Raw genomic sequence first — 144,179 nt, 5'->3', positions numbered from 1 at the left:
CTCAACAGTTCTTACTGATAGATTTTGTTGATAGCTTTGGTCAGAAGGCAAAACTAGCATTCATTTTATTTCCCCTCTCTGCTCGTCCACTTGCTGAGAGGCAGAGGAGAAACAGCACTCCAGGCAGCAGAAACAGCACGGGCTGAGAAAGTTGGGGTTGTTCAGCCTGGAGAAGAAAAGGCTTCGGGGAGACCTTATAGCCCCTTCCAGTACCTGAAGGGGGCCTGTAAGAAAGCTGGGGAGGGGCTGTTCACAAGGGCATGTAGCGACAGGACGAGGGGCAATGGTTTTAAACTAGAGCAGGGTAGGTTTAGATCAGACATTAGGAAGAAGTTCTTTACAATGAGGGTGGTGAGACACTGGAACAGGTTGCCCAGAGAGGTGGTGGAGGCCCCATCCCTGGAGACATTCAAGGCCAGGCGTGATGAGGCTCTGAGCAACCTGATCTAGTTGAAGATGTTACCCTGCTTACTGCAGGGGGGTTGGACTAGATGACCTTTAAAGGTCCCTTCCAACCCAATACATTCTATGATTCTATGATTCTATGATTTTCATAGCTTTAATTCAGGCCCAAGTTAAAGGCTTAGGTAGCCTAACCAAAACACTGTGCAAGCAATTTCTGCACCAGCTCTTCATTGCTGTGTTGATATACGGAATAAGGCCCTATATTGTATATTCCAATAATCTATCCATGAGTAGATAATGTTAAAGATATACAGGCCCACACTGATTCCTATTTTCTGACTAGATACTGACAGAACATAAGTCTTTTTGGAAATGAGTGCCATTGCTTTACTGCCATGGAGGACCTCAAATTATTTAGATGGAGAAGACAAGTGGCAGCTGTATGCCATCCAGAAAAGAAACGGATACAGTTCTCACCTTACCTTGGTCTGCTTGCAGTGGACCAGCATTACCTCAGACTTATATCTAGCCAGCTTTCACCTGTACTCACCTCAACCAGACAAACCTTTCAATGGTGTGAGATGGAGAGGGATAAGCGTTGTTTTCACTGGCATATCAAAGCAGTCCCACGACCCACCTTTTTGCTGCAACCCTTTCAACAAATCCCAGTTTATACAGTTAATGGATGGACAGAACTAGCTCTGAGAGTGTCATTATTGTGGCGGAGCTGTGTTAAGTGCGCATTTACAAATTCAGTTCTTTAGGACTTTTTAATTCACTGTGAGTTTGTCTTTTTTTAAACAGTATGTAAAAAAATTTATACTTGGAATATAAACCACTTTATGGGATCATAATTTCAACAGACCTCCAAAAAAAAAGTTTTGCTGATAGACAAGAGCAAATCTATCAGGGAGAAATAAACATATTCTCAAGCTCAGTGCTACCACTTGTATTGCCAGGGAGCTCCCTGTCTCCCTAGATCATAAGGACTTAGAACAATGTAGCCTAGGAGTTAGACAGTGGTAAAAAGATTTATTAGGTCATCCTGCTTACTACAGCAGTGTACTTTGTTCAGTCTAGAGGCTTCTTCCATTTCCCTTAGAAGATCATTGGAATTAAAATAACTCAGAGTCAAAAAAATTACTAGCCTGCATGCTGAAGTTTATCCCATCTGTCTCTAATTTAATCACACTAATTAGCTGAACTATCATAAATATCATATTCTCCTCCTGTCATCACTGTTCACATTCTCTATATTTATCTGCAGATGCCATGAGCACTTATTTGTTCTTGCTACACGGTAAACATTGTTATGTCAGGAACCCTACTGCGATAAAGCTTCTCTTTAACAGTCACCCTCCCTAAGGGAAAAAAACAGTGTCCGCAGCTCGGTAACAAGTGGTAACAGGCTATGAGGTGGTAACAAACACTCAAAGATTTTACATCTAACAGTTTGTCATATGTTATCAGTTCAAAGTAAAGATTTTCAGGAGCCTAGGACTAATCTTAACTATTTTTTTTAATCTGTATTAGCATTCTTCATTAAACTGCATTAACCATGCAGTTTAACTCTACGTTATCTATTATGCGTAGAGAAATAGTATACCATTTTTTTTCAAGTGAATACAAGAGCTAATGCGATTACATACAACACCCTTTTGCAACCAGGTAGAAATGAACAGTGCCCTTAACCTCTTGGCAGCGCAGACAGGAGTTGCAGCTGATCAAAGAGAAGGAAGAGCAAGAGGACTCTTAAAATTTTGCCAGTTTTTGAAATATTTGGGAGTATGTTTAAAACCACAATTCAGTGCCATTGCTTCTACACAACTGTATCATATAGGTATGATTTGTTTGGTTGCAGCAGTCACAAAATTCAGCTTGAGAAATTTTGCAAGAAAACATTTAACTTCTATTTTTTGTTTCTCTATTGATATTCCATAAACTATAATCAGGTTGCACTTTTTAAGGATGGCCTTTATTATAAACAGATAAATAAATAATTGAAATCAAATGTTCAATGTCATATTTTAAGATTTTATGCAATCCAACTGTAATCCAGGTCATGGATTTAGACGATACATTTTTCTTATAAAGAAATACATTTTACATTCTACTTCACACAGAACTGTATTCTCAGATGGATAAAGATGTGTAAATTCCTCAAAATCAAAGGGAACTGATACCCAGGAGGGCAAAGCAGACAAAACAGCCCATCAGCAACTCAACCACATGAAAGACCACAAAGAAACTCCAAAGCCACCCACGCAGCTGCCTGAGGATTCTGTCAAGGAATGAGAGGCTCTTGCTCAGCTCATGTTGCTGCTGGAAACGTGTTTGAAGAGCTTGGCAATACATCTGGGTTTTACGAGTGTCACACAAAGATGAGAAAAATGAAATCGGATTGAATTATGTGCTGCAGTACACTGGCAGTGTCACATCTCAGCTAACTACTATGTAATTTCATTTACAAGATAATGGAACAATCCCCTGCATTTGTTTATTCCAGAGGGGCAGCTGACAAACATATCCACCGTGTTAAGTACAAACCTAACTAGATAGTCACCTAAAAGGCAAAAAAGATAGGATCCTTTTCATAGTATCTTAAACTATGTTTAATTTTTAAAGACATCTAGAAAGCTTCTGTTTCTGAAAAATGAATATTCAGGCCTTGAACATCAGAGATCTATTAAACCAGAACAGGTATGGTGAGGAATCAATCCCTTTGTTTCTCCACCCTTAGGAAACTACCAGTACTCACTGGTAGACTAACAGAATAACACAGCTATTGTATCACTTGTTATTGCTTTCTACCTGCTTGTTTTATATAAAGCTGACAGAATGCCCCATTTTACTTTGTCTTTCCACCTACAAATGCAAAGACATCCCTTCTAAAAATTCTTTGCTTTCTTCGGTCAGAAAGAAACATGACGAGAGACTTAAATTTTCAAAATATTTGCCAATAAGCATTCAAAACAACTCATCTTAAATTTTGATCTCCACTACACCAACATAGTTGAGCTAGCTGCACTGAAATGCGGAGAGTTTTTGATGAGAAAACACTTACTTAAAGTACATTTTAAACAAATGATTTTAGATGCCTTCAAATTGCTGCAGGGAGTAGAAGGGAGAATGAGGAAAAACCTGGAACACTGAAGACACTTGTCTTCAACGCTTGTTAAATGTTCCTTTGTTTTGTTCACTTTGTGAATCTGTAGTAAAATGAACAGGAACTTAAATACACACGGTGAAGGCTGCAAACTCCTTATTCAGTCTCTGTTTAATCTTCCACAACGCTTTTTGTTTAAATTTGTGAGTGACTCATAGCAGTGGCTTCAGCCAAGCTTAGCACAGACAGACTCTGTGCGTGCCCACACAAATACTGATGAGTCTGTTCCCACTGTTGGCTTGCAGGATTCCCACTATCGCTATCCTGAGCTTTTTTGAGGAAAGGTTATTCTTTGCATAGGCCTCTGCCAAAGTATCTCATATTCTGGTGATGGGAATAGTCGGAGACAAGAGACTCTATATATTCATTTTCATTTATGACCTAATATAGCAGATTATTTTTTGCATTAGTTCAAATGAAATATTTGTCATGTGAATTACGCTTTTATAGGCCCCTGAATAATGCTCTTTCATTTACAGTTAAAAAGCTCTCTAGGCAGTACCTTTTATATAAAACAAATTTATGTTGCAACAACATTCTCAAAATAAGAATCTACTCACACATGATTACTCATTGTTCCACACAGTTAGGAGACTTCAGTGGCCAGAGCAAAAAGTTCATTAGCTTTGACCATATGAATTAAAATCTTAAATCCTCTTTCACATGAGAATCCTCTTCCTCATGCAAATTTCTGGCACATGACTAGCTTAAAAATAGTTATTGTATAGTATGTTCTGCAGTGTCGTTGTCCTTCCATTCCTGCAATAATTAGGCAGCACACTTGTTCAATATGTAGATCTTCTGCTTAAAAAGCAGGAAGGATGTGATTATCCATTAAGTATAGAAGGTCCAGCCTAGGGGATCATTACTGTGCCAAAATGATTTAAATTTTTAAAGAAAGGGTTCTACCCCACACCACTTTTCTGAGATGGATTATTTTCTTCTAGTGACATAGTTTTTAGACAGATCATTTTTGCCATCTGGCATATTTCCTGGCTGCTCAAATGCCAGTGTCAAGCCTGAGGGAGACTGTGGAAATGCACACCTTGAGGCACAGTGGGATCTCCCCTTTTGGCACTGCCCCTGAGCTTAGGTTAGTGTAGATGATCCTGGCACCGCACTTGAAGATTCTGGTGGCCTGTTATTAAGTGCACCAGCAGTGGTGAAGTGAAACAGGGTTTAGATGTACTCGAAGTTTTACAGCAATTAAGCAGAGTGCTCTGAAACACTCCTGCATATTTAAAGGCATAAGAGCAAACCAGTTCTAATCCCTGGCTCTTTAAATATGCAAGAGTGTTTCATATATGACATATACTCTACTGAGGCACCATGGGAACGTGTATACAGTTTAGGATTAAGATAGGGTTGAATTAATGAAATATGACATCAAAATTGAGGTAGGAGTTGGCTATATTGGAATATCATCCTAAGAGCTTTTACATTAGTTTTGATGTAAACCCTGTACATCCTTTAGTGGATTTCTACTGCATTGACATATACCTGAACTGTATCTGATCACAGGCTATTTCGAGCTCAAGATCTGCCACATGGTGAAAAGCACACTTGTGAAGCTTGTATTCAGGGAATGAATTGAAGTCACGTGTTTTCCTGAAGAAACTTGGTGGCGACAGCTCTGATTTCAAGTTACACATTTCAGGACTTTTTCCTGGCATTTATGCAGGTACACTAAGGCTTTCTTTGTCTTGTAGGAGGACTACTATTACCTATGGGTCCTATAATGGACCTATAGCTCTGAAGATTTTCCTGGTTTTAGGTGCAAGATCTCAAGTAGATACATTCTGAATTGGTAAACCCTAATTTCTAGTCCTCACTTCAGCTTTTTAAAGGAGGCATTTGTTTCTCAAGTGTCACCCAGGATGACTGCAATTTTCTCTATATTTACAAAGCCTCATTTTTTATCCAAGTCACCCTAGTTAACCTTTAGTTAAAATTTCTGGTTAAAAATCTTACCCTTTGGTTTCATAAGGCTGATCTAATACTTTTGTGCACGCAGTTGGAAGACTCCAGATGTATCAAGAGCTGCATTTTACAACTGATCAGCAAACTAAGATCCTTGAGTGTACAATGGCATGCATTAGATCAGTCTAGACCTTAGGGCAGCAAATATGACGCATTTCTCTTCTGATTATATCACACATTTTCCTGTTTTTAGACCTATTTCTGCAGCTAACTGATTGATAAATTGATTAAAATTTGTGGGAACTTGGCATTACATGAGTAAGCTTAAATACTACATAAGGTAAGATACCTTACAGGAAGTGACAGTAAAACAAGTATCTAGAAAACCTTCTGAGTTCCCCCCATTTATTGTATTCCATAATACAGTATTGACTTGTGAAATGAAAGCTGAAAGATACTACTGCCCAGTGACAGAAATATTTCTTCTGTTCACATTCTGGTATAATCCATCAAACACCAGGACAGAACTATAATTTAGATGCCTTTCACTGCCAGCTGCATTCAGTGATAGTAACCAAAGTGATAAATAATTAGCCAGATGCTTTCCTAGATGTTTTTGAAATAAATTATCTTACAGATGCTTAAACCTATCCACCTATGCATTTATTTAAATTTTGATGACAACTGACAGCTTCCACATTCAAGGATCCTTCAAGCTTTTGAGAAGCCTGGAAGAAGTTAATAAAACTGTTTGCTGCTAACGCTATAATATGAAATAAGCTTTGGGCTTCACATCTGTCATGATGTCTCATCACAACAATGGAGCATAGTGAAAGAAGAAGGAAGTAGTTTCAAATAGTGGTTGGGTTCACATCATCCAAATGGCTACCAGATGGGGCTCTGAGCTGCCTGGAGATTCCACCTGGGAGGCTAGAGTTGCCCATGCTCTCTGCAGTGGGATGAATGGGCTCTCTGTGTCACCACCACCCTGAGTGTGAAACCCAGCTGATCACATCTGGTGAGAGTCCTGAGGTAGGCTGCTGAAGTAGACATCAGTAGGGAACCCATGGACAGAGGTAAAGGCTGACAGTGCTTCCTAAATTGTCCAGGAGTTCCTTAACTGTCTGCTTTACATGATTTATTAATTCTCTGGGATTAGGCAGTAACCTTCTGCAGCTAGAGAGAGAACGTCTTCAGTAGCTGCATGGATTTTAGTGCTGTCCTATCAGGCAAGGCTGGGGAAGGCTTCACAAATCCTTTTTCAGTCAGAGGTCAGGAGTTACAACAAAGGGAACATGAAATGAAAAAGATGACTGAAATACAAATATTTAATTTTGATTAATCAGAATATATAATGTAAATACAAAAGCACACCAGATTATGTATCTGTAATACAGGGAATTTTAACAGTAGTTATAATATTTTTATTTTTGGAATAGCAGGTTTAGCTGTGTATCATACAGCTAAAATTATGGCTAATTTTCTGATACTTGAAAAATTTGAGCTCAGAGTTGGCAAATGGATGTTTACCTGTAGTGAACCTAAAAATCATACATAAATGTATACATTAGGCTAAGTAAAATCTATAAAGCTTACTCTCTGCGATTCCTGTATTGGTCATCTATGAAAGACAATGTCTCAAAACACTTGAAAAAAGTAGAATTTAAAGATAATATTCACTCAGGTTTTGTGTGTGAAACCAGCTGTTCTAATAAGCTATTTTGTTTAGAAATTAAATCTACTTGTGCATTATTGCACAATTCACTTCTTATTTGGACTGTCCTTTATGCCATAAGAGGAATACTTGACAGTAAGAAATGTTCTAAACAGACAAATTATTCCAAGTTGTATCTCAGATACTTTGATGTCAGATACTCCTATCAGGGAGGCACGTTCTCATCACATGGTTCTTGTGAGGTATTCACCACTTTACGAAACATTGACTCAAAAATGTTCAAATCAAGGAGGAAAAAAAAATCCTTTCAAGTATTGCTGTAGACTACAATTCAGCTTTGAGATATGAAATGAAGTATGGTAGTAAATGCTGAAGCAGGAGTGAAGAGTAAAAAGGCATCTTGATCAGTGTCTTTGAAAGGCTTCTACTCCTTCACTGTTTTCTTCACAGAAAACAGTTTTATTTCTATTTTCCATTCAATTCACTCTTCTTGTGCCTGATTTTTTTAAGTGAAGCTAAATAAGAAAATTGACAAAACAAGTGCCTTTTGTAAAAGTGAAAGGTGTGCATTTATGCGGAAACATCGTATCTTTTTCACAAAGGTTTTATGTGGTTTCCCTACCTGCTGCACTATGGGGAAACAAGCTTCCATTCACTTTGGGCAAACTGTAATCATCTGTACTCTTGTTTTACTGTACTCTGTGCCCATTGCTGTGATTATAGAAATTTCACATTCCCTGAAGAAATATTTTGTAGTTAAAAAATACACATATATACTTATGAATATTTTGCAGTCCAAGAGAGAGGACAAGTCACTGGCTTGTCAGTTTAGGGCCTGATGCTTTCACTTGGTGTTGCACTGCGCAAAACAAAACTGATCTGTTCTAGGATTTACAGAAATACGTCTATACAAGAAAAGACTAGACACAAACTCTGAGAAAAAATACTTTGACAGCTGAAATTAATTTGAGGAATCAGATGTATTTTCCTACTTTCTATCTCATAGTATGGAATGGAAATGTTTGTTTTGCTGGCTGATGTTTATCCACTAAAAATATCAACTGACAGAAATTTTATAAAATGTGACTTATTTGTTTGAAGGTTGAGAGTGAGCTGAATAACTCAATGATTAATATCAGGGACATAATGGCTTATTTCTACCTGTAGGTGACATCATGCATTAATTTTGTAGAATTATTCATGTCTTGAAATGGGGCAGGGGAACAATCTTAAAGTTTCTCGAAGGAAAGGGTGTGGTACACAGCTAGGAGAAAGAGAGATGATAGAAACAGAACATAAAAAATGTTCATGAAATGTGTCAAGTCAAGCACTGTAGGCCCCATTTAGTAAATCTAGAAGAAACATCCATATCCCAAAACCTAAAGTTTAAAATGTTTTCACACAATGATGGAAGAAAGATGTGCAGTTAAACAAGAGAGGAAAACAAAATGTCACTGCACTGCAATGAGTCCAGTTCAAATTTTAATAAGCAAGTGAAAATCTCTACACATGAGGATCTTCCACTAATGCCAGTTGTTGGTGATACTACTTTCTACAGAAAACCATAGGGATAGATGACATACAGTCTTCAAGAAGGGATCTATCTTAGGCTCTTAGGCTCTATCTAAACTGGGGACTTTTCTGTTAGTACAGCCCAGTTGGGCAAGTCCTGAGGCTGGTGCAGACCTCAGCACAAATTTGACAAGCTTCTCCAGCTTACAACTAGAGTGACCTGAAAAGAACTTTCCACAGAGTAGCATATCTGGACCACAGATCACCTCAGCAACTCACCCACTTCATCTTCATACATACAGACAGCATTGACCCAAATTCTGCTATGGGACACTGAGAGCCAGAATGCTATGAGGTAGCCAAAGGAGGATGGGAGCTAGCTCAATTATTGTAAGAATGGGGACATCAGGGTACCAATGTGGAGGAGTGAGCGGGTTAATACTACCCAGGGAGTAAACTTATCAATTATCCCACATGTACAGATGAGCGTTCTTACTCTGGTAGGCAAGATATATGGAGATGAATTCAAAAGTTTAATCTGCACCATTCACATGCTAACCTGTTTGCTTTTGCTTGTTTTTATTAATTAATTTCTTCTAAAAATCACAGTATTCTGAACAAGTTAAAAACGCAGCTTCACAGGAGAAAGCGACAATGAACTGGCTACTAATCAGAAAAAAACTAAATTCAAGGGAAAGAACTCTGCAGGAATCCAGGAAATGCCTGCAGGTTAACTTACTGGCTAGCTAAAGAAATGTAAAGCACAGCTGAGATGAAGCAGAGATGGAGTAGGTGGCTGACGTGTATAAGGCCTGGGCAGCACAGCTCCCAACTTCTCAGCCTGTCCCACACGAATTTAACATAAGCAGTGATCACAAGAAGCAGAAACAGACAGGAAAAAAGGTGGGCAAAGCGTAAGAGAACAGAAATCACGAGGTTTCCCTTAACATGCATGAAGACTGATGAATGAGAGGGACATAATTTTCTTCCTAATGATCTGTGAAATATGAAAAGTTCTTGAATCTGAAACTGTATAACTATTGCTTATATAAGGGTACAGCTGTGTACACGGGGGTATATATACACATCTAGTTTTGGATTTGTGATGACAGGTTGTTTAGCTGAGGGGGAAGATTACAGTTTTAGGACCATATTTGGAAGAGGAATGATTTTTAAGTTTCCTTTGCAATCTTTGATATCTTTTTAGCTCAGAAATTTTTAAGAAAATTGATTTCTCAAAGCAGTTTTATAAATGCGGAGACAAAACACTGAAGTAAGAAAACTTTGTTCCTACTTAAATGAGATGCTTACAGTTAGCCATAGAATTGCTGCTGCCACAAATACACACTACCACCACAAACAGAGAATCTGGTTGGCTATGTTAAGCTCCTAGTATTGCACTCAGCAAAACACAAAGAAACACATATAATTTTAACCACATGCTTAACCCTTTCCTGAATCAGAGCCTAAAATGTTCCTAGTATTCTTTCCAGCCCAGTACAATTATTGGATTAGATGCAATAGAAAGTGAACGGCACAAGGGAATGTGCCTATTTGAAGGGAGAAACTCTTTATTTTGGACTTTCTACACATACTAGATTCTTCTCTGTCCATTCCTGCTTCATTAATATTAATAAAAGCTTGTGTATTCAAGACATTTATAATACTGAATTACATTACTCAGTGGCTCTAATTATGTTATTTCTTGAATTCCAAATTGACTCCCAGCCTCACTCATTTTACCAGGTTTAAATAAGAATATGATTCATCATTTACAGAAAGCACATTACATTAAGTTACACAGTTTCACAATTGAGCACACTGAGTGTCTGCATCGAAGCTACAAATAGGAATAGAAATAGAGAGGATTTTCTATACTTAGTTTGAAATTAAACTTAGACTAATGTATCAATCATGTGAACTCTGTCTGAAATGAGAACAGAAAACATTCATCACATGTTTTAGATGTTCTAAACTAATAATAGTGTGGGACTGCTTTTCAAGGAAAGATATAGCGGTGCTTAGGAAGGGTGTGAATCCCAAGTACAACTGCTGCAAATAAAGCTTTGTTTCTTTTTTTCTGTTGGATTCCTCATGAGGAAAATTTACTCCATATGTAGTACATATAATGGTTTTGCAATTCTAATGAAAAGTGTTAGCTACAGGCAGATTATACAGCATCAAAACTCTAGTACATTCAGCAATGTACTGTGGCCTACAGATGTGACTCCAATAATAGTAAGTGAGCTCATCCTTAGTGTGGAAGATTATTCATTAGGGAGAGAATAATGTAAGTGATATGATCATTACATCACCTTTTCCTGTACATTATTCTCACTACAGCTGACAGGGAAAACATTTCTCAGTTTTAAGTTACATTATTTTCAAATTTTGCAGAGCCTAGATAAAAGTGGTATTTCAAAGTATATGTACTTTTAAAGTTTCATTTGATAACAAAGAAGGGCTAATGCTGCAGGGTTGAATTAGTCGTTCAGTATCTCTATCTGTTTTCTTCGTATAAAATAGTTATTCCATAGTATCACATCCCACATCTATTAACACTAGCTATTTTAACTTTTAGGTAAATGTTTTGAAGATATTTTGAATCCATATAATCACAGAATCACAGAATGAAGGCTTTTGATTGAAAGACAGGATCAATCTGATTAATGTAAAAGAGGTCTTAATATTAAACTCAAAAGAAAATTGCCAGAAGTTAAAAACTCAGGGAAATTTATGTTCAGATTACAGTAATAACATGCTTCGATGAGGATGGAATCCATAAAGAAATATGAAAATATTTCTTGGCTTTTTCTGTGCTTTTGGTAATAATGGTTTACATCTCTATACTCAAGGATGAGGAGAAAGCCACATTCATTATGATTAGGATGGAATCTATCATGATAAACAGTGTGTTCACTGATACTAATGGATAAAGGAGTAGATAATTTAAACCAACAGCAGAAGCCTAATTTTGAGACTATGCATTCATAATTTTGAAATTACGCATATTTTGGTCTTATTTTTCCAAATCAGATGGCTGTTCAACAACGTTCTCAGCACCTGCCATCAGAATGAGAATTATTATAAACAGTTTGTAAAAGCCTTAGCCTAGACTACATTAGTACAGACACATGCATTTGTATACCATGGCCTAGTTTTTCCAGTTTCCACTAAATAAGGATGTTATGAGGATTTGGAACGTTTATGTGCAAATCTCACATAGCATTTTTAGAACCAAATTAATTTAGCAAAAAAAATACTAGTTTCAAAATTTAAACAGTAGTCCTATTTGTGTTGCAGACATCCTTCAGACAATTAATACAATAAAGTTTTTAAAATAAACCCATTCGCTCCATTTAGTGTACTTGATTGAATATCAAGGTGGGGAACAGGAACAGACTTTTCGTTCAGTTCTGCTTCTTTCACTAGCATACACCTCTTTCCATAACCACTTGCCACTGTCAGTATTAATAGAAAAGAAACATGTGGTTGGCTTAATCATAGGAGAGTGCAACTGGTCCAAGTGTTTTGTGTAAGGAAATCATCACAAAATATTTATCCTGTTTTGGCTTCTTTGCTATGGTATCTACCTCATGCACTTGTTGCATTCACAAGGATTTCCTGCTGTTGTGTGCATGAAGCTGGTTTACTATATGTGTTTCTACTTTTGTAATATATTGTTTTTCCTGCCTGAACAGTTACCAAGCAGTGCAGTATCAGTCACCATGCAGTGTAAATGCTACAATATCAATACACAAAGTCTCCCAAATACAATTAAAGGAATTCTAGAAACCTGCTCATAGATATAAAATTCCATTTTCCTCTCATTCTTATCTTTCCCAGATGTGAATGGAATAGAAAATGTTTTATCCTTTTTAAATTGAGTATTTTTGCAGAATCATGTGTGAGAACTATGATTGATTAATAAGTTGTCTTCAAATGTAAGCTTTTCCTGATCTAAAGCATGGTGATGCTCTGAGAGTCTACATTTCACGTATGTAGATGTACTTGCAGACTGGTGGTCTCAGAAAATGGTTTGCAGGGACCAAGCCAATGTCGTAAGCAGTGCAATAAAGACAGTCCGGTTTACTACAGACTGACGTACTACTTTAACTAACATTACTTGTCTCTTCCTGTGCTCCCCCCACCCCCCCCGGTGCTCCTTTCTTCCCCTCTCCCTAATTCCGAGTCTTCTTCTAGGTGTTCTATCTATTTGGGATTAGCAAGTGGTAGTATGTGCTATGGCTGGTGTGGAGTTATTGCGAGCAGTTTGCCTCACTGGTACCCATACTGATAGGCAACTGCCTACAGCTTCTTGTAGGCAAAAGATGATGGGTTGGAACAGCCTTCTCCCACCATGGAGGCAGTGTATTTGGGTCTCCTAATGCCTTTGACACCCCTACTTCTCTGTTAAGTTTGGCTGACAAATAGGTTTAAAGATTATTACAGTGGACTGGCAGTAACTCTCTGAACGCAAAGGGCTCACTTCCATAGAAACAGCACAAAAATATAGTGGAGAAGTTGAAGGTCTGGAAATACCAAAATCCTCATTTCCTTACAACAGGGAGTAGGAAATGATGTTACTATTACTGAGACTGATAAAATTATTTTTCCCTTTTTTCCTCCTGCTCTAATTAAACAACTGACATCCATTTTACTAAAACATTATTGCTCTCCCCCTTTAATCAGTGTTTCCATGATTTTTTTTTGTTAACTTTCAGGTTTCTTGTCTGTTGTTGTTCAAAGTTTTGGGGGTTCACACCTGCAAAATTTTCTCACTCCCCGCCCCCCCCCCCCCCCCAAAGACTAAACAGACATTTTTTCTTTGGAGTAGTGGCATTTTGAAATAATCTCCTGATTACAGGTGGGCCTGTAAGGAAAATATGAAGCATTTCAAGATCTTACAACTGTAAAACTAACCCTGACAATTTCAAACCAAAACAATACTTTGTGTGACATAGAAAAAACCACATAGTTTATAAATGTTGAATTCAGTCTTCCTTCATAGCAATACTTCTACTTTAATCAACAGATTTCAAGATGAAACCTGTAACTTAGCAGTCTTCAATGAACCAGGTAAGGGTTGTTTTCATAGTAGGTATTATCCATATAACCAAAATGCTCATACAGAGCCCAGAATGCTTTACTATCACCTCTCAAAAGACCTCCATGAGATATGCAAGTACCAGTCCCATCACTTCGCAGGTGCGGGAAGCAAAGACGTTGTTCTTCCACAGCAGAAGACCTTGTTGCTAGCACTTGTACTGGCTCACATCTGCCAACCTTGCTGCGTCACCAGAGCACATGCCCACCTGGGTGCTTTTGCCAGGGCAGCATGTCTATCCCTATATGAAATTTTACTCATTAAAAAGAGTTTGTTATGAGTGGGGGCAGAAGCTTCTCGGTGACAGTGCTGTTATGTCATTAGCAGTGTGGTTGGTGGCTGAGGGCTGGTGTGGTATGGGAAGACAGTTTATTTCAAAGGAAGGGTTATGTTTTGCCAGCTTACAAGCTTGTGTGGGAACACAAGACAACTTTTCTTAGAAAACTTTGTAGTGTAGATGAGGCCTGAGGAAATGAGGCGCTCTGGTTCCAAGGACACTTCTCACACTGACAAAGCTAGCTAAGTGCTTCCAGCCCTTTCCTCATCACTGATCATTTCCACGCCTGTGCTGATGCCCTGCTTGTTCTAACGTGATTGTCTGTGGAGCTGAATAATAAACCAGATCAGAGAGCTGATCCAGCTTTAATACTCCTCATCCCCTCCCCTCTTTTTCTATTTTTGAGGACATGCCATTGAAAGAAACATCCACAGAACTAAGACTTGCAAAACTAGGAACCAGATCCTTAATAACATTACAGCCAAAAAGAAATTAGATACCTAATAAAATATGTGAATCTCATCTTATATGACCTGTTTAGAATTGTGAGAATCCAGATCTTCAGATTCTGGCAGATTCCGACAGATTCTTCAGATTCTGCCAGCTTCTCCTCTGGCACCCTAAAACTCAGTTAATCTTGTTCATTTAGTAAATGAACGGTACTTTAATCTGTTGTCTTCTAGATGCTGAAGTTATATAAATTTTACAAATTTAATTTCAATAGAGGTACTAAAAATGTTGACTTAAGCCCTAGCTGAGGGATATGCAGATGCAACAGTATACCAAATATATTTGCATTAAAGATCTAATTGAATTAACTGTTCACACAGCTTCTACACAACTCAGCTTGCTATGGGTTCCTTTGCAGCTTGACTACCTCCATTTTTCATAGAGAGATTTAAAAGGTTTTCTCCCTTCCCCTGGGATTAAAGATAGTGATGAGCACTAATTAGCCACCTGCACCCATAGCACAGTGCTACAGCTTGTTTACCTTACAAAGGCTGCTGCACCCCTGGGGAAAAGTCATAGTGTGGTGATTTTGTTCTTGTAAACATTTCAAGTTCAGTTTCTTCAAGAGAAGTTTAACAGTTTACACAATTGTTAGCATTACTAGGATGAGAAAGAGTCTCCTTTTCTCACAGTGCTACCTGGGTTCTGTAGAAAAGAAAATAAACACTGTTTATTTTTCTTTTTAATTTATCTTCTTCATCAAGCAATTCACATGTTTGATGTTAGCTGCAGCACTTTGCTCCCTGTAACATGTAAAAATGAGAATTTGAAAATAAAAGTAACATTTAGCAATCACAAGAGCTTTACTCATGTTAGCACGATGTAGAATCCACTAAATAGCCAATTAAAATATAAGGAAAAAATCAGAAATAAATAGCAGAAGACTCTTCTCAAATCCTTTAATGCAGTGATGCTTCAGTAGGTTTTTTAGTGTCAAACTGTGTCTTTGAATGAAGCACTATTCAGGGCTAGAAGCTGATCTACTTATAATTTAAACTGTATTCTGATTCCTGTTTGCTATTTTTCCTTACCATGACTGGCTAAGAATGGTAAAAAATGTTCTGCTTTGTTTGTCTTTTGTAAGTTCTGACTCAGTGGCAGGCAAGTACTACTTATGGGCCTGATGTAAAGCCTAGTGAAGTCAACTGGAATGTTTCCAATGACTTCATTAGACTTTGGATTGGGTCTGAAGTGCAGCAATTTACTCAACTCTGGAGCATAAATTACAGACATAAAAAACAAATTATTTGTGTGTTGCTGGATTACTGACAGCAAAACGTATGATGTCAGAAAAATAATAGGCAGAGATAGCCTGCACAAGTTGGAAAAGCTTAAAATACAGCCAAAGATAGGAGAATACTCTTTGGCAAGAATAGAGACAGTCTCAGTTCCAGTGCTGATGGAGGAAAGTTGAGTAATTCGACAGACAATTATGTGATTAATCTAGCAGGAGAAGATGCTATCTGTCTCACTCAGTCACCACTCCAATGCCTGATCATTGGACTAATATCTGGATAAGACCATGGTTTGCTATCACAGCAGGAAGAGCTCTGAATCCCTTAACAACAGATGGAAACCCCCTTGGAAATGTTAAGAATTCCAGTGGCCTAAACTCAGAGCAGAGGCAAATAAGGTCAGCCAAACACATCAGCTGAGTTTGTTGCCAGAGCGAGTATGACAATGTTGAAGAGAACTGAATGTTACTTAAACAACAAGAAATCAAGCAATCTCCACCTGAAAAATAACATTTTGTTTTAGAGAAAGATCTCCCAAATTTTGTTCTTCTGAAATTTCATAGTATATGTCTTGAGGAATTAGGAGTGATACAGTGAGCTAGGTACTTGTTTCAATCGAAACTCATTTAATTTCCCCTTGTTTGAAAAGCTCAGGATGCCTAACATCTTACACTAGCTACTCCAGAGAAACTAACTGAAATATTTGTTACAAAGTGGTTATTTGGTTGAACCAACTCTTTTCAGGTGAGTATTTATATCAGCATGCAATAATCTGATCATTGAAGACTAATTCTACTTTAAAAAAAGATTTATTATTTTGGAATAAATTCGTTTTTTGTTCCGGAAGAGCCTATCCAAGCAAGAGCTGTTGTCCTGGAATAGCTGATTATGCAACAGCTGTGTCAATCCACTTCTGAAGATGTGTAAAACCTTAGTATTCAAACATTGATTTCTCCCAGATCGGAAGTATTTTAAACTTTTATAATTTGGTTCAGGTTATTCTTCACCTAGGTGAATATATCTTTAGGTTCACCTTATTAGCAAATCAGGAAAGATTTTTATTTAGAGAGGTATCTACATAAAATAGTTTGTATTAAGAATGTTAAAAGAAATATGAAATTGGTATTTAATGTGTGTAAAATACCTTTACATCAGTCAGTAATATTACGTTGTAAGCCACAGAACTGAGACGCAAATATTTTGTTTATAAAGTCGATACGCAAAATAAAATTGTATTTTTAAAAAGATACAAAGATGTAAATTAAACTTTAAAATAATAAGGTGTGTATCAGTTAACAATTTTTGTCTTACATTAATTTATATGCAAAATTTATTTATACAGTAGCATTTACTGATTTGTTTTTAAGTAATGTTTTGCTATTAGAAGCCATCTTCCTCTCCCAAAAGCAAACAAACCTGCTGTGATTAAGTAAAAAAAAAACCTTTTAGAATTCCTTTTCTATTCAACTTTCTCCATATTTTGACTCATTTTGTTTTCACAAATTGTTCTCAAAATTGAAACACGGAAGGACAGGGAAATTGGACAGGTAAATGGAAAATAGAAGCCAAGTGGATTTTTTTATTAAACCAGATGACAGAGTAGCAAACACAGACAAGGTACTGGACAAATAAAGCTCTCCACAGAACACACCTGTGCCTTAAAGTATGGTCATTTTCTACCTCTCTACCTCACTCTAATTAAACAGATTGTCCTCACAAACCTTTCCTCGCTAGCTGCCTCAAATTGTCATGGTCATCATAACACTATCCAGGCTGGAACAAAAAGAATGGGAAAGGGAAAAGGGTACAGAGAAAACCCCTTGGAATACTTGGAAAGAAAAATTTTGAGTAACCAGAAATGCTTGTCTTTTAAAAATCACTATACGAGAAAAGATGCTTTTCTGAGATATTATTTTCTCTTTCTTTTTATACTGGCTATAGCAGAAACTGCTGTCTTTTCTTACACAGCATCTATTTTCTGCTGGGCAGATCACATGCAACCTCACCTCACTCTTGCTTTGTTCCAGTAAAACATGTGCTCAGCTTTACGTATGTATACTCCCTGTGAATTAACATCAACAGATAATAAACTATTTGATGCAAAAAGCTTTGTTTAACATTATTTAAAAATAATTTGGTAGGATTCCCAGGCAGGATTTTTACAGACATTTTCCCACATAAGATGGGCAATTAGACAGTATGAAAAGTGACTTCCAGTTCTCAAAGTTTCATTTCATTTGGGAGCCAATATGATTTTGCGGCTAGACTAGTTTAAAAGACAAGAAGCCAGAAGAGTTTAACATTTTCAGGAAGGCTGAGCCATTCACTGAATTACCTTGGGCTAATCTCTTAACTGTTATGTTCTTTAGTGAAACCATCTGTCAACCCCCCCTCCGCCCCCAAAAAAACCCAACCCCCCCACCTCATTGAGAAACACATGCTTAAGTCTTGTTCAGTTCTCCAAAGTAAATAAATTACAAAAAAGAGCAAGCCAAATATGGCATGAGAACAAGACATTCCTTTAGCAACCTTACTAAGTCAAACTGAGGTGCAGCTTCAATGAAAGCGTACTCAACTGCAACGTTGTCTATCATTGAACTCAAAGCCAGCACGAAATACATGCTGTCTACTTGATTATTAAATGCTCACTTTGAAACTGGAAAGCAAAATTCAAACTTCACTTATATAGCTACAACCTCACTGACTTTAGAAAAAACAGTGGAAATCCATGGAGCAGCATCCTGTGAAGTCTGAACTTCACGCGCACAAAAGAAGACACTAAATCGAGGAAACAGGCATTGGCAGCATTCAGTACTCTGTGTTCTTTGTTGACACATATGCTTACTTTAAAGCACTGTGCATTTTTATGGTACTCTATCAGAGAGAAAACAGTTGTCATAGCCATTGTTCTAATCTGGACACTAGTTCAGACCATCTCGTGGAAAACAGCAACACTATTACCATATAAAGATGTACAGCAAATGGAAAATTAATCTGGCAGTTAAGGCACAAGAATAGAGATCAGGAACCCACCCAGGTTCCATTTCCAGATATGTCAGACGCTTCCTGGATGATCATGTGCATATCATCAAATTTTGATATTCCGGTTTCCTCATCTACAAAATGGATCTGGCAGTACTTGTTAAAGAAGTTCTGTGCTTTGAGACAGACAAGAAAAAAGGCTGAAAAGGTCTGCAGTTAAGAAGGAACTGCACATTGCTAACTATGGCAGCCTTACTCAATTCTTTTCAGTTAATGCATCATTCAGTTAATTTGGCATATCACTGAAAACATTCTGCAGTACAGGCATACACAGTTTAAATGCCTCTATGTGTCACCATCATCTGAATTAATACTCTTACACAGAACACACGTGAATTTTGTACTTAAATCATGCAGAAGCCCTGTTTCCTACTGAAATGCAATACGGTATGTGGAAAATTTATAGTTTCAAATGAAGTTACTTGCAGTGGGTTCACCAAACCTAGGAACACAACGGTATTTTCGCAAAGCTGTGTCCTGTCGGTTATACTTCTTTTCACAATCTTAATCACAACTACATAATGCAGTACTGTCACTTCACGCATCAACAACAGAACTAGAGCTAGCCACAGCACGGGCAGCCACTGATCTATCACTTCAGCGTACAAAGAGCCTCTCATGGCACCAAGCCAACAAACAGTGTATTTCTGTGCCTGTATACAGCTGGCAGAGGCAGAATAGATGGGAGAACAACCTGACAATGCCCTGCTGCTTTACTGACACCTCAGAGCTGTTTGTATGACAATGCCTGGGAATAGACTGAGCTCAGAATTGTACATTTCTGAGCCCTGTACTCTGGAGTTGGGCGATATCCTTCATGTTTTCCGTCAAAAATCTCTTTTTATTGTTTTCTTATTTCTTTTTTTTTTTTTTTGGGGGGGGGAGGGAGAGGAGCACGAATTGAGTATACTGACTGTGTTCCCCTAAAAAAATATCAATTCAGAAGTTATTGCTGTGTTCCCTCATCTCACACTTGAACATGTTAGAAAAATTAAAACCTAAAATGTTCAAGGAGCTAATGCCATCTAAAGGCTAATAAGCCGAACTACAATGTATGACCACTAGCCTTATAACCATAAGGAAAACCACTGCAGCTAACTGCTACAGATTTTCACTTATTCTATTGCTGAGAACAGATTAGGCACCAGAAGGCTTTAGCTGAAACGGTAAAAAAAAATTATTACTGAGCAAGATTGTCTGATACAAAGTCCATCTCTTTGTATACGATTTTTTTTATTTATCACTAGAACTTTATTAGTAACATGATTTACCCTGGTTTTATTTATGAATATTATTTCATTGCACTTACTTTAAGCAAATGCGACAGTAGTATGAACTGATGCTTAATTCAAAACACATCAAAAGTCAAAGAATTAATATTCTGCAGTAATATTAGAGATTTATATATATGAGAATGATTTTTTTCTAACTTTTCTAAAAGACGGGCTCCTCCAATCATGTACAGCCTTCTTAAACATGAAGAAAAGTACCTGATTTCTAGAAGATCCTGACTTTGTGCTTGATTTACATGAAAGGCTAAAAAATTATTCTTCCCTGGTAACTTCTCCGGGTCTCTAAAATAAAATAAAAATAAAATAAACAAGGTTGGTTGATTTAAAACTTGGTTTTAAATATGCTTGCTTTAAAAAACGAATACTACAAACATAGTATTATTAAGCAGTATGGACTTTCTGTTCAAGCTATAAGGAAACTCAAGCTGATGAACGATTAATCTTGGTTTGCTGAAGTGTTAAACCAGTTTTTGACAAGCAATTTTTTCTGCAAGCAAGCGGCAGTATTTTCTCCATTTCTGTTTACTCAACTAGCTCACTTAAATGAATTATCCCAGCTGAGTTTTTTTTCCATTATTTCCATCCATAAATAAAATACAGATGGAAAGGACAGGATGATCTCTACTAGTTCTACATACTTGAAAGAATGAGTGATCAAACCAATTAAAATCTCCTCCTACAAGTATACTTCCACTTTTTTAATAAAACCTTCTTCAGTGCAAAAGATACTTAGATAATCTTCTTAAAAAGAACGTCCAAATACGTGATAATAATCTTATTTAACTAAAAGCAACTCTAAGGAGTTTTTTTCTCATGTTTTTCTTTCAATTCCTGTATTTATCCTCTAGGAGTTTGATATGAATCACAAGTAAAGGCATAATAATTATTGAGTAAAAAAGAAATAAAACAGTCCTCATCTTCTAAAACAGTAAAATGTATGTAAAATAAGAATCTGTATAAACATTAAATGTCTGAAATGTCTCAGATGTATGTAGATGTAGCATGCCCTCTTTGTTAGCAAAAAGAAATGCTACATTATGTATAAAGACTATAATCAGCACATTTTAATGGTTACCGATCAGTGAAAATCAGTCTTTAAGAAAAAAATACAGCTGTAATTTAAGATTAAAAGCAACCATTTAAATCAAAGTTTCCTGTTCACTGATTTGATTCATTTTCATGGTGGCTGATTTAAACCACTCCTCTAATATATGCTACTGTTCACTCATTCTGAATTACAGAAAATAATTTTTTCTGCTTTTGAAACAAAATACTGCTGTCAGACTCCTCACTTTTTCTAGCTGCAGTCACACATTTACTTCTGTAAACAGTTATGTCCCTTTACTTCCTAACCCATACCATGGACTCCCCCCTGTCCACTTTTTTTTTTCACTGACATCAATGTTACTTGCAGCCAAGCAGCCAGACGCATCAGTTCCCTGATCCAGATGAAACAAATCTGTTGAAAACAACAGCAAATTACTTTTCATGAAGGTCAGTCTAGGCACAAGAGGAGGGAGCTGGAACAAGCCTGGGGAAAAGGTGGGACTCTGTAACCATCTTGTGGTGGGTTGACCCTAGCTGGACGCCAGATGCCCACCAAAGCTGCTCCATGACTCCCCCTCCTCAGCTGGACAGGGGGAGAGAGAATATAACGAAAGGTTTGTGGGTCAAGATAAGGACGTAATCCTTATCCTCTGAGTGAGGGAGATCACTCAGCAACTACCATCATGGGCAAAAACACAACTCAGAGAAATCGTCTGAATTTATTACCAATCAATCAAAATCAGAGTAGGACAATAAGAAAATAAAACCTAAATCTTAAAACACCATCCCCCCACCCCTCCATTCTTCCCAGGCTTAACTCTACTCCCTATTTTCTCTACCTCCTCCCCCAGTGGTGCAGGGGGACCGGGAATGGGGGTTGTGGTCTGTTCCTCAAATGTTGCCTCCGCTGCTCCTTCCTCCTCATGTTCTTACCCTGCTCCAGCGTGGGGTCCCTCCCATGGGAGACAGTCCTTCCTGAACTGCTCCAATGCAAGTCCTTCCCACTGGCTGCAGTTCTTCATGAACTGTTCCAGAGTGGGTCCTTTCTATGGGGTGCAGTCCTTCAGGAACAGACCGCTCCAGCATGGGTCCCACACAGGGTCACAAGTCCTGCCAGCAAACCTGCTCCTGTGTGGGCTCCTCTCTTTCCACAGGTCCTGTCAGGAGCCTGCTCCAGCGTGAGCTTCCCATGGGGTCACAGCCTCCTTTAGGCATCCACCTGCTCCAGCGTGGGGTCTTCCATGGGCTGCAGGGGAGTCTCTGCTCCAGCGCCTGGAGGACCTCCCCCCCCTTCTTCACTGACCTTGGTGTCTGCAGAGCTGTTTCTCTCACATATACTCACTCCTCTCTCCTGGCTGCTGTTGCGCAGCAAGTTCTCCCCCTTTTTAATATGTTATCACAGAGGCACTACTACTGTCATTGATGGGCTTGGCCTTGGCCAGTGGCGGGTCCATCTTGGAGCCAGCTGGCATTGGCTTCTAGCAACTTCTCACAGAAGCCACCCCTGCAGCCCCCCTGCTACCAAAACCTTGCCACACAAACCCAATACAAGTCTATGTTAGTACAAAGAAACTGGGGAAAGAGTACACTTTTGGGGTACAATATAACTGTTCACATTATCTACAGTAATATCCTACACCAATTTGAGCCCAATTACTCATATTTTATCTTTATACAACTAAAGACATTCTTTTAAATCTGCCATCTTCCTTCATATGAGTTGTCTTGGCCTCAGAGCATGCTTCCATATCACAGAGCACTCTAACTCCATAGCTATAGTAGAATCCTATACTAATGCACATAAGGTTTCTCTACATATGTACCAACTACCTCACAAACTTCTCCCTGTGGTCTTCTGTTCTCTTCTGATCCCCTAATACCTCAGGTAACAAATTTGGCTTTAAATTCACTGAAGGTTTACAGATAAGACTTACATCTTCCCACTTTGGAGTCAAAACCTGACTGTGAAAGGCATTATAGAATCATAGAATCGCCTGGGTTGGAAGGGACCTTTTAACCTAGTTTGCACAAAAAAAAAAAAAAAAAAAGGATCGTTTATACTGTGGGCTTGGTTATCTATTGGTTTCTTCTCTCTCATATATGTTTGGAATAAATCTCCAAATTGTGAACAAGTATGACAGAGGAACAGAAGTCTCTGCAATGATAAGATCCTGTAAGTATCACGGCAACCAATATCCTAATCAAGGAGAAAGACCCAAATTACTGTCACTGTTGAACACTGATGTTACCTGACCCCTTTGGTCTCATGGCTGGATAATGAGCACATGCCAAGCCCCACAGCACAAAACCACAGAATCAGGCATGACACCTGCTACCTCTTGTTCAGCTAGCACTGTTGTTGAAAACAACAGCAAATTGGGAACACAGAGGGAAGATGAATCTATTACAGGGCATGCTAATGGGGTGCCAGAGCAATGTGCATGGCATCTAGAAATAAAGGAACATGGCAGGAAGCTCGTTCTATTGTTGTGGCAGGATGGGGGTACAGGTGATGTAAAGATAGAAGCCATAAAACTCTGGGAAACCAGGATTCAGTATTTCTGCTGCTCCGAGATGAGCTATGCTTAGAATGCAACCATTCATGACTTCCAAAACCTTTTAAATTACTTTTCTTGCCTCACCACTCAATATTTCTTGACTACACAAACCTATGACTTCAGACCAACATCTTCAAGACATTTTATGAAGAACTGTTCCTCAGGGGTAGAAGGAACAGCTTTTACCACAATGTGGTTTTTATCATTTCTATTGTACTGAATGGTAACCATTTGTCTAAAAAAATTCAACCAAGGAAAATTTTCTTCCTCAAACTAGAGCCTGCAATGGGATATTCTGGCCAGAATCTCAGAATACACCTCCTACAGCAGCATGAAAAATACTTCTGGTAGAGAATTAAGAAATGTGACCATCATGCCACATGCAGCTCTTTTATCCTGTCTTTTTCATTCTATGTGGGACAGAGTTAAATAGTTGCTCTCACAGGAATTCATTCCACAAACTCAAACCAACTTGCTTGCTCTATTGTGCTGAGATATTAAGCTGCTAACTGTGCCAGCAGCCCATCATTTTTTAGGTACTGCCCACCTGAATGTTAAGCACCTCGAATCTGATGTGGTATTAAATCTGCTTGGAAGAAAAGCAGTTGAAATATCAGGCTGGCTTTATAGCTTTGACCAAAACTCTCCAGAAGGCAAAATGTTACATGATTACTACATTTTTGAAGAATAATAATCTCAAACTAAAGTAGAGTGCATTTCTGTAGTTCTCTGAGATGTAATGAAGGTACACAATACAGGGAGTTTATGATCTTTGACTTGCGCATAGAGCACAAAGATGCAGTTAGCTATAAACAGTCTGCAGGAGTTATGCAACCATTACTACATTCTGCTCTGATTGCACTGCTGTTCTGCCGACGGACATGAAATCTAGGCCTATTCTTTGTCAGTAGAATTAAAAACAAGTTTGTCTACACACAGAGATCCATAAATAAAATGGTTTATGTTGAAGATACTCTTTCCCTTCTATATTTAAGCCTGATCCATCACCTACTAATGGCAATAAAAATCTTCCTACTGACTCAATTAAATGTTGGACTGAACATGCTACCTCTGACGTCAGGAAAAGTGTATTTTTTCCTTTCAACAGGTAACAGAATTTCTTACTTACTGTTTAATTATTTTGTATATATACTTTTAAAGCTCCAGCATGAGGGGCATAACTGTTTTGTAGATGTCATTATGAATACAACCTAGATAAGAAATTGTAAACATTCACAAAAGACTCAAAAACCAAGTAATCATGACTTGTCAGAATGCACGTGTCTGATGGGGAACTAATTTTACCATGGAAGAATTAAACTAAAACTGGGAACAGGCTGTTCAGATTTGGTACAAGGGGTTTGGGACAACTCTAACATCCTTGGTCTCTCAGGTTGAAGTTTGACAAGGATCTGGCCTAGCACTACACTGGAATAAAAACCTTTCATCTCTTCTTCATCTATTTTCTCTTTCCCACCTTCTCCCTCTCCTGTGCTGGTCTTTGTGCAGCAAGGGCACAACAAAATGGTCTGAAGACCTGATCTCACTGAAAAATATTGCAGGGGAACGCTTGGCTGTCAGCTTAGTCAGTTTTCTCAGTGTGCTTCACTGTCCGGCACAACAGCAGGCACATGGAGGCACTATCAGCTCAAACATGTACTGTACTGTAACTTTGGAAAAATCTAAGACCAGCTAGGGATAAATGACTTACGCTAGATTGGTTCTTTAGCCTACTGTCTTCAACAGTACTGTTCACGTGCTACCTTCTATTTAACACGCATGGCAAAGGCTGACTGAATTGCACCTTACCAGATAAGTCTAATGGTTTATATAACCTCATATTCTATTTCAACCAAAAAATGGTCATTTCAGACAAAGATAAAAATCTACAATGGGTACTGAGCAAACAGGCAACCTAAAAATACTTTTTTCTAACCAGACCACACTTTTATTGTTTTTAACTGTGTCGCTTCAAGCATCAGGCTTTATCATCACTATTAATATGTATGCTAGATAGCTTGAAGTATTGCCCCAAAACACTTTGGCTGGATCACACATATGAGTGATGAGTTCCTGACATCAATAAACATTTGGAAAAAAAATTAAAGATCAAGTTTCATTTTGCTACACACTTGCTTAAAGCGCCTTCTCACAACCTTCCCACTACTGATTTACAGACATTTTATGCACTTCTTCATGCTTGTTATAGTATCTCTATATGCCAGCTACTACCGTAGGTGCACACGCATTCCGAGGGCACAGTTTAACATTTTTTCCTTCTGGCAGCGAGGCCCCTCTCCTGTCCCACACCTGTTCTTCCGGGCTGTTAACTCATTAAAAAAAAATTACCTGTCAGAAAAAGTCTTAAAAACGTTTCCTGTTGCTTCCCTACAGTCGGGAAGCGGTTACAACTAGGCTAAGCTGCTGGAGGAAGGGGCGGCCTCAGCCGGGCTCTGTGAGGCGGCCCGCCATTCCCGCCCTTCAGCGGCGCTGGACGCGAGCACTGCGACCTGCTGGGAGGGGGGGAGACGTTTCCCGGGTTGTACCACTGCGTGCAGGCTGCGGCTAGGGACATGAGGCGATTGCTGCTCGCCTCAGCGTCATCCAGCTCCTCAAAGCCGCCCGGCGGCGGAGCCCAAGAGGGACAGCCCCGCGCGAAACGTCGCTCCTTCCTCCGGCACCTGGGCGTTCTCCCCGGCCGCCTCTTGTCCTCCCCTCTGCGGCAAATGGTACGGGCCGCAGCAGCCGGCACAGGTGCCGTCGGTGGGACAAACCAACAGCGGGCGGAGGGGGAGCGGTGCGGGCGGGCGCTCCCTCCCTCGCGCGTGCGGCCAAGAGTGATGAGAAGGCGGCGAGGCGGGAGGGCGAGACCGGGACGGGGCCGGCAGCGGCCGCATCATCGGGGAGCGACGCCAGCGGGGCGGCTGCCGCGGGAGATTGAAGTGCCTGCGCCGGCGAGGCGAGGCGAGGGTGGTGCCGCCGTCGCGGCCGTTTCCCGGGGGGAGGAGAGGAAGAGGGGGCTGCCCGCCCCTCCGTCGGTAAGTGCCCGTCAGCGGGTGAGGGAAGAGTGCGGGCCCCGCCGGGTGGTGAGCCCCGGCCTCATAGCCCCTGCCGCGCAGGGAAGGCCGCCGAGCCGGTTGGGCCCCGGTGGGTCCGGGCTGCAGGCCGAGGGGCCGCCCCCGCCCCCTGGGGTCGCCCAGGCCCAGGCTTGCGGACTTGATGGCGGGGGGGGGGGGGAGGCGGTGGCGGCTTCTGGTGAACCGGAGCTGTGTGAAGCGGGGAAAGAGCGGGCGGGAAAGCTGGGGAAAACCAGTCTCCTCTCTCCAAGGTTGCAGTTGGATGAGTAAAGGCTGCTCCTAACACTCCCTCCCACCTCGCCCCTACTTTTGCTGGCCCAGGCAGGCCCTGAACTGAATCACAAAACTAATCTTTGTTGAAAAATAAAAGTTGTAGGGTGTTTTTTTGATTTTTTTTTTTTTTTTTTTTTTTTTTTTTTTATCTTGAGTCAGCTTCCTGAGCTGATTCAGTGCACGGGCAGCAGAAGTGCTTGTGTGGGCCATAGAGGTTGGTGCAGAGGAAGAAGGAGCGGCTGGAGCTGCTGCCAGTGGCAGGAGTGCTGGCTGGAAGTGCTAATGAAGCCGCTTGCTAGTGACAGCATCTGTAATAGCTCATGAGTTATAATTTGGCCATTGTTACCTTGATGGAGCATTTATTTTAACGTTGAGGTATTTCAGATGTCTTTCAGTGGATGCGTTTCCCCATATGCCATAAAAACTGTGCATGTACAGGCTAGATTTCTTCAGCATGAACTTCAGCTTTTTAGAAATGGATTGCCTCTTGTATAGCGCTACTTGGAAAAAAAATATCTGTAGGTCACTGTTGCCTGATTGACTTCAGCATTCGATTGCAAAAAGAGGAGGCTTTTAGGAAAGTGACAGCTATATGGCTCTAACTGTTTAATTTTCTCAGTGTATTCACTTACCAGAACTACATTTACATTCTGTTACATACTGGATGACCTCGTGTGTAGAGGCATTCCTGAGTCTAACAGATGTGACAAAAGGCGTTTGCCCCTCCCCTAACCAGCCTTTAGAATCGCGGTGACAAAAGGCTCAAATATGAGGGAAGATAAATTTGTGAATGTGTTAGAGGATAGTTCTGTCTCTAACCGTGACAAATAGAGTGAGGATAGAATGGGAATATTCTGAAGAAACTCTGTAACTGGATGCTAGTTTGATAGGTCTCAAAAGCATCTTGACAAATCACTTTTATCCACAGAAGAAGCACCTTCTCATGTGCATGACTCTGTTAGGCTGAGTTTCTTCAGTGAATATGGTAGCTGAGTGAGTGGCAGCAACTGTTTATAGTTCAGTCTTGTTAGATGACCTTTCCCATCTTCTGGTGAGAAGTTTGAGCCTTCCCTCCAGTCCCTTGCTAGTATTTTTACCTCGTGCTCCTTGTCTCAAACATCCCCGCACTGCCTAACCAGCTCTCTGTGTCTTGGAGGTTCAGGTGCGGATAGGGCTTTACTTTCATTTCTCTCAGTTTAGATTTTCCTTGCTTAAAGAGATCCCTGGGAATTTGCTTTTGTTTCCAGTAGACCAACTCCTTTCTGGCAAACCTGGGCTTCTGTTAGGAGAAGGGTGTTTGATACTGCTTGTGCAGAGCTGCTATAATAGTGGACTCAGCCTGGCTAGTAACTTCTGCTTATTCAATCACTTATTACATACAGATTTCAGCTCAAGTCACCACCCTCCCTGGTCTTATTACTGTTGGCTGAAAGTAAAAATCAGGATTTTCATTCCTTCTGACTTCGTCACTCTTTTGTGACGTGAGCATCTAAATTTGTTCATTTAAGCCAAGAAGTAGCTGGCAGCATTTTACTTATTGCTGGTGCTATTGAGAGCTTTGTAGCTCTTCCTCCTAGGTAAGTCACACAACCACAGTAAAAAACAAACAAAAAACCAACACAACCTTACAAGTTTGGAAAGCTTCCTTTCTTGTCACGTTTTGGGCATGCAAATCTTCTAAAGCTTGTTTACAATGGCAAGCAAAATTTAGTTATGCAATTGCTGCTTCTTAGCAGTGGTATATAAAAAAAAAAGTAGTGTATTGAAAGTATTGAACGGCTTTTTTTATCCCTTTTTAATTAACCGTGCTTTTACTAGCCCAGTTCTATGTCCATCTTCTTTCCTGTAAGTGGATGGATTTCAAAAATAATCTTACAATCTAATCGGGGGGGGGGGGGGGAACCCAAAACAAACAAAAAACCAAACCCACGAAGCCCACATATCTATGGATTGGGTGTCGGACAACCCGATGTTAGTTGTAAAAGTAAAAAAGCTGTTAGGGAATGAGACGAGCCTGACCGGGTGCTAACAGCCAAGCCCCGACCACTGCGGGGATGATTCCCGGGCTCTGTGTCCGGCTCCTTCCCCCTCCGGGACTACCGCTCCCAGCAGCGCCCGGGACGAAAGTGAAAATAAACGCCAGGTTGCGCTTCTCTTTTTTTTTTTTTTTTTTTTTTCTTTCTTTCTTTTCCCCCTCCTCTCGCCGGCGGCGGTAGCACATGTCCTTTCCCTTTTGTTTTCCGCCCGGCAGGCCGTCTGCGGGACTCGCCGGGAATCGCCGCCCCGAGGGAGAAGCGGGATCGGGACCCCGCCGCAGCGGGGATCCGGGAGCTGCCGGCCCGGCCCGGCCCTGCGGAGAAGCAGCCTTAGAAGCGACGTATATTTTTACCCAGCTGGAAGTAAAACTTTGCCGTTTCTCTCCGGGATTCCCACATGCAAGTTGCTAACGTGAGACCGGCGACTTTTCCTATTGCTGCTGCTCCTTCGAGTGCCGGGGGGGGCAGCGCTCACCTCCCCGACCCGCTGCTCTTCCCTTTAGCCGGCCCTGGAACTGCTCGGTGGCTTTACCTCGCCATGTGGGGCTAGGAGAGAGGTGCAGCCATTCCTCCCCAGCGTGAAGCGGTAAAAATGGAGGCGGCGGGCAAAGCCGACGGCGGGGAGCAGAGTTATCAAGGCAGCGGCGTGGGGACTCCCGGCGAGGCTTCCATGGACTGCTACTTGCGATCTCAGGGCTTGTACAGAAAAAGAGTTGCCAAGGATGGATCTTGTCTGTTCAGGGCTGTGGCCGAGCAGGTAACTGCTTATTTAAAGCTGCTTTGCGTGAAAGCGTGGGAAGTGGATCTCATTAGTGGGTGATAATCAGTGTTAAAATGCAGACAAGTGTATGTTAAGGTTACACAGTCGTGAGCCAGGGAAAAATAAATAAATTCTAACTTGGCAGAGAAGTGCTGTGTGTACAGACTTCTGTCATCGAGAAATTGTTACCTGTTTTGACCTTCTACTGCCACCTCAGATCTTTTTTCAGTGTAAGATTTCAACATTTGTGTACAATTATATGAGACTATTTAGGAAGAGGAGTTTAGTGGGAAGAACTGAAAAGTCTTGTTCTTAGTTTTGTTAAGTAGTTTACTACAAAATTAGAGAAAGTGAGTAATTTATTTTCAGTTCTTCCTGTTGAATTCCCCTCCCCCATTTCAGTGTTGCTGTTAAAGGAAAAAAAAGTGACAGCGTCATCTTGTCTTAAATACAAAGAAACACCAGTGGGAGCTCTGGTGCTTCTGATTATGGCAGCCCAGATTCCTGTGCTAATTATACACAGTTAACTTTTTTTTTTTTAAAATTACATTCCCCACTGAATTTATAAGTTCAGACAAGCAAACACTATTGATCTGAAGTGAGCCCTTTTTTATTTCAAGGGAATAATTAATGGATATGTACATTGATATTATGATGTTTTTAATTAATATATGTAGAAGGTTTCTCCTGCACTACAGTGTATATAGAACTTTTTTCCCACTATTAATTGAATTTTTAACATCCCATTTTTATTTTATCAAAGGGAAGGTCTTTAATTCAGAGTTAGTAGGTGTTTATACACAAATTTGGCCTAATCTCTGTACTCTTCATGCAGAAAAACTGAACTGATCTGAATTTGGAAGTGTTTTAAATTGAGCGTAGTGTGTAAGGATTGCAAGAGAAGCTGCAATTTAAATTGACTGGAGCTTCCCTGTGTTGTAGTGAGGATGAGACAAAGTCACATTAGAGGTAACTCTGAACCTATGATGAAAGTAAGATTTTTTTCTATTAGAGATTTGAACAGGAGGTAGAATGCAGGTGTCGTATTGGGATATGAATTCCTGGCTTCCAAATCAGTATTTGGGCAACAGACCTACACCTCTTAAGAGAAAGTAACCCTGTGCTTTCTTAGATTTGGTTGGATTTCATTTGAATGAGTGCATGTCGGTAGTTGATTTCCTCATCCACTCCTGCAGTTACTCACTTCTTCAATTAAATGAAGTCCTTTACAAAGGAGTTGGTTAAAGAATGACAACAAATGCTACTCTTTTCGCTTAGTAAGTCCTCATAAAATTGAACGTCTGAATTTAGTAAATCTGTGAATTCTGCAGTTACTTAATTTTTGGTTAAGATTCACTTGCATAAAGATGTTATTACTGAATGAATACGCATTTAAAATATTCTTAAAAACAAAACTAGAGTATTTCCAAACCTGTATTTAGACAACAGCCGTTACTTATTTATAGCCCATCATCAATACTCCTGAGAATCAGTGTCACTTTCTTCTCTTTCTCCCTTTGTAGGTGTTACACTCTCAGTCTCGGCATATTGACGTTAGGATGGCTTGTGTAGACTATCTTCGGAAAAATAGGGAGAAATTTGAAGCAGTAAGTATTTCTGTTTTCTTTGTGAGCATTTAAATAAGTATTTATTCCTTCCACTTTTCTAAGGTATATTCTGCTGTCTGTGACAGTATTCATCATAGCTATATACTAGGTAATGATTTTTAAAGTGAATGTGCTTTTAAATTAATTGGCACATGTGTGTAGTAACTAATTTTCATAAGCCTGGAGAAAGACCTGCATACTGCTTGGACTGGAAGGATGTTGGGTGGGAATAGTGGGGAAGAGTTTTTAATGCCCATTAAAAAACAAAAAAAAACTTTCTTAAACTTTAATAGGCTGTAGTGGAGCTACCAAAATCTGGATTCTGTTGTAGTATAATGCCTACTTTAAAATAAGCGTAAAGGTCATAAGGTCATAACATGTTCTTATTGTGCTATTTAATTGCTTTTACAATATATGAGGGATTTGACAGATCAGTGAAATTTGTTTTGGGGTCTACAATTTATTATGCGTTGCCACCATGGTTTTTTTTCTAAACATCTGTAACAAAGTTCTCCTTCATCAGCCACAGACAAAATATTTTGATTTTGATCTATACTTGGCAAATGTCATCAGTGTTAATATTAAAAAATCCTTTTTTTCTTCCTTTTAAAAGAAAGGTAATAAATAATGATGCTCCTGTTAGTGTTCGTATGTATTTGAGTGTATATACAATTTAACTAATTTTCAGGATAGACAAAATAGGAGTATGTGTAAGCATTTATTACTAGAGGATTATTACTCAGCTCTCTTTTTCTCTTCTAAATTTACCCAGACCCAAAATAAAAAGTCTGCTTTAGATGCATGTTGGCATAGGGAAGAGAAGGAAAGCAGAAATATGAGTTTGTGTATTTGCTATAATTTCTGACAAAGTACACTAAGCTCAAGTGTGACTGATCCCTGTTAATGTGGAAGTCGTCAAAAATGAATGATGTAAAATACAGTGAATTTCTCTGGGAGAATGCGTCTCTGACTTGACTGTTTCCGTTTGCCAGGACTGTTTGTTTCCAGTCCATCTGAGGACTTACCAACTCTTAGATCTCTCTGTTCTTCCCTGCCACCACTGACTTTTAAATTTCTTTCTTTCCAGTATTATTCCATTCACTCCAATATCTGCTTCTCTACTTCTGTTTTCTTGTTTCATTGTGTAGTTCTTGGAAATACCATGACCCTTCTCGAGCCTAAATGTATTTGTTGACCTCAGCTGGTTTTACTATCTTGGTCTCTGTCCTCAAAACTCCCAGTCTTGCTGTTCTTTTTTCCTCAGACTTTATGCGAGTGATACGACCTCTCCTCTATCCATCCTCGCTGCCCTTCTGAAAAGTCCCTTTTAAAAAAAGCTTCTTGTCGATTTTCAGAATAGTTGTTCCATGTACAAGGTTGAGGTGTTTCATATCTGTTCTCGTTTCCTAGCATTCCTACTCCCTCAGGTACCTCACTGCAGCTCTGCTGATCTCCTTTGCTCCCGGTATCTCTTACTTTAATTTGTGCATTCCATTTGGAAAATATCATTAACTTATTTCTCTTAAAAAAAAAAAACCTAACAAACCAACCAAAAAAACCCCACAAGCACAAAAAACTCCCCAACAAATACCACAAACAACAAATGCCTCTGTCCCTAATCTCTTAGTTCAGCTATTTACTAATCTGCCACCTTAGTAGTTATGCTCTATTGACCTGTACTGGTGGTACTCACTGAAGTTCCTCTTCTGTCTATTGTAACCATTTCAGCTTGGAATTCTGTCTCTTTCATTCCATTGATACTACTGTAATCAAAGTGTCATGTGACTCCTGTGTAAGCACCATCTTCAGTTTCATCCTTATCCTTTCTTGAAGTGTTATCTTTGATTGCTCCTGTTCTGTATTTATTCTCTATTTTAACTCTTTAATTTTCTATGAGGAGTTTCTGGTGCCCTTCCTTTCTTGCTCTGTGCATTATCTTTAGGTCATTTTGACACACGTTTTAGTGATCCACCTTTTAACTTCATACCTTCATTGCTTCTGTCTAAATTAAAAATTTTGGGCAGACTTTTTGATTGTTCTCATGAACAACACTGTCCAGCCAGGTTCAAAATGGCTAAAGCAGAATTTTTAATCTCAGTACTCTGTTCAGTTTTCCTTATTATTTTGTTTCTTAATCACTGGATAAAGAGGCCATCCTGCTTGTAGCTTAAGTTCATAATGGGAATTACTTCTTTGGACCTCCGTGGATCTTTATTTTGACTAAATCAAGCAGATTGTGTCTAAATAGCGTTTTCTTAGTGCAGCCTCTCTGTTGGCCAGCATGGCTGAACCACTTTGAAGTTATGGTGTCTCAGTTACGGCAGCATCTTTCTCAGGCCTTGACAAATGTGAATTTGGTCTCTTCATGCGTGTTAAGGAGTGCAGCTGAAGGATTACTTTCTTAGCCTGTCACTTGCAGTGTAGCCTAATTGTTTTCATCCTTTCACTGAAAGTAAAAGCAGTTTGAAGTGATACAGAAAAGAGGAAAAAGTGCTTTATGGCTTGCCTATACTCTGTCTTACTGCTGCTTGGTTACTACAGAAATGTGACTCCCATTTCCAATTGTCCATTGATGCCTATTTATTTTAACAAGATACTTGAATAAGGCCACACATGCTCTCTCCAGTGATGCTGTATATGCCTGGAGTGAATTGTCCATAAACGTCTACTTGACAGCATCTTTGCCTTCTTTCAGATTTCCCGTTTGGCTGCTGGATTTCTTTTTGGCGCTTTTTATGGTTTGATTTTGGATTGTGTGATGACTCCAAAAGCTGGTTATGTGGTTATTTTCTGGAATGCAGACCTGTATGTTTGACCAATTATTCTCTCATCTCGACATCACTCTATACTTAGATTGTAAGCTCTTTGAGGTCAGGATAGTCTTAAATCTCCAATGGTACATTCCCATTGGTAGTCAGTCATATACTGGGGATTCCATATGCTACGCTAATAAAAATGACTAATTATTACTCTTTTTTTTTTTTTTTTTTTTTAAATACAGTTCATAGAGGGGCCATTTGAAGAGTATTTAAAATGTTTGGAAAATCCACAGGTATGTTAAACTTGATTTGTATTAGAAAGCAGTGCTTTTGTTGAAGTTGATGGGTAACTGGATTTTGGTTTTTTTCCTCTCAAATGTTTTTGACTGAGCTTGAGAGGTCCTTGAATTTTGTGAATATATACTTTTATGCGAATATATACTTTTATGCATGTAGTTTCTATTGAAAAATGATTTGGTTAATTACTTTGTGTCTTGGTTTAAACCTGTTATTCCTCAAAATTGTATCCAAATGTTTCTAGCGTCTGCAAATGCTAAGAAACATAGTGTGGCTAGCTTTTTCTTGAAGACACCTTTGAACAAAGGCTTAAAAGTTTAAGTGATAAAAGCACAGTTACTTACGTAAGGGATATTATGAACAGTAGCCACAGGCTGTTATGAAGGTACTGATTCGAAGCAAAATTATTATTTTATTCCCTCTAATTTAATTTTAGTATTTTCATTAGGGGGTTAACAATTTGTGTAAGCTGGGGAGGGGAAGAGGACTATCTAGTACATTGCAAAATCTGTTCATTTTTTTTAAGCGCCTGTACGTAAATTTTATTAAATTCTCCCCTCCTAAAAATCAAAGCAGGATTTTTTTTCCCCTTTTTTTCCCCTGCCATGCCTCAGCGTCCCTAGTTAGAATGGATGACCAGATGGTTCTTTATTTCAGTTTCCAACATGAATGGTGGAAGGAGGAAAAAAGTGGTTGGTAGCCTATTCTGCTTCTATCTTGCTTTGTTTATTCCAGGATTTTTAATTGCAAAGCTTTGTTAGTCAAATCCTCAGACGATATGTTACGCTAAGTGGTAAATCATGTTGTTTTCGAGTAGAACTTATTTTGCACTGAGCTACGCCAATGTGAATGGTTTACAGCACTGAACTGTAGATATGGAAAATGTCTTTTTCATACATGTCTACTAATGTTTAAAAAAATCTTTTTGAAAAATAAAACACAGTAGGTTTTCTACGTATCATAGAAATTAATACTAAGTTTGTCTGTATTTGAAAATGGTTATAAGAATTTAAAAAAATATTAAAAAAAAAAATCAAACTGCTACAAATTCCTGTCCCAAACTTAGTTTCAGTCATTTTTAATTTAGTAAGAATTTTTTTTTTTAAAAAAAAGGTAACAACAACAAAAAAGAAAAGAAAAATTAGTCACATGATACACAGTACAGTCGTTAAGCTGGTAATGGAAGAAACAACTTCTACTTTTCTGTGATTTGAGTCTGGGTTATGGTGTTACTGACACTTCCTGCTCCTGGCTAAACTCCAGACTCAGTGGTGATAATTTTTTATTTTTATTTTTTGACAATGATTTCTTACTTCTCTTGATCTACACATGAAGAAGTATGATAATTGTGTGTTTGTTTGAACTTTAATTTTCTTTTGTTTTTTTCAATAACAGGAATGGGTCGGACAAGTAGAAATAAGTGCCCTTTCTCTTATGTACAAGTAAGAAAACCTTTAAATATGTTTTATTGAGATTGGTTCAGTTGTTTTGTTAGTTAATCAGTTGGAATAGCAAAGATGGAATTGTATATTATACCATAGTTCTCCAGAAAATTACAAATATGCTTGGAAAATTGCAGCTGTCAAGGTATTAAATAAAAATATAAAAAGTAAGCTTTGAAACTGACATTTAATCTGGGATTTGAATACAGGTTTGCAATAATGTCATGCATCTCACCTGCACAACTAATTGTGGGTAGAGTCATACAGTTTGTATTTGGTTAATCTTCATATCTTAATTTTTCTGTTAAAGTTGCTTTTCTTCCTATTTGTCACCAAGGCTTTAATGTTAACTCTGTTGCTAAGCTGTGGGCTGTACCCATTTCCTTATTACCTCTGTACAAATGCCCTGATGTAGCTTAGTGATACAAGTATTGAAGGCTGCATACTAGACAGCCGTTGTCACACCTCCCCTGGTATGAAGTTGTATGTACTAGTATAAGACTGCCTGGTGGACTGCTGTACCTTATTCTTTTTTCTGTATAAGTTTTCCTTTTTCCACTGTATCAGTGTAGGTGAAATAGTACGAGTTTGTCGAGGGGCCATAGCTTGAGCTGTGCTTAAGAAATGTTTCGGTATTTGTGCATGCATAAACACTCCTCTTGATGATGAACAGTTTTGCTGATGTGCTTTTATTAAATATAATCCTGTATATTAATCTTTCTTCACAAAGTAGTAAGAAACAGTATGCTGAATATTTACAACCGCTTTCTAATTACTGTCTGAGGGAATGAGCAATGTACAGCATCTACAGCATGGAAGGGAGGGGGTTAGAACTAGATGATCTTCCGACCCAAACCATTCTATGATTCTGTTCTTCTTTTTCTGCTGTTTGTAAACCAGTTAAAAAATTCAGTATTTAAAAATGCTTACTGTAAATTAATGACTTTCATCGTACTTTGACTCTTGATGAGACAGTTAAGAGGAAAGAAACTAGTTAAATTTTACTTTCAGGTACTTAGATGAGTGTTAAGTGCAGGAAATTACATGAAATACTATCTTTGCATTTTACGTGGTTTATGGGACAGTTTAGAGTTGCATGGGTGGAAGAGGACTGAACTGAAAATCAGAGTAAGGTTTGACTCAAGAGGTGTAGTGAGAAGGTCTGGTGGTTAGTTTGAGCCAGGGTGTAGAGGGACGCAACTCAAATTAAGTCAACAAAATTGTGTGCTTGATCACATCAGAACTGGATGGTTGTGATCTTCTGTTTGTTGTATTTCTGGCCATGAGAAATGTATTCTCATGAAATAGAAGCAGTTTATTTTGAAGTCATGATATGTTGGTATCCAGCACCGTAGATGATAAATGAATACAGAGACAAATCCTGGTTGATAATAGTATTTTTTAAATTTCCGTTGGAAGCATGAGGAGACTTGTGGCATAGTTGCAACTATATGTAGTATTTCACCGCAGACTTGAACACGTACCAATTGTTACTGCCATACTTGTTTTGGGAAGACTGGCTTCTATTAAAAAGGCAATTGAGAAGCTCTGGGAAAGTAGGAATGGTGGTGGAGATGTGGAGGTAGAGGTGTACCTTTCTGGATGCTGGCAAACTGAAGGGAAGCAGTAGTATGAATTTCCTGTTCTGTGCCAAGTGGAGAAGTGAGAGAGTTGCAGACTTTTCAAGCATAGGATAGAAATACAGTATGAATAGGTTTATTTTCATTTTCACTCCTGAGATCTGTCACAAGTATACTTTGGCTATCTAGTAAATTTTCATTGCCTCCCTGAAGTGGGTGGGTGTCCTGGTTTGAGGTAAAACAGAACCAATTTTCTGATTTGTAATTTTACTTTTTAGCTGGGCTTCTTCTAACTGACTAAAGCCTGAAATGAACAGCATATTGTTCAGGCACTGTTCACTCTCAGAGTGATAAGACCTGATTATACCAAAGAACGGTATGCACAGAGGCTCTTGCTTAGACTTATTGCTATAACAACCAAGGTCAGCTAACTTCGCTGTTTTGCCCCGTTAGAGGGTCGGAAGCGGAGAAGCGTAGAGGGGTCCCACCTGCAGGGAGGAGCAGACGGGACAGGTGACCCAAAACTGACCAACAGGGTATTCCATCCCATGTGCATCACGCTCAGTATAAAAGCTGAGGGATCAAAGGGGCAAGGGGGCTCTGGCTCGCTCTTTCTTCAGTGGCCGATGTCTGAGGAGGACCCTGTCTGTTCGTCTGCCTTTGATCCCAATCTGAGCATTCCTGAGTCTAGTTCCGGCATTCAGTCCGTCGCTGACTCCAGTCTGGGACTTTCCCTGTGTCTGCCAGCGACGCAGTCATCATCCTGGGAGCTGGATACGGTTTTGTATAGATTGTATAATTGTTTTCCTTTAATTTTATTATTCTATTATTATTTACTATTTTCTTATTTATTATTATTTTCATTGAAGTAGTTCAGTTCTTTTTCTGAACTTGTAAATCTCCTTATCTCTTCCTCTCCTCTCTGAGAAGAGAGGGGGGAAGGGCCGTCTGTCATTCTGATTGGCCAATCCGGCCAAAACCATGACAGTGGGATTCTGAGCTATGAAATTCTTTTCCTGTCAGAATTGCTTTTTCTGAGTTGTTGTAGAAAGTTGGTTTTTTTTTTTAATCTAAAAACTGCACCTGTGAATATACTTAATCATTTTGCAAGGATAATAGAACTTTTGCTTGTGTGAGCAAGGAAGAACTTCAAAGAAGTGATAGGTTGCTGAGCAAAGAATTCGAAGGGAGGATTATAGATAAAAGAGAGGAAAAAAATATGAAATTTAAGATCAAGACAGAGATTGATTATAGCTGAAAAACAAGTAGCAAAGATTGATAGTCTTTCAGTTTTTAGAAAATAAAAAAAATCAAATAGCATGTCATATCAGTATCGGTTGTAGATCAGTTGAGTATTGGCGAAACACTGCAATGGCACACTGTCTGCTGCTTCGGTCCAAGCTTCCACAAAAGTTTGTTTCCATTCTCTCAGTTGAAGAGACAACAGAGGGGTTTCTTTTCCATTTTAAATTCAGCAATTTGAGTCTAATGAACAAAACATGGTGTTAGACTCCACATTTGCTGGAGTCTTTACCCAAAAAGAAAGGGAGAGTGAGCCTTCTTGATGTCTTTTTTTGCAGTGTATTATCCATTTTAAAACGCAGGAAAAGATTCTTCTCGCTACACATGGGAAAAACTGAGACTTGTGGAGGGCGTGATTTTCAGAGGTGCCGGACACTTGGTTACAATTTGTGATCCTCAGGCAATGCCCACTGATGGTCTGTTGGGCTTTTGGCACGCTCCTTAGCACGCTGTGGCAGCTGGGCCACCGTTTGGGAGCAGAAACATTGTGTGGACCCTTCTGAGCCCGAGAACTTGGTTTCTGAGCACAGATATGAGTCGTTCTGTTAGCTGGCCTCTGTGCCCAAAAAGGCTCTTGCATGCTTGTAATGAGGCTGCTAGTACAGGTTTAGCCAAAGCCATTGCTCACCTTCTGGAAACTTACCACTGTTTGCTGTCTTGGTTCATAAAGCCAGCCTTCTCTTTGTTCTGGTGGGTTTCCAAATGGCAAAGTGTAATGAATTTCTCCGGGACTGGGAATCCATCATCTTTCTAGACACAGCTCCAGAAGGCAGTGCCTGGAAATTTGTTTTCCTTGGCTCTGTGCGTGTTGTGCCAGCACATCTTATTCTAATATAGTCTTTCATAAAAGCAAGCCTTTTTTTGACCAGTGATAGTTGTACTCACCTTCTTCAGTATTCTTTTCCACTAGGAGTTTTCTGTGGTTATGTATGTTTCTTGAACTTGACTTGAATATTCCAATTTTAAAATGAATTCTTAACTGCTACTTTTTTTCCTCAGGAAAGATTTCATAATATACCGGGAACCAAATGCTTCTCCTTCACATGTAACTGAAAATGGCTTTTCTGATAAGGTAAAAAAAAAAAAAGTTTATGGCTACTGTGAAAGGCTGAATTAAGACTACTTTATATACAGCAATTAGTTTCATGTGATTTTTATTCCACACAAGGAAATGTTCTGAGAATTCAATTTTAACTATTTCTTTTGTACATTTAAGGCAGCTATTCTGTTAATACATGTAGCACTTCTTTTTAAATGTATGGTTCATATTTGGGTTGTAGTATATCTTCCTAGTAATCTGAAATTCTGTGAAAATCAATTTATAAATGCTACCTCTGTCTCCAATTATTATTGGTTTAAAGGACATCCACTAAACCTTTTGATTGTTTTATTGATACTTTGAGATCCTGAGAGATAACAAAGCGCATTGGTACATTAAATTGAATTTAAAAGGTAGTGCTCATATCAAAAATCAAATGAGATGCAAACCCTAAAATATCTGTGTGGTTTTTCTAATAGGTGTTGCTGTGCTTCTCAAATGGAAACCACTATGATATCGTTTATCCCATAGAGTATTCAGAAAAGGCTGCTCTGTGCCAGTGTAAGTATTATGTTGGTTAGTTAAAAGCACGTATTTTTACCAAAAATCTTAAAATGATCACCATCGGGTTTCAGGAAAAGGCTCTGTATGTTCATTATAGTCATTCTTTAGTAGCTTAGTTTTCCATTTGAATTGTCGATGACTGTATGATTTTGCGAGATCATGAATACTTATTGTGTTCTGATTCCTGACAAAGCAGATTATATAGCAAGAGAAGACTAATCTGCCTCTTTGAATCTGGGTGGTATAATGTAAATGGAAAATGTTGGTGCACTAATTTATAATCTGTTGCATTGTCTTTGGTCAGCATTCTGGTTTTAGTTTTGTATTCCAGACTACGTTAGCAAACTAATGTATGTTTATGTTAAAATTATCCTTGCATGCGTAACTTGTCATAGAAATTATGGGGGTTACAAGTGCAAAAAACTGTCTTCATGGATTATTGTTTTCTTTACTAGATTGCAGAAATGCCCAAAGGTCCTAATCAGGTTTGATGGGTCACTGTGACAATCCCTACAAGGATTCTAATTCTTCATGAGAACTCTGCCTATGTGCAGGTTACACGGCTAAGGCCAAATTTGCCGACTGAGAGACCTGATTCCTGGTAGTTCCACGCGTACCCATTAAGCCATAGTAGTTGTAGCTGGTTTTGCTTCTAATGTCTTCACCATTTCATTTAACACATCAAAATATTTGCTTGCTTTGATTGAAGTAATTTGAAATGCAGCTGTAATGGTGGTTTAAGATCTGATTTACCTTGTAATTGATTTTGCTTTTCCACTTTCTCCTCCTCTTCCCCAGCTCTGCTATATGAATTGCTGTATGAGAAAGTATTTAATACAGATGTGAAGAAAATCATAGCAGAACTTAGTGCTGTTGGTGTGACAGAGGAAAGTAACGGTAGCAGTGAAGTATCTGCTTCAGATTCAGAAGACGACAGCTACAGGTAAATGTGACTTAAAAGTTTTAATGTAATGGCTATGAGTAATACCTGTTAAATAAGTTTTCTGAATTTCTGGTCCGTAGTAGAATCTAAGTTAGAGTTGAAAACCTTTACCCATTACTAAGAAAAGAAACACAAAGAGGTAAGGTTAAATCTATGAAAGAGTGAAATGTGCATTCTTCACTGTACCTAAGGTCAGGGTTTTGGTTCCTCCGTTTTTCCTGCAGTCTGGCTTCGGATCTCCTTACATAATGGAATATTGCCATTGCATCACGTTCCTCTTCCTGTTTAAAATAGCAGAATCCCCTGGCAGAGCTGTCAGTGTGCCAGTCTGGCTTGGTAAACTCTAGGAGAATTACTTGGCTCACTCTTGGAACTGAGTAGAGTTACAGGAATCTAATCCGAGTTGTGTTGCTTCCACATCTGGGGGCTGAAATGCCTGCTTGAGATGTAGCTAATGAAGAAATACAGATGTAGCTTGCTCCATTTTGTTTCGTGGTCTTAATGAAATGGTTATATTTGTGGGTTTATATTCCTTTTGCTGGACCTGGATGCTCTAGCAAGCTCTGAGATTTTGACTTACTGATTGCTTTTGCGCAGTAAGTCTTTCACAGCGCCATTTTTGCATTTACAAACTGACAGTTTTTCTTCTGTTTAATATTGTTCTTAAAACCCTGGCTTGTGTGAAATTCCATTGAAGCCATGGAGATTATGCCGTATTAGTACATCCTGTCTCCTCTTCCTCCTGAACATCCTTAAAGTCCTCTCTGAGGGCTCTGCTATAGTCAGTATAGCATGTGGCAGAAGAAATTCTTTGAGATGTTGGGAGCTGATTTTTTTTTCCTTAAGCTGAAAACAACAGAAAGGACGACAGTGGAAATCACCACAGAAAAAAACAAGTTCTGAGAAAGGGATTAGCTTCCTTTCTTGTTTGGGGGAAAAAAAACCCAACCAAAACCAACTAGGGAACATTTCCAATTAAAATACAAAGTATTCCTGCCTTGGGAACAATTATTGTAGTTAAATGTCAGAGAGCGGAAACCTTCTCTAACTCTTCCTGTTCTTGGAGCTTTCCTGGGCTTCATATGCGGTAGCATTACCCCCTATCTTTGGGATTCATAAGAAATATACTGCTAACCTCCATAGCACCTTTGTAAATGAAGGTCATATAGTCACTTGAGACTGTCAAACTCAAGATTTTTGATTTAAACCATCTGTCTTATGACTCAAGAGCTAGTGTGTGTGACTTTTGACCTAATTAACACAACTTACAAACACTTTGCTGTGTTTATGATGTCTTAGTTTTTTTGCTTGTCTTGGAGTTGACTTCAGCTTGTTTCATTACCTAGTTTTCCAGATGATCTTTGTCATTTTAGAAATGTGAACTTTTCAGTTATGTTGTTATTAAATGTGATTAGTTTATTTTGGTTTTGGGAGAAGTTAAAGCTGACAGTTGCCTACAACTGCTGTAGGGAAAAAAAATACTTGTTTTTTCTCTGTGGAAAGTAATTTTCCAGTGATGTCAGGTGTAGAGAAAAAGAGTAAATTAGAGTGCCTGATGCCAGTTAAATAGTGGAGTGATTTTTGGGTTTGTGCATGTGGGTTTTTTTTTTTTTTAATGTCTGTTTTTGCTATGTTTTCCTTGCGTAGCTGCAAAACTTTTAGAGGAATTTTTTGTGTCCTTTGCCTGCCCCCTTCTCCCCCCCTTTTTTTTTTCTTGAATGTTGGCTAAGTCAGTACACATAAATTAGACTTCCTAAATCTTGTACTTAGAAAGAAAAATCTTATTTTTAGCTTTATATGATATAGAAATGTGTTTCTTGGTTTAGACTTCGTTTTTTCATTTTAAGAGATGAAGATGTTCTGTGGTATGCTTATTGTGGAAAAATACATCGAGAGTGGTAGTTTCAGTATTCTTACCTGCTTCCAAGATGTTTCTTGCCTGATGTCCAGGCCTTATTAATACTGTATTACTACAGCTTGCTTCTGTTCTTTTGCAGAAGTAAAGCCACAACAGTTAGTGATATGAATGGATTGAAGTCTCTTTCTGGTAACAAGGTATTTATCTGTTAAGATTTATTTTTTTCCTAATAACTTGCACTCTGCTATATTTTTCAGTGTTTAATGTTCATGAGAGAATCTTGAGTTTTTACTTTTCCTAACATGTAATGTCTTAAAGCTACTTATGTCTTTGAAAAGTAATGTTTGCTTTTGACGTGCCCAAAGGTGTATAGTGTCTTTTTTAATGCTGCTTAGTTCTTAATTGTGTTCTGGTGTGGTTAAAAGAATACCATTGAATTATTTTTTTCAAAGCTCTTTATGCTGTGTGTATTTTCAGCTTCTTTATATTTCAGTTTAAAGCTTGAGCACTGTGATTGAAAAATGGAAAACTTTATGTAGTTGACCATTTAGCACTTTTTTCTGTTTCATACAGCACCTTAAGAGCAATGGGAATCCCACCTTGCTGGTCTTACCTAAAAAAGTTCTGAAATCACTCAATCCATCAGTTTACAGAAATGTTGAATATGATGTTTGGCTCCAATCCAAATGGGGTAAGTAACCCAATACTTAAAATTTCCAGCTTTTGCAAGCTGATGTATAAAGTGAAGCCCTTTTGAAGAACAGTGATGCAAATGGCAGTTTGGGTTTAGGAAATGGTATTCTTCACATGGGTCAGTGTGCAGATTTAGGGCCTGAACTTCTGGTTTGCATTTTTACTGCATCAAGAAAGTAACTCTTTTGGTGTATTTATTTTGGTGTATTTAAACTAACAGTATATTACTGCTAATGTATTTACAGATCAGCAAAAACAAGATTTTTCTATTGCTGCTGGCATGCAATACTCAGTTGGAGATAAATGTAAAGTAAGTAGTACTGAGTTGTAGTTTACAGACATCAACGTTTTGTTTTGCTCAAGATGCCAATTTTCCCTCTTTGTTAACTATTTTGATATATGATTGCTAGTTTCTAAATGCTCTTTGCTTGTGTTGTCAAATGTGCATATGCTCATTATTTAATTCTTGGCGGTGTTCATGACTTACAGCATACATGTAGAAAAGGCATATAATAGAACATCTGATCGGTGCAATTTTACTGCATTAAAAAGTGACAGAGTTAACTTCAAAAGTATATTTAATAAGATGACTGTGGACCTTAATGCTAAGTATACAAATAAGTTTGTGCAGGCATGCCTCCATGGTGAGTCCTTGCTACGTGTTGTAGAGTGCTAGCCTCTCTGTGAGAAGTAGGTGTATTTAGGGCATTTTACTTGGTTCAGGCTAAGCTCTATTCTTCTCTTGGTGGGCTGCGTAAGCTAGCTAGTTATTCCTGTGATGTGCAGAAGTGTGGGGTAGGTCTGTTTTATAAGACTAATCGTTATTTCCACTGCATCTTCTACCTTGGCTTCAGCAAGGTGTTCGACACGGTCTCCCACAGCATCCTCATAAGGAAGCTTAGGAAGAGTGGGCTTGATGAATGGACAGTAAGATCAATAGGTAACTGGTTGAAAGACAGAGCTCAGAGGGTTGTGATTAGGGGCACGGAGTCTAGTTGGAGGTCAGTGATGAGTGGTGTTCCCCAGGGGTCAGTACTGGGTCCAGTCCTCTTCAATATGTTCATCAATGACCTGGACGAGGGGATAGAGTGCACCCTCAGCAAGTTTGCTGATGACACAAAGCTGGGGGGGGTGGCTGACACAGCAGAAGGCTGTGCCACCATACAGAGACACAGGCTAGAGGGTTGGGCAGAGACAAACCTTATGAAATTCAATAAGGACAAGTGTAGGGTCCTGCACCTAGGGAGGAATAACCCCCTGCACCAGGACAGGTTGGGGGCTGACCTGCTGGAGAGCAGCTCAGCTGAAAGAGACCTGGGAGTCCTGGTGGATAACAGGATGACCATGAGCCAGCAATGTGCCCTTGTGGCCAAGAAGGCCAATGGCATCCTGGGGTGCATCAAGAAGAGTGTGGCCAGCAGGTCGAGGGAGGTCATCCTCCCCCTCTACTCTGCCCTGGTGAGGCCGCACCTGGAGTATTGTGTCCAGTTCTGGGCTCCCCAGTTCAAGAAGGACAGGGAACTGCTGGAGAGGGTGCAGCAGAGAGCTACCAAGATGATTAGGGGACTGGAACACCTCTCTTATGAAGAAAGGCTGAGGGATTTGGGTCTCCTCAGTCTGGAAAAAAGACAGCTGAGGGGGGATCTTATCAACACTTATAAATACTTAAAGGATGGGTGTCAGGAGGATGGGGCCAGGCTTTTTTTAGTGGTGCCTGGCAACAGGATGAGAGGTAATGGGCACAAACTTGAGCATAGGAAGTTCCACCTAAACATGAGGAGGAACTTCTTTACTTTGAGGGTGGCAGAGCACTGGAACAGGCTGCCCAGAGAGGTGGTGACATCTCTTGTCTCTGGAGACATTCAAAACCCACCTGGACGCGTTCCTGTGCAACCTGCTCTGGGTGACCCTGTTCTGGGAGGGGGGTTGGACTAGATGATCTCCAGAGGTCCCTTCCAACCCCTACCATTCTGTGATTCTGTGATTTGCTTCATCGTATTGCTGCATGATAGAAGGTTTGTGTGCATACAGTTGCACGATGAAGAACGATATTTTAGTGTTTTCTGTCACGTAGGCTTTTCTTTGGAGAGACAAAATCCAGCATCATAGTTCCGTGTATTTAGGTTCAGCTTTGGAGATAATATCGAAGCCATATTTGAATGGAGTCATTGAATCATATTTGGAGATAAAGATTACTGTTTGTAAATTGTCTTTGTACTAATCTCGTTACTTTCAAGTAGTGGAATACAGCTGGATTTAGTTACCGCAGATCCTGAAGATCCAAAGTTTTGGGTGATTCTTCCTCTTGCAGTATTTGAAGTGTGTTACACAATTTCTCTTTAAATTCTATTAAAATTTGTAGTATGTGTTACTGCTTAAGAATAAATAAACTTTGCTGTCAAATTCTGTAGTACTCAGATTAATCTCCTTAGATGTGTTACCTAAACTGGTGGTATTTGGATAAATATGGTTCTTCTAGGACATTTGATCATCTATTAAAGTTATTAATGTGAAAATGTTCAATTAGGTTTATTGTGCAGCATGGGGGCTCTTTCAGTTTCTACTTTTTTTATTTGTGTAATGGAATTAAGTATAGTAAATAAATATCAGGAAAAACACATCACAAAACTTTAAAAAAAAAAACACAAAAAAACCCAAACCAAAAAAACCCCACAAACCCTCAAAATCCCACACAAAACAAACAAACCCAATGTGGAGTTGACTACTTATTGCTTAATAGTACAGGCTTAAAATTTATATATAAGACCCTAAGGCTGTCTTGTGTGGTATTTACTAAAGGGTCCAGATATTATTAGTAAAAAACCCTCTGGTAATTAATGTAGTCTCTCTGTTGAATTTCATATGTACGTGACAAGACAGTAAATACATGGGATAAAAGCATGGGAAAGGAAGATGAATTAAATAGTGAAAAGTGGAGTTGACCATATTAATACAACTGGAAAGCCAAATGATGTAGCAGAACTTTGAGATTTATTTTATGTTTAACAGAAGAATGTAAAGAATATGGAATGTCAGTCAGACAAGTAACTATGATTGTGTTTGAAAAACTTTTTTGATTGTTCTTAAAAAAAACAATTTCTGAAAGATAACTTCAGAAATAATTGGCGTTCATTATGTTCTCAATTAAAATTCACTGAAGTTAGTAATGAATTCCATTAAAAATAACCATTTTCTTTACATGGATTTTAACAAGGAAAAGCTTTGGATTTATTGTAAGAGAAAGTGTTTTCAGTAAAACTGAAAAGCCTTGATATGCTAGTTTTGAAAGCCATGTGTCATTAAGTAGTGTTACCTGGCAAGCTTTCTGGTTATTTTTTTTTTAACAGTATTTTTACTTCTTTTTGAAGAATTGATATGGATCAAATATTTGCTTTTGATACATTTACTGAATTACATGGTGTTTATTTCCCAGGACTTCTGTCACCCAGAGGAGGAGCTCTATTTTTAGCATTGCTGGTATGCCCTCTCATTGTCTTCCTTGAAGCTAATGCACCTTTTTTGTTTTTTCGTACTCTCTTTCCTTATAGGTGCGCTTAGACCATAATGGGAAATTTTATAATGCCCATATTCAAGAAGTTTGTTCAGAGAATGGGCCAGTTGTTGTATTTGTAGAAGAGCTTGGAGCAAAGTAAGTGCTTAATCTCTTGTGGAAAAGAGTGCCAAACTGAACCTTGGTAATGGCAGTATTGAGTTCAGAGTTAGTTTCAGCCCCTAAAGCGTATCTTATTTCTTTACTTGAAGCAGTACTACTATAAAATTGCTAAGAAAACAACATACTAAATTAAAAAAAGGAAAAAGGGGTTCTGCATTAGTTGTCATCTCAGACTTTTTTATTTAGGGTTAAGTAGTCTGGATATTGCTTGCAGAGTGAAACAGTAACTACACTAGTATTGGGACTTCCCCCCCCGCCCCCCTCCAAGATTCAGTCTTAACCAGATTGACACCATCCTAATTAAGTGTTGCTTGGTGTGCGTAATAACTAGGTGCTAGATTTGTGACAAGTTTTTCATATTAAAAGGCCAGTCAAAGCACGTAGCATCTCTGTTTATTGGGGTAGCTGTGCCTGATTTCACAGCGCCAAGTTGATCAGCATCGTCTTTGCCCTACCTTGGGGCAAACTAAGTGTTTAAAGTTGTTGGGGATTGTGGGTTTTTTTGTGTGTTGTTGGTTGGCTGGTTTTGTTGTTTTTTTTTTTTTTTTTTCAGGGGGGTGGTGAGGGTGGTTTTTGTTGTTTGGGGGAGAGGGTTGGTTGGTTTTGCTGTGTAGTTTGTTTTTTGGTTTTTTTTTGAGGGGAGGGTGGTTGGGAATCTTTTTGAGCTCTGCTTTAAGTTCTGTAACTCTTCTGGGGCAAAAAAACCCCACAGTTGTGTGTCGTTTGGGAAGAGGAAACACTTTCAGTCAAGGTAAATGAGGAAAGGAGAAAGATGCCCATTAATCTCATGTGATCTCTTCTAAAAAAAATAATAAAAAAATTGTAAGATCTGAAGATTGTTTCACAGTTTGTTCCCTTTTTCTGATAATTCTCCTTTTCTGTCTGCCCTGAAGACGTTATAATACTTCACAAATAGCTGATAACCTGTTTGCGTCAGTTTGCAAACTGCTAACTTTGCATCAATTTATTGGAGAGAGTTTTATTTAAAAAAAAGAAAAAGTTAGGTTTGTTCTTCTACACATTGCTCGAGTGTAATATAAAGAATAAAGGACTTCATTCTCAAAAATGGAAAGATCTGTCAGTCTTAGTAAACATGTGGTATTAATTTATGCAAGCCCCAGTCTGGTCTCTTATGATATTTTTCATTTCATAATTCCTTGTTTTGCAGGCATGCTGTCTCACTGAAGAGCCTTAAACCTCTTCCACAGACCTCTCCTATGGAGGGCTGGAACACTGTGCCAGGGAAGAAGATAAAAAAGTTTTTCCCAACATGGGGGCAGAATGCTCAGCCCGGTAGGATTGTACCTGTCTTTCTGTGGCAGAATCTTAATTGTCAGATGTTTTGTCCCAAGGAGCTTAAAAAATAATTAAAAAATGTATCTATTTTCATATCTTTATCACAGATGCAGATTGCAGAGGGCCAAAGAATCAGAGCAAGTCAATAAAGCCCCAGTCAGCACTACCTCCTCGGCTTCAGCATACTGTGGGAACCAGGCAGCATCAGTTCTTATGTTCTGGACCCCACCCTCATCAGACCTCAACTGAGCAAAAAGCTCCGGGCAGGAATCCTTCCCAAACTGTAAGGTAAAACTGCAAATAACATCTTTGTTATCTTGAACTCTAGCTGAGCTTCTTGGAGCCCAGATGCCTGCTTCAGATGTTTCCAACATGCTCTTTTGAAATATGTTGCCACTGAATTCTTAAGAAGTGTTCTAAGTCCTTAAGAATACACACAAGCAGCGAAAAAAGAATTCTTCTCTCTATCTTTTTTTGTGGGTTTTTTTTATTTGGTTTTTCTTTTTGAGAACCCTGTTTCAAAATTGCTGCCATCATGAGCTCTCACTTTTTTTTCTTGCATGGCAGCATCTCCCCTGGAAGCACCATACACAAAAACTGCAGCTTCTTGGAAAGTGGATGTTGGTTTTTTTTTTCCTGTTTGTGGCTGAAGTAACGTTGCATGCAGTGCTTCTTGGGCATGGCTAAGATTTTCCCTCAGCTTCTGCAGAACCTGTCATAGAGGACTGCTTCATGTTATGGCTGATCACTTGAAGGAACATGAGAACAGCATTTTGCCTGCATTTGTTGGTAGTGATTTTTTTGATTCATTGTGCTGCTGCAGCAGAATTTCTGCTTTCGTCATTGCCAGTCTTCTGTCCTATCTAAAAGATGATTCTGTACTTGGATACAAACCCAAACTCTTAGAATCATAGAATGGTTTGGGTTGGAAGGGACCTTAAAGATCATCTAGTTCCAAACCCCCTGTCTTGGGCAGGGACAACTTCCGCTAGACCAGGTTACTGAAAGCCCCCGTCCACCCTGGCCTTGAACACTTCCAGGGATGGTGCGTCCACAACGTTCCTGGGCAACCCATGCCAGTGTCTCACCACCCTCAAAGGAAGGAATTTCTTCCTAATATCTAGTCTAAATCTCACCTCTTTCTGTTTATAAGCATTACCCCTTGTCTTATCGCTATGCTCCTTGATAGAGTGTCCCTCCCCATCTTTCCTGTAGGCCCCCTTTATGTACTGGAAGGCTGCTATATGGTCTCCCCGGAGCCTTCTCTTCTCCAGGCTGAACAACCCCAACTCTGTCAGCCTGTCTTCATAGCAGAGGTGCTCCAGCCCTCTGATCATCTTTGTGGCCCTCCGATGGACCCGTTCCAACAGGTCCATGTCCTTGTGCTGAGGACTCCAGAGCTAGGCAGGGTACTCCAGGTAGCGTCTCACCAGAGCAGAGTAGAGGGGCAGAATCACCTCCCTCAAACTGCTGGCCACGCTTCTTTTGATGCATCCCAGGATGTGGTTTGCTTTCTGGGCTGCAAGCATACGTTGCTGGCTCATGTTGAGCTTCTCATCCACCAGCATCCCCAAGTCCTTCTCCTCAGGGCTGCTCTCTTCATGATCTATTCTGTCACTTCTGTATTCCACTCCTTGTGGAATAAATGGGGCTGGGCTGTCTGGAGTCTGCTACATGCAACGTTTTTAAGGGCGTTTTTCTTCCCCCTTTAACCAAAATATATGAGTATCCAAAAAACTTTAGTTGAGTAATTCAGAAAGCTGAAACAGTGATGTTAACTTTGTGTAGTGATGCTTCAGACGTTGAAAATCATCATGCGTTTTTCCCTTTTATTGTTTTATTTACAGAATCTACTTCCCCAACTTTCTCTTGTGTGTTCATAGATAGGTGTGGGGTGGTCAGTTCTCAGTTGGCACAAAAATGGATTAGATCACTTGATGTACAGATTTGGGTTTTTTTAACTATGATCTAATAATTACCATTTGTTAAAGTCTTTCAAAAGCGCATTGAACTGAATGGATCATGGACAAAATCCATTCTTTCCTTTCCTTAAATTTTATGCATATGAGTAACTTGCAGTGGGCAGAAAGGGATCTGGTATATGTGGAATCACAAAGCAGTGGTATATAATTATCATCTTTCTTCCTTCTAAACCGTGAGTTTGTATTGTGTTTGATACTGATGATGATTGAATTTCTCTGTCAAAGCGGTCCCTTTTTTTTTTTTTTTTTTTTTTTCTTCCTTACAGAAAACCAGACCGGGAGAGAACCGAGGATCTGAACCACGGCAGCAGAGATTGTAACTACTTTGGCCTGTCTCCAGAGGAACGTAGGGAGAAACAGGCTATAGAAGAGTCTCGTTCACTTTATGAGATCCAGCAGAGGGATGAACAAGCTTTTCCTGCTCTTTCCAATGTATGTTTTTTTCATTGTATTTAATAGGCCATTTTTCATGCTTGTCCATGAATCTTTGATTAGCAATTGTTGCTTTGCTGGCATTGCATTACAATACAATTCAAAAGTTAAGGATATTTTCTTCACGCTCACTTTCTACATAGAATTATGTGAATCTACAACTGTTTATATATTCAATATAAGACACATACGTAGTAGTTTCCCCTGGGAATAATTAATGTACACCATACGCAGTTCTTTAAGCATGTAAATTGGTAGACACACGAACATTTGAAGCCATGGGCATCTTCCTTCATGTTCCTCCTGTCTTCGGAATGCTTTTCACTCCGCTATGGTTACTCAGATGTTGTCTTTTTCTTGTATGGTGGGATCAAACTTCAAGGTGAGGACAGAACTTCCTCTAAAGTACAGTTTAATTTAGCTGAGAACAGCTAAATTAATTCTTTTTAGCCTGAGAACTTATGACACCAGGCAAGTTGTCGCACCAATAAGTAGTGCAAACTCTTTCTCAGACTTGCTCTTTTTCTATTGTGGAGCCAAGCTGGCTTCAGTGGACTTGCCTACGTCTGAGGGAAGAATGTAGCCTTTAGATTTTGAGAGATGATTCTACTGATGCAATTTTTAAGGGAAGTGGCTTGGAGTCTCAGTACATCCGGAGAGCGAGCAGATCCTGTGGGTAAAGAGGCACTGTCTAGGAGCGGGACAGCTTTTCGGATTTAAATCCTAGGGCAAACAGAAACAAGACCCAGGCTGGGAAGAATGAGTAGGTGAAAGATGGGCCTTAAGTCTCTTGCTTTGTGGAGGTGACTTCCTGCGCTGTATCTTTCGGTTCTTGAGCAGTAATTACTTGTATTGATGTAATTGAGAAGAAATATACAGCTCTTCTGCACTGCAAAGAGCAGACCAAGATCGAAGCCTGATGGACAGAGGTTGCTCGTTCTCTCTGAGCTGTGGGTAACAGTATGCTGTATTTGCTCACCTGCAGAAGGAGGCTGTGATTTTTAAAGTGGATGTTGTCTGAGTGAAGCAGTTTGTGTTTGTCGTGTAAACTAATGACATGAACACTTTTAAAGGCCACTTTGCAAAATTTAGCAATGAATGAAAGAGTGGATGAATCTGAATGATACTGATCAAGGCTGCTTTTTTTTTTTCTTCTCCCCACCTTTCTGCCTATCACAGAGATAAGTATTATGTGTCACGAAGGCGTAATAGTATCATATCAGGTGATGGCAAAGTGCCATTGGACTTCTTATATAAATTCATATTTCTGCTTTTGTAAACTACTTTAGAACCAGTCAGCCTGTCAGGCTCCTACACAGGCTGTGGATAACTTAAACCAGAAAAAGTTCTCAAATAATGAGAGAAGAAACAGCAAGTGGACAGTAGAGGTGGAAGAGCAGAAGGATAAAGGTAAAAATAAAATTTTTTGATCGAGGCCTTTTTTTGTTGGCTTGTTTTTATTATCAGCCTCAGAATTTATTCAAGATGGGGCATCTGTTTAGGCAACGGGGAGAAAATTATCATTGGTAATAGTGTCAAACAAAGCTAGGCTCAAGGTAGCAAAGGTGTGGTTGGGGAAGAAAGTACGTTTTTCTGCTTTGTGAGTGTGGCTGAGAGCAGGCTCCTTGCTGGGTTTTTTGTAGTAAATGGGAAGATGAATGAGAGAAATGAAACGACTATCAGAGCTACCCTAAATTAGATCCTGTTGAAGTTCTAGTGAGTGTGGGAGAAAGTGACAGTGGGCGGAGTATTAAGAGTGTTTACTGGAGTCAGTTAAGAGAAAAGCAGGTAAAAGTATTCAATGTGGCATGGTTCAGAATTGGCATACAATGGTACAGAAAGAAGGGAGAAGACGGTTTACAAAAGAGTTGGAAAAAAAAAACCACCTTGCTTACAGTAGAAAGAGCTGTCACATAGTCAAAATTTGTTAGGGTTTTCTCCCTCCCCCCGATCTGTTATAACAATCTTTAGCTTATCTTCATTGATTCTAAGCTTTTCTTCTCCTGTGATAAAGTGCAATGTGGCAATAATAGATGAAAGCTGTAGCTGTCAGGAGGTAGTTAGTAAATCTTTGCTAGATGCAACTGATAATACTTTTTTTTTTTTAAATTTTTTGTCCTGTCAGCTTTGCCATAACTAAGCAATGAATTTGGTCTTGGCTTCTTCCACTTTTTTTTTCCTGACTAAATAAAATTCAAACTCTTCAGCCTCCTCTTAGAAGCTGTTCCTTCCCTCCTATTTTTTTTTGTGTTTTTTTTTTTTTTTTCTGGTTTTGTTCTCTTATCTCTGAATAGTGAGAAACTAAACTTTCTGCATCAGTGTTAAAACTTTCTAGATCTTTTGCACCATTGAAGCCTTCTAAACTGATCTGTCTTTTAATCAGTTAAAAGTAGACAAGACTAAGCTTCTGTTATCTTAGCACTTGAATATGAAAATGCAGATCAAAATATTTTCACTTCAAGTGAAGTACGAACTGATTTCTTTTTCACCGGGAGGGGTTTAGGATGAATGATACGTGTTTAAAGAGAAAGCTACATTTCTGTCCTGCTTCCCTCACACATCACCAAAATGGTGAACAAACATCAGTAGAGAACACCTGTGGAGCTTTGAAAACCCAGGTTGGAGTAGCTGCTCCGTTACTGCCCTAACAACTGTTGATTTTAGGATGCTTTGATCTTTGATTAAGTGTTCCGAAGTAATATGTTCTGAGGTAGGTTTTGTTTTGAAGGTTTAACTTTGGAAAGACAAACTTTTAACTGGCTTAAGTTGTGATAGCCATAAATGGTGTAATGGTTCATTTACTAGGTTATGTCTTGGTGTTACAGAGTCAAATTCCAGGCAGATCCACTTAAGTCAGAAGCTTGAACCAAATTCATCTGAGGTAATCTTAAAGAAAAGACCAAATTTTTTTTTAATGTTATTGCTTCTCTGATACATGATTAGCAGAGCAATAGCTGCCTTTAGAGCTGTGATTGCTGCTGCTTTACAGCTTGTAGTGAAACACTTCTAAGGTTGGAGGCTTGTATTGCTGTGAGCTTTCCTGTAACCCGTACTTACAGTCTTTCTCTGCAATCTGAGTTTTCAAATCTGGGCTATCGAGAGCACTTACCAATCTGTATTTGTAATTGCTTAGTACAGTCTGTACTTTCAGTATATGGGGGACCACAGAAGATGTGGTGTTTACTAGTAGCTACTGTGCTAGCAGACCATGATCTCTGAAGTTCAGTGAAGATTTGTGGCCTCTTGTTGGCTTTTAACCTTTGCTGTCCTTTCAATGAGCAAAATGTTACACTAGTATAAAAGTGATTGGGTGCTTAGCCCACTTCGTATGTAGTGTGGTTTAGTATCTTTGAATGCCTCTTTGAAAAGTAAATCTTACTGTTCGTCTAGCTGTGTCTGTTGTTTCTAACTTTGCTTTAGAAGAATAGTCAAGATGAGAGTTATCCAAAAGCTTCATCTCCTTTGGAACAAGTAAAAACAGATTCTCCGATTCTTGCTGAGCAAGTAAGAAATGTTTGTTTGATTTCAAAGTTTTCCGGTCAGGAGACTTCAGACAAAGGGGAGCTTCATCACAGCCACGTATGTATTATAATACTGGCTTCTAATTACGTAGTCATTTCTATGGTGATAACGCTAAAGCTTACGGTTAGTCTGTTATGTCCAACATAAAGAATGTAAAAGGACAAGCCTTGATAGAAAAGTAAAAGTATATCCTTTTCTTCTGAGAAAGGGGTTATTTCATATCTTTCTGCTAAGATAACTGTGCTTTTCGCGTTAAATTCTTTACCTTTGCTTTTTCAGGTTTCTCCAAGGTTATTGGTAATAATTTGTGAGGATGGCGCTTTTTTATTTTTTTGGCAAATTTAATGCTTGTGGAGGTGGTTGTAACACTGATGGCTGGCTGTGATACAAGTGTGTTCTGGGTAGAGCTGAGTGCAGAGTTCTTCACGCAGCAATGTAACATATCACACACCTCTTATGTGTACAGCCTCATACGTTACTAGTTAATATTTTGCTATGGTGATGGTGGTAGTCCGGACAATAATGAGTCATTAAATCTTTTTTGGTGAATTCAGACATGGTAGGGGTCACCAACAATGGTGATTTAGAACAATTTCATGTGATCTCTTTTGTTTTTATAGAACCTGACAGAGTGCTTACCAAGCGTGACTCCAACACCCTCACCAGTCTTTTCTGAGGTGCATTTACCTCCAGCAGTGCCTTCTGTACCAGCCATTGTGCCAGCTTGGCCAAGTGAGCCAACAACCTATGGACCAGCAGGTTGGAAGAAATATTAACCTAAATCAGAAACTACTAACCCTGAAACATACTTTAATTGTCTTGCTGAATTGAAGATGCCTCCGGGAGACACTGTTCCTTATAACTTCACGTTCCAAAGGGAGTCATTTATAGGAACATAGTTTCTTGCTGCTGAAAGCCAGTGAGAGTTCTAGTAGATCTTTGACTGCCCATATGTATAGTTTGCTTCACTCCCTACCTGAAGGGATGCGTATTCAGCTCTCCCTGTTTTTGTCCTGAGTGGTATAGCATTGAGTTTTGAGGGGGCTCGTTCTGAGGATCTGCTTAAGGTAGAACACATTGTCAGCATATCGAAGCTTGATATATTTGTGCTCCGTGTCCCATGTAATAAGCTCCTTGATTCAGTAAGGACTCAGCTTGGGTCTGGTGTGTGTGCAACTAATGAGATCCATTGGGACCTGAGCTGCAAAGCCAGTATAAACCTTTTTCTGTGCTGTGTGTATCTTCTGATACGTGGAGTTAGCTTAGATTCAGTATCGCTCATTAGATCACGTGCTGTATTTTCTCTCCCACTGTTAGTTTCTGTACAAGAACCAGCTTTCAAATCAGCATACTGTGTTTGCATGATACGGTAATAATCCTGTCATACTTGACTGCATCTGTGACAGAAGATGCACGGCCCGGTTAATCTGAGCTTGGATTAAGAGTTGACTGTAAATGACTAGTCAGAATGAGAACTGCAGATTCTCATATACGTTTCAGTTCCCCCCCTTTTTTCCCCCCTTTTTTTTCCCCCCTTCCTATTTCCTTCTGGTATTATTTTAAAAATAAATACGGGAAGAGTTTTAGCTCTTTCAGGAAAGCTTAACTGTTTCACTCTTTCTGAAAACTATTCTCTGCATTTAGCCAAATCTTCTTTTGTTTCTAACTTCCTGACTCAAGAATCTTCTCTATCTTTCTGAATACCTTTTTTTTCCTTTTTTTTTTTTTTCCTTGTGTCTTTTGGAAGTTGCCTTCCCATTCTCATTTGCTTTTGTGGTTGTATATAGTTGAGCTATGTATATATGTTTTTGTTTAGGTTTTTTTTTTCTTTTAGGTATTCCCCCCCAAATACCTGCTTCTTCATTGATGCCAGCCCCAGCAACGGGACCCGACTCTATTGTATCACAGGCTCAGGTAACATCTGCTCCAGTTGCTGGAGTTCCCGTGTCGCTACAAGCATTTAACCAGCCTTTAATGCCTTTGCCTCAGACTCTGAATCCTTATCAGGATCCGCTATACCCTGGATTCCCTTTTAGTGAAAAGGGAGAAAGAGCCGTTGCACCCTCTTACTCCCTGTGCAATACTGGGGAAGACTTACCGAAAGGTGAGAAGCTAGAACGAGCTCTGGATTTTATACCATTTTTCCTAATAGGTTTTCTTTTCTTAAAATGTAGATAAAGGCCACTTCTTTGGTCCTGTTGTTAGTCTGTGTCGGAAGATCTAATTGGTGTCATTCCATGATTTAAGATGTGGGAGGGAATGTTGGATAGAGTTGTAACTCTTCAGTCTGTGTTGCTAACTTTGCGATTATTTTAAGTGGTTACATCTGGAAAACTGATGCGATCATTTTGTGGTTCTTAGCTTGACCCACCGTAACTCGAGCTTTTGTGAATGTAAAGGATTTTCTTTGGAGAACTGCTTCCTCTTACCGGAACAGGTTTTCTCTTGTAATCAAAAGCTTGGAAGTTGTGGAGCATTTCCTTACTGCTCTGGGAAAATACAGGGTTTGGCATACTACAGATATGGAATATGCCCATAAAGAACATATCATGTCTGACTGCACGGTGGTGTTTGTTTCCTGAACTGTTTCTTTAAAAACTAGAAGTTCAGTTCCACAAACAGTTAAAACAGAAATTTAAACTAAAGTTGTACTCTAGATATCTTACTCTGGCAAAACAAAAAAACCCAAACCCAAATCAAAGACATGCAAGCAGCAACTTAATACCAGTGTTTCTCTACTGAAATGGAACTTTATGCAGGGACTAATTTTTGTGTAATATTTTAGGTCTTCATAGCTCTTTTTCTGTGGTTTTTTTTTTTTCTTAGATAAGAATATTCTTCGATTTTTCTTCAATCTTGGTGTGAAGGTAACTCTTCAAACTTACTTGTTTTTGTGTTTGTTATACCATAAAATTTGCTTGTCTTTGGTAATACTTAGAGTGCAGAAGTTTGGTTGCTGCAGCTGTACGCTTCAAGTTCATCTTTAAATTTTAAATACTTTCTTATTTTGTCTTCTATTAACTGGGATCCCAATACTGGTCCACATTGCAGTTCAGCAGAAATAAAATTTATCTCAACAGTGGTAGTGAGAACTATTGGCTTCCAGCTGTGGCTATACAGTCAACAGAAATTGTGCTTGAGAAATTCACAGGTAAACCCTTTTGAGTTTGAAGACGTGTTCTTTTGGAAGCAGTAAAGGAGAAAAGGCCCTCTGACTTGGACCGTGTCTGTGTACTGGCCAAGCCACTGCAGTACAGATACCTACTATGGCTTTCCCTGTGGATGCTCCCTTAAGTAATCTGCGTATCTGTCCTTTCTTGCTCAGGTTAAGGACAACAGTATTTTACTTTTAACCTTCTACGTAATTATACTAGTGGTTGATGTGTATATGTGGTGCATATCTCTGTGTGTGGGAAGAGGCTCATCCAAAAAGGCAACATTTTTCCATTTCTTGCTAAGGACTAGTTGTTTGCTTAGTTTCTCCCTTCTGCACATAAAAATGTTCCTTTTTTACCTTCTCTTACTCCTCCTGTCAGGCAAACTACTTTGGGAAAGGTTCTGAGAGCTCTTAGGCTTATTCTACATGATTTTGGCCATAAGTAGTGATTTTCTTTGGCGTCTGTGCACAGGAAGAGGAAATGTTCAGCCCAACTTACAAAGTAAATTTAGATTTGATAACTGTGTGCCTAATACAAGTCTCTTTGCTTAATACAAAATCCGTAAGTCATTAGCAAGTGTCACTGTAACATATTTAAACCTTACTGGTACTTTTTTATGATTTGGGCTATTTTGTGCCATTTTGGTGCTTCAGCACCATCTACTGGTCAAAGTACAATGTTCTAGTAGTTGTCCTAGTTCACCACTCCTCAGCTGGTGATCATATGGCATGGTAGACCTGGGAACTACTTTCTGCATTCCCCTGGCCACTGCTTTGGTCCTGGATCCCTCCGTGCTGAATCCACACCCTTCCAGCCGCTCCTTCAGCGTGAACCGACCAGTTCCCGTTGAGGGGAGGCCTGGGTAGGCTGCTCAGGATGGATTGCTCAGGGGGGACTGTTTCTACAGATGGCACAGACACGACTCTACCAATTTTTGGGCTCTGCCCTCTACTTACTTCAGTGTTTTCTTAGCCAGCCTTCTGCCTCCATCAGCCTTTCTGTGGTGTTCTCTACAGCCTGAAATATGTATATTTGGCACATCGTATTATAAAAGCATCTTACAATGGTTGCTCTCGAGCCAGTGGCGAGGTACCATGGTACAAGCACAAAGTCTGTGTTTATAATCTCTATCTCCGAGCAATGTAACCGTAAGCTGCTGCCTGCTAGTTATCTAACATGGAAGTAGAGGAAAGGGAAGGGGGCTGCCGCCTGAGGTGGATGAGTTCGGTGTCGTGAACGTAGCTCCTCTTCACTGACAGCGCAGAAAAGGCTGCTGCTGAAAATGGCACGTGCCTGTTGTGTGACTCCCACCGGTATCTGGAAAGTGTACTGTATGTTCTAGTGAAACCTAGGGCCCTGCGTTATGAAAGAGCTTCTGAGGAAGCTGATCTGTGGGTTGTGTGAGCATATATATGGATTTCAATATTTACAGATTGTCCGTCGGGCAATGGTCTAACTTCAGGTCTCAGTATAGTCTTTTTTGGGGTGTTTTGTTTTTTTTTTTAAGTGAAAATATATGTGTGATATGACTTCTTGTTGTTTTGATTGTTCACCCTTAGAATTTTGAAAAGTGAGCTACTAGGGCAAATTGCCAATTAATAACTGTGATTCTGGAAAATGAATTTGAAATGTGTGTTCTCTAAAGCTTGACTTAATGGCATCATGTGTTTAAATTAACTATATAGAAATTATGTTACCAAGTTTTCTTACTGTTTGTTACTGTTGCCCATTTCAACTGCATTTGGAAGGAAAACAAAAAATGAGAACTACTATCTGGAGTTCTGGAGTCTCAGATATTCTTTAGAATTGATGGCAGTCACTGTAAATAAAATTAACCTTTACTTCCTGTAATTAATTGTTTCAAAATGGTAAGTGACCTGTGTGCTATTGTATCTCTGAACATTCAAAAGACCAAATATTCTTGTTTGTTTTTTTCCCTATCTTGCAGGCATACAGTTGTCCCATGTGGGCACCCCATTCTTACTTGTACCCCCTGCATCAGGCCTATTTAGCTGCTTGTAGAATGTACCCAAACGTGTCCCTCCCTGTGTATCCGCACAACCTCTGGTTCCAGGAGGCTCCGCCGACTCAGAATGAAAACGAAACTGCACGAACAAACAGGCACTTTCCTGTTCAGGGTGAGGTCAGATCCAACGGTCAAATTCCGCAGGTTGATAGATCTCCATCACTGCCTCTGATTATACCGACAGCTCAGGTGTCAGAAAGTCAAGGACAGGTCTGTGTAGAGTCGGAGAATCCAGTGCAAGCCCTTCATGCAAACTACGAGGAGTCCCTGAGAGGGAAGAACATGTTCCCACAGCCACCCTTTGGACACAATCACTTCCTAGGAGCTGTTCCAATAGCACCTCCTTTCTTTCCTCACTTTTGGTATGGGTACCCAGTTCAGGGTTTCATTGAAAATTCAGTAGCAAGACCTAATGTTGTCATGTCGCCCGAGGACAAAGAGGCAACAGCCAGCACCTCCGCAAACATGTACGTGGCTAAAGAATGCAGCCCTCCGGTTCCTGCCGTAAACTCTACAGAACAGCGTCAGAAGACTAACAGCAGCAGTGGCTCGAACACCGTACCCTTCCCCGTGGCTGGTGCGAGCAGTGAATGCAGTGCCCCAAAAGAAACTGCAGGTAGGGCACCCCCCTTGGAGCAGACTTGTCCTTCTGCTTCTCCTGTCAAGCAGAAACCATCCAGCCAACAAAACCGTTCTCCACAAATACAGGGGACTGAGAGGCAGACGGCGGTGGCCAATGCTCCGCCACTGTTGGCAGAACCACCGAAAAATGAACTGAAAAATAGTGTTTCCAGTCGTAAGGAGAAGACAGATAAAGGTAGAGATTCCAAGGGTGCTGGTAACGTGCAGGCAGAAAGGAGGGCACAGAGAACAAGGGAAGAGAGCTCTGAAGACGAGAGTGAAGTTTCCGATATGCTGAGAAGTGGTAGATCCAAGCAATTTTATAACCAGACTTACGGAGGAGGCAGAAGGCCTAGACTGGAGTGGGGTTATTCCAGCAGGGGAGGATACCAGTTCCAAAGAAACGAGGAAGCCTGGAAAGGACCACCCAGCAGAAGCAGAGATGACGGCTACCAGTATCAGCGAAACTTCAGAGGGAGGCCATATAGGAATGACAGGAGAAGGGCAACACTGGGAGATAATCAGAGGGGGCATCAAACATAGAATGAATAGATTAGATAATTGAAAATCTTGAAATGCAAAAAGTAATTTGAAGTAGCAGTTTGAAATCTTAAATCTTTCTTTTTAGTAAAGTTCAAGGATATGTTTAACTTTCGGCAAGTAAAGACTAGGAGGACATGAACTCCTACCATATGTGGCTTTGGTTTTGGTTTTTTTTTTTTTTTTTTGATTATAGTTTGTTTGGCTTAGCATTTTTTCTTCGATGTCAAATTAGAAAAAAAAAAATATAGGTTTAGTGTTTGATAATTATTTTTTTTTCCCCAGAAATTTTGAGTTTGTGATAGAAGATGGATACGTACATTTACTAGTGACAAATTATAGCATTTTGACGTGATCTAGATTCTAAAATTGACGGTAACATTGCACCAAATATAAATGTATATTTTATCATACAATGCCTTAGTTCTGAACTGAGCTAAAGGAATTCTCAGCCTACTGCACTGTTGTCTTTGATATGCTTCCAACCCAAAGGCCTTTCATCTCAAAAAAAGAAAAAAAAAATAATCTGTCAAACTTGAATGTTTCTCTTCAGTGTGTTACACGTACAGCAGCCAGCTAACCCTGTGTCTTAGGTATGTTGTATATAGTTCTTTTAATATTCATAGGGTATATTTTTGAATTTTAAAAAGCATTTATTTGTTGAAATTGAAATCAAGACAAGCAGTCAAGAATAGCCGTGTATGAATTGATAAGAATGGCTGTTTCCACCAAGAATTCTTAATGCTGGTGTGACTAGAATGGTGCCTATGCCAACTAAATAATTACAAAGACAATAAAAATGTAGATGCTATGCATTTCCAAAATAATTCTGCATCTGTTATAATAGCAGAAGTTTTTTTAATGCCACTTTAACACTAATGCACTGACAAATCCTAGCTATTTTGTGAGGAGAGATGCATAAAGTACGTTACGTTTTTTTTTTTTTTTAAGTTTGTATGATTGAGCTACTGTTCAGTATTCTTTTGTTGTTGCACTGTTGATGCAAATTTATGTTTTGCATGTACAACTCATTGCTGGAACTACTTTTAAAAAGCAAGATGGGGAGTCGCGGTGTGCTCTGCTCTTCCCTCCAGTTCAGAAGAAAGTGGCTTCTGCCTTATATTTTTACACTGTGTCAGAGTTCTGATGCTGTTTCTTCTGACCCTGCCCGATAATGATCTCCACAGTGTTCCTGTTGCCTTTGCAGTTTGGACGTTCAGCTGTCCAAACTCAGAGTGTGCAGCGTGCACAGTATTCACTCAGTTCTGTTGCTCTGTAAAATGACCTGTGTATATTTTTATATCTCTGTATATAGTAGTGTAGGTGATGGTGCCCTTTCGTTCATGTCCAAGATTGTACACCCTTGATCAGGAAACTTGAGTGATAGTTCTGTGACAAATAGTTTCTTTTCAGATGCATGCCATGTATAAAACCCCTACTTAAAATAAATGTTTGTCTTTTCATTTTGTTTCTAAATTAATTTACGTGTTTGAAACTGTTGCAGTGACATCAAATGTATGTATGGTGGTGTTCTGACAGAGCCACTTGTAAGAACTGCAAACAATGAGCTAATATGTAGGCAAGCTACAAACTAGAAGGGGACATAAACTGGCTTTCTAGTTCTTATTCAAAGGGGTAGTGGCAGGGGCTGCGTTGTGGGTTTTTTGTGTGCGTGTTCTTTTTAACCTAAATGCTTTTCCATGCAGAAATGCATTCAGGGATTCAAGAGGCAATTTTCAGTTTTTCAGGTTGAGAACTAAGCATGCACCGAAGGATTCAAGAGTCGATACTATTGTGGTCCTCTGTTTACCTCTGCTACTTACAAAGACTTTAAACGGGGCCTCTTATTATCTTTCCTGGGAAGCTCTAAACCGTAACTGCAGTTGTAGCCCACATCTGTCCAGCAGGCACTGAAATAGTAATTCAGTACCAGAGCACGCATTTGATCGTGAGCTTTGTTACAAAAGCAAAGGCAGTACAGGCTTCCTGCAGAAACTTCTTGGGGAACAGTGGAAAAGAGGCACGGCAGTAAGTGGTAGGGCTGTACTTCTAAAAATTGACTTAAAATAGTTAAGCTGGGCCTATGCCCTGTTGCTGCTCTAGGACAGGTAAGGACTGAAATGTGCAGATGTAATATTTTCTCCACCCTCACTTGATTAAGTATGGTTTTCTCTGGTTTTGCTGAAAGACTTGGAGCTTGATTGGCCAAACCCTTTACCTAGGGCAAGATGTAGACTGCAGGATCCCACAGGTCAGTAATATTTAGCATATAATGAACTGAGATGCACAGCTTCAGCTATTTGCTAAACTACATTTTTACCTTCCCCTAATTAGGACTGATTAACAGAAGATGCAGAACTCAAGTCCAAAGGAATTGGTACTCGTCTTAACGATAAATTTTACTTATGGTTAGCCTTTGGCAGGCTGTGTTCGTTTACCTGTACTTCTTCGTGGAGTACCTCTGCTGGCATAATACAGATGGACAGTCAGACACAGCTGGGGGGAGTGTATTTAACTCCTGATGCTGCCAAGGTTACTAAATACCCAAGTTACTAACAGACATAATGGCTTAAGGAAAAAAAAAAAAACAACAACAAAAAAACCCACCCCACCACCAAAAGACAAACTGCTGCCTTCTCCTGTAACTTATGAGGGAAAGATGCAAATAAAGTCGTTTTCTTTCATCTCCCCTAACATTTTTCACAAGCCAGTGAAGGCAGAACACACAACTGCTGCATGGAAAATACTGTTCCTTACTTTTAAGATATGTAGCTGAAAGTTATTTTTACACATCTGTGAAACTTACTTGCTTAAGATTTGTGTAGGAACCCTTAACTATAGGCACCTGCAGCACCTTACTTTATATAGAAATCAATTTTTAACATGCTATTTTTTTTTTATCTTCGGTTTTGTCTGTAGTAAGGATTAAAGCTTTCACTTCAGGCAAAAGTGCTTCTTGCATCTTAACCTTGTAAAAATCTAATCTTTCCATGGATGGAAAGATGGTTGGTGCCAGAAGTTACAGATGGAGGAAGGAATTGGTCAGAATTCTCACACCTGCTCGTAAGTCTACATTTTAGTCTGTTTCCCTACCCAAGAGAACTGGTTACACCTTTCTTTCTTTGTTGCTGGAAATACTGTATATGTGTCCCTGAAAATGGCAGGTTTTGCAGGATGTTGCAGGATGATCCTTGATTTTTAATGTGCTTCTAAAGGCTGACATGATCTTAATCACAAAGTAGAGAAACGGAGTGCTACTTGGACACGTTACAAAGCAGTACTACTGTGTTTAAGGGAACTCTATACAGAGACAGGATGGTTTAGTAAGCTGGTTCACTAGCTGTCTGCAAAGCGAAACAGGCTTGTTTTCTTCTCCTCAGATAATTAGTACAACACAAGGGGGCCACTTACCTGTCACCTCTGAAACATCTGATTTGGTTTTTGTAAATCCCTTTTTAGTTAGGGTGCTATTAGAGCCCTTGGAGCCCAACACAATTTGCCGTACGCGCATGAACTGAAACCTTAACTCTGTTCAGTGCTTTAGAAAATCCCTAAATATAGGTAGACCCTGTGCGCAGAGATGAGCTGCCATACCCTCTCTAATCCTTAACAAAAGCCGTATATAGATCAATTTGTTACAAGCTTTGAGGTAAGTGTTCTCTTCGGCTGTGTGGCTCTACCAGTACAGAAGGAGGGTTTTGGTGACAAGGTGTCTGTACTGTGTGAAACTGATGGCTTCCTTACTCAAAAACCTACTTCCTAAAGTACACGGTCAAGTTTTTGTAGAACAAGCAACTGGAAAAAACAGCTGTTAACCTTTCTTCACTCTGCAGGTTTAAGCTACAGACGATTGAAAGGATTTTAGTATTTTCTTTAAGACTTTATTTAGCTGATTATTCTCCTGTAACTAGGTCTGAGAAGATGCTCAGGGACAGATGACTAAAAAAGGTGTAGATATCTTCCTTTATGTTGTTATAGATAGTTTGTACTCTAGCTTTTGTGTGTTCCTTTCTGTAGTGTGAGAAAAGGTGTGCCTGACAACATCATATACACACTTTTAAATTATTAATTCAAGAATTTTTGCACTGTGTCACAGAAGAGCTGTAAGTTAGGAGGATATTTATTTATGAAACCCCCATCCAGAGAGATTCAACCTTTTTAAAATAGGAGTTGTTTCTGTAGCTCGACAGAAAACAGATTGAAAGATTTTTAAAATGAGGAAGTTCGGTCAGTACTTGGTACATGAGTAGGATATATTGAATTGAAAACCTCCCTTAAAATTTGAAAAATCTGGAGACTCATTTGCACAATTTTGAGGTGGTCTATTTTGAAGTTATTACATTGAAAATAGGGCTGTGTCACCAAAATATAGAAAGTGGCAGTTTTACTCAGACTAGGATTTGTACTGCTACTGGTCTCAGATGTTACACGCAGCAAGAGATTTTAAGCTCCAAAAGATGAAGTGTTCTAAAACCTGATTGAGCCTTCTCATCCACAAGTGTTGGGACTCCAATATGCATTTCTATATGCCAGATTCAATATTTAGTCATCCAGGAAAAAGTAGTTCCCACTCTTCTTTTGTTCCACGTCCTTGGGAAGAGAAAAAAGGCCAATGTTACCTGAAGCAGTCTTTGGCAGACTTGAACAAAGCTGAAATAAAAGACACTTAGCTCAACGCCTTCCTACTTTCCTCATTACTTTTACTACTCGTTTCATGTGCCGTTTTCCAGCACAGCAAAACTATCAGGTTAGTCTTAATTTTGTTCCTTATTTTAAAACCTGGTTTTATATTAAACAGTCATGGCTTCTTTACTGTAAAGGTGCTTCTCTCTTACCTTGATTGAATTGAGTTTGTTTATTCTTGGTCTGTAATTGTTGGGGTCTCTTCTAAACGTGATTTCGAGTTGAGATAAAAACTTATTCATTCCAGCCAAAAGAGTCTGTGGACTGTTAAGAGAGAAGAACATTTTCCAAAGTTCTATACTCTGCAGATTACGGGCAGCTCTGATCTCCATCCTGAGCTCATTTGAGTCTGGTAACGCAAGCGTGAGCTCTACCTGACATACCAGGATGGGCTACATTTTTAGTCAAATCATCTCTCAGACAAGAGGTCATAACCACTACCCTCATCTTTCGCAGTATCACAGCATGGCACTACAAGGCTTCAAACTGCGACCTTTACGTTCTTTTTACTTTCTATCCACTCACCTGCCTGTGCCGGCACACTTAAGTTATATACATTTGAAGAGAAAAACCTAGAGTTGCACCGTTAGCCAGATAAAACAAGAATCATAACATGCTGATGCTTACAAGCATTTATGTGACCATGATTTTTTAAATTCAAACATGTTCTTAGAAGGAACATCATCAAAACCAGGCTAGCACTGTGTTGTAAACACAATAAACCCACTGCTAGACCAATGTGTTTACTTCATCTGTCTCACATTAAGTACTTGGGAATTACACTGTTCTAAAAGCTTGTTTTCTAATAAGGCTGCTCCTTAGAAAGTCTCTGTAATTTACATGAAATTATTTACAGGAACAAAGTAGACATATCACAGGGAACAGCTCTGAAAGAGTAAAAATCATAGTGTAGGCTGCATGCTGCAGTCCAGCCCTGCGCTTCACAAGACTTGCACACATGTGCCTTTACTACCTGGCTTTCTTTCCATACAGCTGAAAGGTACTTTCACAAGCACACTTAGTTTACAGTTGGCCCCTTTTTCTTTCCTCACAATTGATGCCACTTATATGTTCTCTGCTGACTGTAAGGCTACTTTAAGCCAGGAGCTGGTCTAGTCTTTGAGGGCTTGGTTACATTCTCCAACTATACCCCAACTTTCTGTTAGGCAGCCTCTAAGTATGGGCCAATCTAATTTTCTTTTCCTTGCTTCAAAACAAAAGCCAGAACGCTCAGGGAACTCTTGGATAACTTTAAGTGCAGCTTAAGTTTCCATAGGCAAAGATGCTTCACCTCCTTATTTTTGTTGATGCTTCTGATAGAAATAAATTGTTTATGTTGTCCTCTTTAATCTTGCTTACTAATCCAAACAAGTCTCTTACCTGTTCGCAAGTGTGTTCTTGGAAGGGATACCATCAAATACAATCACACGATCAGCAAGATACGTAGCCATGATAAAGTCATGTTCTACCACAAAAGCTGTTTTTTTAGCATGGAGAATGAAACTGAAATAGAAATACAAAAAGAGATAGCTGAATATAAACTTACTGTAAAGTTACTGAAAATTTCTGTTATTTTTCCCATCATGCATACGTTACCGTTTAATGACTCTAGCAGCCATTAGACGTTGTTCAGAGTCTAAATATGCAGAAGGTTCGTCAATTAGGTAGACGTCTGCAGGTTTACCAAGACAAAGAGCTAACGCAACGCGCTGCAACTCACCACCAGACAAGGTCTGAACCTATTGGGGTGGGGAAGAATAAAGCCATATTTAGTTCAGGCACAGGTAAAGAATTAAAGAAGAAAAGTTAGGATGTCGTCTCAGGCAATTAATACCTCCTGGTCAATGATGTTTTCTATTTGAAGAGGTTTCATTACATCAGTTACAAACTGGGGGTGTGTATAGGCATCTCTGATCTTCTCATGCAGTAGCTGACGGACACTTCCCTAGTAACAGAAAAATGTTGCCACTCAGTTTTATGCACCAAACCAAGTAGAAACTGAATTAGAGCTTTTTGTTCTGGGCATAAAGAAATTCTACCTGTGTGCTACAAACATGCTTTTTGTAGCAAGCACAATACTTAATAAATAAGACTTAAACGTACTGTAGATTTAGGACTGATCTTCTGTGGTTTGTAGCTGACATTTAGAACTGGGACCTCACCTATAAAAAGATAAAATTTATAATGAAAACAGGAGCTTTTCAAGTATCTTCAAAATAGGTTTCGACCAAGGTACTAAGGATTACCTCCTTCATCAGGCGTAAGTCTTCCTGCAAGCATTCGGATAAACGTAGTTTTGCCAGTTCCTAAAATAAAATTCAAGTTACATATTACTTCACACTTTTTAGTAACAGACCTCTAATGATTAAGTCACTCGTACAAAAAAAAAAAAAAAGAGTTAATAAAGAATACATTTTAAAAATCAGACTGCTTTCGGAAGTTCTACATTCACTTCCAGCAAGCAGCACTTGCTATTACTTGCTTTTTCAAATGGAAGAGACATCTAGAGCTACAACAGTCCAGACTTGTTGCTAAGCTCACCTGGTCAATGATCATCCTGCCAGTCTAAGTTCTTGAAATGGGATAACAGACAAGCACGCTGGCATCATTAACATTCAATAACTGCAAGTTCCCGCTATACAGAGCACAAGCTCATGGCATGACACCTTCACTCGGAAACAAGCAGTTCAACCTGACTCAAACCCAGTGATTTTGAAGCCTGGCTCCTAGACTGAGAAGGGCTTGAGGAGCATATTTAGGGCTGTAGAAGCAGTTTCCAACAAGTATTGCACTTACCATTTTCCCCTAACATCACCATAATTTCAGAATCAGTGAATTCTCCAGCTACTATGGAGAGTTCAAATTCTCCCATCTTTTTTTTCATTCCTGGGTATTTGTACATACACATCTTTTTAACCTCTTCTTCATTAGCTGTCTCAGCCACTTTAAATACCAGAGATGCATCTCGAAACCTTAGATTTTCTGTTGGGACATAGCCATCTAAGAAGATGTTTATGCCTATGAAGGGAGAAAAAAAAGATCATTTGAAAAGGTCTACAACAAAGCAAGATAAGATGGATTTCAATTCTTGGCTGTAAATTCCAATCAGGCAAGAAGAACGCTGGATTTTAAACGGCAGGTTAAAAGAGGTAACAAACCTCCTATTTGAAAGTGTGTCTATTATGCAAATTGAATGGAGAAAAATCTTACGAAAATTACAGAAAGGCTGTAGAAACTCTTCCTGAAAACCTAGTATTAGCAATGTGTGTAGGGTTTAAAGGAACTACTGCTGTTGGACCCATTTTCAGAGAAACCTTGTTACTGAGTCTCAGTGCCGCAAGTGTGGTCCACTCAGTTGAACGCTACATACCTCTGTACTGTGCAAACTGTCTCCTGCCCTTTCTCTACTATTTATAGGGTCTTTTGTGTAACTCCACTGTTTACAAAACACCTGCAAGTATCAAAATTATGTCCATAGCAAGAGAGAAAGGGCATTTCATACTTAAGACTTTTGGGTTGAATTATAAATTCAGGATCACGTAAAGCAGAAATTCTGCACAAAAATACCCAGTAGTTTTTTAGTTATTGAACTATAACAGGAAGACATGTTCAGTAGAAAACTAGCTTTTTGGTACACTTTTTTTCTTCAACAGAATTTTTTGGGTATGTTTAAGAAGAGAAATATGGCAAGAATTACCTTCTCTTACGCTGAAAGGCATAGTAACAACACCGTAAGCACTTGGCACACCATACAGGCAGCAGATAAAGTCAGAGAGATAATCTAACACGCTTAGATCATGCTCTACAACGATAATGTACCTGAAATAAAAGCCAGAGAGATGCTTTTATGCTTCAATATAAAACATTTTTCCTTTCTTTCTTACTTTAGTCTTGCATAAGCAAAAGCTATCAACATGATTTTCATTTAATATGGTTTCTTAGCTTTATATTAAAGAAAGACAGAGTTCAAATCTCTGATAAGCATTTTTTTTTTAAACTGTCCAACAAACAGACATTGTGAATGACAAGTTGAAAGTCCATCTTCAGTGTAAACTGGCAGCTTCTTTATGTACACAGTAAGTGGAAGGATATTGATTGACTGGAGCGAAAAAATACTTAGCACATTTGAAGAAAAAAAAATATCTTTGTGAGGAGGGGATGGATGAGCAATACTCAAGTGAAAAATAACCACCTATATTTTCACATCCTTATTACAAAATTTACCCCAATGCTGAAATAGTACAGAAACTATAGGAAATAAGTTTCTAAAACACAAAAGAATAGAATATTACTGACTTAGAATATTTTAAAACTCTATTAGTGTACCATACTGCAAAGTCAGCAGTTCTAGGGAGATGGACTGGATGTCTCTTCCCTCTGTAAACAGTCACCTATTATTACAGCCTAGCAAAGCATTTGAAGTTTGTATTTACCTGTCAGGGTTTATTAAGGATCGAATAGTAATGGCAGCCTTCAAGCGTTGCTTGACATCTAGGTAGCTAGAAGGTTCATCAAACATGAAGCTAGTCCCAAAAGAAAGAATGAAGTCTTAGCGAATACAAGCTTTCTACATATTCAAACCTAATACTAACATTTTAACTATGAAATACATAGAAATTAAAAATTATTATTACTTATATTGAAAAAGAGAGACAAAAAATGAGAATTATGGGCTGACACCTGCTTTCAATCTCTGATGACTGTCATGTGAAATTATTAAACGGTACAAGTTAGGTATTACTTTGCCAAAAGCTCTGGCAAAGTTATCAAATGTTAGGAGAAATCAGCAATCGGTTAGGAATCCCATGCACTCAGTTCTGATTCAGCTTACATTTAATATGAACTGAAAAGTGCAAAAATACTTTAGAAGACTGGAAGAAGGGCATCTTCCAAAAAAGAAAAACAGAACAAAACAAACAAGAAAACCCACTCAAAAACCGCACCAGCCAAACAAAAAAATCCAACACAAACAAACACACACACCAAAAAATAAAAACCTCTTAAAAAACCATAACTCTTCTGATCCTGCTTTCTTGGTCCCAAGGAGTCAGGAAACAGCATAGATTAGACAATGATTTCCTGGTTGAAAGCCAGGAGAAGAGGGACACAAGTTCCCAGAGGTGGAGAAGGATCTCTCCACTTCTTATTCAGAGAGGCTGAGTGAGGTACGCTGTCGAACAGGATACATTTATGTGACATTAGGGACAGGTTATGAAGTTGTGATGGTGAAATTTAACACTGGCCTCTGAAATTAGCTATTTCCAGTCAGATGAATTAAAGTATAAAATCTATCGAGATGATATATGGAGCAACTACGGATCTTTGCTGCTGAGTTGGTAAAACCAATTTAAAAAAAAAAAAATCCCTTTTTTTTTTAAAACAAAAGAATTATTTCTAACAATAAACGTAAGTTAGAGGGCCATATTCTGAGACAGATTATTAGAAGCAAAGTGTAACAGAAGTAAATTAAACATACATATCAGCCTTCTGAATGCAAACAACGGCACAAGCAAATCTCTGAAGTTCTCCTCCTGAAAGGTCCTCGACATTTCTTTCTTTCAGATGGGTTAAGTCTGCAAATAAGTGGTTAATTTTAGATATGTTATAATCAACACAACAATTCATATTTAATCACAGCAGACATCCTACACAGAGGAAAAAAACAGAAAAGTAAAAGAAGCGTTCAGTTTATATAGAAGCATGATAGCGCTATTTGTAAGTCACAGCAAGTTACGGCTTCTCTGCAGCATTAGCTGATTAACTTGTACGGCTGCTGCTTATCGCGCAGAAGGATTACATTTCTATTTGGTTTTACACTATGTAGTCGGTAAAGATTTCTGGCCCTAAAAAGAAACTAGACCAGTTTTAAAAGTATTTCTTGCTAGACCTGGCTGACGAGTTCTGATTTTCAGGAAAATCGAGTCCCCCAAATGTTACAGCAAATGGGTGAAGCCAGTATTTTCTCATTGGCTTTATGAACAGGAAATCTCAAGAATATACCATTTCACTACTAAGTTAAGTGGAACTCAAAGACCATGCTCTTGGTGGCATAATGCAGCCCCACCAGATCTATCCAAAAGAACCCTGGTGTTAATTTAGCAATACCTAAATTAATACCTAACAACTGAATTCAAAACACCTACAAAAAATTACTAGGGCTGGACTATGCAGATGATGTTCTTATTAACTGCATTATTCTCAGAAGTCAATATTACTCCCATTATAATTAGTTATATACAGGGCTTTTTTGGGGGAGAAAATAAGAAAAAGGTTTTTTGTACTTGGATAATATTTCCTATACGCAACGGTTCTCCCAAGGGGGGGATGCTAAGATTTTGCTGGAGTTGTAAGCAAGCAAGAGCAGCAGATGCAAACTGGAATTCTTCCAGATGTAAAAATATACGTTTTCTACCATGAAACAGAAACTGCAGTAGATTCTGTTAACCTGCACATATCAATTAGTTTGCCACTAGAAAGGATTATTTGCATTGGTTCAGATATGCTTACAGCAAGCACTAAAGCGTCTTTTTTCTTTTTTTTTTTAAATTGGTATAATTTGAATCTCGTATCACATTAGTAGTAATTTTTCTTTTTCAGTAAGTATGAATTTCTCCAATGCTTTGAAGTTTAACTTTACAAAATTACTTACCAAGCTGCTGACATACAACAGTTTGTGTCTTAGTTTCATCCTTCCTATCCAGAATTGATCCCACCGTTCCCTGCATAATAAGAAAAAAATTCCATAACATTACTTCTACACTAAAAATTTCAGACAGTAGTGGATGTTCAACATTCAGTTATGCTACTAAATAAAATCTTTAAACACGAGAGAAGTATGACAGGAGAGGCTCCCAGCCTTCTTTCTATTAGCTCACAGAATTTCTCACCTTTGCAGCTTTAGGGATCTGGTCCACGTACTGAGGTTTAATGATAGCTTTCAGGTCATCTTCCAGGATCTTGGTAAAATAATTCTGTAATTCAGATCCTCGGAAATAAGTCAAAATTTCTTGCCAGTCGGGTGGATCCTGTGACAAAATTAAAGCCTGTGTTTACTTATACCATTCTAAAAACATCACATAAAATATTGAATTTTAAAATTCCGATCAATACAACAAAAAGAATACGCTTGCAAAAGCTAGTTACCACAAGGTAATCTTGCCGCTGCAATGTTTCCATTAAAAAAAAATAATAGAAAAATTAGAAAATTGCAAAACAGAAGTCAGAAGTTCAAGTATTTTTTTTTTCCAGGTGTCACTAGCTCTTTCAAGAAAAAGGACTTTAAATTTGCCCCTAGGACATCCACAACTGTCCTTAAGACAGTTACGAAGCTACGAGCGAAACTACTTCATGGAGAAAATTATAGTATGGATTAGCATAACTGCACTTATTAGCTGATCCAGCTAATCCAAAGGAAAAAAAAAGAAAAAAAGGGTTGGACTGATAAAATCAAAGGAAAAATGACAAAAAAAAAAAAAGGAACTGTTCAGAGCAATCACCCAGGAAAAAGGCACAACTTGTACAGTTTTGTTTTATACAGCGTACTGCTCTGAATGGTGACAACTTACTTATTTTGATGGTAAACAGCACAGAGCGACACAGCCATATTTCCAAAACAAGCAAATACACAGAGGAAATGCTTCATAAGTTTTAGAGCAGAAGCAACACGGAAGATTCATTTCATACCACGTGCTTCTGTGGTCATAATGACTTGGGTCTTCACAGGAAAGTCTGATTTTTGAAGCATGGTAATTCAATTAAGTACACATTCAGAAAATCAAAAGTTTTGTTATTTCTGCAATACTACCACCTGAAACAAGAAGTCCACAAAATAATATAAGCCAAACTTGAAAGAGAATGGAAAACAGGTGGGAAATGATTATTTCTTTGCAGTTTTAAGTGGCAGCCATGAAATGAATAATTTAGTAAAATGTTACTCTTTCAAGTAAAACTGATGAAGAAAGTTTGAACACACTTGTTCCTACAAGTCCTTCTTGAAGGGCAAAAGTGAGCATCAGAATTCAATTGTTACCACGTGATTTGAAGGTGAGAACTGAAATACTGTTCAATAAGAAGAGTCACAATAGGTATTATTTATGTCTTTTATCTAATAATATTCACTCTTTGGAGTAGTGCGAGGTAAACAAACCCCTCTAAATTATTTTGCTTGCTGGCTGCATAGCTGACTGAATGTAAACGCATAGGAAAATGGATTATGATCTCCCATGAAGGCCAGCAGACTACAAGTTGTTCTGTGTCTGGTTCTCAAAAAATACTATTAAAATTTCAAAGTGTCTAGCAACATGAAGAAACTAAGGATTTTCAGAACTCATTATTGAAGTGTACAGTGGGAAATATCTTCAACAACAACTTACGATAGTAACATATTTTATAAGAGATCATCTTAAAAAGAATCAAAGATAAAGAAGCCTAAGAGATCACAAGGATACACGGTAAGCGCTCATAGACACTAGAACTGTTCAGATAAAACCAACGTTGAACTTAGAAGAAATTCCAAAACTCGAGCTACCTAAATGGGTAACATTTATGTTACCAATTACGTTTAGAAGAAATTCCAAAACTCGAGCTACCTAAATGGGTAACATTTATGTTACCAATTACGTTTAGAAGAAATTCCAAAACTCGAGCTACCTAAATGGGTAACATTTATGTTACCAATTACGTTTACCTGTTCCCTGATGGGGAACAGGTAAATTGTGCAGGGAAAAAAAGTTGACATTTTTAAAGATTGATATATAAAAAAAAAAACACCCTTAAATGTGACTTAAAGACAGAAACCTACCTCTGGTATGAGTTACAATTGTAATTAGTATTCTTGTCTTTCTTGGAAGATATACAGAATTTTCAAAAAAGCCTGTGTTAACAACATGCTTCTACTATTGTTTGTGTGTGGAGTCAGTCACTGGCTGTTAATAAGGAAAGTGCCAATGTCCTTGCAAATTCTATCGTGTTCATAGATACGAAAATTCAGTGAAAAAAAGTATAACCACAGTTATCTATGCCAACTCTATTTTATTGCTGATACTTACATCATATTTTCCAAGATTTGGCTTCTGTTTTCCCGCTAAAATTTTCAAGGCAGTTGATTTTCCAATCCCATTGGTTCCAACCAATCCCAGTACTTCACCTGGACGAGGGATAGGCAACCTGTACACAACATCAATAACTTTGGATTGTATTAATGCTATCAGACAACAATATTTGGTGGTAAAGTAAATGTTACAACCTGTTTTCAGACTTTCTGATTGTTTCACCCTACTTTGTTAACTTGCCAATATATAATTCAAATTAAATCAATATTCCTTAAAAATAGAATATTGTAAGAAAGATTTAAGAGCAGTCTATTCTTTAAACAGGAGTTCTGTAAAACGAGCACTAAAGTTTTATTTCATTATAATATATTTTAGTAAGAAAAAAGTACTTAATATTCAAAAAGGAAGCTACTGAGGTAATAACCAAGAACACCTTGATGTGCATTATGTTTAGACTACCTTTTACATTGATTTGAAAAATAAAATACCTGTGAAGTTTGAAGGCATTGGCACAATATCTATGCGTTGTTTCTTTCTCCAGGTTGCTAGGTAAGTTAACAATTGACAAGGCTCCAAAAGGGCATTTCTGTAATTGAAATAAATTTATAGATTACTAGTGCACACAAAAAATTTATTAACAGAATACTATGTTCTGTACTGCACCCAGCTGCACATTTAAATATTTTTAAAAGAACTTCTACCAAATTACTTAATTTACATAGTCAACTTTCCAAAGAAGTCCTATACAACATTTTTCAAATTCAATAGTTAGCAATTTAGACTATCAGTCTACAATACAAATGAGGCACACTGCATATATTCTCTAGCTCTTTTACAAAAACAGCTTTCTACTGCTAAGTGTCTATAGCCACAAACAAACAAAACTAAATAAAACCAAAGCCCCGCACACCCTGCAATGCAACCAGTTCCATAAACTGACACAGTACTTCACTTTCTATAAGAAATAACAGTTAATAAGGTCTGACTATTCAGGAAAAAAAACCTGCTTTTTGAAGTTACAGTATGCATTACTAAATATAATAGCATAATAAGGAAATGTTATCACTTTTAATAAAGCAGCCTAACTCTTACCTTGATGCAAATACCACAACCAATACAAAGTGTTTCTGAGATCCATGCTATTTTGCTTTGTGATGTGACTTCTATGCAAAGTTTTCCTGGGGAAAAAGAAGATTAACTCAAAAAAGTTTCTGATAAATCAGAATTCTTGCCGGTATTACTAAATTCCACAGAGGAACACGTAACTGATTAACGTTCATGGAAGCTTCGGATCATCCAAAGACCTGGAAAGTGTCATTATTACTATGAATTGTTCATGCTTTCAGTGATACTTCTAAAGGCTTTATGAAACGGAGCATGAATGATAAGCATAAAACTAGCAATTATAAAGAAATAGTTCCTTCTACTACAAGATTTAAAACTTCACCAATTGCTTAAATACTTTTTTAATTTATATCTCTTACCCATTCGAACCACAGGACAACTCTTCTTGCATTCCTGACGGCATTTCTTTGGCTTACACTTGTCATGGTTGACAATAGCAATTCTTGTTAATTTGTCTGCCATAATGCACAATTTAGGGTTAAACACCAATTATGAGGAGTAGTGGCAGTCTTCCAGATCTAAAGAAAAAAAAAAATCCAAAAGAAAGCATAATTACTGACAGCACAGGGAAGAACAGTCTTACCTGAAGTTATTACTAGCAGAGTTCAGAGATGAAAAAGCAAAATGATTTGATTTTCCTCTTTTAAGCAAGATGGCAAACAGAGCTAAGTCTCAGATACAAGTAGTAAGGGTTACTGATGTGTAGATAACTGCACAAATCTTTAGCATCCGCTTTCCATTCCATTACTATTTCTCCACTGTAAAATAAAACTGTGATTATGTCTGAGAACTTATTTGTTTCCAAGAGAAGTATGTCGTAGTAAGAACAGACGAATCTATACTACTGCAAATTTCAGGTTCACAAGCTGCCTTGTGTAAAGTAACCTTGTTCACACTACAGTGCCTGGGAAGGTCAAATTATGACCGTAACTATTAATCCAAGAATCTGATTATAATATTCCTTTTTCAAACTGCACGCCAATATTCTATATTAAATGATTAAAATACTGTAAAATTTCAACCAGTTTTCAAAGTGAAAATTTGTAGTTGCATATAGAAAAGTAATCGTGACAAAGTTTGATTCTTTTTTTTTTTGAGTTCCATTAGTATTTGAATAAGTACACCTGCAGTCTGCATTTCCTAATATAGTATCAATGACTATAAAACATTCCGATAAAAATAAGCAAGATTCTTAATAAAATTACTTTATTTTTAGAAGAGAAAGGTCTTTGAGTACTAGATGATTAAATATTCCTGAAATCACAAATAAATGCACTCAAGGAAGTGAAATTACTGCTTGTATTCCTCTACATAACTGTTTCTTCCCTTGCTTGGATATTTGTAATACCCATTGACAAGCACTAGATTGGAAATTTATGTCAACAATTGCAGCAGGAGGGAAGACAGGACAAAGGATTTAAAATTTAAGTCTTGATAGATAAAAAAGGTGAAATGTATTTTAAAGTGTATTTATATTTCCTTTACCATATTTACACGTAGTACTGAGAGTAACAATAATAATAATGACTTTATCTTCCTATGAGCAACGCACACCTAAGGACAACTCCCTCCACCAGCTCCAGAACAACAAAGACAACTGAATTGTGAGGTTCTCGGAAGTTTACAAGGTACTACAGATGACAAACAGATTTTATTTTTTAGGTCTAAAGAAAGACCATAAATAAAGAACAAAGCATTCCCAGTTCAACACCACTAAATACAGTGATGGCAGCCCTGCAGATGATGCCAATTCAAAATCATTTTAATTCAATGCAATATGTATCAGTAGCTCAAAGACATAAGTGGGAGTCTTAAATACTTCAGGTTTCCACACAGTCCTCATGTTCACTTCCCTCCTAGAAAAGGATTCCAACGTTTCTTAATAAATAAAGCATTTTCTGTTGTATGTCCAGTTCATCTTTGCTCCACCAAACTAAAGCATCCTGCAATGATTTAGAGACTATTTACTACATATGGCTATTATATGAAGAAAGGTTGTGACTTTCCATCTCCTGAAAGAAGTAAGAATAAAACAGGTGTATGGCACATTAAACTCCATTCTTCCCTAAACCCATCTGTGAACTTTAGTGGGACGAAATCCTACAGATACTACTGTAATGTGAAAGAAAGGAAGAGACTGGCATCTAAAAGGGAGCAAAGGTCAGAAATTAAGATGTTATTGTATCTTTAAATCCATTATTACCATAGTTATGGATATTTTAAGTTATCCCTTTCAAAAGTGGTAGTCTTATTCCTCTTTTCAATTTCCAAAGTATTTTTACATTAATGTCAAAAGATATTCTTCATCAGATATAAATGAATGTAATTATTAGTCACGCTGCCAACCTTAGCATGGCAGTTTCTACTTTTAATGTTTCAAATTTTTTTATTTCATCTTTTAACATTTCCTAAGCCAAGAAGTCCTAATAACATAGTTGATTTTTTCAAATAAGTGACTGAATATTTTAAAAAAGAATGAAAAACTGATATTACAGTTCTGTATCGTCAGACCAGATTGACAAAGTAGAGCTTAACATCCATATTACATCCATAGATCAGGCCAACAGGCATGGAATAATGGCTTTGTAATTCTTACTTTAATATATTTTTCTTACATAAGAAAACCAGAAACATAAAGTCTTAGTCTGAAAAACTATAAGGATGCCTGAGTCAGGGTAATTTTCCAGGAGACACATACTGGATTTTGTCAGTGCTTCAAATAAAGATACATTCTTTGGAAATTTTGGGGGAATTTGGGAATTCTTTTTCTTTTCATAAAAGCCCTGTAGTTTGCATAGAGTATTTATGAGTGAATCACTCACTCTTTGGTTTCCCAAGGCAAGTGCCTAATCTGCATCAAGCCCTTTCTCCAAAAAACCCTGAGTGTCTGAGTACCCTGAGCAGACAGACCACACAGGGCTCTCCCTGCTAGTTATCTGAGCTCCAACTAGCACGTAAACTATTTCTATGGGTTTCTAGGTATTCTAGGAAGCTCTAGAAGGCAAAGCTGCCATACTACAGGAACTTGCTCCCTCTGTCCAACCTCCAAAACCTCTGTAGGAGGTTACTGCCTGAGCAGCACAGATCACAGACCAGACAAACCCTCCCCTCAGCCACCCATCCTTCCACTCCGGTCTTTAGCTTAAAAGCACCAAAACAGAAGAACGGGATGGGGTTTGCTCTAAAAGACCAGTCAAACATGGCTTGAAACAATAAAGTTTTGCCACTTACCTCAGCAAGCTTTCCACCCAGTCCTGGTGCGATAACCAGACTGAAGTTTACACTACTATCTGTTGCTGAATCAGACCATGGCTGGTAAGTAATAAAAAGCCTAAGATTTATATCTTTTTTTCTTCTTAGTTATACGGGAAAATGCCCATCTGTGGTAAAGAGTTTTGAAGGGGCCACAGGAGTAAGTACACCAAGCATTTATAAAGTACTTGGTGTGGGGGGGGAACAGAGCTAATGAACCAGCACAGAGACATGGACTTGTGCCTCCCTGCTCCCATGCAAGCGTCAGTTTATCCAAAACTCTCCAGTGGTCTTAAACCATTTTCAGACGAAAATATTTGTGACTTCCGTCTCTTCTGCAATACTTCCAGGACTATCCTGATGTCTATGATGGTAATTGCCCACAAGAGAAAAGAATAATTTCTACTTAGAACTGACAGTTTAGAGCAAATAACACTGTTCAAAACCAGCATGAATTCAAGTTCCATATTTATATGCAGTTATTTTGGTGGCATTTAACTTAACATACTGAATGGGATCGTCTGATTTCAAAGTGCAGACAGCGGAACTCTCAATACACTGAACACAGCTCAGCAACACATCCAATATACATACGCTACAATACAGCGTACCAGTAATTGTTAAGTATAGACAGCAGTTTAGGGCAGGAGAAACTGGTATTCAGAAGTATTTAAGTTCATGTCTGTACTTCTCCTTTCCAAATCAAGAAGAACAGAAGAAAAAACAAAGTATGAAAATATTAATTTGTTACTAACTACGAGAGTAAAGTGTTATTTTGAATTAGTGAATTATGATGGAGTGACAACAGAAAATCGTTCCAGAATGATGACCTGACAACATAGGTGAAAGAATGAAAGATGGAATAAAAACCGCTAGCAAAAAAACCCCAAAAGTTCTAAACACCTTGACAGTATCATTCATTGAAGCCAAAAGCTGTCCTTCAAGTCCAATTATGACACTTAATACAAACACTAAAACACGTTTAAAAATAAGACGCAAAACATGTTATCACAAGCAATTTAAGTCAGCATTCTTAGGCTCTCCGACACAGTTGCTGTCTCTGCCACACCAGAAGAAATTTAAAAAAAAAAGCACATGTAAGCAGACCTTGCTACCTGTCACAGAAGAGAACAGTAATGTACAATCTGTAGAACAAATGTAATGTACTTGCGTTAAGAATATTTATTTCTTTCACAGGCATTAGAGTTACGCTAGAATTTACTAAGTCAAGTCAATTATGACAAAGAAGTATTTGTAATTGCGTTGAATTATTCACACTTAAACAGAGAAACATTAAAAAAAAAGTAAATGAAGACTGAAACATAACTAGAGACAATTCAATTAAATGATGGGAAGGCAAGATCCATGTGTTCAGAATTGAGCCATACTTTAGTCACTTTGCAAAAAGACAGTTATCATCTTATTAAATTACATTGCATCCAACCTCAAAGATAAATGCTGTGGAAAGAAGTGAGGATGAGCAGCGTTTGCACTTTCCTCTGAAAATAATTAACCTCAAAAATTCTCTCTCAATCTATTGCTAATGTACAACACACAGTCACCCCATAACAAGAAAGTTATGAACTAGAATACCCAAAGAAAATGCAAACGAAAGACAAAGAACAGATTTTCAAACTGCATAGGGGAGATTACTACATCTGTAAACGTCAAAGCAGAAATAATAACAAATGTTACAAGAACAAACAAAATCTACTAAGAATTAAGAACTGGTCTATACTCAAGGTCTTGACATTTGTTTTAGAAACCAAGACAACGTACAAAAATAAGTTTAAACAAGCCCTAAATCTCCCTACTGTATTTAACTCATTATATTACTCATCAGGCACAACCTGAATATGAAAATTAATACAATGTTAACATGAAAAGCATATGGTCAAATATACTGACGCAGCATAAGGAGTGGGTGTGTTTAGCTGGTGCTGAACAGTATTAATTATCACTCAATCTCTAAAATTTCCTTTTAACATGAAGTGAAATACATGAAAATAAACCCATAAATTAGCAATCTACCACATGAAAATTAGAGAAATATTTCACGACCACTTGTTTAGGAAACCATAGCTGGGAAACTTAAATTGGAGCTTGAAAACTGTCACAGAAACTTGCAGGTGAAATACTTCAGTGCATTCCAGAGAGGAATCACTACCACGGTCCTAGATAAAAAAGCCCTGACGTTTTTGTTTTTGTTTTTTTTTTTTACACATAATTTGTGAAAAAACCCAGCCTTATCCTACCACCTTATCAAACCTGCGAGAAGCCTGGATCTCCTCACCACACAAACACGCACATGGATATTAACTTTCCCCCAAATAAGGCAAAACCCGGCGCTTTGCCTCCAGCAGAGGAGGTCCCTGCTTCCACAGGAGAAAAACACCGGTTCTCCCCCCGCACAAATCCCGGGCCCGCCGCCACCAGGACGCCAGGAGCCTCCAGGCCAAAGCGATTCCCGCGGCTGAAGGAAACGTGTTCTCCCGGCCCCGCTGCACGGCACGGGCCGGCTGACAGAAAAGCAGAGCTCTGGAAGATGACGTACGACTGGAAGATGACGCCAGAGACGACGAACCGCATGTGCCGCCAGCGCCGGCCCGGGAAGGGCAGGCCCCCCCACCCCACGCCGGGAGCGACACCCTGGTTCAACGGAGCGTGCAGCTGAGCTCCCTTTCAGCCAGGGGGACGACGACTCCCGGGCGGCTCGGCCCTGCCGCGAAGCCGGGCCAGGCCGGGAGCAGCCGGCACCCAGGCCCGGGCGAGGAGCGGTCAGTCGGTCCCGCTCCTGTGGTGGGTGGGGGCGAGCCCCAGGCCCCGGGACCGCCCCCCAGGCCGAGCCCAGCGGCGGGGGCAGGGCCGGCAGCACGGGAAACTGGCGGCGGCTCCCGGTAAGGGGAGGAGGGGGCCCCTTTCCCTTCCCCCCACCGGTATGAGAGAACTACCGGGAACGCCGGTATCCACCACCACTCGCCCCATCAGAGGCTGCTTACCGGGAGATGGGGGGAGAGAGCAAGGCGTCCCCGCTCCCCGGCCGGGCCGCAGCGGGGAACCGCCTCCCCTCTCCAGCGGGCCAGCCCGCAACGTGCTCCGGCCGCCGCCGCCACCCGGCCAAGATGGCCGCCGTCCTGCAGGGCGGGGCCTAGGCGCGCACCATAGAGAAGAGGGGAAGGAAAGGAGCCTCACCATAGAGACAACGCGCCCGTTCGGGGAGAGAGCGGCGGCGCCTCCCGCCACGGGGAGGGGAGCGGCGCAGGCGGTGTCAGTCCGCGCGCTGGCGAGGCGACGGTTAGTGACGCCATCTGCGGGTCCCTCCTCCCAGGGGGCGGACTGTGAGGGGCGGGGCGGGGCGGGGGGGGAGACACACCGGGCCGTTAACGGACCACATTGGCTACGGCCCTGAGGGGAGCCCCCCCGCCGGTGGCGGGGGGTGGGGGGGTGGCAAACCCCGCCCCGCGCTGAAGCCTTCCCCCCCCCCTCCCCCGATCTCTTTTAAACGGGGCGCGCGCGGAGCTGTGCGCGTGCGCGGCAGGAGCCGGCCGGGTGAGGGGAGGGCGGGCCCGACCCGCGCTGAGGGGATTCGGGCGGCGCCGGCCCTGCCGCCGCTCCGCCGCCGATCAGGTGGGGACGCCGTTCTGGGGTGGGCTGAGGGACGGGGAGAGAAGGGAGCTGGGGGGGGGGGGCGGCTTCTCCCGCGTCTGGCCTCTAGGTGTCACGGGGGCCGCCGTGGAGCCCCGCGGGCTGGCGCGGTGTCCTCGCTCGGTGGTGGGGCGCCCACCGGCTCGGGGTAGCGGGTCGCCCCTCCCGGTGCCTCCCCAGGTGCGCGCTGGTGTGTTTGCATCGACTCCCCCGGCTGGGAGAGGGGAGCCCGGTCTGGGGATTAACCGCAGCCGGTGCGTTTCCTCAGTGGGTGTTGCTGATTTATTTCCAATATTTAAGTGTTTTATAGGCCTGGGGGACTGGGCCATAACACAGTGTTGTAAAACTAATCAGTTATACTTAAAATCACAACTAAAAGCCCTACAAAGAAGCCTCCCTCTGGAGGCCTGAGTGAAAGTGGCTTGATTGGTCAAACTGGCTTCATCTGCTGGTTACTGGGTCTTTTTTTAAAGACTGTTTTTCACTTAATGTAAGCACTTGTAAAGAAGTGTTTGCATCCTTTAAAGACCAACTTATATCCGTACTAGGATCCTTACTTGTATCCTTACTTTGGAAGTCTGGGCTTGTACAAAAATACGTCTTTAAAAAATGTATTTCTTTAGATTGATTAGGGTTACACATATAAAAATTGTAATTTTCTTGTGCAGTTGCTCTAATTACCTCATTTTTAGTGATTTTTTTTTTTATGCTTGTGGCAATGAAAGACTTAAGTCACTTTCACTAATAGGCTTAAAGCAGTATACTGAAAGCAGAGTAAAAATAATAGGTGTTTAAAATTATATCGAAAGAATAATCTGAGGGATCAAATGTACAGGTGACCTAGGTGAAATAGGTTTTACTGAACACTTGCTGTTGTTATTAGATATTAATTAAACATTAGTAATTTGAATGTTCGATGTTACTGTTTAATCTTCCATCTGAATAAAAAATAGGAAGCACAGTAAGAGTCTGGTTTCTGGATATATCTTGAGATCTTTAAAGGTCTTAAGCCAACAAGGATCCATCCAAAGAAAATGAGAGCAGGGAAAAGAGCTTGTGAGGTGAAAGGAGTTTTTTTTCAAGTATGAAAGTCAGGGAATCGGAGGTGTGAAATCCCCTCCTGTTAGGAACAACAGGAAAAACAGTCTTATAAGTCATGGGTGTTGCAAAAACGCTGGAGTAGTCAGTGCAGCCTTTGTTCAGTTTTGCTGTAAAAGTTGTAGTGTTGCTAAAACTGAATGAAATGATATGATGGGAATGCAATCAGAACAATTAATTTTTAAAATAGTACAAAGCTAGCCAAGCTTTGATCCCCTGAAAGATTCTGAGGTGGTGGTTTGGGAGGAGAACTTGTCAGCAAGTAGAAGACAATTAAAAACAATGTGCAAACAGAAAATGGGCTAGTTTGGTTTGTTAAAACCAGTCTGGATCAACTTTTTTTTTTTAGAGTAGCCAATGCAGTTAATGGGGAAGGAATATAAGGGTTGTGTCCTGGGTTTTACAGGGTTTCTGTAGTTGTCTGGGGTGATGTTCAGTAGCTTGTTTTAAACTATTGAAATGTGGTCTAAAAATCATTTTGGTGAGATGTTGTACAGCTGGTTGAAAAATTGCTTTTGAAGCTGACTTGTAAATAATTCATTTTTAAACAGGGATGTCACGAAGTATCCTCCTGGGGAGTTCTGTTTTGAATGTATTTTCATTGTTTTCTGTAATGGTGAACACAAAATAGATAGGTTGGAAGGATTGCAAGTTGGAAGGATTGCAAGTGCTGTACAGCTCAGGGTCAGAATTCAAAATGATCTTGAGAAGATTGATAGCAGATTGGAAACCAGTGTAATTAAGATCAGTTAACAAGAACTGAGGGAAGAAGAGAACACAGGGAGGAAAAATCAAAGGCATTATTAGTGCAAAGGGTATTACTGAAGAGCAAACAGTATCCCAAAAAAGCATTTGAGCACTGTAGTGCATTGTAAATTAGATGTTAATTGATAATATGATGACCTTTCAACTAGACAGATGTTATTTTGGCATGTTAACAGGTGTGATTAAATATAAAGACAAGGAAAGTGATTAGTCTGCTCTGTTGAATTAAGGGCCTTAGCTAAAATGGTATGTCTGGATTTTTTAACCATAGTATGTAGATCTCTAGACTCTGCGGGAATATTAGGTTTATAAAACTTGGTTTGTGAGGGAAACTTGAAAGTCATAGGCATACTAGAAAAGAAGAAACTAAGAGCAAATTTGATGAGTGCCCTCACATCTATAAAAGGGTTGCTACATAAAGGCTAGTGATTAACTAGTCTTTGAGCTCTCTGTAGAGCAAGAGAAGAAATCGTGCTTGATTTTAAAAGGTAATACTTGGATTGGATGTTAAAGCAAAACGTTTGACTTTTAGGTTGATGAAACACTGAAGCTGGCTGTCCACAAAGATTGTGAAATCTCTTTTGTTGGAGAAGTAAATGGCTGGACATACTACTGTTGAGGATGGTTTGCTCTCTCAAAGGCCCTTATGGGTGTGCATTTAAACAATTCTGTGCGTACTACCATGGTGGAATTAGAAACTTTAATTGCAGAAAACTGCTTTAGTAGGAAAGGACCACAACGTGTCCTTCTGTATCTCCTCTTCAGTGTGTTGCCGAAGAGTATGTGTGTGCTTAGTGAAGGGTTTGCTTTCAAGTATCCACCTTTTCAAAGCATCTTCCACTGGTAGACTGAGAATGACCCTTCTGTTTTGATTGTGAAAGGTAGACTGGTGAACCATTTAAATCCATTTCACTCTGTTTATAAACTGTATGTTTGTTTAAGCATCTTTAATGGCTACTACTTCACAGGGATGTTCTCTGGAAAGGAACAAACATAGCTAAGGAAGATGCTGAGGAATATGGAGTTCAAGGAGGGGGAAAAAAGCTTAGCTGCCGCCTTGTCTTGATCCAAAGGTGTACATGCCATATAGTGGAAAGTGGCAAAATGGAAGTGTGAGGTTGATAATGTCATTAAGACATTAATATATCAAAGTTGTTATAAGGAAACGGCAGCCTATTAGTGGTCTTTTGGAATAACTGAATTGGAAAATTGTAGGTGTTTCCAGCCAATGCTTCTATAGATGCAGTGTGTCTTTCCATTTCTTGGCATGTGTCAGGGAGAAGGGCTTCTAGACAGATTGCTTTTTTTACACAGCCTGAAAAAAATAAGACCAACACTCATTCCATTATCTTCTTGGGCTAAGAAGGTATTTTTTTTTTAAATTTTTTTATTTGGTGACTTAAATTACTTTTAATGTTAAGAATTTGTGTCTTGTCCCAAATGAGACACTTGTACTTCTGCTGGAAAAATGTCCAAAAGTGTTACTTGGGTGAGCTGCCCTGTTGCTGTATTATTTTTCCTTAGTACTTCTATGAGCTTTCTGCTTTTAAAATTCTTAGATCATTGAGAAGCTTCAGAAAAGCTATCCAGAACAGCATTATTTGCTTTAATATAAATCTGAGAATTACGGTGAATGCAACTTGACCTCTCTTAGTTGGTTCCTTGACACAAAAGTAATAAAATAGTGCAGAGTTTGCTCTAGGAGGTGATTTGAGCTTTAAACATCGTAAGTCCAGGAAAACAGTCTCTCCAGTGCTTAATAAACATAATTTTAATTTTGTTGTAGGATAGGGGTTGGACTAGATGATTTTTGGAGATGCCTCCCACCAATCCAAACCATTCTGTGAAAAAAAATATTTGTATTTTGGGTAGCTGTGAATGAAGTGTTTTATATTTTTTTCCAAGACACTTTTAAATGCTTAGAAGATTAGAATACTTGTGACATTGTGTATTATTGAAGTTGCTATCAATAAATTTAAAGCAGCAACTAGAGTAAGTTATGTATTTTCTATTATAGTCTATAATCTATTCTACAGATATACAGGTTTATGGTGTAGTCAATTCAATAGAAAACAGCTATGTTTTAATGAGCCTATTGTAAAAAACCCGATAGAAGTTTTAAAACAGATAATGTGATATGTTAATATAGTGACTAGGGGAGATTTATGTGCTAATGTCTTGTTATAGGAATGGCTAAATGGATAGCCTGTTTAATTTTTTAAATAGTTTGGTATTTTTTCAAATAAAAATTTTCTGTACAGACAAGAACTCTAAAACATCTTGTTGCACGAGGTTTGTTTTTAATTGGATGACACTAGGATTAGTATATCTGTGAGTTGTATGTGTGATGTCTATAGGATTAGCTGTGTAGTGTTCAACCTGCTTTTCTAAGAGGATACTGCCTGCGTAATGCTTTCTGTTTGTGACCTTTTATGACACTTGCTGTTGTCAATATTTATAATTACATGCCTAGTAAAATCTTTCTTAAGATTTTTTTATGGTAGTCAGGACTGCCATCTTGTATATGAGAAATTAGCAAAAAATCCTTTAAGGCTGTTTCAAGTGTGTTTGCAAAATGAAAAAAAAAAAAAAAATTTGCCAAGGGCCAATAGAAAGTGGTGCAGACAGCAATGTACACTACAAAATTCAGATTTCCTGTGTCCGACCAAAGAGTTTTTAGCTACAGAGCTATTCTTACACAGGAAGTCTTATCTCTGCCTTGCATCGCTTCTTTAGTGGGTAAGATCTGGATCCTGTGGATACCAGCCAAGTTCAGTACCTCATTAACTATCTAAGAGAGGTGCTGGAAGACTTATTCTCACCTTAGCAGAGCATAATATGATGTCATGCATGTTAGCAAAGGATTAGAAGTCAACTCTAATTCCCTGACTTTTGAGTGCTTTACATTAAAGCTTAAAATTAAATGTAGTTCCTTGCATGGCACTTATGTTTCTTTGGAATCTCTTTTTTTTTTTATTAAAAAAAAGTCTTTTAAGCTACTTTCTAGGAAGTAGTAATGTGCTCTATACTTTATGAAACACAACATGATTATGTTGTAGTCTGTGTGTTGAGAGTGAATGTGATTACTTGAGCAGTGCAAGTCACAGGGTAATTATTCCAGATGAAGTTGTGAAGTTAAGGAAATAGACTATGGATAAATGTGGCAATAACCAATCCCTACCAAATTAGAGGCTATACAATTTTTTTGAAACTCATATTTCCTATTTTTAAGGAGAAGCATCTCCAGGAGGACAGGTTTGCTCTAGCTTCTGAACAGGCTTCTGAACTTGCAGATTAAGAAAACTCTTTAAGTGTGTGTCGGGGGGAAATGAAGTTGTATTGCTATCCTTTAAATCAACAGGGTCTGTTGTAATTTCTTAAACAAACCTTAAAAAAAAAATCCTGAAACCCTGACTAATTCTGTATGTGTGAATTAGAATGATACAAGTAAAATATCTTACGAATGTTCCAAGTGTGTTTTAAGGACGCAAAATTTACATGCATGTGGAACCTCTTATTTAAAGATATATTTTATTTTTTACTTTATATACATTATTTTATTATATATAAATAAAAAGTTCTACAGACATGCAAAAATGTATACATATACGTGTATGTTTATATGTATAAACCACATATTCTGTAGACTACTATGTAAGTGTGAGGCCAAAGAATTGAAGCATCTATATGAACAAACACAACCCTTTAATTTTCCCATCCAGCTAAAGATGTATCAATTAACTCACTTGTTTTCTTTTACTAGAAATGACTACCCCAAACAAGACACCACCTGGTGCTGATCCAAAGCAGTTAGAGAGGACTGGTACTGTTAGAGAAATAGGCTCACAAGCAGTTTGGTCTCTTTCATCCTGTAAGCCAGGTAAAATCACAATAAATGATGTAAAAAACCTGAATGTACATTTTTCTTCTTAGAATATATAGTGTTTTATGTTTTGATAAGAAGACATACATACAGAATGTAGCAGTAAAACCACTGTAGTATAAGCTGTATGGGTAGCCACTACAAGTAATTTTGGCCTAGTCTACATTTGATGCAATATGAAAGTTATAACTATATTGGAAATCCCTACATTGAAGAAATATCTCATATTGACAAAATGGATCTTTTACCTATTTTATACGTAATTGGTTTTTTTTCTTAAACAGTGAACAAACTAAACCATGTGAACAGAAACACACCCAGCACTGAGTAATTGTTTCTATGCTTTGGCATTTTGCCTGGGTATCTTTGATTTTTAACTTAGAGAAATCATGCAGCTGGACGACCTAAATGTTCTGTCCAAACTTTGTGTGGAATCAGCCATTATAGTATAGTTCCCTAAAATCCTGCAGGTAAAATGAAACTATCATAAATGGTCTTGAAGTGCAGTTAATGATAGCTTATACTTGCTCAAAGTATCTGAAAATCTGTATTCTTTTCATTTGAGGTAGTTGAGTTCATTTCAGAATATTTCAGATATTTCAGAAATATCTGTTGGAAACTGATCTGGTGTCTTGCTGCAGCCTAGAGTCCATGATCCCTTTATGTCACAATATTGTGCTCAGGCTGAACACCTTTGGTCTGATATCCTGGTACCTTACTTGGAGGAAAACATCGTATGGTTTAGTCGCTTCAAACAGAGTGAAGGTAGCTTTTTATTGCAGATTAATCTTCAACTGCTGAATTAAAACTGCCACTAGTGTGGGCCATCAATAAAAGGATGTGATTAGTAAATGGACAGATAATGACGGAACGGGAGAAATTTGGATTTGTGGTTGTTTCTTTAAGCATGATGGCATTGACTTGCAGGAATACTGGTTTTGCCATCTGTTGCTTATTCTAGCTACTAACTTGAAAAAGTAAAAATATTTTGGGAGACTACTTAAAAAGAAAATGTTATATTTGGTTAAAATTTTATAATAAATGGATGGTCTCTGCTAATGATTTTCCATTAGTTCGGTACTTAGATTATAGAGTAGGTGGAAAAGCCTAACCATTAAGCATTGTTCTTGCAATTAGTATGAAATACTACTTAACCATTTGGAATTCCAGGACATGTTGAATGGTTTCAAACCTCACAGACTTCAACATGAGATAAGAATGTAAAGATGCTTGAGTACTGAGCCAAGCTTGATTCACAGTTTCCCCTGTTTAAGTTTTGTCACGAAAGCATAGACACAACTCAGATATCTTTATAATTTAAGATGCGTGCTTTAGTTTGTAGTAGCTGTAGAAAAGTTATGTCTGTGATGTTTATGTCATGGAAATGGGATATTTGGAATATTCAAGACTATCACCTTTTCTTTTTTTTTAGGATTTGGAGTGGATCAATTACGAGATGATAATCTAGAAACTTACTGGCAGTCAGATGGATCACAGCCTCATTTGGTGAACATCCAATTTAGGTATTAAAAGTTACTCTATATGGCTGTTGTGGTTTAACCCCAGCTGGCAGCTAGGATCACACAGCTGCTTGCTCCGTTCTCATTGCCCCTCCTGTGAAGGGGAGGGAGAAGAGGGAGAAAAGGAGGGGAAAGGAAAAAAGAAAAAACAACAACCAAACTCCTGGGTTGAGATAAAGGCAGTTTAATAGAACAATAATGGAAAGGAAAATAATAACAACAATAATAATGGTTTAAAAATATACAAGATAAAGTAATACGACAAACTCTCATCACCCAGTGAATTGGTCATCCAGCCCAACCTGAGCAGCGGTCTCGGATTCCTGCACCCTGGCCAACCCCCATTTATATACTAAGCATGATGTCTAAGGTACAGAATATTCCTTTGGCCAGCTTGTTCTGTCTATGCTCCCTCTCAGCTTCTTTGGGAAGCTGAAAAAAGTCCTTGAGTAGTATAAATATCATCTGGCAACAAGAACAATATGCATTATTGACATTCCTTGCATGCCAAATCTGAAACACAGCAGCCACTGGAAAGAAAATTAACACTATCTCAGCTGAAACCAGGGCAGTGGATTAGGGTGCTTTGTGTAACTTTGTACTGATTACTGTTCACCAAGATAGGAATTTTGGAAGTGCAAGGACTCCTGGGTTAGTCCTGTTACCTAACTGGTAAGAAGTCAGTTAGATAGCATTTATAAAAATGAGATTTTCAAATGTTATAGTTATTAAATGCCTAAATAAACAACAAAAAGCAATGTTTAATAGTACGTCATTTGTAACAGTTTCGCATTTACCTGCCTAAGGTGACATTTTTCTCCTGATTTTCTGTCCTTGAGTGTAATTTGAAGGGTAGATGACTCTTGTTAAAGTCCTATATGGCTTAACATCTGATTGCTTGAGAAACGTTTTCCTATTCTGTTCTGTGTAGGATGCTTTTGGTCCTTTTTCTTTAGCCAGACTCTTAAGATGAGGTTAGACGTTTGTCACCTTTTCTATTTGCTTTCTGGAGAACTCTTTGGTATAGTAATAGAGCACATATTTGTGAAGCTAAACATATGCTTCATCACATACAAGTGCTTATTTGGCATCTTGGCCTTTTGTTATATTTCTTGGTATACTGACACTTCTGAAGGCAGACAAAGAATAGTGAAAATCAACTCTATGTGCATAACTTAATGTGGAAAAACACCTAGTTGCTTTAACAGTGGGGCTATTACAAACCCATAGACACACTTGTATTAAGTTTTAGAACACTTAAATCCTTAGTTACTACAAACTAGCAACAAACTCATCCTGAATAGTTTTCTTTACAATGCTTGCATAGCTTTTGTTGTTTCTTGCAGAAGAAAAACAACAGTGAAGACATTATGTATTTATGCAGACTACAAATCTGATGAAAGTTACACTCCGAGCAAAATCTCTGTCAGAGTAGGAAATAATTTTCATAATCTCCAGGAGATCCGGGTAGGTCAATGATGCTTTCCATTCTGTCTCATAATAGTCCTCTCTCACTAGGACATCTGATGTACTAAAATTGTTTTTGGAGGTAAAATATAGCATAGTGATTGGAGGGGGAAAATGCCTGGGTTTATTTTGATGTTTGCTTTTAGTTTTTATCTTGTAAATTTACTGGGCTGATTTCTGTTTTTATCAGGCTCCATTACCAACATGGTAATGACAGAGTTGATCCTGTAATGGAATAAAGAGTGGGGTTTTCCAGAATAGGGCTGTTTAGAATCGGTTAAACTCTGATCTCACTTAAAATATCTGCAAAACCTATGCATTGCATACATCAAAAGGGAGACTTAGCTTTTAAACACTTGCATTTTTCGACTTAACTTGAATTCATGCCTTTTTTTTTTTCCATGAATGGGTTGCTCAGCTATTGAGTCTCATTAGGAATCAGACTTTAAATCTACAGGTTTTAGTTATGGCCGTGTATGGTGCATAAGTATCTTTGGAGCCTGGATTTCATTTTTGGGAAGCTGCATGTACACTTATCAACAAGTAACATGTGATTCAAAGCTTACTTTGAGACCTTGGCAAAAAGAAATTGGGACACAAGGCCTGATCATCAGTTATGCAAAGGTTTTTTTTTTTTTTGTATTCTACTCATTAGAGAATCTTCATATAAGTGAGAATCTGTAACATACTTGCTAATAGCTGATGCTAGCCTCTGCTGATGGTGAGAGCTAGGGGAATTGCAACACTAACTTTCCAAAATCATATATAAAGCAAGCAAGATAACAATTTAATTTGAAAGTTTAATGTAAATGACAATTAAATGTGTTCATAAATGATGCTTTACTCTTTTGCAATGCCTTTTTTTTATACTGGACAGTCACTGAGATGCAGAAATTTTGGAAGGGATGCGGTATTTTGTTTTTAATAATATGATGCAAAAATCCTACTTCCATTTCTGTACATAAGATATTTGATGCTTAAGACTTGGAATGGGATATAGCTGTGTAGTGTTTTATTAATGTTTTAATTTACAGAAGTGTAATAGCCAAAACCAATATATTTTTTTCATGGTGACACTTCTTGCCAGAAAAAGTTTCTTTGGTGGAACAACTGAGATGAGATTTGAGTTGCTCTAACTGCTTACTTTTGCTAGCCTTTTCGTCAATAGTAAAAGCAGATTTAAAATAATCCATGATCTTTGTAGAAGTCCATCTTGTAAACTAATTGGATTACTCATCGGCAGGTGTCTTTGCTAGTTTTGAGTTACAGTGGCCTCATGTTTCAGATTCCTCTTCTCTGGAGCTCAGCAGCTACTGGCTGATATATTGGGAAGGTTTAACTTACCTCCCTTCTACAGCAGGTTTTACAATAACAGAAGGATCAGAATGATGAGAAAAGGGAGGTGCTAAATAGTGGTTTGAATTTTTACTTTTGGCATTTTTATTGTTTTCACTTTGTTTTTCAGTGTTTAAAGTCCCAACAAAAGCAACTTATAAGTAGAAGGTTGTAGATGCAGTGGGAATAGAAAGTGTAGGAAACATGTCTGCCTCTCTTATGCTGGCGCTATGTATCTATCTATATAGTTTAAATAATTTGTGACATTCTCTCAAGTTTTGACCTATACTTTTATCCTAAATCTTAAATGGAAGGGTCTTGACTCTTTTTAATTAAATATTCTTTTGAAAGAAATGAATCATCACATTACTTTTACTTTCATCAATTGCGAATTCTGTCATTTAATCTTCTTAATTGCATTGTAGCAATTTGGGAGTTGCACATTAAATAGCAGTAGCTGGATCTTTTGTGTTAGGCTACGGGTCTGTTTCTGAGTGTCCACTAGATGTCATTGTTGTCCTTAATTATCAGTTTGATTTTGTGCTTGTAGTCTACTCTTCCGATGAGTAGATGATTATCCTTTTATAATAACGTTTAGTACAGCACTATACGTATAACTGCAATAACTTCAGTTCCTTATACAGTAGTAAACTTCCACCTTTGAGGGTATATGTGTTATTAAACATCTATAGAAACAATAAAATGTATAATATGCATATTAGTCTTCCACAGTCTTTCAGGCAATATTTCTTTATCTTTTTTCTTGCTAAACGCAGGATTCTCTACACAATGTATTTAGTTTAAAAAGGCACTTCTAAATGAAACAAGTTACTAGGGTCTCTTATAGTATATTAATATGACTAATATGTTGCGTGAGAGCAGTAATTCTTATGCATACCACATGCTCATAGGCTTTTGTTACTTCAAAACTGAGATGAAAATATGGTCAAGCTGCTTACTAATGAGAAACAATACTTTGATGCTGTAAAATACTAGCAACTAACTTGGGTCACCACTGTAATGTTAAGTACTGCTATCAATTTTCATATTTCCTAAACTGCTTGATACTCAGAACATGTTTCTTAAATTTTCCTTCAGTCCTGAAACTTTCTCTTTTCCTTAGCTTCTCTGACACATAGGCAGGTTATTAAAGTAGTGTGAACTGTTATGAGCTCTTTAGAGAAATCTGCTTAATTATACAGTGATTCAATTGGCTTCAGGACTGATTAACTGGGTGGAAAATCCAGCTAAATCATTTTATATTTTTCCATGGACGCATGCCCAGCTTTCAGGGTCTAATGAAAGTCCTATGATGCCTCCGTGTGTTTTCTTCCTAATGGTCTAATTTTCAAAACAATGCAACATGCTGTTAGGGTAAGTTTTATCACTAATATAAGATTAGCTTTAGTTTGTGGGCTAGTGTGTAGGGATGTCTGTTTTGGAACCTGAGATGAAATTATTTTCTAAATAAAAGGTTTTTTTTCCCCTCTGAGAAACAAGTTATTTGTACCCCATCCTATGGGTGAGAACAGCCGTCATAGTCTGGCAGTATTATTCCCTTGCTCAGCTGGAGGAACTACAGTTAAGATGTGTGCAGTGAGCCTTCGCCTCTGACTTAAGTGCCTCTTTATCACAGCTGTCAAGCTTGGAGAGCAAATATTTTCTCATTTCCAGTCTCAAAGTTCTCCCACATAATGGTGCAAACAGTTTGGATGGACAAGATAGTCTATAGAGGCATTTTTTGGAACAGCATCCAGATTCTTCAGTATGTGATTTCAGTTATTGTGCTTTCTCATGATATGAAAATAACCCACCGCAAAGGATGCTAGTGAAATCTTGGCTGTAAGAGATCTCTGGTCTCTTCAAATAATGCTTACCTGCCTGTTGCCTTTGTACTTCTCCAAGACATTTAGGTCATCAGCAGTTTGTCTTGCCATAAAAAGATTAAGTGTTATGACTAAGTGCAGGTAGGGTTTCAGGTTAATTCACCTAGTAGTTTCAATGGCTTCTGCTGTCAGCCTGTAATGTAGGTACTTCACACAGCAAAGCAAGACACCTGTAAACTCTTGTATTGCAGTTCTACATCTCTGTATAGAAAAGACACTCTCTGGGAAGGTGTGGGTCAGACTTTTAGAAAATATTTACTCACTTCTCACATTACCTCACATCTGAGAAGCCGCTGGTGTTTAATCACAAAATTAAAGTTGCTTTAAAAGGTGAAGCCCCTCCTGAAAGAGACAAAGTCTTCTATTCTGCTGTGTTCTGCTGTGCCCTGTAGAGGACTCAACAACAGGCGTGCATGTCTTCGCTGTAACTACGTAAGTTGCAACTAGACAAGCATAATTTCCTGCCTATTCCAGTAGGAGTTAGTTCTTCCAGCACACTTTTTGGACTTTTCCCGTTACTTTTGATTTGGAGTAGGACATGTCTTTTATTTAGTTGTATGTGTAGTTCAGAGAAACTGGCAAGCTTTGTGATAGGACCAAACAATTGCTAGTGCATGGCACGTGTACTTTGCTTTTCAAATTGCTTAAGGGTATTTAATAATCCACATGACAGATAAGATGTATTAATGTTCAGGCCTAAAAGGAAATAATCCGAAATACCTCATTGAAGGCGGGGAGAGGAAGCCTCTGGCCACAAATGGGCTGTCTTTATACAGTAGGGCAAATGTGCAAACAGATAGCGTGATGGCTTTGTGTAACCTAGGTAAGCAAGGAGTTTGCTCTTTGCTTCTTTTGGAAGGCATTCAGTCTGAAGCAATGCTGCTGGAACAGGGTAACTCCCCTGGTTAACAGCCTTTAGAGGTATGCAATGCTCTATTACTGAACAGCGATGGGTAGTTCTATAGGTAGGAAACAGACACTTTGTCACTGGAGGTCCTACATAGCAGACTTTGCACCAAAGAATGATATTAAGTATTAAATATTGCTTTGGAAGAGGCCAGCTTTAACTGAGTTCCTGTACGCTTTCCTCCTGGAACAAAAGCCTAGTTAACCTTTTCAACAAGACTCAGTTCTGAAGACTCAGGTGAAAGCCCTGTCTTCTTAATACGCCTTTGCTGGCAACAGCGCGAGTCTTTTGTTTCAGCTTCTTATTGTCTTCTGTTGAATTGCTGTCTATTTTGTTTTCAGTTTGTTTTCTAGCTTATTTGGTCTTCCTTGGTGTTTTGTCACCAGGTGCTCCAGAGCTGTCGCAAGCACAGCAGTCTCCCTGGTGGCATGGTATTGTGACCAAGCACCACGGACAGGGCCACCTCTTCACTGGTTTAAGAGGCCCTGCACTAGAGCAGGGAATTATCAACCAGAGGAATGCCCAAACTGGGGAGCTTTTCCAAGAGGTAGTTAAGGAAGCTTGTCCCTACTGTAATCTTTTACTCCTACAGCATCCAGTGATTGTAGTGAAGAGACTGGACTTTTCTAGACATTTTCTGTAATTCAACAGCTAGCAATCTCAACCTGTTTTCTGTACGTGCAGTAAACGTAGATACTGAGGAACATGGAGATGCTAACTTGTCATAGGCCTTGAGACCTAATGAATCAAGAAAATGTGCTGTTTCTGATACTCTGATCAAACATCTCTAAGGTCCATTTTAAACTGCTTTCTTTTGAAGATGGATTACTGATTTGCTGCTGCTTTATTTAGATTCCTTACTAGACTTCAAGTACTTTGGTTAGAAACCATTCCTCTGTTCATTCTTCCATATTAGAAAAGATGCATTTTGGACCCCTAATTATTCCCTGGGTTTAGAATGTCAATTAAAAATATTCAGTCTGCTTTCTGCAAACTACACTTGATGCTAAGAAAAAAACTGAGTAAGCTTTAGTTTTACAGAATTTCAAACTGTAGTTGCTAGGATGCTCTGCAGATGAGCTCAGCACATCATCTTGTTTGTTTTGATTGTTATTTGCTGTTATGCTAGTTGGGTATGGATTTAGTTCATCAGGATGCACACAGTACCTGTTCCTTACATCTGAAACTTACCGATACTGCAAATCTGCAGAGCAGGGGAGTGGAATCATCCACTGGTTAGTTATTAAATTTTGTGATTGATGTCAAGAGCAGGAGTCAAGTTTACGAAGTAGGGTTATTTCCATTTGATGCAATTGGTACTCCATATTTCCACCCTCTAGCAAAGAGGATATTTTGTGAGTCACCAACTGGGATGTTCACATGAACTCCTCTACAAAGGAAAGGGTAATTTAATTACATAACATCACTATTCCCTGCTAATGCCGTCACTGGATGATACAACCTGACCTGCTCATCATTCCTATGCTTATGGAAATCAACTAATGTATGCTTAAAACTGTGAAAATTATGAACAGGATTGCAACTTTCCTGCTTTTTATACCCTGGAATGGTAACACATTGGAATGGAGCTTACTATGCAATCATGAGAAATGCAGTTATTGAAATAGCCGCCTGTGCATATGAGGTATGTGTGTACAAATAGCAAGATCTGCATTAGATTTAAAAGAATTCTGAAGAATAGAAGATTATTTTGATGCACGTGTCGTAAAATAGTTAAGCTATTTTATCTTACCTTGCTCTGAAATGGTATTTTAAGAGAAATAAACATCTCTACTGCTAGATCTTAGGGGGGGTAAAAAAAGAGGAAAACTAAACATTGTTTTTGTGCTGTGGCATGTGTTGTATGTAAAAAGATACTTGTTCTTGTTTTGCATCTCAGCATTCAAAAATGAATTTCTGAAGGAACCTTTTCTTGCCACAGAGGGACTCAATTAGGCAAGGGTACATTAAAGAGGCCTTGTATTTTTAATACTGTCAGTCTGACTTTACCTTCTGGAGCAGAGGAAAAGCCATGTGAAAGAAAGTGGCAACAGATCCACAGAAGGGAGGAACTTGATGAAGTACAGAGCTTTCCTCGAGGGAACTCAAGTATATAGAGGCTAGAAACTGATCGAAGCACAAAATTTTACATATATGTGAAAGCCTTGTCTGGAATTACAACCTTTTTCATGATTATTTGATCTAAGTTCCACCATGGAAAAGGAATTAGAAAATGTGTATGACTTTTCATGTAAAAGTGAAAGAGCTTCTCTCTCCACTGCCAATGAGAAAAGGCAAGATAACTTACTTTCTCATATGGATGGCTTAAAACTTCAGATTAAAAAAAAGGCTGTGTTACCAATGCAGGGAAACTGTCCTCCAGTATGATCAGGGAATTTTTCATAGGCTAGTGTACTCTAATTACAATACTATAAAAAAATTCCAGTCCCCTCTCTGGTGGACAGGAGCAGGTTGCAGATAGTGTTGTGTGTGTGAGATGGAGAGTGCCAAATGCTTGAACTCTTTATTTAACTTAGCAAGTATAGAACAGTATAGGAAACCAACTGTAAATTTAGATGACCATATTCTCCAACACTCTTTCAAAGTAAGTAGAATAGTAATAGTATTAGTTGTTTTGTAGGAAGGTTAAGTGATTTGTTTGTAGTCTATGCAAATTATCTATGCTATTGAACCAATATCGCAAGTCAAAGTCCACACTGCGTTGTGTCTAGTTTATACCTGACTGATTGAAACTTATAATTGTGATGTTCATTGGTACCAGACTGTGACTGCTAAAATTTTTCTTCAAATGAATCGGTTCTGTCTAGAATTGCCTGCTTTGCCCTGGTATAATTTATCTCTGCCAAAAAAAAAAAAAAAAAATAACACCACAGAAACAAGGTAAAGCACCATACACACTTATATCTAAAGTTCCTTCTTCAGTTAAGCCAAAATAAAGTACTTCCTTTTCTAGTCCTTAAAACCTTTTGTTCCCACTTGTTCATCAATTTGTTATACTGACTCAACTTTTCTTGGTAACATTTTTCAGAAAATCTGTTTGTTTTCAGTGGTGCTTTAATATTGATTAAATAGCTATTAGAGATTTAATATACTGTGTATACTTCTGTTGTGTTGTTCACCAAGTTTATTGCTTTATGGAATCCATATTTTCTTACTGATTATCTCTGTGACTTTCTTTTGTACTACAGACTTCCCAGAAGGTTTCAGTAGGCATTTCAATTTCTGTAGTATCTGTATGATACCCAAAGTGGTAGGATACAACCATGAAGGATTACTGGCTTTCCGTGATAGTTTCTTACCTTCTTTATATCCCTGAAGGATTTGTTCACAGGAGACTTGAGTAATGAAGAGCAGTGCACTAATAGACTAGCTCCTTTACCATGCCTAATTAGTAAAAATGAAGAATCTCTTTGCAAGATTTTGTGTGAAGGGAGTATATGTATGTGTTAATAAAAGTTCTGTGATATTAGGGTCTGTCATTTTTCCTCTTCACATGAAAATTCCAGCTAGAGCTGTGGAATAGTCTTTTTTAATTACTATTATTATTTTTAACTCTACCAACTTCTGCAGCTGATTTCCACAGCCCCGCCTCCCCCCCTCACCCCTGTGCTTCTGGCTTTTGTGAAGGCATTTTACGTAGCCTTTAACCCTTAGTGCTACATATAGCATCTCTTTGTTTCTTTTAAACCGTGTCTCTTTTCTTGTTAATGCCTGATAGAGAGAGATGCTGATCTGTGTCTCTTTGATAGCACTACCAAATTTTTGGAGCTCATAGAGAGATCAATCAAATGTCTGTGTTATTTGGCTCCTAGGAATTGGTCCAAATATGTATATTTAGGTACAATAGATTATCTGTATATATTTAGAACAGTAGCACCCTCCCTTCTCTTCTTGAAATTCAAGCTGTAATCAAACTTATGTGCTATCAGGCTGAGGGAAGAAAAGCATGTTTTTCTTTTACATGCCCAAAATGTAGTGAAAATCCCTGTGGACAGTCGTGTTTACAAGGGTAACTGTCTGCATTCAATTGTGGGTTGTAAAAGTGCTTGCTTGAATAAATACACTGAGCTATCAGACAGAACAACCAATAGTTCGTAGGACTAATTGACCTTGTCAGTAGAATAGAAACACTTGCAAATAAAATTCCCATTGCCAGCAAAGTTGCAGCTGAAAACCCCTGAAGAAACTGTGTATATCCTCTAACTATCTTGGAATGCAATGATTCAAGCAGCAGACATGTGCGATGGGGGGGGCGGGTAGGAGGGGGAAATCATTAACTAAGAAAGTTTTATATACCAGCATTTTTCTGTGACCTTTTTTTCGTAGCATGAGGTTATAGGTGTTCTTAAAATCATTAAGTATTTCACTTTCCCTATTCAGTTATGTTTTCTAACAATTGTGATTGCTTTTACCATATCTCAGGTTCCCTTGTATTATTTGTTTTGCTGGTCTGCTATAATGTACCCTTTTCTGAAAAGGCAGAGATGTTTGGCTAGTAACCACAGCATGTTGTAATGAGGGTGGAGTATGTTTGTCATTCTACAGCAATGGTTGACTTACAGAATGCCAGTGTCTATAACCACACATATTGTGGCAGTTTATCTTTTTGAATATATTCAAATTGCGTAACAATGGAGAAGAATCAGAGTAAATAACAGAATATCTGGTCTTCCAATCAAAAGCATGATGGAACCATTTTTTACTTTACCAGTGATGAGTCATGTATCTTCTTATTAAAAAAAGGAAAATATTTCACTCGAGAAATAAATCTTTTCAAATGAATTAGTCATATATCAGACATTTCCTTTTAAAAAGATGGATAATGTCACAGGTGGAAGTAGTATTTTAAAAAAAAAAAACAGTGAAAGACATAACAGGCTTCACTATGTACTATAAAAACATGATTTTATTTTGGTTAGAAAACAAAACAGGAAAAATGGCATTTGGAAAAAAGGTCTGAAAAACAGTCTAGTTAGCTGCTAAATAAACTTCAGAGATGAAGGTTTAAAAAAAGCACCAAGATTTGTAAAAGGGGGGGATAGTGTATTTCACCTTAAGTAAGGGACAATGTGTAATAAGGGATTTTGTGGTTTTACAGCTCGGTGCATGTGTTTGAAAGCTGTTCTCTCAGCAACGTGGGTGGCAGGTTATGCTACCATATAATGTATTGTAGTTGGCTCTCCACACTTGTCAGGGTTAGCGTTCAACCATTCGGAAAATTTTCCCATTGTTCTATCATGTGAACCAAGGCTAGTGTTGAATTCCCAATAACCTTCTGCAGGAAAAAGAGGTTTAATTAGAAAGTTTGAAATTTGATTACTTCTGTTATTGTCTTAGTGTACTTCTCTCTAATTTAGGTGCTTATCTGCAAATGCAATCAATTTTTGCTCAGAAAGATGAAAAACAAACTTAACACTGTACTGCAGTTGCTTCAACACTTTTAAAAGAAAACTTGTATACTCAATTCTGTCTTTCTTCAGCATTAACACTCTATTTCCATCTTAAACATGTTTGCTTTAGATGGATCATAGCTTTTGGCAGCTACTGCATTTTTAGCAAATAATACTGTTTCTAGTAAGAGTTGCAAAAAAAAAAAACTTTGTGTGAGGTCCTTGTAAACTGAACCTTGGGAACGTTATGTTATTTCTGTATTTTCCCTTCTTTTGTGCTTCTTCTCTATTTGTGTCATGGTTATAAATTACATCGTTTGAACTAGAGAATTAAAAACATTTTGTTTTGTGATTCCTGTAATTTAAAAAGGAGGATGTTTGTTTTATGTGTGTGTTTTTTTTTGGTTTTTTCTTTTTACCTGTTATTTCAGAGGCTGGCACACAGAGAAATAAGCAATTATGGTATTGAAATTCCATTGTGCCAGCACCTCCAGGGCATAATCCAAAAAAAACAGAAAAATCGCCTGCTGGGTTGTATGCAGTATGCTTGTGTGAACATCGGTGTCTGCTGTTCACACATCATTTTTTACTGAAAGTTCCTGTTGGAATAAAGATTCTGTGTTTGGAGGGTGCACTGGGATATTTGTTGGTCAATGGTTTTTCAAAGTTTGTAGGGCTTTCTAATTACAGTTTACCAATGTAGGTTCACTAGATACTTCTTGCAGATAATCATTAATGCTGCAGAAGTAGGAGAAGCAAGCAGAGATTTGGTTTTGCCAACATAAAAACCGTATCAAGAAAGTGCTCGATGCGCTTCCCTTTGTTTAAACATTCTGCTTCAAGACTGATCATGGGAGTGAGGAATAAAGTGGGTGGTTGGAGGGGGAGATGGTAGCATGACAGGAGAGACTCAAATACTTAAATTCTCTACTCCAGCATTTTAACACCTTCCCTTCGTTCCCCCTTCCCCTGCCCCCCCCCCCCCCCTTTTTAGTGTAAGTGTGTTGTGGAGTTAATATTTTAAAACAGTACAAGTGCATCCAGCATTACAGTTCACGCTGGTTTTCAGTGTGTGGGCTCATCTAGAATGTCTTTATGGTGCTCGATTGGATCACCCCCTTCAGTTGATCAGAATTCGTTTTAACTGTATTTTGCAAAAACATGTGTAATACTATCCATTTGCAAACTGTAGTGTGTAGCAACATCTATTTTCTAATTTGTTTTTAATCTGTCTGCACTTGGTCATGTTGTTGGAGACCCTGGTAGGCAAACTGTTTAATGCAGGGACGTTACAGTTTCTAGTCTTTTGCTAGGCTTATAAAAGTTAAGAGGAAAGGAAATGATTCTAAATCTGATTTAAAGGTTCATGCCAGGTAAAGTGTGGTAGTTTACCTTGGTACTCAAGATAATTATCTACTTATCTGACTGCCTAAACTCTGCTAACGTCCTTCTGCTAATATTATTGCCAGTGGCAAATGATGTCGGTGTATGCTTGCCAGTATAGAACTTATGCTTTTGGTTATCTGTCTGAAAAAGGAATAAAATACTACAGACTTGACTTCATTGGTGGGTTTTCTTTTGGTTCCTGCTCCCCTCAACTATGGTTGCTGTAACAACGTTGTGCATCTCTTTTCGTTTTCCTTGCTTGTAAAAGATTTTAAGGGAAACTTCTGGTAACAATTTTAATTGTGTGTGTCCCCAAGGGGAAATTGCTGTGCGGATTTTGTCAGTTAAGTTTTTTTTCTTGGATGTTTGAAGAGGCTCCTGGTCACATAAGGCTTCAAGGTTTGAGCTAAGGAAAGCTGAAAATCTTTGCTTTCTTTGTCTGTGGTGTCATTTATTGGCTTCTAGGGAAGTGTGGAGGGAATGATGAGTATTCTGGGAGGAATACAGACACCTGACTTAACTGGTTGTTTAGCAGAGTAAGAAGGTAGGTACCATTGAAGAAACTGTCTGAAAGAAGGGACTCTTCTTTAATCTCTAGGGAGCAGCATGCTAGGGAGGAGGTATTGGAGAATTGCTTTCTGATATCAGCAGATGTGTATTTGAAAGGGAGATTATGGTTTTTCTGTAGTAAAGGGGCCTGCATACTGCGTGAAAATTGTTAAATAGAGGGCTGTTTACCTATCTCCTCTTCTTTTTCTTCCCCCTACCACTTTCTACAATCATGTTCTTTCCCATCATTGAAGTTCCCCAGACTTCTCCCCAGAGAAATCCAAAGTTATCTGCTCTGGTTCTGGATCCCATAAGTAAAAGAACATTGTGGGAGTCCAGTACTGAATGCCAGCATATTGCTTGAAAGGTTTAAAACTGAGTTCTTTTGTGTCAAAGACGATAGTAAGATATTGCTTACTCACTCCTGCTTTTCTCTTTCTGGAGCGGTTGCTAGCCAGTTGGAAATATCTTGCAGTGGCATTTGAGCTATTTTTTTCCACAAACTGTGGATTGGGATTTGGAGGATAAAATCAGTGAATTATAAATAATCAGCTTTGTTTTACCTGATTGTCTTCACAGACTTAATTGTGGAAAGTAATCCTTAGAGGGAGTACTAGATAATTTCAAACGGTGAGAAGTGCTAAATACGTGCAGAAAGGTCAAATCAAAGATTGATTCTGATCCCTCTGGGTGCTACTACTAACACAGTATTAAAATCCTTCAAAGAAGAAAGCCAGCAGTTAACATTTAATTTGGGTTAAGCATAAGAAAAGAAGATGCAAAAGGAATGGGAACTTTCTAGGATAACTAAAATTCTTGTGCTGTCATCTCAACTGGTGCTGGTCAACTGGCTCATCACACCTTATTTCCTGTTTCACTTAAACAACTTGTACGCAACAGCAGCTGAGAATATCCTCTGACTATCTTAACCACTCCTCTTTAACAGTTTAGCAATGGTGTGGGGGGAGGAAGTGGCCCCAATGCAGAAGAAATTAGGAGCCAGTTGGTCTGCCACTTATTATTTTCTAGCCTATGTGTGGCTTCCATCTTGTAAGTATCTTTATTTGCACCAGTACAAATTCAATCAGATTTAGCTATTTGTAGTACGTATTGCCTCATGGCAAGTTATCAGGTGCTGCTACTAAGTAAGACTTCAAAAAAAACCCAAAACAAATCCATAAAATGCACTGGATGTGCCATGCTTTATGTCAGGCCAGCACCAAAACAAACAACCAAAAATTTCCATAAATTCACAAGTAGTGGTGGCATGCATAAACAGTAGTAAGAATATATTATTCTGTGGCTCTAAAAATTAAAAGACAGACTTTTTCTTCAGGTAAAAGTAGACGAACACGTGTATTTCATGTAGGTGTATGGGGGGGGTATCATTACAATCATCCTTTTTTATTAATATTGTTCCTGAAGCTCAACATTTTAGTGAAAAACTGAGATTATTCACAGTGTTATTAAGAATGTAATTATGGAAAGGAATGTTGTTCACATGACAAGTTAAAGGTATCCTTGAGGTTCAGAAGAAAATACTACCTGGCAAGTCTAGAACAAATATGGAGTTCTTGATCAAGGGATTCAGTTGCTTCAGAGCTATCATCGTGACAGTCCTTTCTAGAGCTAGGTCTTGCTCTCTTGATTGCTGAAATGCTATTTTGATCAGGGATTTTGTGTCTGCCAGAAGCTTTGACGAGAGCACTGCTAGACAGTGCCTATGTCATTTTCTTTGCTAAGTTTTCAGGGAGCAGGAATCGAATGTGGTTTTATCCCGTCCCTTATCTCAAATAGTGCATGGAAATGTTTCTGTAGATCTGAAGTATGATTTATTTCTCTCTAAGGACTGCTCTCTGGCTTATTCTGTCATAAGATAACCAAGATCATGCATTTGAATCAGAAAAATCTTTCCCAGGATTTTCCCATTTTCTGCGGGAACGCACAAGAGGGTGGAATGAGAGTAATAATGTAGCATATGTCTGGCTTGAGGGCCTGTGCTCTTTAGCCTTCTTCGTCCAATTCCTAAACTAGGTTTATCTCACACTTCCATTTTTTTCCAGAATGAATTCTGGAGTGTTTTATGTCTCATGTTAAAGGAATGTTAACAAATACAGCTTTTATTGAGGCTTTTTATGAACGCTGTTCTCAGACACAGTCTTTGAGTGAATTGTGAGAGTCTATCCCCTAATACGTATTATGCTCCTTTTTTAAATTTGTTTTTTCCCCTTCTGTGTCTGTTGGAGGTCAGATTCAACTGTATGTATGAAAGATTTTTTGGATAACTTCTACTAGCAAATGTAGAGAATTCTAATTTGTTTCTTTTATGTTGAGCTTCATTTATTACATCTTAGCAAGATGATGTTACTCAGGATAATTAGTGCAGTTAAATCTTTTTTTGGTGGTTGTTGTGAGAAGAGTTCCAGTTCTGTATCAGGAAAAATGATTTAGTAAACTTTTCAAGTAGGTTTCCCTCTTTTTGAGCAGGTCTCTGTAGTGATTGTGACAGTCACCATGTTTAATGGAGAGGTTTTCATAAATCGGCTTTGTGTCAATCCAGCAATGCTGGGGTAAGAGCTTATATTGTGGAATTATTAGACTTCCATTTTTTTGTTTATACTGTCTGTTACGAGGAGATAAAGATTTACTCACATAGCAGAATTAAATTAAGCAGAGGAGCATGTGTACCCACAGGACTTTTAAGATGTATGGTAAGTCATCTACATTTGTTAGTCCAATTCCATCAGCTTGTTACCAACTTCACGTCTCTAAGCAGTTGAGATGATATCCAACAGTAGCTCTAGATTTAGGGCTTAGTAGGCCTATTGCTAAGCAAGTTTTCAGTTGAGTCACTCTTGTGTTTTGGTTTTTTCCACTGCTGCCTCATTCTTCAGGAGCATACGTGATGTAGTTTTATTTCGATTCTCATACAGTTTATGCTGAAGAGCCTATATACTTACATTGGTTGAACGTAGCATTAAGACTATTCCAGATTGCTGTTTACAGTGGACATATTGTTGCAATGAGGTAGTTGTTAGCCCAACACTGTATAGCTCCATCTGAATATCTCTTTGAACTGCACATTCTTTGAATGGTAACTTGAGGAATCTTTGACTCTTAGAAAAAAGTCAGGAATTAGAACTCCTCTAGATTAAGAGAAGCAGAGTCCAGACCCTGACCTCCACACTAAACAATGAAACATAGCCTTGCATTTTTCTGGCCACACTCACATATGGATGTGTAAGAAGGCACAAGCAAAAGGTAAAAACTCTACCAGTATGTTAAAGAAAAAGAAATTGTGTGTAGAGGTAAAATTAAATGCTTCCATTGGGCAGCAGTCCTGGTTCCAGCTTAGCAAATTTATGAAAGTGTATTCTGGCTTATATAAAACTACCCAGCTGAACCTCTGACAGATACACTCCTATTTCTTCTCTTTTAAAGTTCATTCGTATGAAAATATATCTCCAGTGAGACATGTTTATGAACTTGGGATCTCTTTCAGATGAGACATTGCATTTTAAATTTACACAAATAGTTTTCACAACGGTCTCTTGCATTTGTTTCCAATGAGTAAATATTCCTTGAGTTGAGTATTACATCTACTCTGGATCCTGTGAAATATTACTCTGCATTTGCTTATTGAAATCAGGTGTGCTATAATGAACTTGTGTAATGTTACAGTTTATCAGGTTTTGCCCTGCTCGCCTTTACTGAGTATCTGCACATACAGAGTCCTTAACCAGATGCAAAAATGTTTTACTTGTTTGTATACTACACTTCTGCAGGATTTGGGGATTATTTACTTAGGTTTATGCTCTTTAAATCCCTTGATTTCTAGGAGAGGCAGCCTCCTTTCATTCGCTGCTTCTTCAGAAACAAAGTAATTCCTGTGCAATCAGGAGAAATGCTTTCACTTAACCCCAGCATTTTTTGTGTCTTACAAAGCAACAACTTGTCCTCTTGCTGGTAAAGAATAAGTAGGATTTTTTAATTTGGTAGTACTTGGGTGTAATTTATTGCAATATTTTTCTAACAAGAAACTTGGGAACTACATTTTTGTGCAACCGATAAAATGTTAGGGCCACGCAGTGTTGTGGGCCAGTCTTCTGGTAGAAGAAGAAGAGAAATCTAGTTCTCTTCAATGTGTAATAAGAGCCCTTTTTGGTGAGGCGGGAATGTTTTTCTTTTGTTTTAGATGCGCTTTCTTCCCCTCACGTATAAAGGGTGCTTGAGAGCCTGCAGCTGTCTGCTACTACTACTGTTGACTTTTTAAAAATCTCGTGTTATTCCCATATTCTCGTATTTATTAGTTTACCATATTAATTTTCTGAAGCATTCCAGTATTCTCTGAGGTGCAAAGTGCAAGGCATGAAGGCTACCTCCACTAAGTTATTGAAGATGATTTGATATAGGATTAACTCAGTGTGGCTAGTTTTCAGATACTTAAATCTTTAATATTCATTGCATAATATGATTTTTTTTTTCAAATACTTTCTTTGTATAATTTAACTGTAGCTATGTCTAGACATATTTCCTGGATATGGCTAAACAATTTTGAAGGTAAATTATGAGCTGATTTTTTTTTTGCACTTTCACACAAACATAATATCATTCCATTATATACGTTGGAACAAATGGGAACTGCAGACATCGGAAGTAGAGTTCTCATCCATTGTGTAAACTTCTGCACCTTTGTAAGATTAGTTATTTCCCAGTACTGTTTTCAGTCATTTAACTTCCATTTGCCATGAATATGTGCAGTGCATCCATACAGTCCATTTATATTGTTTCTGCTTGTACCCAGCAGTTCTGGTTCAGAAAAATTGATAGTACATCTTCCTTTATGTTCTTCAATCTTCTGGTTTCTGATGTCTTAAATCTGTTTGCCTTTGAGGTCATCTTGTATAAGGCCATACCTTAACAAGTAATTGTTGTAGGATTTTCCTTTTAAGCACTTGTTTCTTTGCTTACAGGAAATTCTGCTTATTCTCTCCTTTCTTGTAGCATTCTGTGGTGTTCTGTTACCTTTCATAAAAAGGCAGGTGCCTATATTAACACCTTGTCCTGTTCTTCAGTCAGCAGTCCCATTTGTAATGTAAATTCACCTGAAGTCAGAGGGTTTTTTAAAATATATTTTCAGACTTCTTTGCTGTAACATGTTCCACTGCTCTTGTTCAGTCTGTTTTTTGTTCTCTTTGTTTAGCTGTCTGCTCTTTCAGTTTCTGTTATCCTATTTCCTGGTTTCCCTACCTCTCTTCAGTAGATGGTTGAAGTGCTACTGTCTTCCGAGGTGATGTCCTTATTTTGGATGGATGCTGCTTTGAAAAAGGACTAAGGTTTTTAGGTCTTAGTACAAGAATTGAAAATCTTAGGGCTTTTAAGTGCTTTTTGGGAGGGGAGAGGAACTCAAATTCATGACTGAGATAAGAATTTAAATAAAAGGGCTAGTAATGCGTAGTCTTAAGTAAATTTTAAGAACTTTGTGCCTTCTTTTGTTTTTCTATGAAAACTTCAGTCCAGATACTTAACTAGATGTTTTTTTAGATAGTTCTGTCACTATTTTGTATGTTGTGTCGTGACTAAAAGTTTGAATGCAGATAGTGCCATTTGTTGGAATGAATTTGGTAAATTGTAGCATGTTTTGTTGTGTTTGACGCTTTTTTCTTTTATAAAGTAGTCTCCCTGTTTTTTTTTTTTTTTTCCCTGTCTTCTGATGGGTAAAAGTTACTGGAAGGGTTTTCAAAGAAACAGTTCTATGAGTCACACTTGCCGTGCTTATGTCATCGTTTGCTTCATTTTTACAACAGTTGATTCTTTAAACATATAATTGTTAGAGAATCTTCTGGTTCTATTCTGCATTGTCACATGGCATACCAAAAATGACTTCTATCAGTTGGTTGTCATCTGCCAGACTCCTACTTAGTAGGATACTTACCTGTTACCTTGTGTATGTGGGACCTTCTCCTTAGTTACTTGTCCATAAAATGACAAAAACATTGCAGTGAGATAAGCTTTTACAATTTGAAGTGCTTCCTAAAAGGTACGAAATGTTTGATTTCACAAAACGAGATTAGCACTTCTTTCTAGATGTGCAGTGTGTATATATATTCTAGTAATTTTTTGTGTTTTTAATGTACTGTTTCCTTTGTCATCTGCATCTATAATACTCTGAGTTACTGATAATTTTAGTTGGATAGTACCCTGTTTTTTCTTTAAAAATAATAAATTAAAAAAAACCCCCTTCATCCCTCTTTCAGAATGCTGGAATTTTGGAAAGTTTAAAGACTTGCAGCAAATCCCATAGCTTTCCTACCATTCATTTTTAGGGCCAGACCGTCCAGCTGCAGTCTGTTCCAGTATGTCTGCAACTTAGACTTTAAACAACTTAGGTACCAGAAGTAGACAAACTGAAGCAGAAAGTTTGTTTTGGGCTGCATTACCTATTTTTGACACTGTCAGCCAGGCCACCACTCTAGAGCATAAGCTCAAGAATTTTTTTTGTTGCTTTTTCAGCTTCAGCGTGCTATCTGCCAAGCTCAAGGGAAGTAACTGAGATTCACACTGGAGCCAAGTCCCTGTAGGTCTGAAGGATTTCCCCTGATACCAGGAGTCTTCCCAAAGTTTAATAGCAGTGCACCTGCAAAGGTATGGCATTCCTGTCTATTGTGACAGCTGGTTAATGAGACAGAGGTCCCAGCAGGCGAATGCTAATGAGCTTAGGATATGTTTGCCTTCCCTTCCTCCACTCTTGACTGATCTTTAAATGAATTATGAAAACCATTTTTCATTAAATCAGAGATCCAAAATTTCACAGCTGTTATGACTGATTTCAGTTGGAGACAGTATTTCTTCTGGAGCAACAGGTTCCTGTTAAAACAGAATCTGTTTTAGCTGAAACCAAACTAAACTTAGATGACTTCCTGCTGTGGATTGAAGGTTTGCTTTGGAGTTTTAGGCCTTACCATACATGCGCGTATGAAAAGCCATGCTGGACTGGGTTGTCACTCTGTATTTGCTGATGTGATTACTATGCTTTCTAAAGGGACAAGGAGAAGGTTTTTGTGTTTTTCTTAAGTTCCAGTCGATAGGATGGCTGCCACTTAAAACATACACAGGCAGGCAGTCCTTCTCTAATGACATTTAATTTAGGGATGTGTCAAGCATGAGCTCTATTATGTAAAAGTCCAAGTGACCTCGCTTGACAAAAAAATAAGGTTTCAAAGATGCATGACTTAAGTGCAAACTGCCCAAGCCTATTTAACATTTTTTGGCCTTCTCTGAAACATTATATACAGCTTGAGACATATGTTTTTGTAATGAATTTTGAACTGCCTATGCATCATCTTTCTGAGAACATATTAAAAAAAAAAGTGTATATGGCACAACAAATGTGAAAACAATGTTCCTTTCTTTCCAGAGAGACTTTTGTAGCAAAAACAGTCTGTGACACATTCCTGATGGTTTCTGCTGATTCATTTTCTAGAATGAAGAGTTGTTTTCAGCCAAATTCTAGAGGATGAAGTATTCAAAGATTGTTGTCTGTTTTTCCTTTTTTTTTCTTTCCTCTTGCTTGCTCTTTTTCTGCCACCCAGAGTTAAGCAGACAATATTTTCTGAAACAACAAGTGATTAAGACAGTTTTGGCTGCCGAATCCACAGTAGCTGAGGATTTCGCAGGCTATTTATTTGTGTCTCAGGCTGCACGTACCTGATTGTAGAAGTGTTACCAGCAGGAACTGTGAGGAGATGCAGTAGTGCCAGTGTGATGGGCAGGGTGGTGGTTGCTTAAGTACCACGGACAGGGGCCCCTCCACAAGTGGCTGGACCATCTGTTTATCAACCTGTGGGACTTCCACCAAAGTGACTTCATCTGTCTGGAGCTTTTCACATGGGCGGTTCAGCACAGCCTTGACCCTTTTGCAGGCATCAGTACTTATGGTTCTTTGTCACTTGATACTTTTGAAATAGCTGTTTTTTCCTGTGAGTCCATGTCATAAAATTCTTGGTGTTCTGCAGCATGTGCAATTGTACCTCACTTTCTCCCTTTTGACAGTAGTCTTATGTGCATACTTACTCACCAGAGACTCCCCTCCTGTCTAAGAGTTAATTGCTGTCCTTTTATGTGCTCCTCATCTGATTTCACAAAACTTCAAAGATAAACTGTGAGGGCAATAATAATGCAAAACCCGACTTTCCCTGTTTAACATTTCATGGATTAAATTTCAGTGTTGTATTCTTCCTAAGTTTATTCCTGTTGTAGTATTAAAATTCTGTCTGAATCAATGAAGTACATCTGGGAAGGGATTGCATTGTTTTATCATGAGAATCAAATCAAATGGTTCCTTGATTATTTTTTTACTGTATGGGGAAACTGTAATCAGGACACATAATTCTGAAGAATATCAAAATGGACCAGTCAAACCATTTCACTAGCTGGCTGGTGAATCACTTCTAAATGAAATTTAGGTTACATCGTAGCTCAATTGACATCAGCTGCTTGCTTCAGAAACATGCCCGTGTCTGTGCTCTACAATGTGGCAATATGATATAATCCACTGACATTGTCTACCAAGTGTTGTGCTGCTTATGTAATCCAAACATGAAATTTGGAATTTGAGAGTATAAGAATCTATTTTAGCATCAAAGATGCTAATCCTTGGCCCACCATGCAAGGAGGGTATGGCTTGCTGGTTACCTGTACTGGGAAACTATCGATGCATTTTTGTAGAGTAGCTATTTACTTACAGTAGGTGTGATTCTTGGAGGTGTTGTAGTTTAGCTGCTATGATTGAACCTGCATTGTTTTATGGAACCATACAAATTTAGGTGTTAAATCATAAGGAAATGAGAATGGATAAAGAGTGTTTTTTATGTAGGGGACCACTAGGCAGTATAGGACTTGTATGACACTGTTTTGAGGAATTCCAGTTCTTCAAACATATTTTTGTGCCCCTGAGGTGATGTACAAAGGGGATGCCCACTGGCAATTCTGTATCACAGTTCCTGTTGGATAGCCATGACAAACTCATACTCATGCTCGGGTTGGTAATGATGGCAGCGAGGTGGGGGGGACATGTCTGAATAAATTTCTATCACACTTTAGTCAGGTTTGTCAATAGGTTTTTTGTGTTGTATCAGTGATCTGTCTGCAGATATCCAGCCAGCCAGTGCATATCTCGGGTAAAAACTACACACAAGTTTTAGGGATACCTGTGTAGGAGGATTATATTTTTAGTTCCAAGCATTACACTAGCCTCCAATTTAATGGTTTTATGCTATTTACCAAGTATTGTTTTTTAAAACAAAAAAATCTCCTGTGGTTTGAATCCTTTTTGCACCTCAGCCTGCCCTTTCACAACTTGTCAAGTGTATTTAAAACTTCGTTGATCATATTTTAAAGGATGAGATCCTCATAGTGGGATAACATTGTCTTAGCTGATTCCTTTTCCATCAGAAGGTATAACTCTGGTTTTTAGATGTCCGCCTCTTACCAGGCGTTCACAGTGAAAGATCCTCAAGAAGACGGAGAGCTTCTTTTGCTTGATGTAATAAAGCAGAAGTGTCACTTTATAGAGCATTTTCTAAAGAATACTTAATTTTTGCAAGACTCCTTACCACATCATTCAACAGTTCAGAAATGAGTGAAGTGAAGACAAGCTATGGGTCACGTACAGCTTAATTGCATAAACTGAATTGTCACACTTAATGCATTTGATTATTTATATGGGTACAAATGATTCTGAGAGAAACTCGGCAAGATCAGTTGAAAACTGATCTGTGCAAAAATGAAGTCAAATTTAGTGCATTCATGAAAATTTTGCCTAATGTATTTTGTCATTTTTCACAGTGTTTCCCTGTTACGTTGAGCTGATTGAGCTCTAATATATTTTCAGGGTCTCTGCGGTGTTGTTGACTTCTATACTACACTTCTAGGCTCAGATATGTATTCTGTGACAAATACTTATTTTGGTAATCTATATCAGTAAACTTTACTCTTCTTTAGCTTGCTTGTGTGTTTAGTTGTCTTTACTTTAAGCAGATACAACTTTCTAACAGCTGGGCATTGGTTAATTTTTAGTGTTTTAATCTGGAGCAGAGTAGTCTAAAGAAAGAGGTTCTATAAAACTTTTTGCAAGGATCTTTTTGACCTTTCTCTTTTCCAACCTTCTCCATCTTCCCGAAAGTTACTTCTTTCAGCTCATTTGAACAACAAGCTTGTATATGATAGGAGTTTTCAGTATTTGCAGGTTTCACTGCCTGATATAGCTTATTCTGCAACTAGTCTCCTGCCTGCCCATATCCATAGTTGAATCTTCCTGAGGGATGCACTGTGCTCCCCTAGAATCTTCAGGAATTGCTATTTGGAAGAATGGAAAACTTCTCTTACCTAATGGACTGAAGTTAGATTTCTTGACCGTTTAAGGAGGTGACTGATTAAGACCACAGAGCCACCTCCTTAGGTGGTCGTTGCTTCGTTAGAGCAAAGAAGTGTGCTTTTCACAGTGGGTCCTTTGAGCATGTTTCTGTGTTTCTTGTTAAGCTGCTAATGTGGTGTCCCTCCTTTGACTCACTTGGAACTTGTGGAGTTTCTTTTGGACATGCCTCCCTTTTCTGCTGGAATTGGTGCATCACTGCTATTAACTGGTTCTCTTCCTTCCTAAGTGAAGTGATGGCTGAAGCCCAAGCTATGCTACTTCATGTGTTGACAGTTCTAATACTTGGAAATATGCAGAGGTCTACTGATTCTGAATCCTCAGTAGCTATATGGTAGGACATGGCACTTATGGAAAGAGAATTTTGGAAATTTAGCCATCCTTCTTTCTCCTTGCTAGTTGTTGTGAAAACATTTGGATAGCTGTAAAAAAAAAAACAACGGTAAACAGGGAAAAGCCTTCCCCATATTTGATCACTCAACTTGGAGAAAGTCCGTGTATTGATAAATACTTCATTTATGAAAATAGGATTTATTTCCTCTGGAACTTAGTTTTATAATCTCCTTCTGCTTAGAAGAATACATTACTTACTGAGAACACCTGCTTTGAAAAGCTTTGGGTTTTTTATATAATTGTGTGGTAAGAACTAGTTAAGCATACAGAAAGGCAAAATTACATTTGAAGAAGAGTGTAGCCACTATTCTTAATTTCAGAAAGGTGGCAAAGTCACTAAAATAAAAAGAAGCAGCTTTTAACAGTTCTATGAGAAAAGTAGGAGGAGTAAAATCAAATGCTGTTTGGTTTCACAGCCTGTTTTAGAGGCAGCCACTAGAAATATGTGTTGCCATTTGGGTCTAGTAGTACAGATGGTTAAATGGAAATGCGATGAGGTACAAACATCTCAAATCATATTGTATAATGCTGAAGCTGTGATGGCAGCAGTAATTCTCAGCTTTCTGTCAGTACGTGTGTGCAGAAGAGGAATTTTTTTCTGTAGACGATAAAAACAGACTGCTTTTTCTTCCTGTAAGTGCAGAGAAGAACTTACTTCCCTGAAATCTGGGAGTCCTGTCTAACATACATTCTGGGATGTGTTTGTAATGACCATGAATATGAAACTACTTAGCGGTTTGGGTTTTTTTCCTTTCTGTATCTTCACAAGATCTGTATCTTCATAGCACAACAAAAATAATGTGTTGTTTCAAGGATGTTAGCCTACTGTAAATGTTGCAAACAACTTGGCTTGGGTTTATAAGTCTAGTAGAAGTAGCAGTTTGAGTTATACGCCACTTTGAAGACACCACAGAATTTAAGCAGAATATCACTGAGTATGGAAAAGGTTAATATTCAATTTGAGTAGGATTAAGTGCGATAGAAAAGGCTTCTTTAGATAAACAATTTCCTATCCTATAAGGAAGCAGCAATACCAGTGAGGAACAAGCTTCCTCTTAAAAGCTCTGGTCTTGTGTTCAGTCATCTTTATGAAGTGTAGCTTCAAGTTGCTTTGGCCTTGATTTATTTATTTTTTTTTGTTTTAAATTTTGTTGTGGTGTTTGCATCTTCTGTGGTAGAACACCCACCAGTTGCAATAATAGCTTTGCCAAATGTATATGGAATTCTGTAGAACCTCTGGACTATACAATAAAGTGAAGAAACAGGGCTATTAAATTGACTGGGGAGGAGATTTCCATTGGGAATTTTATTTCTGCTTTGGCTTTCAAAATAACATGGATTACTGGAGTGGGAGTATATGTCCATAGGTAAAGCTGTAGCACGCAGAGGACAGGAAAAATAAGAAAGCAATGGAGAGAAAGCAGGAGAAGAGATAGATAAGAGTATATAACAGCAGCAAAGGACAGGTGAGTGATTTTTCCATTTCAATTTTTATCCTTTTTTTCCTTTATTTTAACTTTCACGCTCTTCTGGTTTATCAGTTGTTGCAAAATTTATAGTATTAGAGGCAAATTAAAAACAAAACAAAAAACCAAAAAAACCAAAAAAACCCCCAAACACTAGACTTTTAGTATATTGTATGTAAGATTAGTCTAGAGCCTTGTCCTGGGTTACTAATACTAAACTTGCATTGATTCTTTCCTTTGTTTCCCTTTTTTAACTTTTGCTGGTAAAATGCATAACAAAAGAAACTTCCAATTTTTAATTTCACTCAGGTAATTAATCATATAGCTGATTTTTAAAACTTTCCTGGAAGCCAGTTAATTGTGACTGATTCTTAATGACCTACATAGGAGGAAAAAATACAGGAGAAAACTTAGTCTGGTGTGTTCTCATAGTGGACTTATGCTGTGGAGTTGTGGTGAAACATATATATATGTGTATGTATATATATAGAGAGAGGTATATACAGTGGCTAGTGCTTTTAATGAACAGGGTTGACAGCAAAATCAACTGAAATGGATTTAAAGTGTAGTATTTCTTATAGGTAGAGCTGCTAGTGCCACCTGTACTTAAGGTTGCGTGACCCTTTCCATTTTAAGGCTTAACTCTTAGTTACTTTATAACTTTTGCCAAAGTTCAGTTCAGACAGATTTTTCCATGCCAGATGTCTGCTTTGGGCTGAATTTTTTTAAAAGTTTCAGCCGAAGCAGTTCTGTTCCAAGAATAAGGCGAGTGAAAAGTATGCCATTTCGCTTGTGTGAGAATATTCTGGTGTCCTTCTTTGATGCTCCAGTGCCCCCAAGCTCTGAAGCAAGGATTTGAAATTTGGCAATAGTTCAGCCTTTGTGTTGAGGATGTGCCTTTTGCCTCCCTGTAAAAATCCACCCAAATTTCCAGACCGGTTTACAAGGCTTTGAAAGATTGCCATTTGCATGGGCTTAATAGGAATTTCTTAAAACTTCACAGTAAGTTTCCTTTAGATTCTGCTCACACTGGGAATGCTCCAGGCAGAGTAGAGCTGCATATTTCATCCCACTTCTACTAGGAATTGCAACGGCTGTATCTGGGTGCTGACACTGAACTAAGAGTGGGCAGCATTTTGTCTTGTACCACCACCACCGCCTATTCCCATGTCCTATTCCTTCTCCGTGGTGAAGGACCTGGGCCCTCTGGAAAAAGAAACTGTCTCATTCATCTGAAAGAGCATGACAGATGTAGAGAAGAATTTAGGAGCGTTTGTGTGTGTCTGGTTTGTACCATTCTTTTGGTCAGAGAAAATGTGTATATCATACTGGCAAAATATTATTTTCTTTTCTAGTGGATGTTCAGATAATAATCATTACGTTTTGTTGTATTTACCCTAGTTGAGTTGGGTCTCAAGGTTTTAATCATTTTACCGAACTATGTAGGCATCAATTTTATAAAAATAAAAAGTTAGGCTCAAAAAATGTCACAGTACAGTAATGTTATTTAGAGGTCTAAAATCAAGAGCTTACTTTTTTTCAAACATTAAAGTCTAACTCAGACCTCTTGCACTTAATACATTGTAGTACAGCCTCCAGCTTCATCACAAGCGTTTTGTGCTTTGTCCAAGAGGCAACTATTGGATTGGAATGGGGAAAGCGGTGTATTCTGAGGAGTCTAGGATTTGTACTTTAAAGGATGTGAATTCATCTGTTACAGAAGTTGGAACATGTGGAGTAAGTGAAGCAGAGATTTCAGGAATAAAAAAAAAAGGCTTTGTGGTTAAGACAATTGAGTACTGCTTGATGAATTGTGTGCAATCTGCACTTAGTCATGGTGTTTTTACATGATGCACTCAAATAACTGTTCCTAGGTGGCTGCTCTGCTCATACTGTGTGTTCTAGACGCTTATAACTGCAAGTAAACTCAGTGGGAGATAAACGTCGTGTAAAATACTATATATTACTAAGGACAGGAAAAATCAGGTTCAAAGTATGTGAAATTTGACATCTGGAACTAGGGAATATTTTAATCTAATTGACCTAATGCCTCAGTTGCCTGTTCTACAGATGTAGAAATGACTTGTTCCATCTCTGTAGAAAGGCTCGTGAAGAAATTAATTGCACTTGTAGCAGGACTGAAAAATGAATATGCTATAAATAAAGCATAAGACCACCTCCCATTGATCAGGGATGAAACAAAGCATTGATAAATATGTAATCAAAAGTTTATTTATGGAATAACATACTTGTAAAATACATTAAAAAATACATGAGTAAAATTACCTTTGCAACTCTGAAATTTCCAATGCTTACCTTCATAACCCTAATAATTCTCTTAAAATAAAAGATGTTCTCTGAACTTAATAAGCATCCAACTTTCTTTTGTACAAATAGTCCTATTTTGCCAATCCCTTGATAGCTCTCTCGGTTCTGGAGGTGGAGTCATTATTTCACTCTTTGCAATTTCTTTCCCAATAAAGCACGCAAAGGTGATCCATATTGGATCTGTCTGAAGCTGATGATGTCAACCTATGGAAAGTGGTACTTTTAAAAACCGTATTAACTAATCCATTTCATACTGATCCAAGCATAAAAACCCCAATATCATAACTCTGGAACTTAAATTTTCCACTTTAAATCAGCAGTCAAAATTTGTAAACTCTGAGAACAATATTAAAATGCAAGTTTAATTATCAGTAACCTTTTAATTCTAAATCATAGCCACTTTGTTTTAGTACTAATTGAATTAAGTATTACTGGGATCCTCATCCGTTCTGTTCGCTGTGGAGATGGAACGTGTACTTGCTCAAACCATTGACTACTACCTCACCATGATAAATTCCCCCTTTGTAAAGGCATGTCAACAGTACATCATTTTTATCACTTTGTAAAGCCAAATGTTACCTGAAGTTTCTTATGCAAAAAAAGATTTTGTGTGTTTTTTTGAAAGGGACAGGGTTACAACAAATAAGTGAATGTGTGTTTGTGGAAGTGTCTAGCTCACAGAGTGAAAAGGTTTGCTGCTAAGGTTTAGTGAATTTAATGCTTTGGCAATTATTTGTTGGAGAGGGAGAGCCTGCAGCAGTGGAGAGTTTTTGTTTGTGGGGGTTTTTCTTTTTTTTTTCTTTTTTTTCTTTTTTTTAGCATGGAGGTGAGAGGGGTTTTTGCCTCTTTAAACTTAAAGTAGTCATCAAACCGTTTTTTACTTGTTTCTTGGGTCATTTCCTCAGGCTGTTTGCTGCCTCTGAAACAGTAGATCTCCGATGGGTCTTTTGAAAGCTTCAGCAAAGCAAGGCATTTGACAGGATGTTTGTCATGCAGTATTTTCAGGAGAAAGATGGGAATTTTGAGCGGCTCAAAATATAGATCTTCCTTGGAGGAACTCAGCTGCTAAGAACAGCAGTCGTATTTGCTTAGCTGTGTGAAATCCACTTGCTTGTGGACAACTATTTTGGGTTTTGTGTTTGTTTTTTTTTTTTTCTTGCCCTCCCCCCCCAAGACTTCCGCTTACTTGTGCGCTCTTCCATATGTGTTTTGAGCTGTGCTTTGAAGTTGGGCAACTAACTTTAAACAAAAGCTGTTACCACACTTCTGTGTAGCATCTAGCTTGATTTCAGCATGCTGATGTCAGTGATGTGGTTTAGAGTTAATGAAATGCAATTCTTTGCTTGCTTTGACATCGGTTTCTGTAGGATTAAAATTAAAAAAGAAAAAAATAATCATATGACGCTTGGTTTGTTGTATAAGCCAAGTCAAATGGACTTTAGAATGTGATTAAATGGGTGTGCAGCTGTTTTTAACTGGCCAGGCATCTATCTTGACACATAGGTGAGATGAAGTCTGTGAGTTATCCTGTATTTTTTCCTCTGTCACCTTCCTCTTACTCCTTCCATGTCCCCTTAATAATCTAAGGAATTTCTGAAAACCCAGACTTTGTGTGGCTTTAGTTTCCTACATAAGTCATTCTAGCATATTTTAGTTCAGAGTGCCTAGATAAAACAATTTAAGATGCATGTTTTCTGTCATCTTTGAGCAGTGTACTTCAGTAACAAGATCCAAATAGTACTGCTTTGACTTTCTTGAATTTATATTCAAGTCTGTATTTTTTTTAATAATGATTTTTATTTTAAGATTAAGGCATAAAATGAAGGGTAGGTTCTGAAAGACAAAAGCAAATATGACTGTAGTCAACAAAACTCATTTGTATCCAATCACACCATCAGTAAATTAGCTATGAGTATTCAGCTGTACTATTTCAAATCCATTTGAAAAAGTATGTAAAATCTGATTTGAAAGACTCTGCTCTATTAAGCAGGGTTTAGTATGTGATCACTTACGTTAACTGTGTCTGAATGTTTTGCTTTTTTGTCTTGTTTTTGGCAGCAACTTGAATTAGTGGAACCAAGCGGCTGGATTCATGTTCCTTTAACAGATACTCATAAGAAGCCTATTCGCACATTTATGATTCAGATTGCTGTTCTAGCTAATCACCAAAATGGAAGAGACACTCACATGAGACAAATCAAAGTGTACACCCCGGTGGAAGAGAGCTCTATCGGTAAATTTCCTAGATGTACAACAATTGATTTCATGATGTATCGCTCCATAAGATAAAATTTCTTAATGAGAAATAATAAAGGCATTGATGGCAGTATCATTACTTAAGTATTTAAATACTTAAAGAGCAGGGTTTACTTCAGTGTAATTGTATCTTTATGTTTATACTTTGTATGATTTTGAAATAAAGATAATCTTGTGCTGCAGTATATTGTAGTCTGTAATTTTTTCATTACTTTTGCTTGCAATTTTTGAGTGCTCTTGTACTGTCTGAGTCAAAAAAAAAAAAAAACCAAACGTATTTGTGACCAGGGATCAATAATTGATTTGATATAATACAGTTCTTTTTTTACGTGGTTTCTTCCCCTTCCATGATCATGCATGGAAATAGCTTGTTCTATAGTGTTACTGTTTATTCCTTTATCTAAAAGCTGCTCTTTTTAAAGAGCACTCTTCTTGAACAGAGAGAGTTTAAAAACATTACCAGTAGTATTTTCCCATCATTGCTTATGTTAATGCATTCTACTCATTTCTGTATAGTTTTTTTCTGCTTTAATAACTGTCTGCATGGATTTAGCCTTCTTCGTAACTGCAAAGTACATCACAGGATCATAGAATATTTCAAGTTGGAAGGGACCTATAAGGACCATAGAGTCCAACTGTTTGCTCCTCATAGGACTACCTAAAACTAAGCCATGTGACTAAGAGTGTCATCCAGATGCTCCTTGAACTCTTGAGAGGCTTGGCATTGTGACCACTTCCCTGGGGAGCCTGTTCCAGTGACCAGTAATGAAATGAAGATGACAGTGACATGAAGAAAAACAAACCTTTCTAGATTACTCAGTATAGTATATACATTAGTATCATATATACATTGGCGTATAGGTTATCTAAACATGATAGCTGTTCAAAATGTGAGCGGAGTTAGGAATGTTCCAACTTCATACTAGAAATGAATCTGAAGATCCAATGCATCTTCTAAAGTACCGAGAACTCAAGTATATAACACAAGGTAATCTCAGACTCATAGCATGGGGTTTCTTTAATTAAAGTATAGAACATTGCAAGGAAAATGTTTGCCTAGTCTACTTGCTATAAGTAGGAGTATTTAGCACTTCTAATGTCTTGTAATCTAGTTACTACTTATTTCACCTTTGGAGAAAATTAAGTAGATTTTAGAAAGAGAGGCTGTTGAAGTACAAGGGTTTCTTTTAAAATGTTCCGTACTGATCATACCCATTCTTCCTCCTAGCACCCTAAAAATTGATGGTGAATCCAGACTAATCTAAACCAAGGAAAAGTTATGACACTTTTTAATTGTGACTAAGGAAAGGCGAATAATAGTGGAAGCTCATCAAACAATGATACAGCATCCTTTAGGGGAGAAAGAAGGTGAAATAGAGGAAAATAGGAGGGTTGTCAAGGATAAAGATTCAACTGTTGAAATCCTTTATATACTTAATGAAGTAAGCTGTTGTTTACTGAACAGTTTTGTCCTCTGGCTGAATTCCAGAGTCTTTAGTAGGGTGATTAAAATGGGCATTTGCTGATAATGAACCTTGTAGAGAAAGAGAAGTCCATGACTAGCCTGAGTTCTCTATTTAAACGCATATTCAATCATTTCAGGAGTACCTTAATGGTACTTTACCTTTCCATGTACAGGGTGTATCAACAGCAGAATTCCCGTTCAGCAGAAGCTGGTTGAACTGGTGCTTTTCACCAAATGTGTCCATTCAGTGGCTTTCATTATATAGCGTCAAGGAGTTGTACGTTCATATTCACTTATTTGAAGAAAAGTTTGTACTTTTGATGTACCACTTCATATTTTGCTGTCAAGAAAAACAAAAGAAAAACCCCACCTGGATTTATTCACTCATCGTTTTAAGTTATTTGTTTGTTTTATATTATTTATATGACTGTATATTATTGTATATAATATTTGTATGATTGTATATTGTTTGTTTTATTGCCAGCAATTACCATCTCCATGGCTGAGCTTCTCCAGATGCTTCCATGGCTGTTCACTAAACTGCATCTGTGAAAGTTAGATCCTTGGTCCTTCCTTGGCCCTTTAAAATAAGTATATTTTTAGTATTGTGTGGAAGCAAGCAATCTGCGGTAAGACCGTGGGAGTGAACAGTGAGTCGTGTTGATGAAGGTGGGAGTAGATTAAAAGAGAGAGTACAACTAGTAACTCCTTCAGCTGCTACTGACAAAATAATCTATGACCATGCCTGAAAGGCAGTATAAAAATGCAAACTCATTACTACAATTTGTGTCTTGCTCTTTGATATTCGGTGTTACTGGAAAACAAGTGCAGTGGCCATTCTAAATCCATCTTAAATCTTTTCTATGTTGTTTCATAACAATTGTAGATACATTGCATTGGTATTTAACATCTGTGCAAATATGTTTGTTTTTTAACATTTTTGGTGCTTAGTTACATAAGGCTGCTGATTTTTAAGTGATGAGATCTTAGAGGATTGTGTCTGAAAATAAAGCAAGTTACTGCCTTTGTGTATCAATATAGTACTTGGTATTTGAATTGGGATAAACAAGCTGGTCTGCCAGACCATTGCAGGAAGTTTCTACACACACGTTGTGTTTAGCTGTTACTTCTTTTTTTCTTGCTCATTCTTTTCAGACACACAATTGTCTGGAATCTTATCACTTGAGACAGCAATTTTATGTGACTAAGCACCAAAACTGTTGAGCATACAGGTTTTTCCAAAGACTGAATTTGAGAACAGAAAGTTCTTGTAATGTTAATTTAGTTAAAGCTTATATATTACCTAGCTGCATGCTTCTTTGGAAGGCGTCAGCAAGTGTTGTAAATTACAGCTAACTGCTAATGTATGCTAGAGATCCAAAATTGCGAACCTAAAGAAAAAATGGAATGACTTGTCTTTACAGTGAAAATTCACAAAAATAAACATTCCTAGACTCATGTACACACAGTGCTGATGGAATACTAGAACCATTTTGATGATGATCGTGAATTTACAGGTTTCTAGCAGAAACAGGAATACATTTTAGCTCAATATACTTGTCTCATATTCACTTCCTGCTCAGTTTGAAAAAGAAATTTCCTTTGCATCCTTTAACAATATCTTACATTCATGACTATTTTTTATTTTATTTTATTTTTCCCTATGTACGTGCTTTGGCTGCTGTTTGGAAGGAGACAAGTCCTGGGAATGTGTAGTCTTTGGTATGTCCAAGTTGTCAGCTTCTCAGTAGCAATGAATGTAGAGCTATACCTCTAAAAAGCATAAAGTCAACAATTGACCTCTTTGCCCTACAAGGTGGTTTTACAAACGTTAACTTCCGGAGATGCTAAGAGACAGGTTGTCAACTTGTTGCCAGCTTAAAGCATACTTTTTTTTTTTCAATGAGCAAACAGGACTACTTCTTCAAAGTGATGAAGAAAAAATAATCAGATATTCATAAATGTGGCTTGTTAAGAATCATAACTGTGCCTAAACATTAGGGTAGTTACATGAATATTTTGGCATGCTTTTCCAAATATGACAGAGTAAGGGGTACTGGTTACAAGGGCAACTGATCTTAAATAATTTTGATCCATGGAAAAAAAAGAGCTTTTATAAAACTTTAAAAATTTTACATGGTGTATGCTCAGAGGGGACTTCTTTGCTATTTGTCAAACAGAAACATACAATCTTTGCGTTGTTTTTAGCAAGCTGACTGCGAAATGATGATATTCAAAGTTTAGAATTGAATTCAAATCAGTGCCATGTCTATAAGGTCAGGTACCTTCTTTACACAGGTGCTTTTCTCTGGCTGGAGACTAAGATTATAGTGGATGATTTTGTGTTATTACTGTAGCTAGTTCATCAAGTAGCAACTATCCAAGAAACTGAGCCAAGGGAGGTCAGAATTGTTTGTTTCTCAAGCATTATAAAACTCTTTAGAGCTGTATGCTGCAAGTAATGCTATCAGGGAGAGGAGAGGTAGCCAGGAGGCCACCTTTATTCTGTGATGGCCTATTGTGGCCATACCTTAAAATACCTGATAATTTATAGTCCCTTACGACTAATGTGAAAATGGACGGAACTACAGAGATTTTTATAAAATATCATGACTAGTAAAGTCATGAACTTTCTCTTTTGTTTAACAATGAATTATAGAAAAATTCCAAGTTAAGACTCACTCAGAACATTCTCTAAAGCCTGCCCAGCTTTTTGAAAGCTCACTCTGGTAAGTGGGTGAGGACTTAATTTACTTGTTTCTGTTAAAGTTGATGGAATAGTGCTCATTAATTTCAAAGAGTATTGGGTTAGGTCCTTTTGCATAACAAATTCCAGTTACTTTTAAGCCTTACGTTTTCAAACTTCTGTTGTAGTCTGACTAATAGTGTTATTTCATGATGATTTTACCTCAGTCTTTTAAATTTTGCATTTTTAAAATGTTCTTCACTTGCTAATATTAAAGAAAAAGAGAATTGCAAGTTGCACCGTGGCTGAAAAGTTGGCAGTTTTCTAAGTTCAGGCAAGATATAAAAGTATATCCTGAACTTTTATGTTTAATTGCAGTATCAAAAGCAGAATTATAGGATACGTGAGAAATGAAAGGTAGGAATCATCTTGTTTTAACTTGTGCAATGGGGATTCCCCACTCCCAACTGTAGCTGGAACATTGTCCCTCACTGTCACAGCAGCGAACAGTTTATAATCCTAAATGGACTCACTGGAAAACTAGAGAATCATAAAAAGGGGTAAATAACAGACTATTAGTATATTATCTGTGAATTGCTATGATTAACTGTATTTTATATAGCAAATATCACTCCTTAATTACTGGATGGTGTTTTCCATACATTTTGTCATGCAAGATGATGTCGTGAAGTAGTCTTTCTCTTCTCTTGTGTGAGAAACATCTGATAAATATTGAGTAGTGTAATATTAAGGTAATATTGACCTTTTTAAGTGGGAGACAAAATGGAAGATGTATTTGTTCTAAGAAATTTTGACTTGGCAGTGATCTGAATCATCACTTCAAATAGTAGTAATTTAGGGGTTCTAAAACTTTTTTGGAAGATACCAAACTAGGGCTTTCTGCCTTGCAGAATAGAAATTTGATTCCTAGTATAAATGGAAAAGCCTTTCTTTAAATTAAACCTTGGCTTAATTCTCTTTGTAGACACTAAGAAGAGGGAGGTAACTGAGTGACCAGGATCTTGAGGAACTCCTGCTGAAATGAATGAGAGTAACTGTGTTTTGACTAAGTCATGTCTGTGTGTCTTCTCAGTACCACAGTGTAAACAAAAAAGGCAGATGACAGCAGAGGGAGAAAAGAGGTATTTGCTCCTGGTTGCTAAAATGGAGAATAGCAAAACATTTATGTTTTGCTTAAGCTTGCATAGGGAATCTCTGGCAGAGCTGTAAGTTAACAACATATCTGCTTTGTCTATCTTCTCTTTCACTGTGAAGCAGATTTTCAGATAATGATACTGTTTTAAAGGTAAACTTTGCAATAATGCGATTTCTGTATGTAATTCCACTTTAAAGCTTATCCTGTATTTTGGGTTTTGCTGTTATAATTCAATCTGTAGGGGAAATACTTCTGCTAACACCGTGTCTATAGGTGCATAACTGAAGCACTTCAGTTGCTGCCTTGGTGCTTGCTCTTAACTTACCAAAAGGCATAGCATAGTGTTTAGTTAAAGAGGGATAACCTTATGTTTTACGTGGGATACTTGATATGAGATCGATACTAGCTTGCGGTCTGGCTCGAAGATCTGCGTACATGCCATTTTCCGTGCTTTGGTGTAAATGTAGAATATCAGACTCGTATTGACTTTTAAATTGTTTTTTATATAGCTACTCTGACTTGAGTATGCTTCAGATGCTAGACTTCAGATGGCTCTCACCCAGACCCTCAGTTACTTAGACATGAGTGACCTGCTTAAAGCATCACTTGCTGCCTAGTTCTGTAGTTGCCCTAGTCTTCACAAATAGGCCTGCTACTAGGCCATGGGGTGCTTGGAGCTCTAATTCAAGCTCATGTTATTGATAACCAAACATGAAGGCTATCAGACGAGGTGTTTACTGAACAGTTGACATGTAGATAGTTTTCTGAGAATCAAAGGCTTAATCTGCCATGAATGAAGTATGAGAGATCAAGAACTGAAGTGAGTTTTACTCTTGGGACTTCTTCATCTGTCTTATAATAGTTTGAGGGAACAGGCTGCCCAGGGAGGTTGTGGATGTCCCATCCCTGGAAGTGTTCAAGGCCAGGCTGGATGAGGCTTTGAGCAGCCTGGTCTAGTGGGAGGTGTCCCTGCCGCATGGCAGGGGGTTGGAACTAGATGATCTTTAAGGTCCCTTCCAACCCGAACCATTGTATGATTCTATGAAACAGGATTTCGGCTTGAAATCTGTTTATACGCTAGAGAGAGATGCCCAGATTGCCAGTACTGATTAGCAAAAGCACGTGAACTTGTGTGTAATAAATGAAGTGATTGAAGAGTAGGAAGGACCATGGAGAGCTACCGGTTATTGGGAAGGCAAATCATCGCTTCACCTGGTACAAAGTGAGCCGTGTCACTAGGCATCTGGCCATTGCTTGAAAAATCCACACCACTCACAAAGCAATAGCCAGCAATGATGGTATTCGTCTTGAGTCAAGAACTGCATGCGAAACGGGTGCTCAGGCAATTCATACCACCGCCTTATGAAGTAAGTTGGGCTAGCTGCTGAACAGAGCGCTGCTTGCAGTAAGTCAGGGTGACAAGACTGGACCTAGTAATTACAGCTGAATCACATTACATCCTATAGAAAAAGAAGGAGAGTAACAAGCTAGTGCAGTAAACTTCTCAGGAAATCTTGAAGACTTTAGACATTGTCCACCATAACTGTGTGTCTTTGTTTCAAGATGATCAGTAGGGTTTTCTGTAACTCCTATTTTCAGGATGGTTCTGGATTAGTAATACAAAAAGTGAGAGGTCGTTGCTATTCCAGGTCTAACTGAAAGAATAATTGGTCATCATTGCTGTTCCTGTGTTTTGGTATGTGAATGAATTATGGAGATAATTTTCAGTGGCTCTTTTTCTTGAAGTAACCATCCAGCTCTGCAGCTTAAGTAGAATGCATCAGAATTCTTTGGGATTATTGGAGTGACCCCAGCTTGATATCAGCACATGCTTGCCTACATGGGGGAAATGCAGATTTGGGGCTCTGAAGAGTACGTGGGTAAATGTGCCCTAGAATGCTATGATTCAATAGGACTTGTTTAATCAGTGGTAACCTTTGGGCTCTTACTCCTAAATTTTGTCATTATATGTAAATGGTTATTAAACACTGATCGATTGATTACAAGAATGCTTTGCATTCCTTTGCATGTATACACAAAAATAGCTGTATATTTAATATTTAATTACCACATTATTTTACTACTTTAATTAAATGCAATAGGTTTTTGCTGGAGCATGAGATAATAATCTAAATGCAATTAAAATATTCATAATATTAAGAGTATATACACTGCCCTCCAAAGACAGATTGCTGAGGCTTCCAGGCAAAGGTATTGGGTGGTCTGCTGTTGGTTTGGAATACTTAAGTGTTCTGTTTTAGATCAGAAAGGTGTTAAGGTGCTTTTATAAAACTGTATAAACCATCATTAAACATTGTTCATTGAAGTAAATTTTAAGTAATCCTTCACGTGACATATTTGCTGTAGTTCCAGGCTGACATTTCAACAAGCTGTTTTACGTCAGCCTAACAATTAGCTGTGACAGTTTCTCCATTTGCACCAAAGAATAAACATTTCTTGCAGCCAGTGAACAGTATTAGAGTGGTTTAGTTTAATGGAAGAGGGGGAAAAAAACCCAAGTAATGAAAATGATGCTAATAGTGGATGCAGCTAGAGGATATAATCCAGACATAATTATATATGAAATGAGAAAGTAAGTTTGGGATCACTGAAAGCATTAAATATCTGAACTCTGATCCCACTGAAGTGAATTACCACTGTTAATTATAGTAGGGAACAGTTAAGCCAATATTTAATACTTTAATTCAAGTAAATTAAATGGGATCAGTGACTTCCCGGTTATGTAGATAAAACCAGGCCGACCTGGAGCAGTTTTGAAAATTTCTTTCTCAAATGCTTCTTTCAATATACAAAAGTCCTTTAGGAGTAAATTCCTGAGACATTTAGTTTGTTGAAATCTTTTGCCTTGTGTAAGATGAGAGCATCAGAGCTCTGCCGTACTTACTTTTTGAGAGAGTTGATGGCTGTAGGTCCATTCTTGTGTTGACTGAAGATGCCTACCATCATCACACTGTTGACTGGTTATCTTCCCCCATCTTCAGGAAAGCACAGTGATGACTTAAATCTGACAGCTGAGCTAAGTATGATTTCCCAACCCCCGGCCCTGCCCAGGCAAGACAGGCTGATTTACAAACACAATTTATATAAATTATTACTTGCTTTCGATTGAGTTAGCACTTGATCTCCAATGTATGGGATGATTCACTCGTGTAATTGGCACACCTGACGCGTAGTAACTGCTGGTGGGATGGGTTGTGATGAGTGACTTAGCTTATGGGTGATGGTAGGCATGGATGCAGTAGTCTTGCACTTGCTGCATCTAGAGCTGGGAGGTGTGTTTTTAGCATTAGTAGTGCTTAAACTTTTCACCGCCAGTTGTTCAAACTGAAGTTTGGCAGTTGAACTAATACAAGTTGAGAAGGAAAAGCACTGGGTTTGGGCTCTACAGCCTGATATTATTGCGTATCAGTAAAAAGCTCACTCAGACAACTATATCAATTCCTTGAATTAATTTTGGTTTCTGAAACCGAGCTAGTAAGAACAATTTAATTCTCTATTTTTCATTGATTTATTCTTTAATTATTAAGGGAAATAACCCCCAAAAGAAATAATGTGTATAACTTGAGTAAAAAAAAATTAAAGCTAATATAAATTTAGCTAATTAATCAATTCAAGCAAAATGAGAATTGTAATAAAAAACTCATGTCCTTCTAACTGAAGGCGCCACTAAACTAAAAGTAATATTTAGCAAAAGGAGCTGTCTCAGTTTCGTGAGTTATAGGACTGTAATATTGTCTATAGGGCAACATCTAGCTTACAGAATTGATCAAACGGAATAGCTAATGGCTGTTTCATTTCAATGTTTACTATATTTTTGTACTGTATTGTCATATAATCTGTAATCTTAAACAGCAGAGGAGAAAACAGTCTGTAAAATTGATTCTTATTCACGCTAGGACAAGCACTATCATGCAAACAAAAATTTATGAAAAAGTAATGTCTAGGCATTTTAATTAGAAAACACCTCACGAAAGGAATCGTTCTCTGCATTTGTGCACTTCCTTTCAAAATGTGTTTCTCACTCTGTTTAAACTGATTAGAAATTTCAAGTAAAAGGTGAACTATAAACTCTTACTGCTCTCACACATTTGTCTGCTTTTCTATAAAACTGCTTCAGGTTTCTGTCCTGCTGCCATTGAAAATCAGCTGTAAAATAAATAGGAGCTTCAGGGTAGAATCTTTAATCTTGGACCATACATCTCTGAAGAGAATTTCTACTCTTAGGAACAAATAAACCCACACAATCTAATCATTCAATTGTCTTTAAATTAATCCTCATGTTCTGTTTGTGATTTCTGATTTTTTTTAATTTTTTTTTTAATCTTTAAACCCAATGTCACGTTTATTATAATACCTACTGCTAGGCCAGGGTCTTGTGGTAGCTTGTATTCAGTATTAAAGCTTATTCTCCTGCTTTTTATTAAGTATGCTTTATCTGTTCTGCCTGTTGCAGATATTATTTCCCATTATTTGGCAGGTCACAGTGGAGAATTACAGTGCTTTCTAAAGGTACATTTTCCATTGGAAAACCACCAATGTGATCGATAGCTTAGAGCGCAGAGATTTAAACCAAAATCTTAGTGTGTGGAAATGCTTACAAGCTATTGTTAATCTTCTAGTAGAGCTAGCTGGTTTTTCAATATAGTTATGTATGCCTTCATTATGTTTTATTTTCTTACCCTTCAATGTATTGAAAAACTAGGAGAGAGTCTTTATTTTATGTTGCTTCTCAACTAAGTCTCAAGATATTCTACACCTTCCTAGTATGTAGATATGTAAACCTCAGTGGAAGCACTTGTACCACATCTTCTTGCTGTATCCTACTTACCCATTCCTACTGTATTTTCATACTTTTATTCAATGTGGTTTTTTAAAAGCCCACAATAAAGTAGTGATATAGGTAATGCAAAAATAATTTTTTCTATTAGTTTTCATCTTCTTCCCTAACTTCCCTTTTCTACCTCCAGTAGCAATCTGCTTTTGATTCTTCCTTGTCTCTGGGTTTTTTCTTGTTGTTTTTTTTTTTTTTCCAGATTTTATAGAGGCTTTTTATCAAGTAGTGATACTTCTAAAAGGAGATAGGTTATCTGGGTATGCCTTAAAAAAAAAAAGAAAGACATGATTTGGTTTTGGTATTCACCAGCAAAGTGCTTTTGTCATCCCTGGCTCTCTAAAAATACTATTTTCTGAGTGTATCATTCCCATCAAATATCTGCTTAGACTGCTTTCCTCCAGATACTGTAGATGTCATTTCTTCCAGACAAGGGCAACCTCATTAAACCAGTGGAACAGTGCAAGAGAGGAGCAAGTCAGGTTTTGCGTATTAAATTAAAAAGATCAACACAAGTATCTTGCAAAGGTTGCAATGACAATTAGGTTTCTATTGTCAAAAAATAGGATATCTACATTGTTTGTGCATTCCTCTTGTTCCCATAAATTATGATGTGGTCTTTATATTAATTATTTATTCTTTTTTCTCCACCTTGTTTTAGGAATGAATCAAAATAGCACAGTGAAAGGAGTCTGTTACCTCTGGCTCATCTGGAAATTTGAAAACTATAGAGTGAATGAGGTGAAGTCTTGCAGAAAGGGAGGATATGGATTTTTGATTAAGACAGATTGCTGTTCTGGAAAGTTGGACTCCATCTTTAGCTTCTCACGTAATGATTCTAGCAAAGTCACTTGAATATTTTCATAGGTGTTCACTAATTATCTGTTGCTTGGAGGATTTACTCTGAAACCCTTGGTTCAGATTTTTTTAAAGTACTTCCTGTTCTCAGAGATTGCTGAAGGCACAGGTTTGCTTGCATCTTCTATTCTATCCTACTAAAATGTTGGCCTGTTTGGAAAAAAAAATAAAAAAAAAATCTTTGAATTGAAAGCAATGCCATTCACTTATATTGGGGACAAAAAAAGCTTGCATTCACTTAGTCCGTTTATCTGGATTCTGGTGGCAGCTCTAAATTTCTTGCCATAGAAGTCATCATCTGTGGACCCTCCTTCACCCACTTGCAGAGGTTTCCTCCCTGGTCTTCAAACTGGGCCCAGACTTATCTCCAAGTCTGGGTGCTTTCCCACCCTAGCCTTTAGTTACCCCCTCTCTCCCATTCTCCTTCTCCAAACCTCTCATCTGTTTCCGTCCCTTTCCCGGATTATCTGTGGCAGCATTCTGTTATCCTGTTTAGTCATAATTTTTCTCACCCAATACCTGGTTCCTTAATTTTCCCCCCAAATCCCATATCTTCCCATTTTTCCACCTGCTAATCCTGAAGATTTTCCATCCTTTCTCAGCTAGCCACAAGTAATACCACGTTCTTCCTTCCCATATTGCATGGTACGTATTCTGCCTGTCAGCTCTTTTCCCATCCTGCTAAAGTAGCAAGATGATGAGATGATGGAGGGCACAGGGGAGAGATTTTTCTGCTTTTGGTTATAATAGTCAACCCAGCCCAAGGATACAATACCTGGAAGCAGCTATTATAGCAGTGGGTTGACTTTGCCCTTTTGGCTTCGTGACAGATCATATTCAGGATTGTTCTATGGGGCGTGCACTTTTTTATGCTTGGCCAAAATTGGGCAGACTTTCATAGATTGTTATAGGTATATCTTCTACTCTCTCTCCTTTCCCATCTAATTCCAGAAACTCTGCTGTAAAGCATTAGAGTGCTAAAAGTTTCCAAATAAAAGATTGTGAGAGTATTTCTCTGAAATGGCTGAATAGTTTTGGCTGGAGTTTTCCAAAATAAATTCAGCCTGAGGCAGACAGCTGGTATGGGAAATTTCAGCTAAAAGAGTTGCAATTTGGCTAAGTTTTGAGAAACTCAGAAGAGATTTGTGAGGGAATTAACCCTGGGTAATGTTTCGTGTTTCACCAAATATCCTCTTCTGGGCAATATGCTTTGTCACTTTGTGTGGACATTCTCATTGGCTTAAAATTTGTTCTCTATAGTAACTACTAAGCTTCAGTAAAGAGAAGAGCTATTTTTATTTGGGATTTATAGAGTCAAAGACTTTTAAAAATAATTTATTTGCTTCCCCAGACTAGTTGAAGTAGCTTCCTATATAGGTATAGTCTGTCAGGGGCATTTGTATTGGAAATATCTCCATTCTTTTGTACTTGTTAGCTTACACCAGGGGTTTGTGCTGGAGTAGCACTGTCACAGAGCTAGCTCTCTTCCACAGTTTTAACTTACCACCGTCTGTAGCACCATGCTGTGAATCCGCTTCCCTAGCGTGCAGTCCGGATAGTAATAAAAGCAGCGAAGTACACTCCTCCTGCCCAGTTCTCCTTAACTACTTGTGTGAGCCAGACTTAGTCACACTCTTGTTTTTCAAGCTCTGTCATTATGAAACTTTTCTTTCTTCTTTCTTAGCGCCCCCCTCCCCCCCAGCTTTTCCGGGGTTTCAACCCAAGCTTACCTTCATTACTGCAGGCCTTTTTGGGCTAATTGTGAGTTCTTGATTCCTGGTATATAGCTGTAATGTGCCCAACCTGTTTAAAAAGTCAGTATCTTCTGTCATGCAAGGTTCTCTTTGCTAGATGGATGTTCCAACCATCTTTATTGTCTCAAAGTACAAACCTCACATACTTTATCAATCTTGGCCTTCAAATACAAGACTTAATACTGGACATCAAGCCTATCAGGAGATTCTAAACTCTGAACCTCCTAAACCCAAAAGCTCTGCTGAAGGCAAGGAAGTACTTGACAAAGACAAATCTGATCATATGGAGCCTTTTTGTGCTCCGGTGGTCCTGAAGCACTCAAAACCAAAATGAAAGCAGCCAACAAAACAAAAAGAAAATATGTCAGTTCACCCCAGAAGATAATTAAGGCATGGGAAGTTTTTCCCCATTATTTCATGTTTGCTCCTATTAGCATCTGGATGGGTGAGTTGGGACAGAGGAGTGCTACCTCAAGACAATCTCGCCATTGAATGTAATTTCTTGTTTCACACACCTGTTAAAAAGCAATTTGCTAAAAACTGAGCACTGTCAAATTAACCGATTAAAATCATGAATACCAAGGAGTGAGTAGGGACTGCTTTTATTTTTTTCCTCCCCATGACTTTTTCAGTACAAGAATGAGAGGATATCAAGTTACTTCAGCAGATGAGAAAATAAGTATAAGATAGATAAAGTACAGAATAAGTAAAATAATATTGTTCTCAAATCTGTATTTAAGCTGTGTAGCTTCTGACTGCAGCAGGTTGTAGAGATTTAAAGCTCATGTGGTTTCTAAACATGACTGAACAAATTCATGGGAGAAAAATCCATTGAAGATCATGAAATACAGAAGACATAGGCCACAAATTGTTGTAGATTTCTGTAGTGCTGGGTGAAATACCACTACATGCTTGTCCTCTTACGCTCTTCCCTAGGCATTTCCTTGCTGGCATTGGTCTATACCAGTTCCTTTTCAGGAACAGGATGGTGTCAAGCCCTAGAAAGACTAAAGAACTTTTGCTTGGAAAAGGAGGAAGGGATAATAAGGGAAACAAAAGCTTGGAGAAAACAAAGTGACTATGGGATGCAGCAAATGTGATAAAAGGAAGGGGTGTTAGGTTCAAAGTATCGAAGATGGAAAACCAGAAGTGGAAGGGATGCTGTTCAGAGTACTCTCCAAAGCACTAAGAAGTGCTTGAAAATATCTAAGGACCTGGTGGGTACTTCCCAGGGGCTCCTGTCAGGGACAGGTTGTTGAACTAAATGGACCTTGTGGTTTTACTTGATGCTGCCATTTGTACATTCTTCCGCGGTTTAAGTTCTCAAACATTTGGCTGTTGGCACAATTTGCTTAGAATGGGAAGGCAACTGAGAGTAGAAACATTGTGATTTGAGAAATAAGCATTGTGTTTCTCTAGCCCCAAAAAGCAAACTTTTGAGGGAGGAATATGTTTAATAAAGGAGCAGGGGGAGAGACCCTAACTGTTTTCTCATCACAATACACTGAGGAAATGTTTAGACTGATATATAACCTTCATAGTGTTATGTTCTATAAAATTGGCAAGAGCTTAGTTCTTAGTCTGAATGCTATGCTTGTTTTGAAATTTAAATAATAAACAATTTATATATGTATATATTTTAGCTTAAAATCACATTTTGTCGGATTTGGCTGTTAATAAAAGCTTATGGTGGAATCAGCACTCTGTCCGTCCAGCGAAAATATGAACAGGACCACACAAAATGCTTCCACTGTGTCATTTCTTTTACTGCTGTTCCATTAAAATAAACTCCTTGCCACAGAACTTACTTGTCATTTCCCACTTCTCAAAAATATCACAAGTAGTGTAGTTTCTAAAGCTTTTCCACTTCTAGCTTTGGTGTCTACTTGACTGTATTTGCAGAAGATCCCTTTATATTCCTCCCTGCCATTCCTTTCCAACCACATATATTACCGGATCTTAAATATACTGTATTAAATGCAGTTTTTGGCCAGCACTGCTTATGACTAAACCTAGGCTAGGCAGATAGTGTCATATTCATCTTGGTTTCTGCCATCACTGATTGCAGAAAGAAAGTGCTTTTGATCTTAATGTATGTATTCTTCAGTCCATGTCTACTTTAGTGTTTACTGAGATAAATTCTTCTTGAATTGTATCTTCTTTTGGTTACAGTACACTTTTTCTCCTAGATTTTATAGCTTACTGAGCTCCACTGAAGTAAAAAGAGAGAGACTTTAACTTTATGGGCATTTGTTGGACTGGATAATTAGCTTATCTTGCTCGTATGTTTGCGCTGTCTCCTATAATGCAGTCCTGTTGTCATGTCTGCTGGGCTTTCTGAAATTGTAAAAAACATGAGTATATTCTTATTAGACTTCCTTGATTCAAAACTGCTTCTTGTTTCATCTGACAATGGGATTTCCCCCCTTTTTTTACAAAGTATGAGAATAATTCTTTAATGTGTGTTTTCAGTACTCCTGAGGTTTTTCTAAGTTACTTTTCTGAAGGCAAGTGCATAACTAAAATTCATTTAGAAAGCAGAGGAACCGGTTTAGTAGAAAAATATTTTATGATTTCAGGTTCATACGCAGAAATGAAAATTCACAAAATTTCTTTGAATGTCATCATAGAACTCAAAAATGTAGGTAGTGATATCTTAAAATCACTAATGCCCAGCAAGTCGTGAACTGGGACTCTGGATGTTCAGGATGAGTTGTTGTCGTGTGAAGTTGTTATTCAGTACCACCAAGTTTGGTATTTCCTTTGGCATTATATCACCTTCAGAGTAGGCAGATAGAATTAAGATGATTTCCATAAGACCCAACTATACCATCATGATTCAAAGATGGTCTCACAAGTGATAAGAATACATGAGATTGGTTTCCTAATAGGGCTATAATTCTATTCTGGTAATAAGACACAGGAAAATATTAAGGAGCTGTTAACATCCTTAACAAAAGTTTTTGTTTTAAGCATGATTCAGGATGCACTTTAGTTTGCAAATAGATTTCCTTCATCTCTTAAAATCCTGGGATCAAATAACAGCGCTCACTTGCTCCTACAGTTGATGAATACTTACAATATTTTATTAAATTTTTCTATGCAGTTAGTTTCCAACACCTTCTTTGAGTTTACAAGGGTGTGAATAATCTGCATTTACGTGCGCTGCCAGTAGTGTTCCCGAGCTGGCAGGCAGGTAGTGCTAACTCACAGGGCTGTGCTTGAATGCATCACTTCTGCTGTGCTCTTACCCTCCGCTGTGCCAACAGCTGAGAGAGCTGTGAGTTTTCCCTACACTCACATCTTTCTGGCTCATTGTCAGTCAAGCCATGCCAACTGCCCCAGCCAGTAAAAGCATATAGGAAAAATAAATTTGTCATAGGAAAAGTACAGAAAAGTGATTACTTTCACGCAAGACTACAGTAAAGGCACTGTTAGACTACACTTCACTAATGCTGAAAAAATAGCTTTCAAAATCAGGGGGTTTTGTCAGTGATAGTGTGCTTGAGGACACTTCCACTCAAAGGCTTAGGACCAAAACTTGTTTTTTAAGAACTGCTGTAATGTAAACATTTTTAATAACTCTGAACGAATAAGACAACATGATATCCCTGTGCTGTATCATTCTCAAAGAATTCTGTGTAAATAATAGTAAAGGGACGTGCCAGCTGATACACAAGAAGATGCAAGATGTGTAACAAAAACTATGTTTGATGAACCACACTTTTTACAATGGTTTATTCGTTGTCTCCTAACATAGCATTTTTCAGGTTATTTATATTTTTGATGTAAAATAATAGAAAGTAAAATAGTTGTTGGAGTATGTTTGTGGCTCTTAGAGATACTCAGCAGACTTTTGTTTTTTAATCTTTCCTAAACACACACCTATTATTTCCTCTTGTTATTATAGAGAGGGGAAATCCAGCAGACTCCTTTCTCTGTAGAACTTTGCTTCTAATTACAGCTTCAGGATTTGTGTGATTGTTTTCTGTCTAATTCTTCCAAAGAACTTTGCAGGACTATGCAGAAGGCGTTGCGATGATGAATGCTTTAGCTGACACTTAATGTTGTTTAGTCTTGGCATACTAATCTAAATAATGACAGTTTGCATTTTTTCTTACTCATACATGTTTAGCAGAATCAGTCTTGCGAAAAACAGTGGTGCAACTAAAATTAATGTTAAATAATGCACACAATATTTGTCAGGACCATTTTAAAGGACTGTTTCAAGTGCATTGATTATTTAACTTAAGGACTAAAATCAGTCTCATTAATCTGTATTTAATATATTGTGTTGACATATCAGCAACCTAACTACTAGTCTTTGCTCAAGACTTGCTCTGTGTGGCAGAGATGGCTATTGAGTACCTCTTTTTATTGCTCTGGAAATAAGGAGCACAGGTCATAGAATGGCGTCAGATTTTCTGAAGTCAAAATATTCAGAGTATACATTACAGGTGCTTAGCTCTGACATTTATGGACAATCTTGTCAAAACTTGCAGAAACCAATCTGTACCAAAACCAAAGACTATATTTTTCCATTCTGCTGAGGAGGCTTACAATACCAAGAACACTTAGGAGTAGGAGTTTTCATGGGGAAAAATATTCCCTATGTGGTAGAAAGCTAACAAAGTCTTCCTTCTTACACCAATCTCCCTGATCCTGATATAAGGTGAGGAAGGGAATATGCTGAGAAACTCCGAGTAAGGATTGGTGCTGGTAAATTGCACCATATCAACTCCTTTCCTGACATGAAATGCCTAATCAGTTTTCATCTAATGATAGAAAAAGTCACCTGTTGTTCTATTAGTTGAATGTGCATAGCACACATGAAGCTATGTATCACTTGTAGAAAGTTACATGTGGGAAATAAGAAGCCAAGAGAAAAATAAAATAATTTCGCAATACAAAAATATAATTCTTTATAAAAGTAATATGAAAAGTAATGTCAACTATTTAACATGAGATACCCTGAAGGCCAGGCTATTACCAGTGTAGTTTACAACAGTCTTTCTTGAGGGGACAATGCTCTTTTGGTTTCAGAAGGTAGGAAAAACCAGTTTCTATTAATAGCAAATCAGTTTTGCTCAGTGGATCAGAGGATCTTGTCTCAGTCTGCTTATCGTGCACGGGAGGTGATTCTAAGAATGCCAGAAAAATGCTCTATTAGATTTCTGATGGCCCATCAGATACTTTAGTTAAAACTATCTCCTCTTCTGTGACAATTTAGAACTTGGCAGAAATGCTATATAAAGTAGGTATAACAACAGTGGATCAACTTCTCCATCTTTTGGAACGTGGTTTAGGTGAGCAAAATTCTAAGAGATACATGTACTAGAAAACCTGCAACAACTTTTTATCTGAGGCCTGGGAACCCCCCGGAACTTAAGTTATTCCGATATCTATGTGAAAGCTCTGTCCTAGATCACATAGTCAATTTAGAGGGTTAAATGCTATCTAAGAGCCATCCTCGGTTTCCTAATACATTTTTTTGATCTCCAGAATCCCCACTCTGTTATCTGGCTACTTCAGAAAACCATAGGACCTGTATTTGCACTGGTTCATTTCCTCTGGATATCTGTAGAATCACCCGCATCTGATCTTAATTAGCAATTATTAATTATTGTGAGTCACAGGTGTGTGTTTATGAAAAAGAGTAGAGGAAAATAGTTTAGTTGTTTGGGCATGTCTCTAGGAATTGGGAAAAATTGTGTTCTCTTCCCCGTGCTGGCCCAATTAATGTTTTCTTCAAGAGGGTCAGTTTAACATGAAAAAAAATCAGTAAACTGTTTTCCTTCCTTTGCTTTCCTCATTCTTGCATCTTCTCTGACCTGCCATGGATGTGGATTCAAATCACTCTGCTGATCTGAAAGGTTACTGAACTCTGGCTTTGCAAGTGGGTGGTGGATGAGGGTGAAAGGAGAGGGAATTCCGCTGTCCACTCAAACCCCAGGGCAGGGTCCTTCTCAAGGAGTGCTCCTTCCTGTAGCCAAGTTAGGTGTTTAAGAGCATATCTACACCACCATCTCTGACTCTGTGTTGACTCTGTCTGCACATCGATCCTGAAGCTATCAATACTGGAAATCACAGCGCAGATACTGGTGTTGCAGTTTTACTGGCTGGAATTCTGTTAGCATTGTGTAAACATACTCCAGTTCCAGGAGAAGAGGGAAGCCATCTCCAAGGCATTTGCTGTAAACAAGTCTTACACAGCTCCAGGCTCAACTTGCTCCCTTTGAGGACTCTTTTCTGAAGTGCCTGTCGCTCACCAAAAATTGCCAAGGGAACTGAGATAGCCAGCTTGGGACTGTGATTTTCCCTGGGTGGCAAAACAACAAAGTTTTCAGAGCTGTTTCAGTGAGTGCCTTCTGTGATACAGCTCTGTTTCTCTGTGGAAGCTCTGTGATGTCGCATCTTTATATTGATTGTGATTCAGGCTCAATGGTGTTGTCTTGCAAGCTCTGGTAAGCTGGGAAAGGGAGAACAATCTGAATTTTTCTGACCCTTTTTTGGTTTGGAGCCCTGAAGAAAGCTAATATTACTACAGTGGCAGGTGAGACCTCATCTATAAATGAGCAGAAGACTAAGCACAGGAGATCCTTCACGGGGATGGTACCCACAGCTCTATTTGTAGGAGAAAAATATGTTAAAAGGGAAGAAGGAAAGCTCCATCGTAATGTGACTCTGTACAAAACTGTGCTGTGAGTTGGAGTGGTAATTTATGGGCCATGCTATTAAAATGTGTTTTAATAGAGTTCATATATTTCTGAGATTACTGTAACGATGGCTGCTTCTCTTGAAGGTAAACAGTACATTCCTCAACGTGGAATCCCAGACAAATGGATTAAGCACAGATTGTGACTTTCACTTATACTCCCCTTCTTTAGAAATAATTCTAATTTTTCTTTCCAATTGGCATAAACTGTTCTTGAGCAACTAACAGCTTTTCAGCTTGCTCCACCCTCTTTTCCTGGATTTCTCGTGCTTCTAAAGGGCAGTGGGAATACGGTTAGCCCTTTAATCACCAAGTAAGAGCCTTTTAAATTCTTTGCTATATGAGGTTTTAATGGAGATGGGTTTTGTTTCTTGGACCATATGGGCTAAGTAAGCTTGAACCTACCAATTTATCATCTGTCCAGGGTCTTTTATGTAGAGATAGAACAAAACTCAAAAATTTAAAAAAAAACCACTTTATTGCTGCAGAAGACCCAGCTGATTGAGATTATATGCTTGAATCAGTGGGAATTTAGCTATGTCACTCACAAAGAATTTGGTGCATCAATACTACTTAGTCTAATTGATATGAATGAAGAATTCAGAACATGGACATACATTATCTTCGTTCACAAGTTTATTTGATATCAATGAAGTTTTAAACATAATTGGTATTTGGATGAGCTTCTGTAGTTGTAGACTTTTCTCATTCCCACTTTCAACATCATTGTTCTAAATCTCTAGTCAGGCTTTTATCTTATAGAGGAGTAATATTACTAATAGCTGGAGAACTTTTAAATGTTAATTTCCTTACATACTCTGCAGGCATTGGGCCTGCCGATAAGCTGCTGGACACTACTGTGGCATACTCTATGAAGGTATAAAAGCTAGATAGATATTCTCCTATGTGTGTATCAGAGTGGCCCCTGCATTGTCTCTTCGCAAATTCTGGTAAGATTTGTTTCTGGTGAAAAATGAGATGCTGTGGCATACAGGCACAGCAGTCGCCAGCTGCCGAAACCGCTCCAATTACTGGTGATAGGTGGAGTGAGATTGAATACTTCCTAATTAAAACTAAATTTGCTTCCTTTCTTCAGTTATGTGAAGTGCTGTTCTCTAATGGTTCAGAATTTGGGATCTGGATTAACTGGAGTAATGAGCAGTTGTTGAAACTGCAAGACTGAGCTGGTGGTGCTACCAGAACTTATTTTTTTCCCAAGAGGGCATGTCATCAACTAATATAAGCTGACATACTGCCATTAAGTCTAGAATTTCTAATGTTTCTACTGCTTGGAGATAAAAAGGCAGAAAGAGATTTTTAAAAACCCTCAACAACCTTTAATAGACATATCTAATATTCTACAGCATTTTTTCAAGCTGGAAAATTTAATAGACTAATACATTATTCTATGGGATACTTATCGTCCTTCCATACTTTGTGGAGGAATAGCATTCTCCATTTTAAATAAATATTTCAATTATATTATATTCCATTATAATATAATTTGTAGAATCCTTCCAAATGTTTGGTTCTCAACTGAGCAGATGGACCCTAAATTAGAATTCATAATTCATTTTGTCCCTATTGTTTGTCATTACTGCTAACTGACAAACAAACTAACATAATTAAATATTAATTTAGAATTTCATTTGACGATCATAATGGTGGAACGTTTTTTTTTTTTTTGTTGTAACGATAGAGACACAGTATTGAAGACACCTTTTAAGTCATCAACTCCAGTCCTCACTTCTATCTTATATATGCCTATAGAAATATATTAATATTATATATACTAATTTAGATAATATCAATTTATATCTACTTGAAGGAGTGTTAAGCTAGACTGATCTTCTCACAGTTGATACTAGGTTTACACTGGTATAATTATATCAAAATTATATCGAAGTGTCTTCATTGACTACAACAAAATTACTATAATTTGCAGCAGCCAAGATCAGGTACAAGGATCGTACATCATTGTGCTGCTTATTGCACATCAGTGGAACAAGACTGGTTACTGACAGCAGTGATTTATTTCCTCCAAGAGTACTGTAAAATGTCTTTTAAACTACATTGAGTTATTTCTGCAATTAGTAAAGTATAGTTTTGAAAGTGGCATTTACTTCAATAGTAAGACACTGATATTCATGCATGGTCTCTCTTTGCTCTTGAATACACAATAGAAAATGTTGCTGACCAATTTTATATAAGTAGCTTATGCTATTTAGTTTGAAAGAAATCTACACATTGTCTGCGCTCTTAAATGAGGAGTTCTGCAATCTTAATAGGGTGTAAAATCTCTTACTTAAAGGAGATTAAAACCCTTTAAGGCAAAATGTATTTTCCGTGAATATCTGTGCATTTGTCTTTATCTTTGATGTCACATTACTTCGGAGGGCGTTGTTTTTTTTTTCTGGCAGCTCTGGTGGTGTTTCATGATTGACTTTAGCATTACAAATGCTATTTATACGTTGTTTTTTTTCAATGTGCAAATGGTAACAGTGTATACAGTGCTACTATGAAACATTAGAGTATGCATTGCTCTAAGATGCAACTCACTGATATTATGTCTTAGAAAAATCAACATGCTTTTGTTGATAAATATATGTGAATCATGTTTTAGAACATACGCGAGCATCAAATTATTTGTACTTTTGCACTCTTGAAAAAATGTTAAGTTAGAGCTGAAAAAAGGTTTCTTTTTGATGGCATTTGATGCATCTCTCTAATGAGATTGCTTTAATGAGCATTTGCCTCATATACAGTACGTGACAGCAGGTAGAAAAAACTCTGCAAATGTTTCGAAGTGTGCTCTAACTGGCAACTTGTGAGAAAGATTAATTTTTCTTTTCGTTATTATCTCATGTTTTATCCTACTTCCTGGCTCAGGCCTGAATACTCAAGTTTAAAAATCTAAGTGGCTTGTTTCTACATTAGAAAAATACATAAACAGCCCCATCAGAGGCTGTAATAAAGATGCTTTTTTACTTACGTGGGATATGAAGAACTTGCTGAGCTTGCAGTGGAAGTTCTTAAAAGTGGCCTTTCCAACAGAAAGTGGAAGTCAATGACTAGTTACTTTAACTTCATTTTAATGAAGTAAAAAATACCAGTTTATCCACAGGTAAGAAAACATTGTGATTGTTGTCTCTTAGGAATGTTAGCAATTCTTTGAGATAACTTGAACATACATCTTAATTAATTCTACAGTAATGTATCAGTTGTGTTGTGCGTCAGCTACCCAAATCTTTAGAGCCTGATCTGTCTCACACTTAAGCTAACACAAGACTTCTCAGCTGACATCAGGTTTTAAATTAAGTTGATGTGAGTTAAAAGTTCTGAACTATACTTCTCATAATTATTTCGTATTTATTTAATTCAAACCTCCCTCCTTTATAGGAACATAATATATTCATGGACTCCATTTAATTTAGGGTGAATTTTTGTATTGTATTATCTGTTGACCTTGATTTTATGTATATGATAATGAACTGTAAATCTCCTATTTGTAGTCAGGAAATGGATCACTGTAAGTTGTTCTGTAGAACAATAAATAGTATACGAACCTCAAATTGTTTTTAACGGCCCTTTGAAAGGGAAGGAGGATGACATGAATAGCCCAGAAACTATCTACGTCACACGTGACTAGATGTGGGAGAATGTGTCTGAGAAGTATCACTTATTATTGCCTGTTTCTTTTATTTATTTTTTTTTCCATAAACATTCACCATTGCTGTTTTCAGGTAGGGTACTGGGCATTTATATATGTCTATATGACTTGTTTTGTTCTGTACAGTAGAAGACTAACAATGATGTATTTAGAACATTCAGTACAGAAAAATACCCTAGAAAGTATCTAATTCATCACTGGCATTTCAAATCTTTTAATGTCAACAAAGGTAATTTAAAGCTATTGTTTTGTATATGTCGCCTTCATTTTGGACAGACGCCTAATTTGGAACTGCTGGACTGCTGAGAGACAATCCTAACTCTTGCACTTCGCTTGCACCAGTATTGACACAAATCACTCTCTTAGCAGTCATACCAAGAGGTGATTAGGAAAGAAGACATGATGGCAACAGTACTGCTAAGCTTTTGTACTCCCAAACCAGCATACTGTTTCCTTGAATGCCTTTATAAACTGATGAAATTATGACTAGTCCCGGAACTATTTTGAATTCTTGTGGGAACCACACTGGCAATGATCTGCCTCAGTGATTAAGCAGAGATAACAGACTCCCTACAGAGTCCAGGTGGGCTAGCTCCCCAAATTGTAAGACCAGGAGCTTATTTCATGGGGTCGTCTTCTGTAATTTTGAAGTGTACATTGATCTTTCAAAACCACTGAAATTGCACTTCGCCAACCACAGGCATTGGAAAATCTTCAGTCAGAACTCCCAAAAGTAGATGTTGTGAATGCCCCTCATACTCAAACAATATTGCACCCAGGTGTCGGATAATATTAAACTGTATGGTGTAATGCAGAGCTGTTCAGCGAAACAAGGAGCTCATGACTTTGGAAATAACAAACTACTGGGGATTTAAGAGGAAGAGTCTCAAAGAAGAGCTAATCTGGTTTCATTAAATAAACTGATAAAGCTGGAGCTCCTCTTTTAAGGTCTCTATCAAA

General features: G+C 38.2%; 3 protein-coding genes across 21 annotated transcripts; 2 read left to right on the top strand and 1 right to left on the bottom strand.

Annotated features, from left to right (window-relative positions):
• The first annotated feature begins 26,542 nt into the window (after positions 1-26,542).
• On the top strand, positions 26,543-62,689 carry OTUD4 (OTU deubiquitinase 4). 12 transcript variants are annotated; one of them, XM_054203974.1, is made up of 23 exons: positions 26,556-26,784; positions 29,348-29,889; positions 31,416-31,499; positions 34,501-34,551; positions 35,951-35,997; positions 39,879-39,951; positions 40,398-40,479; positions 41,281-41,425; positions 43,423-43,480; positions 43,857-43,974; positions 44,222-44,286; positions 47,525-47,625; positions 48,818-48,942; positions 49,053-49,233; positions 51,194-51,359; positions 52,649-52,769; positions 54,185-54,240; positions 54,780-54,938; positions 55,502-55,640; positions 56,716-56,795; positions 56,889-56,985; positions 57,708-57,748; positions 59,988-62,689. In XM_054203974.1, the coding sequence occupies exons 2-23, from the start codon at positions 29,725-29,727 to the stop codon at positions 61,227-61,229; spliced, it is 3,396 nt and encodes a 1,131-aa protein (XP_054059949.1). In that variant the 5' UTR covers positions 26,556-26,784; positions 29,348-29,724; the 3' UTR covers positions 61,230-62,689. The 12 variants fall into 12 exon arrangements, 11 of the variants coding, with proteins under 11 accessions (XP_054059956.1, XP_054059953.1, XP_054059946.1 ...); XM_054203973.1 differs by having other exon boundaries at positions 56,871-56,985; XM_054203971.1 differs by having other exon boundaries at positions 26,555-26,784; positions 54,783-54,938; positions 56,716-56,985.
• Positions 61,345-82,663, bottom strand: ABCE1 (ATP binding cassette subfamily E member 1). Of its 2 annotated transcripts, none has more exons than XM_054203983.1 (18): positions 82,529-82,663; positions 76,444-76,602; positions 76,052-76,137; positions 75,448-75,545; positions 74,957-75,074; positions 72,797-72,934; positions 72,559-72,628; positions 71,386-71,482; positions 70,343-70,432; positions 69,607-69,728; positions 68,706-68,927; positions 68,156-68,215; positions 68,013-68,071; positions 67,744-67,854; positions 67,506-67,648; positions 67,290-67,412; positions 66,062-66,173; positions 61,345-65,816 (listed from the first exon to the last, which is right to left on the bottom strand). In XM_054203983.1, the coding sequence occupies exons 2-18, from the start codon at positions 76,544-76,546 to the stop codon at positions 65,769-65,771; spliced, it is 1,800 nt and encodes a 599-aa protein (XP_054059958.1). In that variant the 5' UTR covers positions 76,547-76,602; positions 82,529-82,663; the 3' UTR covers positions 61,345-65,768. The 2 variants fall into 2 exon arrangements, with proteins under 2 accessions (XP_054059958.1, XP_054059957.1); XM_054203982.1 differs by lacking the exon at positions 82,529-82,663 and adding an exon at positions 82,336-82,480.
• Positions 82,106-120,240, top strand: ANAPC10 (anaphase promoting complex subunit 10). Of its 7 annotated transcripts, none has more exons than XR_008466772.1 (7): positions 82,845-82,963; positions 85,377-85,494; positions 88,608-88,724; positions 90,160-90,250; positions 91,594-91,714; positions 115,381-115,479; positions 119,866-119,934. XR_008466772.1 is itself a non-coding variant. In XM_054203984.1 (6 exons), exons 2-6 carry the CDS (start codon positions 85,491-85,493, stop codon positions 120,094-120,096), a joined length of 564 nt encoding a protein of 187 aa, XP_054059959.1. In that variant the 5' UTR covers positions 82,848-82,963; positions 85,377-85,490; the 3' UTR covers positions 120,097-120,240. The 7 variants fall into 7 exon arrangements, 5 of the variants coding, with proteins under 5 accessions (XP_054059962.1, XP_054059961.1, XP_054059960.1 ...); XR_008466771.1 differs by lacking the exon at positions 115,381-115,479 and adding an exon at positions 109,702-109,833 and having other exon boundaries at positions 82,846-82,963; positions 119,866-120,003; XM_054203984.1 differs by lacking the exon at positions 115,381-115,479 and having other exon boundaries at positions 82,848-82,963; positions 119,866-120,240.
• The last annotated feature ends 23,939 nt before the right edge of the window (positions 120,241-144,179 follow it).

The sequence above is a fragment of the Rissa tridactyla genome, chromosome 5 (assembly GCF_028500815.1).
Source record: "Rissa tridactyla isolate bRisTri1 chromosome 5, bRisTri1.patW.cur.20221130, whole genome shotgun sequence".
In the NCBI taxonomy this organism is placed as follows: Eukaryota; Metazoa; Chordata; class Aves; order Charadriiformes; family Laridae; genus Rissa; species Rissa tridactyla.
Note: the sequence above shows the minus strand (reverse complement) of the source record. Positions and strands in the feature narration are given on the sequence as shown.

Coding starts and splice junctions, on each gene's coding strand:
- OTUD4 (XM_054203970.1), top strand. CDS start 29,725: ATGGAGGCGGCGGGCAAAGCCGACGGCGGGGAGCAGAGTTATCAAGGC. Junction 43,481..43,856: donor AGTCTCTTTCTGGTAACAAG/GTATTTATCTGT, acceptor TGTTTCATACAG/CACCTTAAGAGCAATGGGAA. Junction 56,986..57,707: donor TGGGGAAGACTTACCGAAAG/GTGAGAAGCTAG, acceptor TTTTTTTCTTAG/ATAAGAATATTCTTCGATTT.
- ABCE1 (XM_054203983.1), bottom strand. CDS start 76,546: ATGGCAGACAAATTAACAAGAATTGCTATTGTCAACCATGACAAGTGT. Junction 76,138..76,443: donor TTGTCCTGTGGTTCGAATGG/GTAAGAGATATA, acceptor CTTTTTCCCCAG/GAAAACTTTGCATAGAAGTC. Junction 70,433..71,385: donor TGCATTCAGAAGGCTGATAT/GTATGTTTAATT, acceptor TTTTGGGACTAG/CTTCATGTTTGATGAACCTT.
- ANAPC10 (XM_054203984.1), top strand. Junction 88,725..90,159: donor TCTTTCATCCTGTAAGCCAG/GTAAAATCACAA, acceptor CTTTTTTTTTAG/GATTTGGAGTGGATCAATTA. Junction 91,715..119,865: donor ATAATCTCCAGGAGATCCGG/GTAGGTCAATGA, acceptor TGTTTTTGGCAG/CAACTTGAATTAGTGGAACC.